Below are 144,179 nucleotides of genomic sequence, written 5' to 3'. Positions count from 1 at the left end.
AATAGTCTCTAAATAATGTCTAAGGTGGGTAACATTGTTCTTAGGACAGGTCTGAGAATTGTCTCTAAATAATGTCTAATGTGGGTAACATTGTTCTTAGGGTGGGTCTGAGAGTTGTCTCTAAATAATGTCTAATGTGGGTAACATTGTTCTTAGGACAGGTCTGAGAATTGTCTCTAAATAATGTCTAAGGTGGGTAACATTGTTCTTAGGGTGGGTCTGAGAGTTGTCTCTAAATAATGTCTAATGTGGGTAACATTGTTCTTAGGACAGGTCTGAGAAATGTCTCTAAATAATGTCTAATGTGGGTAACATTGTTCTTAGGACAGGTCTGAAAATTGTCTCTAAATAATGTCTAAGGTGGGTAACATTGTTCTTAGGACAGGTCTGAAAATTGTCTCTAAATAATGTCTAAGGTGGGTAACATTGTTCTTAGGACAGGTCTGAAAATTGTCTCTAAATAATGTCTAAGGTGGGTAACATTGTTCTTAGGACAGGTCTGAGAATTGTCTCTAAATAATGTCTAATGTGGGTAACATTGTTCTTAGGACAGGTCTGAGAATTGTCTCTAAATAATGTCTAATGTGGGTAACATTGTTCTTAGGGTGGGTCTGAGAGTTGTCTCTAAATAATGTCTAATGTGGGTAACATTGTTCTTAGGACAGGTCTGAGAATTGTCTCTAAATAATGTCTAATGTGGGTAACATTGTTCTTAGGACAGGTCTGAGAGTTGTCTCTAAATAATGTCTAATGTGGGTAACATTGTTCTTAGGACAGGTCTGAGAATTGTCTCTAAATAATGTCTAATGTGGGTAACATTGTTCTTAGGGTGGGTCTGAGAGTTGTCTCTAAATAATGTCTAATGTGGGTAACATTGTTCTTAGGACAGGTCTGAGAATTGTCTCTAAATAATGTCTAATGTGGGTAACATTGTTCTTAGGACAGGTCTGAGAGTTGTCTCTAAATAATGTCTAAGGTGGGTAACATTGTTCTTAGGAAAGGTCTGAGAATAGTCTCTAAATAATGTCTAAGGTGGGTAACATTGTTCTTAGGACAGGTCTGAGAATTGTCTCTAAATAATGTCTAATGTGGGTAACATTGTTCTTAGGGTGGGTCTGAGAGTTGTCTCTAAATAATGTCTAATGTGGGTAACATTGTTCTTAGGAAAGGTCTGAGAATAGTCTCTAAATAATGTCTAAGGTGGGTAACATTGTTCTTAGGAAAGGTCTGAGAATAGTCTCTAAATAATGTCTAAGGTGGGTAACATTGTTCTTAGGGTGGGTCTGAGAGTTGTCTCTAAATAATGTCTAAGGTGGGTAACATTGTTCTTAGGACAGGTCTGAGAATTGTCTCTAAATAATGTCTAATGTGGGTAACATTGTTCTTAGGAAAGGTCTGAGAATAGTCTCTAAATAATGTCTAAGGTGGGTAACATTGTTCTTAGGAAAGGTCTGAGAATAGTCTCTAAATAATGTCTAAGGTGGGTAACATTGTTCTTAGGAAAGGTCTGAGAATAGTCTCTAAATAATGTCTAAGGTGGGTAACATTGTTCTTAGGACAGGTCTGAGAATTGTCTCTAAATAATGTCTAAGGTGGGTAACATTGTTCTTAGGACAGGTCTGAGAATAGTCTCTAAATAATGTCTAATGTGGGTAACATTGTTCTTAGGACAGGTCTGAGAATTGTCTCTAAATAATGTCTAATGTGGGTAACATTGTTCTTAGGAAAGGTCTGAGAATAGTCTCTAAATAATGTCTAAGGTGGGTAACATTGTTCTTAGGACAGGTCTGAGAATTGTCTCTAAATAATGTCTAATGTGGGTAACATTGTTCTTAGGACAGGTCTGAGAATAGTCTCTAAATAATGTCTAAGGTGGGTAACATTGTTCTTAGGACAGGTCTGAGAGTTGTCTCTAAATAATGTCTAAGGTGGGTAACATTGTTCTTAGGACAGGTCTGAGAATTGTCTCTAAATAATGTCTAAGGTGGGTAACATTGTTCTTAGGGTGGGTCTGAGAGTTGTCTCTAAATAATATCTAAGGTGGGTAACATTGTCCTTAGGGCAGGCCTGAGAATTTTCTCCAAGTGACTTTATGGGAAAACTGGGGGATAACATATTGTTCTTTCGATCAGGTTAAGAGGTGTCTCAGAGTAATGGAAAGACAGATTTTTCTTTAGGCTGAGAATTACTTCCAGGAATGTTGATGGGAAAACTGGAGAATAAAATCGTGGTTTCTAGACATGTTTATTAATTGTCTTCAAGTAACGTCTCTGGAAAAACTAGTCAGTAAGACATTGTTCAATGTCTCAAAGTTATGGGAAAACTGATTGTTCCCAACTCAAGTCTTAGAATTGCCTCCCAGTAAAGTATTTTAGAAAATTGAAGGTGAGGCAGATTGTTCTTTACCAAGTTCTGGAATTCTCTTCAAGCAACGTCTAGGGGAAAACTGATTGGTAAGACAAGTCTGAGAGTTGTCTCCAAGTATTGCCCATGAGAAAGCCAGAGGGGGGGGCATCCTTTAGTCAAGTCCAAGAGTTGTCCAACATTAATGTCTATGGGAAAACAAGTTGGTAAGACATTGTTCTTTAGACAAGTCTGAGAGTTGTCTCCAAGTATTGCCTACGAGAAAGCCAAGAGTTGTCCAACATTAACGTCTATGGGAAAACTAGTTGGTAAGACATTGTTCTTTAGACAAGTCTGAGAGTTGTCTCCAAGTATTGCCTACGAGAAAGCCAAGAGTTGTCCAACATTAACGTCAATGGGAAAACTAGTTGGTAAGACATTGTTCTTTGGACAAGTCATAGAGTTGTCTCCAAGTATTGCCTACGAGAAAGCCAAGAGTTGTCCAACATTAACGTCTATGGGAAAACAAGTTGGTAAGACATTGTTCTTTAGACAAGTCTGAGAGTTGTCTCCAAGTATTGCCTACGAGAAAGCCAAGAGTTGTCCAACATTAACGTCAATGGGAAAACTAGTTGGTAAGACATTGTTCTTTAGACAAGTCTGAGAGTTGTCTCCAAGTATTGCCTATGAGAAAGCCATTCTTTATTCAAGTCCAAGAGTTGTCCAACATTAATGTCTATGGGAAAACTGGTGAGAAAGACAGACTGTTCTTTATAGAAGTCTGAGAACTGTCTCACTGCCCCAGTGAATGCTAGGGAAGAGCAGTCATGGTACATGCAGCCCTGTCTCAGGAATAATCTCATGTAGATATGCCTTATCTGTTTCAGCCCATATCACTATGTCTGCCGTGGATTGGATCGGATTGGATTGGAATGGACATTTCCACTTCGACTAAAGGGAACCTGAGCACAAACCGTAGAATAGAAAAGATCTGATGCCAATGACTTACCAGGGAGATGATCCGCTCTGCCAAAGAGCATTCTCAGGCACGTCCCCCAGTTTTATACCGCCATCACCCTGCGAACAGACAGGATTTACGAGGAATATCACCGAAGTCAAGGGCGTCCGAGGAGTAAATGTGTCAGTCAGTGGAGCGGCAGCCCGAGGTGTTCAAAGGCTCGTGTGAGTGGGAATGGCTCTCTGATTGTAAATTGGGATTGTTCATTAACAAAAGAAACATAAAAAAGGCAGAATTTCCACAGCCTTCTAAATCGGTGGAATTCTTCCCCCCCCCCCCAATTTAAAGGGGATGTAAACCAAAAATGCAATTTGTCAGGTCTCATTTTATTATACAAAAACCGGCACGTTCTGCATGGAGGTAATTACAGCTTTATATTTAGCTTTTATTTCCCTTTATGTTTCAGTCTGTAGCTAATGGGCCAGGCTGCCCAGCGCAAGGGCCCCCTCATTGTACCAAAGCGCCTACATCCCCAATATTCACCCATATTCACCCCCTGTCACCCCCTGTCACCCCCACCCATGCACATCTGCGGAAAGGCTGGGGAACACGGATTTTAAACACTGCTCTCCATGCAAACATTACAATGGTATGTGTATTATGAATTAGAAACTTTTGTATTCCAAGCACAAGTCTAAGGCAAGGGTTGGGTCTTTTCTTTTATACTGAGGCTGCAGATAGACCTGTTGCCACTGTGGGTACTAACTTACCCTACTATGCCTAGAGGCTATTTTCCCCCCACTGCTACTATAGGCACCATCTCTCCCTACTATACCTGCTATCCCACAGCCCCAGTCCCTTCCCAGAGGCTATTATCCCCCCACTGCTACTATAGGCACCATCTCTCCCTACTATACCTGCTATCCCACAGCCCCAATCCCTTCCCAGAGGCTATTATCCCCCCATTGCTACTATAGGCACCATCTCTCCCTACTATACCTGCTATCCCACAGCCCCAGTCCCTTCCCAGAGGCTATTATCCCCCCACTGCTACTATAGGCACCATCTCTCCCTACTATACCTGCTATCCCACAGCCCCAGTCCCTTTCCAGAGGCTATTATCCCCCCCCCACTGCTACTATAGGCACCATCTCTCCCTACTATACCTGCTATCCCACAGCCCCAGTCCCTTCCCAGAGGCTATTATCCCCCCACTGCTACTATAGGCACCATCTCTCCCTACTATACCTGCTATCCCACAGCCCCAGTCCCTTCCCAGAGGCTATTATCCCCCCCCACTGCTACTATAGGCACCATCTCTCCCTACTATACCTGCTATCCCACAGCCCCAGTCCCTTCCCAGAGGCTATTATCCCCCCACTGCTACTATAGGCACCATCTCTCCCTACTATACCTGCTATCCCACAGCCCCAGTCCCTTCCCAGAGGCTATTATCCCCCCACTGCTACTATAGGCACCATCTCTCCCTACTATACCTGCTATCCCACAGCCCCAGTCCCTTCCCAGAGGCTATTACCCCCCCACTGCTACTATAGGCACCATCTCTCCCTACTATACCTGCTATCCCACAGCCCCAGTCCCTTCCCAGAGGCTATTATCCCCCCACTGCTACTATAGGCACCATCTCTCCCTACTATACCTGCTATCCCACAGCCCCAGTCCCTTCCCAGAGGCTATTATCCCCCCACTGCTACTATAGGCACCATCTCTCCCTACTATACCTGCTATCCCACAGCCCCAGTCCCTTCCCAGAGGCTATTATCCCCCCCACTGCTACTATAGGCACCATCTCTCCCTACTATACCTGCTATCCCACAGCCCCAGTCCCTTCCCAGAGGCTATTATCCCCCCACTGCTACTATAGGCACCATCTCTCCCTACTATACCTGCTATCCCACAGCCCCAGTCCCTTCCCAGAGGCTATTATCCCCCACTGCTACTATAGGCACCATCTCTCCCTACTATACCTGCTATCCCACAGCCCCAGTCCCTTCCCAGAGGCTATTATCCCCCCACTGCTACTATAGGCACCATCTCTCCCTACTATACCTGCTATCCCACAGCCCCAGTCCCTTCCCAGAGGCTATTATCCCACTGCTACTATAGGCACCATCTCTCCCTACTATACCTGCTATCCCACAGCCCCAGTCCCTTCCCAGAGGCTATTATCCCCCCACTGCTACTATAGGCACCATCTCTCCCTACTATACCTGCTATCCCACAGCCCCAGTCCCTTCCCAGAGGCTATTATCCCCCCACTGCTACTATAGGCACCATCTCTCCCTACTATACCTGCTATCCCACAGCCTCAGTCCCTTCCCAGAGGCTATTATCCCCCCCACTGCTACTATAGGCACCATCTCTCCCTACTATACCTGCTATCCCACAGCCCCAGTCCCTTCCCAGAGGCTATTATCCCCCCACTGCTACTATAGGCACCATCTCTCCCTACTATACCTGCTATCCCACAGCCCCAGTCCCTTCCCAGAGGCTATTATCCCCCCCACTGCTACTATAGGCACCATCTCTCCCTACTATACCTGCTATCCCACAGCCCCAGTCCCTTCCCAGAGGCTATTATCCCCCCACTGCTACTATAGGCACCATCTCTCCCTACTATACCTGCTATCCCACAGCCTCAGTCCCTTCCCAGAGGCTATTATCCCCCCCACTGCTACTATAGGCACCATCTCTCCCTACTATACCTGCTATCCCACAGCCCCAGTCCCTTCCCAGAGGCTATTATCCCCCACTGCTACTATAGGCACCATCTCTCCCTACTATACCTGCTATCCCACAGCCCCAGTCCCTTCCCAGAGGCTATTATCCCCCCCACTGCTACTATAGGCACCATCTCTCCCTACTATACCTGCTATCCCACAGCCCCAGTCCCTTCCCAGAGGCTATTATCCCCCCACTGCTACCATAGGCACCATCTCTCCCTACTATACCTGCTATCCCACAGCCCCAGTCCCTTCCCAGAGGCTATTATCCCCCCACTGCTACTATAGGCACCATCTCTCCCTACTATACCTGCTATCCCACAGCCCCAGTCCCTTCCCAGAGGCTATTATCCCACTGCTACTATAGGCACCATCTCTCCCTACTATACCTTCTATCCCACAGCCCCAGTCCCTTCCCAGAGGCTATTATCCCCCCACTGCTACTATAGGCACCATCTCTCCCTACTATACCTGCTATCCCACAGCCCCAGTCCCTTCCCAGAGGCTATTATCCCCCCACTGCTACTATAGGCACCATCTCTCCCTACTATACCTGCTATCCCACAGCCCCAGTCCCTTCCCAGAGGCTATTATCCCCCCACTGCTACTATAGGCACCATCTCTCCCTACTATACCTGCTATCCCACAGCCCCAGTCCCTTCCCAGAGGCTATTATCCCACTGCTACTATAGGCACCATCTCTCCCTACTATACCTTCTATCCCACAGCCCCAGTCCCTTCCCAGAGGCTATTATCCCCCCACTGCTACTATAGGCACCATCTCTCCCTACTATACCTGCTATCCCACAGCCCCAGTCCCTTCCCAGAGGCTATTATCCCCCCACTGCTACTATAGGCACCATCTCTCCCTACTATACCTGCTGCTATCCCACAGCCCCAGTCCCTTCCCAGAGGCTATTATCCCCCCACTGCTACTATAGGCACCATCTCTCCCTACTATACCTGCTATCCCACAGCCCCAGTCCCTTCCCAGAGGCTATTATCCCACTGCTACTATAGGCACCATCTCTCCCTACTATACCTTCTATCCCACAGCCCCAGTCCCTTCCCAGAGGCTATTATCCCCCCCACTGCTACTATAGGCACCATCTCTCCCTACTATACCTGCTATCCCACAGCCCCAGTCCCTTCCCAGAGGCTATTATCCCCCCACTGCTACTATAGGCACCATCTCTCCCTACTATACCTGCTATCCCACAGCCCCAGTCCCTTCCCAGAGGCTATTATCCCCCCACTGCTACTATAGGCACCATCTCTCCCTACTATACCTTCTATCCCACAGCCCCAGTCCCTTCCCAGAGGCTATTATCCCCCCACTGCTACTATAGGCACCATCTCTCCCTACTATACCTGCTATCCCACAGCCCCAGTCCCTTCCCAGAGGCTATTATCCCCCCACTGCTACTATAGGCACCATCTCTCCCTACTATACCTGCTATCCCACAGCCCCAGTCCCTTCCCAGAGGCTATTATCCCACTGCTACTATAGGCACCATCTCTCCCTACTATACCTGCTATCCCACAGCCCCAGTCCCTTCCCAGAGGCTATTATCCCCCCACTGCTACTATAGGCACCATCTCTCCCTACTATACCTGCTATCCCACAGCCCCAGTCCCTTTCCAGAGGCTATTATCCCCCCACTGCTACTATAGGCACCATCTCTCCCTACTATACCTGCTATCCCACAGCCCCAGTCCCTTCCCAGAGGCTATTATCCCCCCCACTGCTACTATAGGCACCATCTCTCCCTACTATACCTTCTATCCCACAGCCCCAGTCCCTTCCCAGAGGCTATTATCCCCCCACTGCTACTATAGGCACCATCTCTCCCTACTATACCTGCTATCCCACAGCCCCAGTCCCTTCCCAGAGGCTATTATCCCCCCACTGCTACTATAGGCACCATCTCTCCCTACTATACCTGCTATCCCACAGCCCCAGTCCCTTCCCAGAGGCTATTATCCCACTGCTACTATAGGCACCATCTCTCCCTACTATACCTTCTATCCCACAGCCCCAGTCCCTTCCCAGAGGCTATTATCCCCCCACTGCTACTATAGGCACCATCTCTCCCTACTATACCTGCTATCCCACAGCCCCAGTCCCTTCCCAGAGGCTATTATCCCACTGCTACTATAGGCACCATCTCTCCCTACTATACCTGCTATCCCACAGCCCCAGTCCCTTCCCAGAGGCTATTATCCCCCCACTGCTACTATAGGCACCATCTCTCCCTACTATACCTGCTATCCCACAGCCCCAGTCCCTTCCCAGAGGCTATTATCCCCCCACTGCTACTATAGGCACCATCTCTCCCTACTATACCTGCTATCCCACAGCCCCAGTCCCTTCCCAGAGGCTATTATCCCACTGCTACTATAGGCACCATCTCTCCCTACTATACCTTCTATCCCACAGCCCCAGTCCCTTCCCAGAGGCTATTATCCCCCCACTGCTACTATAGGCACCATCTCTCCCTACTATACCTGCTATCCCACAGCCCCAGTCCCTTCCCAGAGGCTATTATCCCCCCACTGCTACTATAGGCACCATCTCTCCCTACTATACCTGCTATCCCACAGCCCCAGTCCCTTCCCAGAGGCTATTATCCCCCCACTGCTACTATAGGCACCATCTCTCCCTACTATACCTGCTATCCCACAGCCCCAGTCCCTTCCCAGAGGCTATTATCCCACTGCTACTATAGGCACCATCTCTCCCTACTATACCTTCTATCCCACAGCCCCAGTCCCTTCCCAGAGGCTATTATCCCCCCCACTGCTACTATAGGCACCATCTCTCCCTACTATACCTGCTATCCCACAGCCCCAGTCCCTTCCCAGAGGCTATTATCCCACTGCTACTATAGGCACCATCTCTCCCTACTATACCTTCTATCCCACAGCCCCAGTCCCTTCCCAGAGGCTATTATCCCCCCACTGCTACTATAGGCACCATCTCTCCCTACTATACCTGCTATCCCACAGCCCCAGTCCCTTCCCAGAGGCTATTATCCCCCCACTGCTACTATAGGCACCATCTCTCCCTACTATACCTTCTATCCCACAGCCCCAGTCCCTTCCCAGAGGCTATTATCCCCCCACTGCTACTATAGGCACCATCTCTCCCTACTATACCTGCTATCCCACAGCCCCAGTCCCTTCCCAGAGGCTATTATCCCCCCACTGCTACTATAGGCACCATCTCTCCCTACTATACCTGCTATCCCACAGCCCCAGTCCCTTCCCAGAGGCTATTATCCCCCACTGCTACTATAGGCACCATCTCTCCCTACTATACCTGCTATCCCACAGCCCCAGTCCCTTCCTAGAGGCTATTATCCCCCCACTGCTACTATAGGCACCATCTCTCCCTACTATACCTGCTATCCCACAGCCCCAGTCCCTTCCCAGAGGCTATTATCCCCCCACTGCTACTATAGGCACCATCTCTCCCTACTATACCTGCTATCCCACAGCCCCAGTCCCTTCCCAGAGGCTATTATCCCACTGCTACTATAGGCACCATCTCTCCCTACTATACCTGCTATCCCACAGCCCCAGTCCCTTCCCAGAGGCTATTATCCCCCCACTGCTACTATAGGCACCATCTCTCCCTACTATACCTGCTATCCCACAGCCCCAGTCCCTTTCCAGAGGCTATTATCCCCCCACTGCTACTATAGGCACCATCTCTCCCTACTATACCTGCTATCCCACAGCCCCAGTCCCTTCCCAGAGGCTATTATCCCCCCCACTGCTACTATAGGCACCATCTCTCCCTACTATACCTTCTATCCCACAGCCCCAGTCCCTTCCCAGAGGCTATTATCCCCCCACTGCTACTATAGGCACCATCTCTCCCTACTATACCTGCTATCCCACAGCCCCAGTCCCTTCCCAGAGGCTATTATCCCCCCACTGCTACTATAGGCACCATCTCTCCCTACTATACCTGCTATCCCACAGCCCCAGTCCCTTCCCAGAGGCTATTATCCCACTGCTACTATAGGCACCATCTCTCCCTACTATACCTTCTATCCCACAGCCCCAGTCCCTTCCCAGAGGCTATTATCCCCCCACTGCTACTATAGGCACCATCTCTCCCTACTATACCTGCTATCCCACAGCCCCAGTCCCTTCCCAGAGGCTATTATCCCACTGCTACTATAGGCACCATCTCTCCCTACTATACCTGCTATCCCACAGCCCCAGTCCCTTCCCAGAGGCTATTATCCCCCACTGCTACTATAGGCACCATCTCTCCCTACTATACCTGCTATCCCACAGCCCCAGTCCCTTCCCAGAGGCTATTATCCCCCACTGCTACTATAGGCACCATCTCTCCCTACTATACCTGCTATCCCACAGCCCCAGTCCCTTCCCAGAGGCTATTATCCCCCCACTGCTACTATAGGTACCATCTCTCCCTACTATACCTGCTATCCCACAGCCCCAGTCCCTTCCCAGAGGCTATTATCCCCCACTGCTACTATAGGCACCATCTCTCCCTACTATACCTGCTATCCCACAGCCCCAGTCCCTTCCCAGAGGCTATTATCCCCCCCACTGCTACTATAGGCACCATCTCTCCCTACTATACCTGCTATCCCACAGCCCCAGTCCCTTCCCAGAGGCTATTATCCCCCCACTGCTACTATAGGCACCATCTCTCCCTACTATACCTGCTATCCCACAGCCCCAGTCCCTTCCCACAGACAGTCTGGCAGAGCGGAGGCCACAGGTGCAGACAAAGCACAATTACTGGTAAATAGACAGATGAGTAACACTGTAACTGCTCGTTAGCTCCTAATTATAATTATGATATGTAACATTCCCCTCGGATTGTTTGCACCTAAGTCATTTGGTCAAATGCCCACACCCTACTCTGTGCTGAGATGGGTTCTGGCTGTAGCAATTAGATGCACTCTGTGTAAGTGATTCCTTATGGCAGCCCTGAGTGCCAGCTCACGTGCCCACAAACACAATGCTGTGTGTCTTCTTTGGCCATTTCAAGGCATTTCCTTACACAGTGTCCATTACAGGTATTTACTGCCCCAGTACCAGTGTTTGTCCCCATGGAATTCATTCTTCATTTTAAAATACCGATCCCTCCCCTCACATAATACCTGGATAAACTGAAAGAAAAACAATATACATATTATTTCATATTTTAAAATTCCATTTATTTTCCACATTATTATGATTGTTTTGCAATTACATATTTTTTTCATTACACGGTCCAATGCTACCCTCTAGTGGTCACACAACAGCCTCTTCCCACTCTCTCTACCGCCCTCCCTGCCACTCTCCCTGCAACTCTCCCTGCCACCCTCCCTCCTGCCCACTTCTCCCTGCCGCCCTCCCTGCCACCCCCCCTGCCGCCCTCCCTGCCACTCTCCCTGCCGCCCTCCCTGCCACTCTCCCTGCCACTCTCCCTGCCGCCCTCCCTGCCACCCCCCTGCCGCCCTCCCTGCCACTCTCCCTGCCGCCCTCCCTGCCACTCTCCCTGCCACCCCCCCTGCCACCCTCCCTGCCGCTCTCCCTGCCACTCTCCCTGCTACCCTCCCTGCTACCCTCCCTGCCGCTCTCCCTGCCACTCTCCTTGCTACCCTCCCTGCCGCTCTCCCTGCCACTCTCCTTGCTACCCTCCCTGCGACTCTCCCTGCCGCCCTCCCTGCCACTCTCCCTGCCACTCCCCCTGCCACCCTCCCTGCCACCCCCCCTGCCGCCCTCCCTGCCGCCCTCCCTGCCGCCCTTCCTGCCGCTCTCCCTGCCGCCCTCCCTGCCACTCTCCCTGCCGCCCTCCCTGCCACTCACCCGTGCCACCCTCCCTGCCACTCCCCCTGCCACCCTCCCTGCCGCTCTCCCTGCCGCTCTCCCTGCCACCCTCCCTGCCACTCTCCCTGCTACCCTCCCTGCCACTCTCCCTGCCGCCCTCCCTGCCACTTTCCCTGCCGCCCTCCCTGCCACTTTCCCTGCCACCCTCCCTGCCACTTTCCCTGCCACCCTCCCTGCCACTTTCCCTGCCGCCCTCCCTGCCACTTTCCCTGCCACCCTCCCTGCCGCCCTCCCTGCCACCCCTCCTGCCGCCCTCCCTGCCACCCCCCCTGCCACTCTCCATGCCGCCCTCCCTGCTGCTCTCCCTGCAACCACATTTACATCAGTCTTACAGACTGTTGGTCCCCCTAACCCAGTGTCCCCCAACCCCTTGGATGTTGCTCCCAGGGGCCTCAAAGCAGGTGCTTATTTTTGAATTCTTGGCTTGGCGGCACATTTTGGTTGCATAAACCCCAACTGTACTGACAAACAGAGCCCCCTGTAGGCTGCCAGTCCACATAGGGGCTACCAAACAGCCAATCATAACTTTTGTGGCACCCCAGGTACATATTTTTTTCACTTGTGTTGCTCCCCAACTCTTTTTACATTTGAATGTGGCTCTTGGGTAAAAAAAGGTTGAGGAACCCCTGCCCTAACACCTCTATAGACACATGGTGAGGGCAATGGTTAGAGAGCTGGCCAAGCTTCCCAGTACCATGATACCCGAGCACACATTAGCCGCCCTTATTCTGCCTGCTGTTGCCTGGCACGCCGGTTATTTGTGGTCTCAGTCGGGATCCCCAACATGGCGCCGTTACTCAGGTTACATTGTGTTCCATCTGGGATTTCTAGGAGCTTTAACTTTGTTATTAGACTTGGTGTTTACATGGGACTTGAAGCTTTCTGGACCTGCCAAGCTCAGTACTTTTGCTCCTTCAGACCTCTGGGAGCGACAATTCTTCTGGTTCTTCTGGATCTATATAGTTCTCCATCGTCCCCTTCAGCAAAATCCACAACAAAGGTGCAGACTCGTCATAGGGCTCAGACTGTTATTGTACAATTGTCACGTTCTTCAGCAGGACATGTGGCCAGTGGATTGAGGAGGAATTTTGGTTGTATGGTGTAAGTTGGAATTATTGTCCGGCATGTCATAATCTTTTCTTATTTATCTATAGAGATCCAGCCCTAAACTGGCAAACGTGCCCAGACTGCCAGGTAGTATGGAGGCAATCAGCCAAACTGCCAGAACACATCTTAGTTCTAGATCAACCCCCTAGTGGGGGACAAGAACAGCAGCTGCTAAAGGCTAAGGATCATATTTCTGGATATATCTATTTTATATTGGTCTCCAAGATATTTCTGAAAGGTTTCTGAATTGTGGGAAACTCCTGGGGCTATGAGGCCACAGTCTAAAGGGTGACTGTTACCCCAATGTTATATATATCTATAACCTTGTTATGGGCTAAGGGGGCCCAGCCTGAAGGCCAGTTAGGGGGGGATTTGGGGTGAGTGCTTATTTGTGCCCTGGGTACCCCTGGAACTATAGCGGGGTGACTGTTACCCCAATGTTTCTATATATATCTGTAACCCAGTTATGGGCTAAGGGGGCCCAGCCTGAAGGCCAGTTAGGGGGGGATTTGGGGTGAGTGCTTATTTGTGCCCTGGGTACCCCTGGAACTATAGCGGGGTGACTGTTACCCCAATGTTTCTATATATATCTGTAACCCAGTTATGGGCTAAGGGGGCCCAGCCTGAAGGCCAGTTTGGGGGGGATTTGGGGTGAGTGCTTATTTGTGCCCTGGGTACCCCTGGAACTATAGCGGGGTGACTGTTACCCCAATGTTTCTATATATCTGTAACCTTATTATGGGCTAAGGGGGCCCAGCCTGAAGGCCAGTTAGGGGGGGATTTGGGGTGAGTGCTTATTTGTGCCCTGGGTACCCCTGGAACTATAGCAGGGTGACTGTTACCCCAATGTTTCTATATATCTGTAACCTTGTTATGGGCTAAGGGGGCCCAGCCTGAAGGCCAGTTAGGGGGGGATTTGGGGTGAGTGCTTATTTGTGCCCTGGGTACCCCTGGAACTATAGCGGGGTGACTGTTACCCCAATGTTTCTATATATCTGTAACCTTATTATGGGCTAAGGGGGCCCAGCCTGAAGGCCAGTTAGGGGGGGATTTGGGGTGAGTGCTTATTTGTGCCCTGGGTACCCCTGGAACTATAGCAGGGTGACTGTTACCCCAATGTTTCTATATATCTGTAACCCAGTTATGGGCTAAGGGGGCCCAGCCTGAAGGCCAGTTAGGGGGGGATTTGGGGTGAGTGCTTATTTGTGCCCTGGGTACCCCTGGAACTATAGCGGGGTGACTGTTACCCCAATGTTTCTATATATATCTGTAACCCAGTTATGGGCTAAGGGGGCCCAGCCTGAAGGCCAGTTAGGGGGGATTTGGGGTGAGTGCTTATTTGTGCCCTGGGTACCCCTGGAACTATAGCAGGGTGACTGTTACCCCAATGTTTCTATATATATCTGTAACCCAGTTATGGGCTAAGGGGGCCCAGCCTGAAGGCCAGTTAGGGGGGGATTTGGGGTGAGTGCTTATTTGTGCCCTGGGTACCCCTGGAACTATAGCGGGGTGACTGTTACCCCCAATGTTTCTATATATATCTGTAACCCAGTTATGGGCTAAGGGGGCCCAGCCTGAAGGCCAGTTTGGGGGGGATTTGGGGTGAGTGCTTATTTGTGCCCTGGGTACCCCTGGAACTATAGCAGGGTGACTGTTACCCCAATGTTTCTATATATCTGTAACCTTGTTATGGGCTAAGGGGGCCCAGCCTGAAGGCCAGTTAGGGGGGGGATTTGTGGTGAGTGCTTATTTGTGCCCCTGGTACCCCTGGAACTATAGCGGGGTGACTGTTACCCCAATGTTTCTATATATCTGTAACCTTGTTATGGGCTAAGGGGGCCCAGCCTGAAGGACAGTTAGGGGGGGATTTGGGGTGAGTGCTTATTTGTGCCCTGGGTACCCCTGGAACTATAGCGGGGTGACTGTTACCCCAATGTTTCTATATATCTGTAACCTTGTTATGGGCTAAGGGGGCCCAGCCTGAAGGCCAGTTAGGGGGGGATTTGGGGTGAGTGCTTATTTGTGCCCTGGGTACCCCTGGAACTATAGCGGGGTGACTGTTACCCCAATGTTTCTATATATCTGTAACCTTGTTATGGGCTAAGGGGGCCCAGCCTGAAGGCCAGTTAGGGGGGGATTTGGGGTGAGTGCTTATTTGTGCCCTGGGTACCCCTGGAACTATAGCGGGGTGACTGTTACCCCAATGTTTCTATATATATCTGTAACCCAGTTATGGGCTAAGGGGGCCCAGCCTGAAGGCCAGTTAGGGGGGGATTTGGGGTGAGTGCTTATTTGTGCCCTGGGTACCCCTGGAACTATAGCGGGGTGACTGTTACCCCAATGTTTCTATATATCTGTAACCTTGTTATGGGCTAAGGGGGCCCAGCCTGAAGGCCATTTAGGGGGGGATTTGGGGTGAGTATTTGTGCCCTGGGTACCCCTGGAACTATAGCGGGGTGACTGTTACCCCAATGTTTCTATATATCTGTAACCTTGTTATGGGCTAAGGGGGCCCAGCCTGAAGGCCAGTTAGGGGGGGATTTGGGGTGAGTGCTTATTTGTGCCCTGGGTACCCCTGGAACTATAGCGGGGTGACTGTTACCCCAATGTTTCTATATATCTGTAACCTTGTTATGGGCTAAGGGGGCCCAGCCTGAAGGCCAGTTAGGGGGGGATTTGGGGTGAGTGCTTATTTGTGCCCTGGGTACCCCTGGAACTATAGCGGGGTGACTGTTACCCCAATGTTTCTATATATCTGTAACCTTGTTATGGGCTAAGGGGGCCCAGCCTGAAGGCCAGTTAGGGGGGGATTTGGGGTGAGTGCTTATTTGTGCCCTGGGTACCCCTGGAACTATAGCGGGGTGACTGTTACCCCAATGTTTCTATATATCTGTAACCTTGTTACGGGCTAAGGGGGCCCAGCCTGAAGGCCAGTTAGGGGGGGATTTGGGGTGAGTGCTTATTTGTGCCCTGGGTACCCCTGGAACTATAGCAGGGTGACTGTTACCCCAATGTTTCTATATATCTGTAACCTTGTTATGGGCTAAGGGGGCCCAGCCTGAAGGCCAGTTAGGGGGGGATTTGGGGTGAGTGCTTATTTGTGCCCTGGGTACCCCTGGAACTATAGCGGGGTGACTGTTACCCCAATGTTTCTATATATCTGTAACCTTGTTATGAGATAAGGGGGTTCTGACCAGATGTAAGTAGTTCAAATTCCATGTTCATCATATGTTGGTGAGCTTTGCTTTTACTGGTTTACTTATGTCATGTGACAAAGTATTGGTAAGTGGGTTTAACACAACACAATTATTCTATACCAAGTGTTCCTTATATGGTCGATTTTGCCTTTATTGATTAAGTTACACCATGTGACGGTTCAAATGGAATGGGATGGGTGAGCCTGTAAAAAGCTGTTTATATGTGGGGTTCCTTCTCTTTGCTTTAACTGATTAAGTTGGACCATGTGATGCATTCAGAAGGGATGATGGGTACATGGGTAGATCCTGTAACAAATCACTTGTAGGAGATGTTCCTCATACATAGACGTGAGCAACACCTCATATGAACTACTTACAAATTGCAAGAGCTGTAGTTCATATGAGGTGCTCCTCTCATCTAATCCATATACCCAAAACCTACTTATAGACATCCATAGGGGGCACTTGTTCGCCCCTTAAGTAAGGGCCACAACATGGTTCCCATGATGGTTTTTGACCCTTCTCTTTGTGCAAATACAAAGTCCCACCCACAGCGATAGACCCAGTGAAGACCTAGTGAAGGAACTAAACTCACACCGACGGTACAAGCCCAGTTCAATGAGCATCTGGGAAGGCAATGGGACAGCAAGGAGGTTGAAGGTCTTCCAACCTGAGATCCATCAGTCTGTTCATGTGTTGCTCTCCTGACATTATCTCCATAGACCCCAATATAATCTGCTGATTGGTCCAGAGACCAAACTATTTGATCAGCCTGATTTAGCCCTGCCGACATATGACCAAATCAGATCTGAGAAGGGAAACGTGTTTGAGATATCCATCTTATCTTTGTTCAAACACACATGGAAATGTAGACAACTGCAGAAGAAGACATCAGAATGTCCTTTTGTTGGCCAAGGTGACATTTTGTTGCATGGAGTCATTGATTTATACGGAGGGTTTCGCTGACAAATTTTTTAATTCTGATTTTTGAGATTTTTTTTGATGGATAAATCGTTCTGAAAACTCCCAGCACCCTCACCCAAGGCAGGTTCAAACATCTCATCTCTACACAATGATGTGAATCAATTTGGTTTGGACTGTTTGGTTCTGGTCAGTAGCCAAATGCTCTGATATGTTTGGCACAGACAACTTTTTTACATCAAGGGCCAAATTAAGAAAACCATCAAAATAGAAATTCATTTTGCCCCATTTTAAATTAATTAAATAAAAAAAAATTAAAATTAAGGGGTTTGTTTTAGTATAATATAATGTGGAGTGATATTCTGAGACAATTTGCAATTGGTCTTCATTTTTTATTATTTGTAGCTTCTTAATTATTTCAATAATCGTTCAGCCGCTTTGAAGTTATAACAGTTGAATGGTTGCTAGGGTCCAAGTTACCTTAGTAACCAGGGAGTGGCTCAGATGAGAGACTGGAATATGAATAGTGGGGGGGGGGGGGGGGGGCTGGATAGAAAAATAAGGAATAAAAAGTAACAATAACAATAAAACTGGAGCCTCACAGAGCAATAGGGTTTGGCTGCCGGGGTCAGTTATCCTGTTGCTAGGGCTAAAACTAGCTTAGCAACCAGGGAGGGGTTTGAATGAGAGACCGGAATATGAATAGGGGAGGGGCTGAATAGAAAGATAAGTAATAAAAAGTAACAATAACAATAAAACTGGAGCCTCACAGAGCAATAGGGTTTGGCTGCCGGGGTCAGTGACCCCCATTTGAAAGCTGCAGAGAGGCAGAAGGCAAATAATTCAAAAACTATTTAAAATAAATAATGAAGACCAATTGAAAAGTTGTTTAGAATTGGTTATTCTGTAACATGCTAAAAGCTATATTAAAGGTGAACCCACCCCCCCCTTAAACCAAAAAAGTATGAGAACTTCTGCCATAAAGAAAGGTTACAGTTACGGGAGGAGTTATATTCCCCCATGAAAAAATCATTATTATAATAAATGTTCTTAGATACAAAATATCTAAGAAAAAAATATTTTGTAAAGGGTGAATTCTGCCTTTTTTGTCTTAAAGGGGATACAAACCCTGCTGCCCAGCGCGGCTCAACCCAACGTTACTCAGTTGTTACTGGGCTACAAATCCCACAATAATGTAACATATAATGAAGCTTGGGGCATGCTGGGAGCTGTAGTCCAGCAACATCAGGGCTGTATTCTTAAAGCAATATTGCCCAATAAAACTTTCCCCCAAATCCCCACAGCCAGCGACTGCTTTAACATGCGAAAAATCCTCCAATGAGAATCCCAGCTGATGTGAGTAAATCCGGCTCCCTGTTCTCTGTTCCTGCAATTGGAGTTGGGAGCAATAAGCACAGTTTCCCAGCACTGAACAAGTCTGTCCCTTTATCCCCATGTCTGATTCCTGTGCCATATAATGAGGGGAGAAAATGCCATCATTATCTCTATATGTAAGGTACCAGCAAGGGGCCTGACACAGTGCTGGGAATCAGCATTCTCACTGGGCAGTTCTTTTGCATTTATAATCAACTTATTTATCAGTACAATTCTCATTGGGGAATTTCCTTGCATCTATAATGATGTATTTTGGCAGCTTCTATAGCAACACTAGGGGGCGCCGTGGGGCAGCATCATGGCTGGGTTTGTATCCCCTTTAAAATAACTAATAAAATGGCCCATAACGCAGAGAGTCTGTATCAGCTCAGGGAAAGACGTCGGCGAATGAAAGAGACACATTGGCGTTAAGTTGAGAAATAGAGTGTATTCTCTCAGTAGAAACAGTGAGACTGCGCCGAGTCGGAACACAAACACACGGACACATCGAGGAAGGAAATTAAAATGATTCGCACGATGATTAAAACACTAAATATACAACTTACGCCTCTGCGGGGAAACCCAAAGGAACGCGGTACTAAAATGCTCGTTATACAAAGGTAAATATTTACATCATAATCGTCGCCGTGACATTTCAAAGCAGCTAATGGCGCGCGGCATGGCAACCGCTTCAAAAAATACTCGTCGGGGTAAATAATACGGTGAGAAGTGTTAGTTCCATCGGGGCGTTAAAGAGCCGGAACGTGTTCCGTTATTTTCCTCTGATAGATTCCTTGTGCTCAATGGGGCGGCGTCCCTCCCATCGATAGCCAGGGAATTGGGTTACGTTCCAGATCTACAGTCGCTCTAGAACCCTTTCAAATGTTCTAGGTTTCTATATGAATGTGACCCAAAACATCATGTGATTTTCAAACAAGTCTTAATTGGGAAGGAATCCCAGGTAAAGAAACCAAACAAAAATGATTATAGTTGGGCACATAGTTATTAGGGGTGCACCCAACGCACAATGACGGCTTCTGCCGAATCCCCAAAGCCACAATGACGGCTTCTGCCGAATCCCCAAACCCACAATGACGGGTTCTGCCGAATCCCCAAACCCACAATGACGGCTTCTGCCGAATCCCCAAACCCACAATGACGGGTTCTGCCGAATCCCCAAACCCACAATGACGGGTTCTGCCGAATCCCCAAACCCACAATGACGGGTTCTGCCGAATCCCCAAACCCACAATGACGGGTTCTGCCGAATCCCCAAACCCACAATGACGGCTTCTGCCGAATCCCCAAACCCACAATGACGGGTTCTGCCGAATCCCCAAACCCACAATGGCGGCTTCTGCCGAATCCCCAAACCCACAATGACGGCTTCTGCCGAATCCCCAAAGCCACAATGACGGCTTCTGCCGAATCCCCAAACCCACAATGACGGGTTCTGCCGAATCCCCAAACCCACAATGACGGCTTCTGCCGAATCCCCAAACCCACAATGACGGGTTCTGCCGAATCCCCAAACCCACAATGACGGCTTCTGCCGAATCCCCAAAGCCACAATGACGGCTTCTGCCGAATCCCCAAACCCACAATGACGGGTTCTGCCGAATCCCCAAAGCCACAATGACGGGTTCTGCCGAATCCCCAAACCCACAATGACGGCTTCTGCCGAATCCCCAAAGCCACAATGACGGCTTCTGCCGAATCCCCAAAGCCACAATGACGGGTTCTGCCGAATCCCCAAAGCCACAATGACGGCTTCTGCCGAATCCCCAAACCCACAATGACGGGTTCTGCCGAATCCCCAAACCCACAATGACGGCTTCTGCCGAATCCCGAATCGGAAGGGGCGGCAACATTTTTCCCCCCTGACCATTTAACCCTTTCCAAATGCTTTAGCATACGCTAATTGGGATTCAGTCGAAACCGAATCCGTCAAAAAAAGCCTGGGATCGGCCCGAATCCCGAACCAAATAGAGGATTCGCTGCATCCCTAATATTTATTGAAAAAAAAGACAAAGAGTCTGGTGTTTTCAGCCAATAGGATGACAGTCAGGTGTGAGTGAGACCGTTTTATTTAAAGAATAAGTAAACCGTTTTGTTTCTATCAGTAAAATGACACTAAACAGCCCCCAGAATTACCTGCCTTTGTCCCAATGGCCAAGTCAAAGTCCCAATGGCCAAGTCAAAGTCCCAATGGCCAAGTCAAAGTCCCAATGGCCAAGTCAAAGTCCCAGTGATCAAGTCAAAGTCCCAATGGCCAAGTCAAAGTCCCAATGGCCAAGTCAAAGTCCCAATGGCCAAGTCAAAGTCCCAATGGCCAAGTCAAAGTCCCATTGACCAAGTCAAAGTCCCAATGGCCAAGTCAAAGTCCCAATGACCAAGTCAAAGTCCCAGTGATCAAGTCAAAGTCCCAATGCCCAAGTCAAAGTCCCAATGGCCAAGTCAAAGTCCCAATGGCCAAGTCAAAGTCCCAATGGCCAAGTCAAAGTCCCAATGACCAAGTCAAAGTCCCACCCTTAATCCAATTGAAATGTGGTGGAAAGACCTAAAGCGAGAGGTTCATCTGATGAAACCCACCAACGTCCAATCACTGAAGCTGTTCTGTATGGAGGAACAAATTCAACTTCCACCGGGGGGGGGGGTCACGCCAGATACTGACAGCCCCATTCACTTAATTTTGCCCCACGGAGATATATTATTGGATCTTTGTTTTTCAATAAATACATGACCAGATATAATCATTTTTGTTTCATTCGTTTACCAGGGTTTTCTTTATCTACTTTTTAGATGATGTTTTTAGGTCACATTCATATAGAAATATGGACAATTTCTCACAGACTTTCAAGCACCGCTGTATCTCGACTTTAACAAAATGGCTGACTTTATAACCGTTAAGGAATATACAGAGTTTCTTGTTACGGTTTGTGAGGTGCCTATGTTCAAACTCCACCGGACAAATACCGTTCTAAACAGCTCTACAAACTAGGGATGCATTGAACCCACTTTTTTGGCTGAACCCCCAAACCCACCCTGAAGGATTTGGCCGAATCCCGGACCAAATCCCAATTAACATACGCTAATTAGGATCGGAAGGGGTTGCACGCGCAGCATATTAACACAGGTATGATGTAAATCATTAAAGACTGTTTCTGATTGGTTGTACAATACATTTACAGTTAATTTACTAACAAAAGAGATTCCGACTCATTAACCTGGGTAGATATCTATGTGCACATTTCCAGCCAATGGACTTCCTTTATATTACATCCAAAAACAGAAATAGGAATTTAAGCTCCAGTTTAAATGTTATAATCAAATAACAATTCTTCATTAAAGGGGACCTGTCACCCTAACAAATCATTCTAAAACCAAATTCTGCCATGTTAGTTGAGCAAAATAAACTTTATTTACACTGTATAAATTGCTTATTTTTTTTTCCCTTCATTCTTGGAATTTACAGTCACAGCCGGCAGGCCGGCGCCATTTTGTTTGCACTGTTATTAAGGCAAAGCTTTGTATCACCCCAAAATCTTATGCATTTACCATCTAGGTGATGTATAGGAAGTGCTGAATGGAAAGTTTAAGTAATTGTAATAAAAAAATCTGAGCTATCAATTATATATTGCCTGCCCCGCCTCTATAGAGGCGGGGCAGGCAATATATGATTGACAGCACAGATTTTTTAATACATTTATAACAGGTTTGGATGATTTAATTAAAAAAAAATTAGGGTTTGATGTTTCATTTTGAAAGGACTTTTATTATACAGCTTTTTATTTGTGGGTAACAGTTCCCCTTTAAATAATTGAAATAGGAATTTAAACTCTAAACTTTATGATCAGATACCTTGTTAATGAATTTTACGTACAAAGCAGAAAACAAAAATAGGATTTTAATCTCCCATTTAAATGTTACGATCAGATAGAATTTCTTCAGTTATGAGTTGGCCCCCCCCCAAAAAAAAAGAAAACCAAAAATAGGAATTTTAACTCCAATTTAAGTTTCGTGATCAGTAGCGAAAATCCGCTATGAAAATATTCAAAATAAGCGCATTAAAAATAGGTGCTGGCTGCGTCAGAAATAGGTGTGGTCTTGTCAAAATGGGCGTGGCTGTGTCAAAAATAGGTGTGGTCTCGTCAAAATGGGCACAGCTGCGTCAAAAATAGGTGTGGTCTTGTCAAAATGGGCACGGCTGAGTCAAAAATAGGTGTGGTCTTGTCAAAATGGGCATGGCTGCGTCAAAAATAGGTGTGGTCTTGTCAAAATGGGCATGACTGCATTAAAAATAGGTGTGGTCTCGTCAAAATGGGCACGGCTGCGTCAAAAATAGGTGCGGTCTTGTCAAAATGGGCATGGCTGCGTCAAAAATAGGTGTGGTCTTGTCAAAATGGGCATGGCTGCGTCAAAAATAGGTGTGGTATTGTCAAAATGGGCACAGCTGTGTCAAAAATAGGTGTGGTCTTGTCAAAATGGGCATGACTGCATTAAAAATAGGTGTGGTCTCGTCAAAATGGGCACAGCTGTGTCAAAAATAGGTGTGGTATTGTCAAAATGGGCATGGCTGCGTCAAAAATAGGTGTGGTCTTGTCAAAATGGGCATGGCTGCGTCAAAAATAGGTGTGGTCTTGTCAAAATGGGCATGGCTGCGTCAAAAATAGGTGTGGTCTCGTCAAAATGGGCATGGCTGCCTCAAAAATAGGTGCGGTCTCGTCAAAATGGGCATGGCTGTGTCAAAAATAGGTGCGGTCTCGTCAAAATGGGCGCGGTCGCATAAAAATATAGGTGCGGTCTCGTCAAAATAGGCATGGCTGCGTCAAAGATAGGTGTGGACTTGTCAAAATGGGCATGGCTGCGTCAAAAATAGGTGTGGTCTCGTCAAAATGGGCATGGCTGCCTCAAAAATAGGTGCGGTCTCGTCAAAATGGGCGCGGTCGCATAAAAATATAGGTGCGGTCTCGTCAAAATAGGCATGGCTGCGTCAAAGATAGGTGTGGACTTGTCAAAATGGGCGCGGTCGTATAAAAAATAGACACAGTCTCGTCAAAATGGGCGCAGCTGCGTCAAAAAAAAAGACGTGTGCGTTTCCTGAATTTCACTAATTTTTCTGTTGTTTCACAAATATTTAACTAATGATCAGATCTAATTCCTTCATTAGAAAAGAAAAAAGAAAGAGAAAAAAAGAAAAAAAACCAGAAACTGAAATTTATAGAAATGGAAGTTTAAACTCCAGTTTATATGTTACGGTCAGGAGTTTCCCCGGTAATGAATTGGCCAATGAAACAGGAGAGAGAAATAGGAATTCCCACTCCAGTTTCAATTTTACCAGGAGAAATCATTTCTCCAGTTGCACAAATAAAAAAAACAAAAACAAAAAAGAGAATTTCAACAATTGAATTTTTCTGATGAAGTTTCTTCTGCTCTGAAAGTAACAACAGAAATATCAATGGAAACCGAACGGATTTGTTTGGATCAAAATTTCTTTAATAATGGAATAAAATGAATTCTTTTTGACCTGCAGAGCCAAATATAGACGGACATTGTTTTTGCCTAAAGATCTTTTTATTGGTTTGTGTTTCCCTATAAAAGTATCTGAGGGGCACATTTACTAAAACTCGTTTTTTTCTGGCCTTGGAAGTCGTATAAACTCGACATCGTATAAATTCGAATTAAACTCGATCGTTGCTGTATTTATAAAATGTCACGATTATGCGTGAATCTGTCGAGTTTACAAATTTTTTGAGTTAAAAGGCATTGTTAAAACTCAAAAAAAAATTTCCATGAATCCTCTTTATTTTTAGGAAGTGCTGCAGCAGCCATTTTAGGAGCACTGGCGCTCATTTTTGGAAAACAATAATGTGTTTAAGTTTCACTTGAAACTGGGTGAAATAGAAAACAGTGATGGGATTAACTTCCCCTTGAAACTGGGTGAAACTGAAAACAAATGGGATTAACTTCCCCTTGAAACTGGGTGAAACTGAAAACAAAGGGGATTAACTTCCCCTTGAAACTGGGTGAAACTGGAAACAAAGAGGGGATTAACTTCCCCTTGAAACTGGGTGAAACTGGAAACAAAGAGGGGATTAACTTTCCCTTGAAACTGGGTGAAACTGAAAACAAAGGGGATTAACTTCCCCTTGAAACTGGGTGAAACTGGAAACAAAGAGGGGATTAACTTTCCCTTGAAACTGGGTGAAACTGAAAACAAAGGGGATTAACTTCCCCTTGAAACTGGGTGAAACTGGAAACAAAGAGGGGATTAACTTCCCCTTGGAACTGGGTGAAACTGAAAGCAAAGAGGATTAACTTCCCCTTGAAACTGGGTGAAACTGAAAACAAAGGGGATTAACTTCCCCTTGAAACTGGGTGAAACTGAAAACAAAGAGGGGATTAACTTCCCCTTGAAACTGGGTGAAACTGAAAACAAAGGGGATTAACTTCCCCTTGAAACTGGGTGAAACTGAAAGCAAAGGGGATTAACTTCCTCTTGAAACTGGGTGAAACTGAAAACAAAGGGGATTAACTTCCCCTTGAAACTGGGTGAAACTGGAAACAAAGAGGGGATTAACTTCCCCTTGAAACTGGGTGAAACTGGAAACAAAGAGAGGATTAACTTCCCCTTGGAACTGGGTGAAAGTGGAAACAAAGAGGGGATTAACTTCCCCTTGAAACTGGGTGAAACTGAAAACAAAGGGGATTAACTTCCCCTTGAAACTGGGTGAAACTGGAAACAAAGAGGTGATTAACTTCCCCTTGAAAGGCTGTCACTGATTCTATTCCTCTACTATTCAAGTCTCCATAGGACTCAATGGTGCTCGACAGATCAAACCTGGTGACTTTTCTTTTTGACAAAAACTAAACATTAATAAATCAGGAATTATGGGAGTTGTTTTCAAAAAACATTTTTCGGGGAACAATAACGAAAAAATTCACCCATTCACAAATCTCGAAATTATCTAGAAGTAAGAAAAAAATCCGACTTTATCTCAAAATTGCTTAGTAAATGTGCCCCTAAGTGTCTAAGGCAACTGCACTTCTAATTTGGGGGAATTTAAAATATTTGAATTCGTTTTATCACCCTGACAGCAGTTTAATTTCCTACCTGGAGATATACACAAAAAAATTATATATATATATACTCAAAACATACGTAAAAACGGTCATTGCCTTGAGAAGCTTCTGGCAAAAACTAGTGGTTTGAAGAAAAAATGGATTGGATTTGAACCCGAGATTGGATCAGAGAGTCTGGAGAAGAGGCCAGTGAGCCCCTCCTTCTCTATTAGGAGTTTTTACATGCAGTGTTCTATATAAGCACTGTCAGCCTGGAGGACTGAAGAGTGTGTTCAGTCCTCCAAAGGTTCCTATCCCCCCCAGTGTGTCTCTATGCTCCAGTGACTTCACCAAGTTCTTATAATCTTGCCCCTAATGTGGGGGAAATGAAAGAGAACTTCACTCTATAGTATTCATAGTTTGCCTCTGGCAAAAACTAGTGGTTTGAAGAAAAAATTGATTTGATTGATTTGAACCCAAGATTGGATCAGAGAGTCTGGAGAAGAGGCCAGTGAGCCCCTCAGAGAGTCTGGAGAAGAGGCCAGTGAGCCCCTCAGAGAGTCTGGAGAAGAGGCCAGTGAGCCCCTCAGAGAGTCTGGAGAAGAGGCCAGTGAGCCCCTCAGAGAGTCTGGAGAAGAGGCCAGTGAACCCCTCAGAGAGTCTGGAGAAGAGGCCAGTGAGCCCCTCAAAGAGTCTGGAGAAGAGGCCAGTGAACCCCTCAGAGAGTCTGGAGAAGAGGCCAGTGAGCCCCTCAGAGAGTCTGGAGAAGAGGCCAGTGAGCCCCTCCTTCTCTATTAGGAGTTTTTATATGCAGTGTTCTATATAGGCACTGTCAGCCTGGAGGACTGAAGGGTGTGTTCAGTCCTCCAAGGGTTCCTATCCCCCCCAGTGTGTCTCTATGCTCCAGTGACTTCACCAAGTTATATTATAATGAAAGAGAACTTCATTCTATAGTATTCATAGCATCAAACTAGTATTTCTTTTCCAAGCTGATAACCCCCTGAATTTCATTAAGACCAGAGGGGGGCTAACAAGTATTACAGAAAAACACAAACTATTCCAGTGATGCAACATTCTAAAAACGTATAATCCGGGCTCGTTTACACCGACAAAGAGGAGGGACCGCAGCGATACAATCACTTTGTATAAATATATATGAGAGGTCCAATACTATCGCTTCCCCTTCCAAGGGAAACAAGGGGCGTCCGTTGAGATCAGAAGGTGCAAAAAGATTTAGTAAAGTAATAGAATTCGGTTCCTGAAGGGGTCGGACTGGAAGGTACAAGGTTCGAGACAGGGTTGGATGTCTCTTTAGTAAGAGAGTAAATAAAAGGCTACCAATAGGATTACTCTTCTCACAATGGTGATCCAGGGACTGATCTGATTGGGAGGAGACCTGGAGGCTGCTTCTGATGAGTAGGATTTCTACAAGTCCTGAACTTGATGGACACATTCTTTTTCAGTTGGATGATTTGCTCATTGACCTCCCTACAGAGGTCTCCTACTTTGAGATATTAGCATGAGGTTTTACCATAATTGCCCTAAATCTACCTAAAATTTGCACCATTGGATGAAACAATACATGTGCTACGAGATGAGAAACTAAGAACAAAAGCCATTTCATGACAAATGGTATCCATATTTGCTTCTCTCGGGGGACGTTATTGTCCAGTAAGTCAACAAATCAATACAATTTCTTCTAATCATTAATACAATACTTTGAAACTAAATGTGACTTTTGGTTGTTTAAGAGAAGAACCATTGGGTGGCACCATATTGAAGATGGTTTAGAAGTTACAATAACAACCAGGGAGATGAGATTAATACCGAGGCTACTACCAAACTTCATATAGAGACATAACCACCCAACAGGCACAATAGAATGTATTAATCTCCCCAACGGGCACATTACAGAGGGATGGATACCACACAATAGAGTGTATTCATCTCTAGTGCTCTAGATAGACATCTTCCCTCCAGTCTATGAGACTATTATCATGGCCAATGTGAAGAGCCTCCAACCCGAGCCTCCAACCCTTGTACCAAAGGTCTGTCAAGAAATATTTTTGTTTAGAAAATGCAACTTTTTTTTGAAATTCAGAAACCATTGAAGCTACAGAATAGACCCTGACCGCTAGTCGTTCCGTTACAAATACTGGCGCGTGATACTGACCGGAGTTATACAAAATGCGTAAAAGACTCGATTAATACAAAAGTGCTACGAGGGCTCCTTTACGGAACTTGATGCACGGACCATGATTGCACTCTTCCATTCTCACGTTTCGTTTTGGGACGGTGGAGCCGGAACTCAAGACAAGGTAGCAAGATGCAGAGTGACAATTATGGAACAGCACAAAGATAATAATGGCTGCCAGAATCGGGATTATCGGTAGGCTCGGAACGGAGGCGCCTAATCCACGAGTTTAAACACAGTGAAAGGTAGAAATGGAGCCCAGTTTATCTGTCGTTCATCAGAGGGGAATTCGTCCCTTCCTCCTCTTCCTCTTTGTCTTCTTTCATTCCCTTCAGTCTCTGCCGGGCAAAGTCTTCAAAGACAATGTCGTCATCGCTGGGTGAGGGGGAAAGGATCAAATAGAAACAGTTTTAGGTCATAAAACATCTACTTGTTGTTGCTTCTACTCTAGTTTCATTGTGGTGTAGGTGAGGTCTACACTGATGTGGCTTTCTTTGAATTCATTTATTGTTATATTTATTGTACAGGTATGGGATCCCTTATCCGGAAACCCGTTATCCAGAAAGTTCTGGATAATAAAACAGTACCTGTACTTGATCCCAACTAAGATATAATTACCCCTTATTGGGGGCAGAACAGCCCTATTGGGTTTATTTTATGGTTAAATGATTCCCTTTTCTCTGTAATAATAAAACAGTACCTGTACTTGATCCCAACTAAGATATAATTACCCCTTATTGGGGCAGAACAGCCCTATTGGGTTTATTTCATGGTTAAATGATTCCCTTTTCTCTGTAATAATAAAACAGTACCTGTACTTGATCCCAACTAAGATATAATTACCCCTTATTGGGGCAGAACAGCCCTATTGGGTTTATTTCATGGTTAAATGATTCCCTTTTCTCTGTAATAATAAAACAGTACCTGTACTTGATCCCAACTAAGATATAATTACCCCTTATTGGGGGCAGAACAGCCCTATTGGGTTTATTTAATGGTTAAATGATTCCCTTTTCTCTGTAATAATAAAACAGTACCTGTACTTGATCCCAACTAAGATATAATTACCCCTTATTGGGGCAGAACAGCCCTATTGGGTTTATTTCATGGTTAAATGATTCCCTTTTCTCTGTAATAATAAAACAGTACCTGTACTTGATCCCAACTAAGATATAATTACCCCTTATTGGGGGCAGAACAGCCCTATTGGGTTTATTTCATGGTTAAATGATTCCCTTTTCTCTGTAATAATAAAACAGTACCTGTACTTGATCCCAACTAAGATATAATTACCCCTTATTGGGGCAGAACAGCCCTATTGGGTTTATTTAATGGTTAAATGATTCCCTTTTCTCTGTAATAATAAAACAGTACCTGTACTTGATCCCAACTAAGATATAATTCTGGATAACAGGTCCCATACCTGGGGGGTGATTAATCAATGGTCGAGTTCATTTTTTTTCTTAATTCGAGTTTTTTGAGCATAAAAAATCTCGAATTTGAGTTATGGTTCAAAAACTCGAATGTCTGGTATTTATTAAGTGCAAAAAACCCCTAAATCAGTCGGTAGAACTCGATGGAACTAATGTTGTTTATATACAAATTGCATTTAGCCTTATGAACACAGTCTTAATCTCTCTGCCAATTAAGGGGTTGTTCACCTTATAACATTTTTATTACATTTTAGTACTTTGTGCTATTTCGAAACAATTTGCAATTGGTCTTCATTTTTTATTATTTGTGGTTTTTGAATTATTTTGCTTTTTATTCAGCAGTTTGGAATTTTAGCAGCTATCTGGTTGCTAGGGACTTGCTTACCTTAGCAACCAGGCTGAGAGACTGGTATATGAATAGGAGAGGGGCTTGAATAGAAAGATAAGGAATAAAAAGTAACAATAACAATAAAACTGGAGCCTCACAGAGCAATAGGTTTTGGCTGCAGGGGTCAGTAGTCAGAAGTCAGAAGAGGGAGGCAAATAATTAAAAAAAATACAAAATGAAGACCAACTGAAAAGTAGCTTAAAACTGGCCATTCTATAACATATTAAACATTAACTCAAAGGTGACCCCCCCCCCCCCATTTAAAGAATCAAACTCTAAATTCTGAAGGCAATTATGGCATTCATATTCAATTACAAATGGATGCACACAATCCCCCCACTTTTTGTGAACAATTGGGTTTACTGTATATACTCGAGTATAAGCCTAGTTTTTCAGCACCCAATTCCGGTTTAAATCATTTTTTTTTAGCAGACTTAAGGTAGGAGATCCAAATTACAGAATGAACCCTTCTGGATTCTGGATAATGGGTCCTATAGCTGTATAGATGAGAACAACAGGGGGTGAATGCCACAATTGCCCCCTTACATACCCAGCGTAGGTGGCAGTTACGCACGAGACTCTTACTTTGCTTTCCCTTTATAAGACAGAGTGGAAGCCATGCAGAGAAGACAGAGAGGTTAGTGCATGCATTACAGGTACCCATGCGGGGAAGCATTAGTGCATGCGTTACAGGTACCCCTGCTGGGGAAGCATTAGTGCGACGCACAGGGGGCAAATGACAGACACAGCTTACTTTGTATCAAACTCTATGAGATTGGTATCTATGGGGGCTTCATTCTCTGGAACTGAAAGAAAAGTCAAGAACGTTTAGGAGCCGATATGTAATGTCCCTGATAAACATCCCAGAATCCTTGGCATCTGTTTGGCCACCAACTGTGACAGCACTACAACTCCCAGCAGCCCCTCCACTCACCGTACTTCATCCAAGATGGTTGTTTTGGCTCAAAACTGGAGCCACCTTTAACTTATGCTAATGGGATATCTATCAGCTATCTATCTATCTATCTGTCTGTCTGTCTGATATCTATCTATCTATCTATCTATCTATCTATCTATCTATCTATCTGTCTGTCTGTCTGATATCTATCTATCTATCTATCTATCTATCTATCTGTCTGTCTGTCTGATATCTATCTATCTATCTATCTATCTGTCTGTCTGTCTGTCTGTCTGATATCTATCTATCTATCTATCTATCTATCTGTCTGTCTGATATCTATCTATCTATCTATCTGTCTGTCTGTCTGTCTGATATCTATCTATCTATCTATCTGTCTGTCTGATATCTATCTATCTATCTATCTATCTGTCTATCTGTCTGTCTGTCTGTCTGATATCTATCTATCTATCTGTCTGTCTGTCTGTCTGTCTGTCTATCTGTCTGTCTGATATCTATCTATCTATCTGTCTATCTGTCTATCTATCTATCTATCTATCTATCTATCTATCTATCTATCATCATCTATCTATTTATCTCTCTATTATCTATCTATCTATCTATCTATCTATCTCTCTATTATCTATCTATCTATCTATCTATCTATCTATCTATCTATCTATCTATCTATCATCATCTATCTATCTATCTATCTATCTATCTCTCTATTATCTATCTATCTATCTCTCTATTATCTATCTATCTATCTATCTCTCTATTATCTATCTATCTATCTATCTATCTCTCTATTATCTATCTATCTATCATCTAGAGCAGCAGTTCTCAACCTGTGGGTCGGGGCCCCTTTGGAGGGGGGAACTGTATTAGGAAGGTTGAGAACCACTGATCTAGAGCGTCGGTCTTGGGCTGCTACCCCAGGGTCTCCCACACCCCCTCAGGGGTCCCCCCCCACCTGCCCACCCACCTGGAGCAACAGTAACAGATCAGCGACTATACTTGCAGGTGGGGATTGGGTCTGGGTCAGTGGGGCCCTGACCAGCCTTGCTCATCTATCTATCTATTTTTTTATCTATCATTCACCTCTGGGCCACCCCCCCCCCCCCCATGAATGCAGGGCTGTCTGTGTTGGGTATCATTGTATACAAAAGGGGTGAGCTTTGGCTTGGGGTCTTAGTAAATGGACCCCTAAAGCAGTGATCCCCAACCAGTGGCTCAGGGTAACATGTTGCTCCCCAACCCCTTGGGTGTTGCTCTCAGTGCCCCCAAACCAGGGAGTTATTTTTGAATTCCTGACTTGGGGGCAAGTTTTGGTTGAATAAAAACAAGATTTCCTACCAAATAAAGCCCCTGTAAGCTGATAGGGTGCATAGAGGCCCCTAATAGCCAATCACAGCCCTTATTTGGCTCCTCCATCAACTTTTATGGTGCTTGTGTTGCTCCCCAAGTCTTTTTCCATTTGACTGTGGCTCCCGAGTAAGAAAGGTTGGGGGGCCCTGCTCTAAACAGTACAGACATGTGGGGGTTCATTTCTCTTTATACAGATGTTTGATGCTTTTTGGATAGAGCAAGTGGAGTCAAACTTGGACCCAGTCAGACACATGGGAGATTTCCCTTGGATAAAACATGGAATCTTCACTATATATGTTACTATAATAATAGGGTAACATATCTGTCATGGCTGAGAGTGCAGGCAGCACAGAAGAGATTTGGGGGGGTGGGGTCAAAAAGGACAAAGTTTAAAAGACCAGTCCTTGGTGTCCAACCTTTCTTCATGGACCATGTGGCTCACTGGGGAAAGGATACGTCCCAGTCTCCATGATGGAGAATGTGGAGACTATGGAGGATTATGGAAAATAAAGAAGGGTGTCCGACTTGTATGTGGCCCCTGGAAGGTCTGAGTGGGCTTGTTGGTGCCTTCAGGCTACTGGGGTTCCTATGGGGCTATTTCCCTTACCTTCTCGGTGCAGAGGTTCCTCCGTGGGCTTTGGGTGCATCAGAGTAAAGGGCAGCTCGACGGCCACATCACTGAAATATACCATAGAAACCTGGGTTAGATACGGCCACCGAGGTGGTAAGAGCCACGCAGGCCCCCAACTGAGAGAAGGTGCAGTTATGGCCCCATAGCCCCACATGCTCTGGTGTCACCCTCAATAGTGCAGGACCCCCAACCTTTACTCTATAGGGGGGTGCAACATGCCTTAGCCTCTCTACACATTCAATATAAACAGCGAGAACCTCATACAAAATGGCGCAAGTACCCTGGGGGGGGATACCTTATCTGAAGTGAACCCCAAGGGGCAGATTTATGCAAATTCAAACTTAATGATTTCTAAATCTACCCCTAGGGGTAATGTGTTGACGAGGTCAATGAAATGCAACCAATCACATGTAAATAGATATGAAAGGGAGGGGTGAAAGGCGAAGTAAAGAGTTCCCACACAGTTTGGTGATTTTGTCTTAGATAAAAGTCTGTAATAGAGATGTTTATATTTGTTCTACTGTTGCTTAGAAAAAATCTCAGCCACCCATGGACAAGTATAAGCCACCCGTGACTGCGATGCAGCCGAGACTGATGAAGATACATGGTACCTACTGGTGATGTCCTTCTTAAGAACCATGAGTACCCCCTTCTAATTGACCCCTGCTGCAGAGAAAAGACCCCCCCTTCCAACTGACCCTTACTGCAGAGAGAAGACCCCCCCTTCCAACTGACCCCTGCTGCAGAGAGAAGACCCCCCCTTTCAACTGACCCCTGCTGCAGAGAGAAGACCACCCTTCCAACTGACCCCTGCTGCAGAGAGAAGACCTCCCTTCCAACTGACCCCTACTGCAGAGAGAAGACCTCCCTTCCAACTGACCCCTGCTGCAGAGAGAAGACCTCCCTTCCAACTGACCCCTGCTGCAGAGAGAAGACCACCCTTCCAACTGACCTCTGCTGCAGATAGAAGACCCCCCCTTTCAACTGACCCCTGCTGCAGAGAGAAGACCTCCCTTCCAACTGACCCCTACTGCAGAGAGAAGACAACCCTTCCAACTGACCCCTGCTGCAGAGAGAAGACCCCCCCTTTCAACTGACCCCTGCTGCAGAGAGAAGACCTCCCTTCCAACTGACCCCTACTGCAGAGAGAAGACAACCCTTCCAACTGACCCCTACTGCAGAGAGAAGACAACCCTTCCAACTGACCCCTACTGCAGAGAGAAGACCTCCCTTCCAACTGACCCCTACTGCAGAGAGAAGACAACCCTTCCAACTGACCCCTACTGCAGAGAGAAGACCTCCCTTCCAACTGACCCCTACTGCAGAGAGAAGACAACCCTTCCAACTGACCCCTACTGCAGAGAGAAGACAACCCTTCCAACTGACCCCTACTGCAGAGAGAAGACAACCCTTCCAACTGACCCCTACTGCAGAGAGAAGACCTCCCTTCCAACTGACCCCTACTGCAGAGAGAAGACAACCCTTCCAACTGGCCCCTACTGCAGAGAGAAGACAACCCTTCCAACTGACCCCTACTGCAGAGAGAAGACAACCCTTCCAACTGACCCCTACTGCAGAGAGAAGACCTCCCTTCCAACTGACCCCTACTGCAGAGAGAAGACCTCCCTTCCAACTGACCCCTACTGCAGAGAGAAGACCTCCCTTCCAACTGACCCCTACTGCAGAGAGAAGACCTCCCTTCCAACTGACCCCTACTGCAGAGAGAAGACAACCCTTCCAACTGACCCCTACTGCAGAGAGAAGACAACCCTTCCAACTGACCCCTACTGCAGAGAGAAGACAACCCTTCTAACTGACCCCTACTGCAGAGAGAAGACCTCCCTTCCAACTGACCCCTACTGCAGAGAGAAGACCTCCCTTCCAACTGACCCCTACTGCAGAGAGAAGACAACTCTTCCAACTGACCCCTACTGCAGAGAGAAGACCCCCTTCCACAAAGGTGCAATCAACTGACCAGTTTCATGATGTCTCAGATTCCTTCTGCCTACGTTGTACCCAAATGTCCATTTTATGGTGATTCTCCCTATAATTATAAAATGTATAGCCCTCGCTCTCAAGTCCCTCAAGATATCTAGTTCCTTTTTCACTGACCAATCTCTGGCAAAACCGTAACCCTTGAAGCTACTTAATCGTCTTCTACCGGCTCTTTGGCGCATCTTTCCCAGAACTTCCCATGTAAAAGGTCCTTGGAAATACTTATCCCAAACTTCCTAACTGCCAGGAAAATCTTGCCTGACAGTCAGGAAAATGAACAGTAGCACCTTGATGAAAGTTGGTCAGAATGGGTTTGAGTCAGTTGGGTGTTAGACCTCAGCAGTAGCCCTGAGCTTTAACACCCTTCTGATCTGTAAACTCATTTTGGCACTGATAAAATACCAATCAAAGAATTGCCCCCACTATCGGACTAATTACTAAACTGCCAGTTTGGGCACCAAAGCCAATTTTACTCATTATTACTTATCTTTCTATTTAGACCCTCCCCTATTCATATTCCTGTCTCTCTTTCAAACCACTCCCCCGTTGCTAGGTTAACCCAGACCCTAGCAACCAGATAGCCGCTGAACAAAAGGCTAAATCATTAACGTGGATTTGATCCCCATACAAACCTGGAACACAGTAATATATCCACAGTATAATAATTACAAGCAGAGAGAGGATGCAGAGCATGCAGCGCAGACCCACAAGATGCAGGAAAATAATCAATATGGCGGCACCACCGCATGGACTGGAATTGCAGAATATTTTCACTTGGAAATGAATTGTTGTTGTGAGACCCCAAAAACAAACCCCTGCCCCAGGACCCGGAACCAGAATCATTCTTTCTATGACTGATGTTGTGTAAAGGCCAAGTAAATGTAGTAAATAGTTTTGTTGCTGACTCGGGGGGGCAGCCGTTATCATGGGGGACATTAACTAACCTGCAACTTTTTCGGGGTCAGGGTTTTTGACCCCCCCCCCCGAAAAGTTGCACTTTTCGCGGCTGGAGATTGGGGGTGGAGTTTCAGATGGGGCGGAGCCTGATGGGAACAATGAGAATTCTCTGTAAAGCCCTGTGTCAATGTGTTGGCTCTTCATGGGGCTCATTTATAAACACTGGGCAGTTTTGTACCTGGGCAGTAACCCCTAGCAACCAATGAGTAATAAGCTTTTTTCAGCCAGCTGAAGCTCGAGCAATGACCCCCAAATTGTGTTAAACTGAATTTGTCCTGTTGAGACGAGTAATGTTATGGGGCGAGGTACAAAGTGCCCCCCGTATCTTGCCCCCTGAGGTCAGTTATTTAGATAGGGGAGCACTAGGGGATTTGGGGGAAAGTTTTATTGTGCAATATTGCTTTAAGAATACAGCCCTGATGTTGCTGGACTACAGCTCCCAGCATGCCCCAAGCTTCATTATATGTTACATTATTGTGGGATTTGTAGCCCAGTAACAACTGAGTAACGTTGGGGTGAGGCCGCCCAGCAGCTGAAGGTAGAGGGACCCTATTGAGAAATGTTAAACCGTTTGGGTTGGCAATGAAAGGCAATGTGGGGCGAATGTTCATGATGGTCTGTGAAGAAAGACTCGGAGTTACAAGACGAATGCAGAGGGATGTAATGTAATGCATGAGCATGGCTAGCAAAGAGTTAAGCGTTACCTTGATGCAAGGTCTCCCAAAAGGCTGGCATTGGTCAAAGTAGATGAGAGAATTAGTCAAACTGCCCGTGCACTGATCACCCTGCCGATTGGCTAGCATGCTTCAAGATTCAGTTCCTTACGGTGTGGCCCTTATACCCTGCAGGGGCCCCAGGCAGTATCAGGAGCCCACAAACACAGAAATGGGACATTTGTACCGAAACCCAAAATTGTCCTTCACTCCCCCTTCCATCAGGCTTTTCCCTTACTGCAAATCATTCATTTCCTCCTCTGAGCCCCTCTCTCCCATGGGGGCCCCCGAGAACTATTCCAGAATGCGAATTTTAGAATACAGTACAGGTATGGGACCCCTTATCCATAAACCTCCGAATTACAGAAAGCCCGTCTCCATTTTAATCAAATAATTCAGAATTTTAAAACTGATTTCCCTTTTCTCTGTAATAATAAAACAGTACCTGTACTTGATCCCAACTAAGATATAATTACCCCTTATTGGGGGCAGAACAGCCCTATTGGGTTTATTTAATGGTTAAATGATTCCCTTTTCTCTGTAATAATAAAACAGTACCTGTACTTGATCCCAACTAAGATATAATTACCCCTTATTGGGGCAGAACAGCCCTATTGGGTTTATTTCATGGTTAAATGATTCCCTTTTCTCTGTAATAATAAAACAGTACCTGTACTTGATCCCAACTAAGATATAATTACCCCTATTGGGGGCAGAACAGCCCTGTTGGGTTTAATTAATGTTTTGATTAATTAATACTGTACTGTCTAAGGGAAACACTATGGCACCCCCTACCCATATGTATAAATACAAATATACAGAGAAGGAATGTTCTGGGCACACAATAAGCTGTACCCCCATACTGTACTGTCTAAGGGAAACACTATGGCACCCCCTACCCATATGTATAAATACAAATATACAGAGAAGGAATGTTCTGGGCACACAATAAGCTGTACCCCCATACTGTACTGTCTAAGGGAAACACTATGGCACCCCCTACCCATATGTATAAATACAAATATACAGAGAAGGAATGTTCTGGGTACACAATAAGCTGTACCCCCATACTGTACTGTCTAAGGGAAACACTATGGCACCCCCTACCCATATGTATAAATACAAATATACAGAGAAGGAATGTTCTGGGCACACAATAAGCTGTACCCCCATACTGTACTGTCTAAGGGAAACACTATGGCACCCCCTACCCATATGTATAAATACAAATATACAGAGAAGGAATGTTCTGGGCACACAATAAGCTGTACCCCCATACTGTACTGTCTAAGGGAAACACTATGGCACCCCCTACCCATATGTATAAATACAAATATACAGAGAAGGAATGTTCTGGGCACACAATGTTTCATGCTATATTTCCTTTCAACTAAAACACAATCACAGAGAGTACACATTAGTCTGGGTGGTTTGCGACATTTCGAGCTCAGCAAACACAAAGAACCAGCCATGAATAGGGAGTTCACTTCCCTTGACCTTCAGCAAAGCTTGGACCACTCATGGAAAGGACAATGACTAAGTACCATCAGCCCCTGACTATTAGCCGCCTCTCCAGCTCCCCGGGCTCTTTGTATCATAAGGAAAGTGGATTTCATGGAAACATTCCATTCGCTGTCTGATCGGAAAACAACATAAAAGGAGCTTTTACTTTACTGGAAAACAGGACTTGTCGGTTCCCAAGCCCCTCCTCTCCATCTCTAGATCCAATTAATCCTCATTATCAGCAAATATCTTCCTGTCCCATCAGGAGGCAATTAAATCATTTACTTCTCTACGTGGAAAACGGGTTCCTGAAACATGTACAGGATTTGGGAATGAGAGACCCACCCCAGGGGCAATTAGACTGCCGCTTTTTATTGGGGTTTTAAACCAATTTTTATTGTTTTTTCTACGATGACGATCTATTGACTGATATTAATGTACTGAAATTCTAGTGCCACGTTGCACACTGGAAGAAGGATACAAGAGATGAGAAGGAAAGACCGCCCTACCATGGACAATGTTAATTACACTGACAGCGCTGCATTTAATTAAACAACACCCATCCTTTTATATCAAATCTAATCAATAGGTGTAGGTAAAAGCGATTAAACTTCTTGTGACAATCCTGTGCTGCTGGGATGTACTCACCGGCTCAGGATCTACTGCTAGATCCCGATATGCGTTTTTGTTCAATAATTCCATAACAAGAAATATACAGGCACGTTTTTTTTCATTAATGGTGATTTACTAACCAAAAAGAGAACTAGCCTTCATCGCCCTACGCCTAAACTAGATTGGGGTGTATGTTTCCTTAGGAGAATAAAAATAAGACCTCGAAAGAATTGCTTTCCAGTTAATCAGTATCGAAACTACACCAAAGCTGGTGTAACTCCAGGGGGGTAGAACAATCTTATTACTAATAGTCACCTGGGAATATCTGGGACACACCTGCCCTGGACAGGTTTAAATACCCCCAGAAAGTCTTATGTCGATACTCTCTATTGTCAATATAGCACACTACTTGTCATTGGGGTATTTTCATGACATCACTGGTGACATCATAAAGGCCTTCCAGTTGACAATTTCTCTTCCCACCCCAAACCAGTAAATGCCATGTAGTCCTGACTAGAGAACCTAGATTCATCCTCACTGAGCTAGTTACATTGAATTGGCCCAAACTGGGAGAATCCAACATGTCTGTGGCCCCGGCATTATGATTAAGTAGAACAATATGACAATTTTTGATGTATTTAATCCCACAATGAGCTCAGACATTGTAACTGGAATCTATTATATATATATATTACATTGTAAGCTCCCCGGGAAAGGCAATAATTCTGCCCAGAAAGATATTAATATTGTAGAGAACTCACCCTCCCCGAGACACGACCAGCTTGACTTTGACTTTATATGAGACAATGATGCCCAGGATTTCCTTGTTGGCTCCGTCTCTTAACCTTGGGGAGACAAGACGTTGCTTTTAGATGTTTTCAGGACCAACTGAATTATATTCTGAGAAGTTTATTCTATAGAGTAATGATAAAATGCTACATATATTTCTCCGCAACTTTATAATTGTATCATTATTTTCATGCATTATCATTTTGCCCCTTTATAGGTCCCTGATAAGGCCTCACACTGAGTATGGGGGCAGTTACAGTGAGTATGGGGGGCAGTAACAGTGAGTATGGGGGCAGTTACAGTGAGTATGGGGGGCAGTAACAGTGAGTATGGGGGGCAGTAACAGTGAGTATGGGGGGCAGTTTTGGGCTCCAGTCCTTAAGAAGGATATTAATGAGCTGGAGAGAGTGCAGAGACTGCAACTAAACTGGTTAAGGGGATGGAAGGGTTAAACTATGAGGTGAGACTGTCAGGGTTGGGGTTGTTTTCTCTGGAAAAGAGGCGCTTGCGAGGGGACATGATTACTCTGTACAAGTACATTAGAGGGGATTATAGGCAGATAGGGTGTTGGGGAATGCCCTGCCGGGGGATGTTGGGTAGGGGGTTCCTCACAGTGAGGGCAGAGAGGAGGTTGGGGAATGCCCTGCCGGGGGATGTTGGGTAGGGGGTTCCTCACGGTGAGGGCAGTGAGGGGGTTGGGGAATGCCCTGCCGGGGGATGTTGGGTAGGGGGTTCCTCACCGTGAGGGCAGTGAGGGGGTTGGGGAATGCCCTGCCGGGGGATGTTGGGTAGGGGGTTCCTCACGGTGAGGGCAGTGAGGTTGGGGAATGCCCTGCCGGGGGATGTTGGGTAGGGGGTTCCTCACGGTGAGGGCAGTGAGGGGGTTGGGGAATGCCCTGCCGGGGGATGTTGGGTAGGGGGTTCCTCACCGTGAGGGCAGTGAGGGGGTTGGGGAATGCCCTGCCGGGGGATGTTGGGTAGGGGGTTCCTCACGGTGAGGGCAGTGAGGGGGTTGGGGAATGCCCTGCCGGGGGATGTTGGGTAGGGGGTTCCTCACGGTGAGGGCAGTGAGGGGGTTGGGGAATGCCCTGCCGGGGGATGTTGGGTAGGGGGTTCCTCACGGTGAGGGCAGTGAGGGGGTTGGGGAATGCCCTGCCGGGGGATGTTGGGTAGGGGGTTCCTCACGGTGAGGGCAGTGAGAGGGTTGGGGAATGCCCTGCCGGGGGATGTTGGGTAAGGGGTTCCTCACGGTGAGGGCAGTGAGGGGGTTGGGGAATGCCCTGCCGGGGGATGTTGGGTAGGGGGTTCCTCACGGTGAGGGGGTTGGGGAATGCCCTGCCGGGGGATGTTGGGTAGGGGGTTCCTCACGGTGAGGGCAGTGAGGGGGTTGGGGAATGCCCTGCCGGGGGATGTTGGGTAGGGGGTTCCTCACGGTGAGGGCAGTGAGGGGGTTGGGGAATGCCCTGCCGGGGGATGTTGGGTAGGGGGTTCCTCACGGTGAGGGGGTTGGGGAATGCCCTGCCGGGGGATGTTGGGTAGGGGGTTCCTCACGGTGAGGGCAGTGAGGGGGTTGGGGAATGCCCTGCCGGGGGATGTTGGGTAGGGGGTTCCTCACGGTGAGGGCAGTGAGGGGGTTGGGGAATGCCCTGCCGGGGGATGTTGGGTAGGGGGTTCCTCACGGTGAGGGCAGTGAGGTTGGGGAATGCCCTGCCGGGGGGTGTTGGGTAGGGGGTTTCTCACGTTGAGGGCAGTGAGGAGTTTGGGGAATGCCCTGCCGGGGGATGTTGGGTAGGGGGTTCCTCACGGTGAGGGTAGTGAGGGGGTTGGGGAATGCCCTGCCGGGGGATGTTGGGTAGGGGGTTCCTCACGGTGAGGGGGTTGGGGAATGCCCTGCCGGGGGATGTTGGGTAGGGGGTTCCTCACGGTGAGGGCAGTGAGGGGGTTGGGGAATGCCCTGCCGGGGGATGTTGGGTAGGGGGTTCCTCACGGTGAGGTCAGTGAGGGGGTTGGGGAATGCCCTGCCGGGGGATGTTTGGGTAGGGGGTTTCTCACGTTGAGGGCAGTGAGGAGTTTGGGGAATGCCCTGCCGGGGATGTTGGGTAGGGGGTTCCTCACGGTGAGGGTAGTGAGGGGGTTGGGGAATGCCCTGCCGGGGGATGTTGGGTAGGGGGTTCCTCACGGTGAGGGGGTTGGGGAATGCCCTGCCGGGGGAATGTTGGGTAGGGGGTTCCTCACGGTGAGGGCAGTGAGGGGGTTGGGGAATGCCCTACCGGGGGATGATGGGTAGGGGGTTCCTCACGGTGAGGGGGTTGGGGAATGCCCTGCCGGGGGATGTTGGGTAGGGGGTTCCTCACGGTGAGGGCAGTGAGGGGGTTGGGGAATGCCCTGCCGGGGGATGTTGGGTAGGGGGTTCCTCACGGTGAGGGCAGTGAGGGGGTTGGGGAATGCCCTGCCGGGGGATGTTGGGTAGGGGGTTCCTCACGGTGAGGGCAGTGAGGGGGTTGGGGAATGCCCTGCCGGGGGATGTTGGGTAGGGGGTTCCTCACGGTGAGGGCAGTGAGGGGGTTGGGGAATGCCCTGCCGGGGGATGTTGGGTAGGGGGTTCCTCACGGTGAGGGCAGTGAGGGGGTTGGGGAATGCCCTGCCGGGGGATGTTGGGTAGGGGGTTCCTCACGGTGAGGGCAGTGAGGGGGTTGGGGAATGCCCTGCCGGGGGATGTTGGGTAGGGGGTTTCTCACGTTGAGGGCAGTGAGGAGTTTGGGGAATGCCCTGCCGGGGGATGTTGGGTAGGGGGTTCCTCACGGTGAGGGTAGTGAGGGGGTTGGGGAATGCCCTGCCGGGGGATGTTGGGTAGGGGGTTCCTCACGGTGAGGGGGTTGGGGAATGCCCTGCCGGGGGATGTTGGGTAGGGGGTTCCTCACGGTGAGGGCAGTGAGGGGGTTGGGGAATGCCCTACCGGGGGATGTTAGGTAGGGGGTTCCTCACGGTGAGGGGGTTGGGGAATGCCCTGCCGGGGGATGTTGGGTAGGGGGTTCCTCACGGTGAGGGCAGTGAGGGGGTTGGGGAATGCCCTGCCGGGGGATGTTGGGTAGGGGGTTCCTCACGGTGAGGGCAGTGAGGGGGTTGGGGAATGCCCTGCCGGGGGATGTTGGGTAGGGGGTTCCTCACGGTGAGGGCAGTGAGGGGGTTGGGGAATGCCCTGCCGGGGGATGTTGGGTAGGGGGTTCCTCACGGTGAGGGCAGTGAGGGGGTTGGGGAATGCCCTGCCGGGGGATGTTGGGTAGGGGGTTCCTCACGGTGAGGGCAGTGAGGTTGGGGAATGCCCTGCCGGGGGGTGTTGGGTAGGGGGTTTCTCACGTTGAGGGCAGTGAGGAGTTTGGGGAATGCCCTGCCGGGGGATGTTGGGTAGGGGGTTCCTCACGGTGAGGGTAGTGAGGGGGTTGGGGAATGCCCTGCCGGGGGATGTTGGGTAGGGGGTTCCTCACGGTGAGGGGGTTGGGGAATGCCCTGCCGGGGGATGTTGGGTAGGGGTTCCTCACGGTGAGGGCAGTGAGGGGGTTGGGGAATGCCCTGCCGGGGGATGTTGGGTAGGGGGTTCCTCACGGTGAGGGGGTTGGGGAATGCCCTGCCGGGGGATGTTGGGTAGGGGGTTCCTCACGGTGAGGGCAGTGAGGGGGTTGGGGAATGCCCTGCCGGGGGATGTTGGGTAGGGGGTTCCTCACGGTGAGGGGGTTGGGGAATGCCCTGCCAGGGGATGTTGGGTAGGGGGTTCCTCACGGTGAGGGCAGTGAGGGGTTGGGGAATGCCCTGCCGGGGGATGTTGGGTAGGGGGTTCCTCACGGTGAGGGCAGAGAGGAGGTTGGGGAATGCCCTGCCGGGGGATGTTGGGTAGGGGGTTCCTCACGGTGAGGGGGTTGGGGAATGCCCTGCCGGGGGATGTTGGGTAGGGGGTTCCTCACGGTGAGGGCAGTGAGGAGGTTGGGGAATGCCCTGCCGGGGGATGTTGGGTAGGGGGTTCCTCACGGTGAAGGCAGAGAGGAGGTTGGGGAATGCCCTGCCGGGGGATGTTGGGTAGGGGGTTCCTCACGGTGAGGGCAGTGAGGAGGTTGGGGAATGCCCTGCCGGGGGATGTTGGGTAGGGGGTTCCTCACGGTGAGGGCAGAGAGGAGGTTGGGGAATGCCCTGCCGGGGGATGTTGGGTAGGGGGTTCCTCACGGTGAGGGCAGTGAGGGGGTTGGGGAATGCCCTGCCGGGGGATGTTGGGTAGGGGGTTCCTCACGGTGAGGGCAGAGAGGAGGTTGGGGAATGCCCTGCCGGGGGATGTTGGGTAGGGGGTTCCTCACGGTGAGGGCAGTTTGTGCATACGACTCTATCTACAGGTAAATACCCGGCTCTAATAAACACATTTGTGGCACAGAGGGAGAGGGGTCTCACAGAGTGCTGGAGGCCAGGTTGGTATCTTCATGCTTCAGTTTCCCATCCAAGGCAAGGCCGCGCTTCTCTCGGTTATTGGCCAGGAATGGCGTCAGTGTGTAGACTTTGCAGAACGTGGAACTTGGAGCAACAACATCATTGCTGGGATAAGAGAAAATGAAACCCGTACTGAATGTTATAAAGATACATAACGATTCGTTAGCTAATTAATACATAAATATTAAAGCCACAGTGTAGCCCTGGGATCCAGGGTCCAAGTTCCATTCCAGTGAAGAGTTTTAGCTGTTTGTAACCACTTAACAAATGTCTCCTACAAATTCCATCAACATGTCCCCTTCACCCCTTCCATAACATGTCTCATCTTCACATCTCTAAATGTCCCCTCTGCACTTCTGCTCTATAAGTATCTCTACAAATGTCTCCTCTACATGTCCCCTCTACAAATGTCTCCTCTACATGTCCCCTCTACAAATGTCTCCTCTACATGTTCCCTCTACAAATGTCTCCTCTACATGTCCCCTCTACAAATGTCTCCTCTACATGTCCCCCTAACAAATGTCTCCTCTACATGTTCCCCTACAAATGTCTCCTCTACATGTTCCTCTACAAAAGTCTCCTCTACATGTCCCTCTACAAATGTCTCCTCTACATGTTCCCTCTACAAATGTCTCCTCTACATGTTCCCTCTACAAATGTCTCCTCTACATGTTCCCTCTACAAATGTCTCCTCTACATGTCCCCTCTACAAATGTCTCCTCTACATGTTCCCTCTACAAATGTCTCCTCTACATGTCCCCTCTACAAATGTCTCCTCTACATGTTCCCTCTACAAATGTCTCCTCTACATGTTCCCTCTACAAATGTCTCCTCTACATGTCCCCTCTACAAATGTCTCCTCTACATGTCCCCTCTACAAATGTCTCCTCTACATGTTCCCTCTACAAATGTCTCCTCTACATGTTCCCTCTACAAATGTCTCCTCTACATGTTCCCTCTACAAATGTCTCCTCTACAAATGTCTCCTCTGTCCATTTCCTCTATAAATGTCCCCTCTACAAAAGTCTCCTGTACAAATGTCCCCTCTACAAACGTCTCCTCTACAAATGTCTCCTCTGTCCATTTCCTCTATAAATGTCCCCTCTACAAAAGTCTCCTGTACAAATGTCCCCTCTACAAACGTCTCCTCTACAAATGTCTCCTCTGTCCATTTCCTCTATAAATGTCTCCTCTACAAACGTCTCCTCTACGCACCGTTTCTACCCTGTCCCAGTTGGTAACACTATTAAGACCTAAGGAACGTTCGGCTCAGGAAGCAGTGAGCGCAGCAGATCCGATACAGTAAGTGCAGCCATGTCCTTCGCTGCTTTCCTTTATGTAGAAAGCTGTTCCCTTGGAGTTGTGTCTGGTTGGGGAAACGTTGGCCGTATCGACATGACTCAGATCTAAACCCCTGTAGCTCGTACCGAGCCATTTACCGGCGCTCTCTCTCTGTCACAGAATGAACTTGTGTCTCAATGTGGTTTCAGTTAAAAAACCTTCCTCTGTGGGCGGCTCGGGCTACTTACTCAGACCTTCTTAGAACTGTACATACATATGTTAACCCTTCACGGGCTACTTACTCAGCTTCTTCCACGGCAACAGGGCACTTGTACTGGGCAGTGTTGAAAAGGCAAATGTCAGCGTACTGGCGCACTGCGGGGAAACCCAACATGTCAGTCTGCAGGTTATATAGTTCCACTGAAGTCACTGAGCTTCTGGGTATTAATCATAAATCCTGGCTACTATACTTGGCTACTAATCCTGGCTACTATACATGGCTACTAATCATAAATCCTGGCTACTATACATGACTACTAATCATAAATCCTGGCTACTAATCATAAATCCTGGCTACTATACATGGCTACTAATCCTGGCTACTATACATGGCTACTAATCATAAATCCTGGCTACTATACATGGCTACTAATCCTGGCTACTATACATGGCTACTAATCATAAATCCTGGCTACTATACATGGCTACTAATTCTGGCTACTATACATGGCTACTAATCCTGGCTACTATACATGGCTACTAATCCTGGCTACTATAAATGGCTACTATACAGGGCTACTAATCCTGGCTACTATACATGGCTACTATACATGGCTACTAATCTTGGCTACTAAAGTATTGGCAGGAAAATCATACAACCCATTATGGATATTATGGTACAATGAAGAAGCCACCAAAGGTGCCTTTGTGTAAGATTTCTAACAAGAAACTTACCTGAAATTTTTATTTTTTTCACAGTCTTGTTTGTGTTGTTTGTAACATGAACGTTGACATTAATTGGCTCCCCGTGATAATAAATCTGGGAAAGAGTCGGAGTTGATATTAATGATTGGGGCTTCGCTAGGACTTGATCCTAAGATTTAATTACCCCATATTGGGGCAGAACAGCCCTATTGGGTTTATTTAATGGTTAAATGATTCCCTTTTCTCTGTAATAATAAAACAGTACCTGTACTTGATCCCAACTAAGATATAATTACCCCTTATTGGGGGCAGAACAGCCCTATTGGGTTTATTTAATGGTTAAATGATTCCCTTCTCTCTGTAATAATAAAACAGTACCTGTACTTGATCCCAACTAAGATATAATTACCCCTTATTGGGGCAGAACAGTCCTATTGGGTTTATTTCATGGTTAAATGATTCCCTTTTCTCTGTAATAATAAAACAGTACCTGTACTTGATCCCAACTAAGATATAATTACCCCTTATTGGGGCAGAACAGCCCTATTGGGTTTATTTAATGGTTAAATGATTCCCTTTTCTCTGTAATAATAAAACAGTACCTGTACTTGATCCCAACTAAGATATAATTACCCCTTATTGGGGGCAGAACAGCCCTATTGGGTTTATTTAATGGTTAAATGATTCCCTTCTCTCTGTAATAATAAAACAGTACCTGTACTTGATCCCAACTAAGATATAATTACCCCTTATTGGGGCAGAACAGTCCTATTGGGTTTATTTCATGGTTAAATGATTCCCTTTCTCTGTAATAATAAACAGTACCTGTACTTGATCCCAACTAAGATATAATTACCCCTTATTGGGGGCAGAACAGCCCTATTGGGTTTATTTAATGGTTAAATGATTCCCTTTTCTCTGTAATAATAAAACAGTACCTGTACTTGATCCCAACTAAGATATAATTACCCCTTATTGGGGCAGAACAGCCCTATTGGGTTTATTTAATGGTTAAATGATTCCCTTTTCTCTGTAATAATAAAACAGTACCTGTACTTGATCCCAACTAAGATATAATTACCCCTTATTGGGGGCAGAACAGTGGAGGGGGAGTGAATGTACCTCTTTATCGAGCGATGCCTCCAGGTGTAACGGTTTGTCGGACATAAGGAACTGTCTGGTGGTCTCTGCCATTGGCTGGGGCCCAGGTCTCTCCGGCGCATACTGAACTTTCCTGATTACCAAACGCACTGAATTTCTGAAAGGAAATGTAACACTGCCGTAAAGACCCAGTAGAACAGGTTAGCGCTCTGGTACAGCCCTGGCAATGTCATTGCACTTCCCCAGATGGCCAGGAGATGGCGACCAAACCCCACACTGGCCGCATTGGTTAAACTGCCTTATAAATAATTTGCTGTGTGAATCTTGGCAGCTCGGCAAATGATTTTCCTGAAAGCAGAGAACTCTGTCAGCAAACTCTCGAAGACAACACGGAAGGTTCCGATGTGCAGAACGGAGCAGATTTGTACAGAAAGGCCAGTACAGTGGCCCCGGCACTATATGTCCCAGTGGCCCCGGAGCTATATGTCCCAGTGGCCCCGGCGCTATATGTCCCAGTGGCCCCGGAGCTATATGTCCCAGTGGCCCCGGCGCTATATGTCACAGCGGCCCCGGCACTATATGTCACAGCGGCCCCGGCAGTATATGTCACAGCGGCCCCGGCAGTATATGTCACAGTGGCCCCGGCAGTATATGTCACAGTGGCCCCGGCAGTATATGTCACAGCGGCCCCGGCACTATATGTCACAGTGGCCCCAGCAGTATATGTCACAGTGGCCCCGGCAGTATATGTCACAGTGGCCCCGGCAGTATATGTCACAGTGGCCCCGGCAGTATATGTCACAGCGGCCCCGGCGCTATATGTCCACAGTGGCCCCGGCAGTATATGTCACAGTGGCCCCGGCGCTATATGTCACAGTGGCTCCAGCAGTATATGTCACCGTGGCCCCGGCGCTATATGTCACAGTGGCCCCCGGCAGTATATGTCACAGTGGCCCCAGCACTATATGTCACAGCGGCCCCGGCGCTATATGTCACAGTGGCCCCGCCGCTATATGTCACAGTGGCCCCGGCAGTATATGTCACCGTGGCCCCGGCAGTATATGTCACAGTGGCCCCGGCAGTATATGTCACAGTGGCCCCGGCAGTATATGTCACAGTGGCCCCAGCACTATATGTCACAGCGGCCCCGGCGCTATATGTCACAGTGGCCCCGGCGCTATATGTCACAGTGGCCCCGGCAGTATATGTCACAGTGCCCCAGCAGTATATGTCACAGTGGCCCCGGCGCTATATGTCACAGTGGCCCCCGGCGCTATATGTCACAGTGGCCCCGGCAGTATATGTCACAGTGGCCCCAGCACTATATGTCACAGCGGCCCCAGCAGTATATGTCACAGTGGCCCCAGCAGTATATGTCACAGTGGCCCCAGCAGTATATGTCACAGTGGCCCCGGCGCTATATGTCACAGTGGCCCCGGCAGTATATGTCACCGTGGCCCCGGCGCTATATGTCACAGTGGCCCCGGCGCTATATGTCACAGTGGCCCCGCCGCTATATGTCACAGTGGCCCCAGCGCTATATGTCACAGTGGCCCCAGCGCTATATGTCACAGTGGCCCCGGCGCTATATGTCACAGTGGCCCCGGCGCTATATGTCACAGTGGCCCCAGCAGTATATGTCACAGCGGCCCCTGCAGTATATGTCACAGTGGCCCCGGCGCTATATGTCACAGCGGCCCCGGCACTATATGTCACAGCGGCCCCTGCAGTATATGTCACAGTGGCCCCAGCAGTATATGTCACAGTGGCCCCGGCGCTATTTGTCACAGTGGCCCCAGCAGTATATGTCACAGTGGCCCCAGCAGTATATGTCCCAGTGGCCCCAGCAGTATATGTCACAGTGGCCCCAGCACTATATGTCACAGCGGCCCCGGCGCTATATGTCACAGTGGCCCCGCCGCTATATGTCACAGTGGCCCCGGCAGTATATGTCACCGTGGCCCCGGCAGTATATGTCACAGTGGCCCCGGCAGTATATGTCACAGTGGCCCCGGCAGTATATGTCACAGCGGCCCCGGCAGTATATGTCACAGTGGCCCCGGCAGTATATGTCACAGTGGCCCCGGCGCTATATGTCACAGTGGCCCCGGCAGTATATGTCACAGTGGCCCCGGCAGTATATGTCACAGTGGCCCCGGCGCTATATGTCACAGTGGCCCCGGCAGTATATGTCACAGTGGCCCCGGCAGTATATGTCACAGTGGCCCCGGCAGTATATGTCACAGCGGCCCCGGCAGTATATGTCACAGTGGCCCCAGCAGTATATGTCACAGTGGCCCCAGCAGTATATGTCACAGTGGCCCCGGCGCTATATGTCACAGTGGCCCCGGCAGTATATGTCACCGTGGCCCCGGCGCTATATGTCACAGTGGCCCCGGCGCTATATGTCACAGTGGCCCCGCCGCTATATGTCACAGTGGCCCCAGCGCTATATGTCACAGTGGCCCAGCGCTATATGTCACAGTGGCCCCGGCGCTATATGTCACAGTGGCCCCGGCGCTATATGTCACAGTGGCCCCAGCACTATATGTCACAGCGGCCCCTGCAGTATATGTCACAGTGGCCCCGGCAGTATATGTCACAGCGGCCCCGGCACTATATGTCACAGCGGCCCCTGCAGTATATGTCACAGTGGCCCCAGCAGTATATGTCACAGTGGCCCCGGCGCTATTTGTCACAGTGGCCCCAGCAGTATATGTCACAGTGGCCCCAGCAGTATATGTCCCAGTGGCCCCAGCAGTATATGTCACAGTGGCCCCAGCACTATATGTCACAGCGGCCCCGGCGCTATATGTCACAGTGGCCCCGCCGCTATATGTCACAGTGGCCCCGGCAGTATATGTCACAGTGGCCCCGGCAGTATATGTCACAGTGGCCCCGGCAGTATATGTCACAGTGGCCCCGGCAGTATATGTCACAGTGGCCCCGGCAGTATATGTCACAGCGGCCCCGGCAGTATATGTCACAGCGGCCCCGGCAGTATATGTCACAGTGGCCCCGGCGCTATATGTCACAGTGGCCCCGGCAGTATATGTCACAGTTGCCCCGGCAGTATATGTCACAGTGGCCCCGGCAGTATATGTCACAGCGGCCCCGGCAGTATATGTCACAGCGGCCCCGGCAGTATATGTCACAGCGGCCCCGGCGCTATATGTCACAGTGGCCCCGGCAGTATATGTCACAGTGGCCCCGGCGCTATATGTCACAGTGGCCCCAGCAGTATATGTCACCGTGGCCCCGGCGCTATATGTCACAGTGGCCCCGGCAGTATATGTCACAGCGGCCCCAGCACTATATGTCACAGCGGCCCCGGCGCTATATGTCACAGTGGCCCCGCCGCTATATGTCACAGTGGCCCCGGCAGTATATGTCACCGTGGCCCCGGCAGTATATGTCACAGTGGCCCCGGCAGTATATGTCACAGTGGCCCCGGCAGTATATGTCACAGTGGCCCCGGCGCTATATGTCACAGTGGCCCCAGCAGTATATGTCACCGTGGCCCCGGCGCTATATGTCACAGTGGCCCCGGCAGTATATGTCACAGCGGCCCCAGCAGTATATGTCACAGTGGCCCCAGCACTATATGTCACAGCGGCCCCGGCGCTATATGTCACAGTGGCCCCGGCGCTATATGTCACAGTGGCCCCGGCAGTATATGTCACAGTGGCCCCAGCAGTATATGTCACAGTGGCCCCGGCGCTATATGTCACAGTGGCCCCGGCGCTATATGTCACAGTGGCCCCGGCAGTATATGTCACAGTGGCCCCAGCACTATATGTCACAGCGGCCCCAGCAGTATATGTCACAGTGGCCCCAGCAGTATATGTCACAGTGGCCCCAGCAGTATATGTCACAGTGGCCCCGGCAGTATATGTCACCGTGGCCCCGGCGCTATATGTCACAGTGGCCCCGGCGCTATATGTCACAGTGGCCCCGCCGCTATATGTCACAGTGGCCCCAGCGCTATATGTCACAGTGGCCCCAGCGCTATATGTCACAGTGGCCCCGGCGCTATATGTCACAGTGGCCCCGGCGCTATATGTCACAGTGGCCCCAGCAGTATATGTCACAGCGGCCCCTGCAGTATATGTCACAGTGGCCCCGGCGCTATATGTCACAGCGGCCCCGGCACTATATGTCACAGCGGCCCCTGCAGTATATGTCACAGTGGCCCCAGCAGTATATGTCACAGTGGCCCCGGCGCTATTTGTCACAGTGGCCCCAGCAGTATATGTCACAGTGGCCCCAGCAGTATATGTCCCAGTGGCCCCAGCAGTATATGTCACAGTGGCCCCGGCACTATATGTCACAGTGGCCCCGGCAGTATATGTCACAGTGGCCCCAGCAGTATATGTCCCAGTGGCCCCAGCAGTATATGTCACAGTGGCCCCAGCACTGTACAACAGTATCACTCGGGGGCAGTGCTGCGCAGCATGTTAATTAGCCCAGGATAATTAGCACAAGCCATTAGACTCAGTGCTGCCCCCAGTGTTCGTTAGCTGAGTGCGCCCACTGCCTGATGCCCCTACGGTCGCCTGGATGCCCCAAGGGGGGGGGGGGGTTGCACCCCAGACATTGGGAAGCCCCTAATTGGCCGGTGTGGGCTACTACAAGTTTCCAGGAGCCCATAGGGCCACTCTGCCCGTGTTACCGAGGCCGGATATTGCTCATTACTTCTTGGAATCCGGCAATGGCCGCTAATGACTGGCAGTTACATTACAGGGGCAAACGCGGGTTTCAGTCGATGGAGTGGAAACAATTAGACAATAAGCCGCTCAGCAGATATTTCTGTTTGTCTCCATTATTAACCCTTTCGCTTCCATTCCACTCTACTCTACATGGGAGGCCGTACAGGGGGTAAGCGCTCAGCCCTTGCCCCATAGACATCTATTTGGGCATCTGAAACCTTCCCCCCGGGGGGCCCCTCCCATTATTCCTGCCGCCATAAAGATCTGGTTTCATCCCCCTGTTCCTGCCAGTGAGTGAGGCTTCCGGTACCCGTATTATTCCCTTACGGTTTTACCATTGATCGGCGCATTATGTAGGGGCTGATGGGAAAGGGACCTCCAAGGCTCCTACACTATGGCCGGCAGTACGGGGGCAGCTGCCTGAGCTTTTATCTATCTATCTAATTGCCTTTCCATTCCAGCTTTCTTCAAAAAATGATGTGGGTAGAGATGATAGGCTGAAATGGTTGGGATGGGTGTGTCTGCAGAGAGGCGGGGCTTCCCAGGGCTCCAGCCCTGCTGTTATGAGTTATAGCGGGCATTCTGTATACACATAGGGCAGGTTTACCAAAACTCTTAACATTTCTTTTATAATTATTTTTAAAAAATTTTACTAAACTCATTTCCGCAATTGTCTGGCATTTACTACAAAATCTAAACGGGAAAAAGTGCAACCATTTCGTATTGTTTTCCCGAAAACCGACGCACAAAAACCAGCGTCAAAAATCCGAAACCTCGAGGCAAAAGAAGGAAAGGGGAGGGGCATCGGCCATTGGCGCCTACGTGATCTTGGCAAGTTTTAGCCGGTGAATTGTAGGATTCGGATTTTTAGCCGTTTGGATTTATAGTAAATATTGAAAAAAGTCGCAATTGTGACTTTTAGTGCTAAAAATCTGAATGGGGGGGAAAAAAACCTCTATTGGCCCCATTGGAGTTGCCTCCATTACTGGGTGTTGAGGCAGAAGGTGCCGGGCAGATTGGGGCAAAGCCAAGTGGATGAGCCGGAGGTGGTACTGGGCCTGGTTGGGGGTTTATGGGTTCAACTGGGCATAACAACCAGGACACGTAAAGTTACCAGTAGTGATGAGCGAATTTTTTTACCAAGCATGGATTTGCAGCGAATTTCCACATTTCGACATTGGCAAATTGTTTTGCAAAACTTCCGTGAAAATTCGCCGCGGGAAAATTTGTCACGCGTCAAAAAAGGCGCGTCCGTGTCAAGAAATTTGCGAAACAACAAGAAAATGCGCCCCTACGCGTCTATTTTTTGTTGCCCGCGGCTTTTTTTGGATGCAGCCACGCCCAATTTTGATGTGACAGTATCCAAAAAAACCCTCGGGCAACAAAAATTCGAATTTTGTGAATATTCTTGTCGTTTTGTTAACCGAACCCACAAACCCACCCTGATGGATTCTGCCAGATTCGGTGCATCCCTAGTTACCAGCAGATACATTGTTGGTATTTATTTGTAACCGGCTGGGGTTCTACCAGTGCTCCATCATGGAACCGGTGCCTCCCACTCCCAGTTCCTACACGTTCCCCGGCCGACTGGGTTCCATTGGACAATGCCACTGACCAAACCAAAGAAACACTCTGCTGACCTTTTATGGATTTTCTCCTCCAAATTCTCCGCGCAGAAAGCCTTCACCTCGTAGTCCACTCCGCAGGCCTGGAAAATGGCAGCAAAATCAACTCTCACACGAGATTAAGGTAACGGGGTAACAGGTAAGTGACTAGATTAACTAGTCTGAATGGGGGCTAACAACTTGCATCCTTTACTTGTATTGTATCAGTAACCTTATTATGAGCTGAGGGAACCAAGCCTAACCTTGAGCTGAGGGAACCCTACCTAAACTTGAGCTGAGGGAACCCTACCTAACCTTGAGCTGAGGGAACCCAACCTAAACTTGAGCTGAGGGAACCCTACCTAACCTTGAGCTGAGGGAACCCAACCTAAACTTGAGCTGAGGGAACCCAACCTAACCTTGAGCTGAGGGAACCCTACCTAAACTTGAGCTGAGGGAACCCAACCTAAACTTGAGCTGAGGGAACCCTACCTAAACTTGAGCTGAGGGAACCCAACCTAACCTTGAGCTGAGGGAACCCAACCTAAACTTGAGCTGAGGGAACCCAACCTAAACTTGAGCTGAGGGAACCCAACCTAAACTTGAGCTGAGGGAACCCAACTTAAACTTGAGCTGAGGGAACCGTACCTAAACTTGAGCTGAGAGAACCCAACCTAAACTTGAGCTGAGGGAACCCTACCTAAACTTGAGCTGAGGCAATCCTACCTAAACTTGAGCTGAGGGAACCCTACCTAAACTTGAGCTGAGGGAACCCAACCTAAACTTGAGCTGAGGGAACCCTACCTAAACTTGAGCTGAGGGAACCCAACCTAACCTTGAGCTGAGGGAACCCAACCTAAACTTGAGCTGAGGGAACCCAACCTAAACTTGAGCTGAGGGACCCACCTAACTTGAGCTGAGGGAACCCAACTTAAACTTGAGCTGAGGGAACCGTACTAAACTTGAGCTGAGAGAACCCAACCTTAAACTTGAGCTGAGGGAACCCTACCTAAACTTGAGCGGAACCCTACCTAAACTTGAGCTGAGGAACCTACCTAAACTTGAGCTGAGGGAACCCTACCTAAACTTGAGCTGAGGAACCCTACCTAAACTGAGCTGAGGGAACCCAACCTAAACTTGAGCTGAGGGGAACCCAACCTATACTTGAGCTGAGGGAACCCTACCTAAACTTGAGCTGAGGGAACCCTACCTAAACTTGAGCTGAGGGAACCCAACCTAAACTTGAGCTGAGGGAACCCTACCTAAACTTGAGCTGAGGGAACCCTACCTAAACTTGAGCTGAGGGAACCCAACCTAACCTTGAGCTGAGGGAACCCAACCTAAACTTGAGCTGAGGGAACCCAACCTAAACTTGAGCTGAGGGAACCCAACCTAAACTTGAGCTGAGGGAACCCAACTTAAACTTGAGCTGAGGGAACCCTACCTAAACTTGAGCTGAGAGAACCCAACCTAAACTTGAGCTGAGGGAACCCTACCTAAACTTGAGCTGAGGCAATCCTACCTAAACTTGAGCTGAGGGAACCCTACCTAAACTTGAGCTGAGGGAACCCTACCTAAACTTGAGCTGAGGGAACCCTACCTAAACTTGAGCTGAGGGAACCCTACCTAAACTTGAGCTGAGGGAACCCTACCTAAACTGAGCTGAGGGAACCCTACCTAAACTTGAGCTGAGGCAATCCTACCTAAACTTGAGCTGAGGCAATCCTACCTAAACTTGAGCTGAGGCAATCCTACCTAAACTTGAGCTGAGGGAACCCTACCTAAACTTGAGCTGAGGCAATCCTACCTAAACTTGAGCTGAGGGAACCCTACCTAAACTTGAGCTGAGGGAACCCAACCTAAACTTGAGCTGAGGGAACCCAACCTAAACTTGAGCTGAGGGAACCCAACCTAAACTTGAGCTGAGGGAACCCAACCTAAACTTGAGCTGAGGGAACCCTACCTAAACTTGAGCTGAGGGAACCCTACCTAAACTTGAGCTGAGGGAACCCTACCTAAACTTGAGCTGAGGGAACCCTACCTAAACTTGAGCTGAGGGAACCCTACCTAAACTTGAGCTGAGGGAACTCAACCTAAACTTGATCTGAGGGAACCCAACCTAAACTTGATCTGAGGGAACCCAACCTAAACTTGAGCTGAGGGAACCCAACCTAAACTTGAGCTGAGGGAACCCAACCTAAACTTGAGCTGAGGGAACCCAACCTAAACTTGAGCTGAGGGAACCCAACCTAAACTTGAACTAAGTGAAGTCAACTAAAGCCCCAACACAGCGTTGCCTTTATTTCTCCCATATCCCGGCACCTACAGCGCCTACAGTAGCTTCCGGATTATTTTTTTTCTCCTTATTAACTATTAGCGATGTTTGGGCTGAACATTCAGAGCCACCTACCTTGCCGGTATCTTCTGGACCGGGCTGAAGTGTGACAGAGCAGGGCAGGTTTGGGGGTATCTGTTGGAAACAAAGGAATCATCTCCTCTTAGATGGTGCACCTAGAGGCCAACGTGTCAATGTGTTAACCTCTAACACACGCCTACCCACCCCTACCCACCTCTAAGTGATATCTAGGAAGTGCTGAATGGAAAGTAAAAGTTATAAAAAATCTGAGCTGTCAATCATATATTGCCTGCCCCGCCTCTATACCGCAGGCATAGAGGTGGGGCAGGCAATATATGATTGACAGCTCAGATTTTTAAATACATTTATAACAGGAATTAGGTTGGTACGTTAAACAGCAACAGAAAAAGGGAAGAGCATAAATGGCTCGTCGGGTACCTCAAAGGTGAAGGGGTAGGCGTGCTCGCCGAGCTTCTTAATCAGTCGTTCCTGCAGCCTCGTTAGGGGTTTCTTCTCTTCAGGGACGGGCGGGAAGGCTTGGATGTTGGCTACAAAAAGGTCCTTACGGAAGGTCAAGCCCAGCACATCGAGATCCTCGCGGCCGTAGCGAAACGCACAGGTCAGCGTCACAAATACTGCGGGGAAGGGACAGAAATGGCGGCAAATGAGTCAAGTGACCAACTGAATGTGCGCTTGAGCATCTTGTGGGGTCCCTTCTATGGAGGCTTTGTCCAGCCAAACAAGGGGCCTGTGTAACGGGATATTTGGGTCCACTTAATATTAATGACCTTCCTTGGAACTGCAGTACACGAGGCTGAATGCTAATTGGCTATTGTTGCACACAGGCAGCCATCTTGGCGCTTACGAGGCAACAACCAAATGTAGGACTTTGTCCTTGGCGCCAAAGGGCTGATGGGATTCAATGAGAAAAACTTTTCTCATTAAATTAAATTCCGCCCATTTATGTGATAAACCCTGGAACGGAATCTGGAACAAACAGAACTGCGTCGGGTTCTATGGGAAAATCTGGAACCGAATCAGGAGATACGTTTTCCGATGCAAATTGGATCTGGTCCTTTATCTTCACCTTTCTAGGAGGGCGAGGCAGGTTGGGCCACAGGGGTTAAGGGTAGGGCCACCTTTCCATGGGCAGGGGGTGGGGATGTGATGTCATGGGGGGCAGGGACATGATGTCACAGGGGCGGGGCTATGGCGTGGAGATTGGACAGTTTTGACCCAGCTAATAAATTGCAGATTAACGTTCCATAATTATTAGGGGTTTCAGGAAAAGTCGTGGGTGGGGGCAGGGAATTGGTTGCCCCGGAAGAGATCTTGTTACCCCCCCAGTTATAATATTCCAGTAACTCCCTGCTACATACAGAGCATTAATCTCCAAATCAATGTTTATGATTCAGCGGCGCAAAGCAAATATTTTCCCAGTGTTCTGTGCCAACAACTGTCAGTTCTAAACCTCCAGCTGTCATTGGCTGGTTCATTAGGAGTCAATCAAAATGGAGGAGAATCTCAAAGTACCGTAGTACTTTGTCCCCCTACGTTACCTTTCCGTTCTTTCAGATACTCAGGGTCCACCAACACCACCCCATCTGGAAGAGAAGAAGAACAGAGGGAAATGTCAGCTTCGTTGGCAACCCTTACTGAACCCAGTTGGCCGTACTGCGCTGTAAAGTGAGTCTGTCCAGCTGCAAAGCCAGAACCGTGCAACAGTGACTGGTGGCTCAAACATGGCAGCCAAGACCCCACTCGGAAGCTCTGTGTCACTCAGGTACAGGGAAAGGTGCCTTATGGTTTAAATAAAATGACTTTACTTCCCCTTTAGATTGTAAGCTCCTGTGATCAAGGCCCTATGATCCTATTTTTATGTAGTAAACCTTGATTAGTAAATGAACCTTGTTTGCTAAATAGAATCACACAATAATAATGACTAGCGGCGAGCGAATTTTTTCGCCAGGCGTGAATTTTGTTCACGAAACTGCCGCAAAAAATTCCCTGCAACAAAAATTTACAGAGTGAGACAAAAAGTTGCAGTCGCATCAAAAAAGTCACAGTGGCATAAAAAAAAAATTTGCAAATCTTTCAAAAGATTCGCGAAACGGCGGAAAATTCGCGAAACGGCAAAAATTGTCGCCCGCAACTATTATTTTGTTGCCTGCGGCTATTATTTTGTTGCCCGCGGCTATTCTTTCGTCGCCCACGGCTATTATTTTGTTGCCCGCGGCTATTATTTTGTTGCCCACGGCTATTATTTTGTTGCCCACGGCTATTCTTTCGTTGCCCGCGGCTATCATTTTGTTGCCCACGGCTATTATTTCGTCGCGCGGCTATTCCATCGTCGCCCGCGGCTATTATTTTGTTGCCCACGGCTATTATTTTGTTGCGTGGCTATTCTTTCGTCGCCCGCGGCTATTATTTTGTTGCCCACGGCTTTTATTTTGTCGCACGGCTATTCTTTTGTTGCCCGCGGCTATTCTTTCGTCGCCCGCAGCTATTATTTTGTCGCCCGCGGCTATTATTTTGTCGCCCGCGGCTATTATTTTGTTGCCCGCAGCTATTATTTTGTTGCCCACAGCTATTATTTTGTTGCCCACAGCTATTATTTTGTCACCCGCGGCTATTCTTTCGTTGCCCACGGCTATTATTTTGTTGCCCGCGGCTATTATTTTGTCGCGCGGCTATTCTTTCGTCGCCCGCGGCTATTATTTTGTTGCCCGCGGCTATTATTTTGTTGTCCACGGCTATTCTTTTGTTGCGTGGCTATTCTTTCGTCGCCCGTGGCTATTATTTTGTTGCCCACGGCTTTTATTTTGTCGCACGGCTATTCTTTTGTCGCCCGCAGCTATTCTTTCGTCGCCCGCGGCTATTATTTTGTTGCCCGCAGCTATTATTTTGTCGCCCGCGGCTATTATTTTGGACGCGCTGCAAATTTTTTCATCTGTTTCGCGAAACAATCTGCCAATGGCGAAATGCGTAAATTCGCCGCAAATCCATGCCTGGCGAAACATTTCGTCCATCACTACTAATAATGACAAAGGTCCAGTAACTGTTGGCCAAACACTGGGCCCGGGAACCCTGTAAAGGGTAACTAAACCCATATAAATAGGCAATATTTGGAGCCAGACCCAGTGATTTTACGACAGTAAAGAACAATCTCTTTGGGTCTGGTGTCCCCCTTGGTGCCCGGGGGTAGTGGGGACATGATCTTGGCAGGTTTATTGGGGGCCATCAAGAGGGGGTGAACTGAACTGCGGGGACTGTAAGGTTTCGCCTGTTTGTTCTGTTGTGGGGTTCAGAAGCTGATTCCCTTAGGCAGGAATCCATACTCAATACAGCACAAAACTACCCCTAAAATCTTCATACCGAAGGGCTGATTTTTGCTCTGTACGTGCACTGCTTGGCTGTAGGGAAACAAGTACAAAATGTAGGTTTCTGAATAGCGCAGGGTGGGGGGGGGGGGTACCATAACTACAGGCAGAGGTTTGTCCTGTTTGATGTAACGTTAGTAAAGGATCAGGCACTAAACCACAATTTTTCAATTATTTGTTTGTAAAATGACAGGTCTGGCTTCTGCTACATTGTTTCACGAGTCAGAGCCCGCAGTGCAGAGAATATAAACAGCCAGACGGGTAGCGGCAGCCTCCAATCCCGTCTATCAGCTAATTGCGGCTCAGTTTACTGTTTAACCCGCAGGAATAATGAGCCGTGTCATTGCTCCCCTTTGCGCTGACACCGTCGCAGCAGTAAATGGAGCCGCCATTGATTTCTGGCTAAAGGTCAGGACTGAGATGACAGTTGGGCGCGCGGCTCCCTCGTTAGCGGCTGATTAATGAATACGGGACGAGTTTTTCTGTAAAAGAGCGGAAAATGAAGACGTCACGGCTGTCAATGTGATTAAAGGGGAAGTTAACCCTAAAATGAATTGTTGAAAGGAAATAGTATTCCCCAGCCTTTCTATTCTCTGCACTGTTGGTTCTGACTATTGATACAGTGTAGCAGAAGCAGCAGCTTTACAGACCTGTGCGGCAGATGTAGGCCTGGTTGGAGGAGAAGTGGCTTCTACTGTATTGTTTCCACAGTCATCTGTACATTGCACCATTATTAAAATGCTCCATCTGTACAATGTACCATTCACACCTGCTCCATCTGTACAATGTACCATTAACACCTGCTCCATCTGTACAATGTACCATTCCCACCTGCTCCATCTGTACAATGTACCATTCCCACCTGCTCCATCTGTACAATGTACCATTCCCACCTGCTCCATCTGTACAATGTACCATTCCCACCTGCTCCATCTGTACAATGTACCATTCCCACCTGCTCCATCTGTACAATGTACCATTCACACCTGCTCCATCTGTACAATGTACCATTAACACCTGCTCCATCTGTACAATGTACCATTCACACCTGCTCCATCTGTAATATCCAGCATTAACGCCTGCTCCATCTGTACAATGTACCACTAATACCTGCTCCATCTGTACAATGTACCATTAACACCTGCTCCATCTGTACAATGTACCATTAACACCTGCTCCATCTGTACAATGTACCATTAACACCTGCTCCATCTGTACAATGTACCATTCACACCTGCTCCATCTGTACAATGTACCATTAACACCTGCTCCATCTGTACAATGTACCACTAATACCTGCTCCATCTGTACAATGTACCATTAACACCTGCTCCATCTGTACAATGTACCATTCACACCTGCTCCATCTGTACAATGTACCATTCACACCTGCTCCATCTGTACAATGTACCATTCACACCTGCTCCATCTGTACAATGTACCATTCACACCTGCTCCATCTGTACAATGTACCATTCACACCTGCTCCATCTGTACAATGTACCATTCACACCTGCTCCATCTGTACAATGTACCATTCCCACCTGCTCCATCTGTACAATGTACCATTAACACCTTCTTCCCCACAGTCGGGCGCACCATGTGACCACCCCCCTGACAGTTAGTGCATCTCAGTTATTTCATTACATTTATGGAAATACAAGAAGTGGAAGAAAAAGCTTCTTTGGCCTCATTGGTGCCTTCTGCTCCTGCTGCTGTTTCCATGGTTACTGTGTTATTATGACAATGGGGATCTGCTGCGGAACATGGAGATAAACGACTCACCCACGGGATCCACCACGTCTATGTGATCCACAAAGTCCCTCTTGCCCAGGTACACGGTCAGCTGCAACAGAACACAGGGAGTCAGAACCTGGATCATTAACCCATAAGCTGCTGTGCCCAGTCCTACCTCTGTACCAGCTGCCAATGCCCCTCCCATGCTGTGTGATAGCCACGCCCACCCCAAGCCTACACCCCACCCACTCTCAGATAAACTCCGTCCCCCGGGGACTCAATATGGTACGTCCCTGAGTAAATCAGAACCACAGGGAGCAGCACAAACCACTTGATCCAATGGGGGTCATTTATAAAGTTTGCACATTGCGTCTTTTATAAATGAGACCCAATTAATCTGCTTGCGAGTTTTGCACCCAGGGAAGGGTTAGATTGAGAGCTCACTGGCCAAACACTGGGGATCTCCAGCCAATCACATACAGGGGCTCATTTATAGCTGTTTGTTCCTCGGTGTTACAGGGATTTTATGTATCTGCCCCATTCTGTGCAGCGTTATTATTATTAATATCAGAATCAGGGAAGCAATAAAGGGGGGGCGGCTGTACTGCTATTAAATATTATTGGTCCTCGGTGTCCCCCTCAGCAGCAATTGGCTGTAATTGCACCCATAAACCTTACAGCAACGGGGGGGCAGGAACGGCCCGAGACTCCCATTCAGGGAATATTAAGGTCATATTTTACTTTCCTGCAGCAGCGACTGCCTGTCCTACTGTATCCGCAGCGCGGGGGGGCCGGCACCCCAATATATATCCGTAACCTTGTTATGGGCTAAGGGGGCCCAGCCTGAAGGCCAGTTAGGGGGGGATTTGGGGTGAGTGCTTATTTGTGCCCTGGGTACCCCTGGAACTATAGCGGGGTGACTGTTACCCCAATGTTTCTATATATCTGTAACCTTGTTATGGGCTAAGGGGGCCCAGCCTGAAGGCCAGTTAGGGGGGGATTTGGGGTGAGTGCTTATTTGTGCCTGGGTACCCCTGGAACTATAGCGGGGTGACTGTTACCCCAATGTTTCTATATATCTTTGTAATCCTTGTTATGGCTAAGGGGGCCAGCTCTGAAGGCCAGTTAGGGGGGGATTTGGGGTGAGTGCTTATTTGTGGCCTGGGTACCCCTGGAACTATAGCGGGGTGACTGTTACCCCTCCCATGTTTCTATATATCTGTAACCTTGTTATGGCTAAGGGGGCCCAGCCTGAAGGCCAGTTAGGGGGGGATTTGGGGTGAGTGCTTTATTTGTGCCTGGGTACCCCTGGAACTATACAGCGGTGACTGTTACCCCATGTTCTATATATCTGTAACCTTGTTATGGTAAGGGGGCCCAGCCTGGCAGGCCACGTTAGGCGCGGGACCTTTCGGGGTGAGTGCTTATCTTGTGCCTGGGTAACCCCCTGGACACTATAGCCGCGGTGACTGTTACCTCCAATGTTTCTATATCATCTGTAACCCTTCGTTATGGGCTAAGGGGGCTCCGCCTGAAGGCCAGTTTAAGGGGGGATTTGGGTGAGTGCTTTTTTGTGCCCTGGGTACCCCTGGAACTATAGCAGGGTGACTGTTACCCCAATGTTTCTATATATCTGTAACCTTGTTATGGCTAAGGGGGCCCAGCCTGAAGGCCAGTTAGGGGGGGATTTGGGGTGAGTGCTTATTTGTGCCCTGGGTACCCCCAATGGCCTAACACTATATATTTATTGGGCCGTTCCAGGACAATATGTGGCGCCGGCGACACAGTGACTCGGGGGGGCACTCACACACTTTAATGACTTTGTTTACTGGATATTCCTTCCCAGGCACAAAAGGTTAACACTGCCGGCCCCATTCCTCACATATAATAATAATAATAATGAGTTCTCACTCCCTGGTGAGAGTCTTGGGGGAACGGCCTGTGAAAGGGTGGTCTGCCAAGTGGGGGGGTTGGGAGTGCGGATATGGGGTCGCACTGTGGCCGGCGGCGGACTCGCGCGGAGCGCTGGTTGTCTCCTCTAACACGGGAGGAGATGGAGCGAGCGCTGTTGTGTGCTCGTGTTGGGTGGCGCCAGCGGGAGGACATGAACCAAGCAATTCAAACCAATAAAAACAGCAAGGGAATGCGGACCTCCCCATCTTGCTTTGTTGGCTGTCCCATGCACATACTATTGTAGCAGTAAGGAAAAACCCTTCCCTATGCTGATAAGGTGAGATCCCCTTTCCTCCCCACCCCCAAATGAAATACCACTACATATCCCCCCATCTCTTGGTAGGGAATTCCATAACCTTGAACTAGCCCCCTTAACACGTAAGGGCCCCCTTCCTTCCCCCATCGGCTCCGATCCGGTGCACGCATGGCCTTTCCTCCGCCCGGTAAACCCCATGTATCACTACATTCGCCCTCTCCATTGGTAGGGAATCCTAACCTGACTGCCCTTACAGTAAGGAACCCCTTCCTATGCTGATGGTGAGATCCCCTTTCCCCCCCACCCCCAATGAATCACTCATTCCCCCTCTTCTTGGTAGGGAATCCCATAACCTGACTGCCCTTACAGTAAGGAACCCCTTCTATGCTGATGTGAGATCCCCTTTCCTCCCCACCCCAATGTATCACTCCATTCCCCCCTCTCTGGTAGGGAATTCCATAACCTGACTGCCCTTACAGTAAGGAACCCCTTCCTATGCTGATGGTGAGATCCCTTTCCTCCCCACCCCAATGTATCACTCATTCCCCCTCTCTTGGTAGGGAATCCATAACCTGACTGCCCTTACAGTAAGGAACCCCTTCCTATGCTGATGGTGAGATCCCCTTTCCCCTCCCCACCCGCCCAATGTATCACTCATCCCCCCTCTCTTGTGGAGGGGATTCCCGATAACGGCGATAACTGAAGCTGGCCTTACAAGTAAGGAGCTCCTCCTTTCTTCTATGCTGATGGGTGAGAGTCTCCTTTCCTCGCCCACCCCGAGGGGCCCTGGCCCCGAATGTATCACTCATGTCCCCCGTTCTCTGGGTAGGGGAATCCGCGATAAGAGCCCTGACTGGCGCCTTACAGTGAAGGAACCTTCCTATGCTGGATGGTTGAGGATCCCCTTTCCTCCCCACCCCCCAATTGTAGTCACTCGTCTCCCTCTCTGGTACGGAACCCACGCCCCATACCCCTGCCCTCCGTCGCCCTTCACCACCGCCTAAGGCACCCCCACCACCCTCTCCTATGCTGATGGTCTGAGCATCCCCTTTTCTCCCGGCACCCCCCCCGCCCCCAACTGGTATCACTCATTCCCCCCTCTCATGTCGCGGAATCCCCATCAACCCCTGACTGCCCTTACAGTAAGGAACCCCCCACCCCCCTCACCCCCCACAAAGTAAACTCTGGGAGCACATAGCCGCCCCAGTGACTGACCCCCAGCGCTCACTCGTCCCCCTCATACAAAGTGACAGTAATTACCCCGCACACAGCAGGGTCAGTGCCTGGATCAATGGCTCATTGGGGGCCACAGACGTTCCAGCAGGAGCGGTGTCAGTCAATATCTCAATATCCTTTGTTTGCTGATTGTACCATTCGGGTTATTCCACCATCATTTTCTGTTACCGACTATAATAACAATCTCAGCCTCATCGACTGTGCTATGTATTGTGTATCCCTGTAGCAGGGATTAAACTACAACTCCCAGCATCCTCAGCTGCTTGTGTACTCAGCGAATGATTAACTGCCTTTGTATTAGACTAAGTGCAATGGCTGCATTGATCATTTATTCATATAGGGATTCATTGTTCTTTTGGGTTATTTGCCCTTTATCAGCTGTGATCAAAATTATTTTCTTGTGAACATACAAAATGTAGAGGGACCATTGGCCGAAGGGACCCTAAATTCTTATGTTTTGGGCCAAAAAACATTATAAGTCCCAGTAATTTGCATTTGTTATATATATGTTATAGAATGGTCAGTTGTAAACAACTTTTCAATTGGTCTTCATTATTTATTTGTTATAGTGTTTGAGTTATTTACCTTCATCTTCAGACTCTTTGCAGCTTTCAACTGGGGGTCACTGACCCCGGCAGCCAAACCCTATTGCTCTGTGAGGCTCCAGTTTTATTGTTATTGTTACTTTTTATTCCTTCTCTTTCTATTCAGCCCCTCCCCTATTCATATTCCTATTTCTCATTCAAACCACTCCCTGGTTGCTAAGGTAACTTGGACCCTAGCAACCAAATAGCTGCTGAAACTCCAGACTGGAGAGCTGCTGAACTGAAAATGAAATAACTTGAAGACCAATTGCAAACTGCCTCAGAATATCACTCCCTACATCATACTAACAATTAACTCCCCTATCTATTTACCCAAATGTCTAAAGGGGAACTAACCCAACTCAATAAACAGTTAAAGAATATGTATTGGTTCTGCTTACCTTTCCATTTGGACTCGCCTTCTTAAATACTCTGAAAAGGAAAAAAAAAAAGAGACAGTCAGACTTGGGCCGTGATTTCTAAAGAGACAGAGTTCCATAATAAGGTAAAAACTTACAAATTTGTATTTTTTTCCTAAATTCTGCAGGTTTAGCCGTATGTGAATACCCCGTTTCTCAGTGGCCAATGCAAATTACGTTTGAACACCCCAAAGAACCCCACTGCCCTCTCTGTAAAGTAACCCATGCTCTGCTGATGGTGAAATCCTCCTATGTATGTGGGGGGGGGGCTCAGCTTGGGGGTCACATGAGTGAGCCACTGATATTTCCCCCTATCTCAGGTCTGACAGGACCCAAAACACCACGATACACTGGTACTGATGGGGGGAGATGCACAGAACCGATAAAGGATAATCTATTCAACTGCAATAATAAGCGAAAGAAACCTGATTCACAGACAGAGGAACCCCCCCGCGTGCGCGTCGGCACAAACTGCGCCGCTCCCCGACCTGCTCGGCGGGTTATGTAATTGCATCGCAGCTCTGCAGCCTCCGCTCTGAGATTGAGTTGAGAAGGTTCCGTCCCCAAAGAGCAAAATGATGGATGAGGCTGAACTGAGAGCTGTGACTCCCCCTCCTCTCCCCTCCATCAGCAGGAACAGCCCCCTAAGTTTGCTCATAGCCTGTACAGAGAGATACCATAAAACTATGGCACATAGGGATTCCCCTGTACTAAGCACAATTCAGCAGGAACAGCCCCCTAAGTTTGCCCATAGCCTGTACAGAGAGATACCATAAAACTATGGCACATAGGGATTCCCCTGTACTAAGCACAATTCAGGCAGGAACAGCCCCCTAAGTTTGCCCATAGCCTGTACAGAGAGATACCATAAAACTATGGCACATAGGGATTCCCCTGTACTAAGCACAATTCAGCAGGAACAGCCCCCTAAGTTTGCTCATAGCTGTACAGAGAGATACCATAAAACTATGGCACATAGGGATTCCCCTGTACTAAGCACAATTCAGCAGGAACAGCCCCCTAAGTTTGCCCATAGCCTGTACAGAGGAGATACCATAAAACTATGGCACATTAGGGATTCCCCTGTACTAAGCACAATTCAGCAGGAACAGCCCCCTAAGTTTGCTCATAGCCTGTACAGAGAGATACCATAAAAACTATGGCACATAGGGATTCCCCTGTACTAAGCACAATTCCAGCAGGAACAGCCCCTATAGTTTGCTCCATAGCCTGTACAGAGAGATACCATAAAACTATGGCACATAGGGATTCCCCTGTACTAGCACAATTCAGCAGGAACAGCCCCTAAGTTTGCCCATAGCCCTTACAGAGAGATACCATAAAACAACTATGGCAAACCATAGGGATTCCCCCCTGTACTAAGCACAATTCAGCAGGAACCCCCTAAGTTTGCCCATAGCCTGTACAGAGAGATACCATAAAACTATGGCACATAGGGATTCCCCTGTACTAAGCACAAATTCAGCAGGAACAGCCCCTAAGTTTGCTTCATAGCCTGTACAGAGAGATACCATAAAACTATGGCACATAGGGATTCCCTCTGTACTAAGCACAATTCAGCAGGAACAGCCCCCTAAGTTTGCCCATAGCCTGTACAGAGAGATACCATAAAACTATGGCACATAGGGATTCCCCTGTACTAAGCACAATTCAGCAGGAACAGCCCCTAAGTTTGCCATAGCCTGTACAGAGAGATACCATAAAACTATGGCACATAGGGATTCCCCTGTACTAAGCACAATTCAGCAGGAACAGCCCCCTAAGTTTGCTCATAGCCTGTACAGAGAGATACCATAAAACTATGGCACATAGGGATTCCCTGTACTAAGCACAATTCAGCAGGAACAGCCCCCTAAGTTTGCCCATAGCCTGTACAGAGAGATACCATAAAACTATGGCACATAGGGATTCCCCTGTACTAAGCACAATTCAGCAGGAACAGCCCCCTAAGTTTGCCCATAGCCTGTACAGAGAGATACCATAAAACTATGGCACATAGGGATTCCCCTGTACTAAGCACAATTCAGCAGGAACAGCCCCCTAAGTTTGCCCATAGCCTGTACAGAGAGATACCATAAAACTATGGCACATAGGGATTCCCCTGTACTAAGCACAATTCAGCAGGAACAGCCCCCTAAGTTTGCCCATAGCCTGTACAGAGAGATACCATAAAACTATGGCACATAGGGATTCCCCTGTACTAAGCACAATTCAGCAGGAACAGCCCCCTAAGTTTGCCCATAGCCTGTACAGAGAGATACCATAAAACTATGGCACATAGGGATTCCCCTGTACTAAGCACAATTCAGCAGGAACAGCCCCCTAAGTTTGCCCATAGCCTGTACAGAGAGATACCATAAAACCTATGGCACATAGGGATTCCCCTGTACTAAGCACAATTCAGCAGGAACAGCCCCCTAAGTTTGCCCATAGCCTGTACAGAGAGATACCATAAAACTATGGCACATAGGGATTCCCCTGTACTAAGCACAATTCAGCAGGAACAGCCCCCTAAGTTTGCCCATAGCCTGTACAGAGAGATACCATAAAACTATGGCACATAGGGATTCCCCTGTACTAAGCACAATTCAGCAGGAACAGCCCCTAAGTTTGCCCATAGCCTGTACAGAGAGATACCATAAAACTATGGCACATAGGGATTCCCCTGTACTAAGCACAATTCAGCAGGAACAGCCCCCTAAGTTTGCCCATAGCCTGTACAGAGAGATACCATAAAACTATGGCACATAGGGATTCCCCTGTACTAAGCACAATTCAGCAGGAACAGCCCCCTAAGTTTGCCCATAGCCTGTACAGAGAGATACCATAAAACTATGGCACATAGGGATTCCCCTGTACTAAGCACAATTCAGCAGGAACAGCCCCCTAAGTTTGCCCATAGCCTGTACAGAGAGATACCATAAACTATGGCACATAGGGATTCCCCTGTACTAAGCACAATTCAGCAGGAACAGCCCCCTAAGTTTGCCCCATAGCCTGTACAGAGAGATACCATAAAACTATGGCACATAGGGATTCCCCTGTACTAAGCACAATTCAGCAGGAACAGCCCCCTAAGTTTGCCCATAGCCTGTACAGAGAGATACCATAAACCTATGGCACATAGGGATTCCCCTGTACTAAGCACAATTCAGCAGGAACAGCCCCCTAAGTTTGCCCATAGCCTGTACAGAGAGATACCATAAAACTATGGCACATAGGGATTCCCCTGTACTAAGCACACATTGTCAGCGAGGGACAGGCCCCCTAAGTTTGCCCTAGCCTGTACAGAGAGATACCATAAAACCTATGGGCACATAGGGATTCCCCTGTACTAAGGCACAATTTCAGCAGGAACAGCCCCCTAAGTTGGCCCATAGCCTGTACAGAGAGATACCATAAAACTATGGCACATAGGGATTCCCCTGTACTAAGCACAATTCAGCAGGGAACAGCCCCCTAAGTTTGCCCATAGCCTGTACAGAGAGATACCATAAAACTATGGCACATAGGGATTCCCCTGTACTAAGCACAATTCAGCAGGAACAGCCCCCTAAGTTTGCCCATAGCCTGTACAGAGAGATACCATAAAACTATGGCACATAGGGATTCCCCTGTACTAAGCACAATTCAGTGAGTGAGTTACACGCCGTTAGTAAATGCTACATTACCGTATGACAGCACTCACTGCCCACACACACGTTAATGAGGGAATATCACCCACTAATAATCCAACAATAGATATCAGTAGGCCTCACTGTATGATTTACTTCTTTCCAACATTTGCAATTAGCTACTCGCTATTTATCCCCCCCCCCCCCCAGCCCTGCAGTTATTATACAGACTATAGGGGAATCACTGGCGCTTCTGCGCATTACTGGGTATGTACTGTCTGTATAAAGCTCACACATAGGGGGTTAGAACTGTCAGGTTAATCGGGTTATAACGAGGGTTAATAATATAATATCATCAATGTTAGAATATAAATTATATATAAAATAAAATGAAACTATGTTAAAATGTTAATGCCTTTATTTAGGTTTCAGGATTGGCCCAGATAACGCACATCTCTGTGTTTATGTTAGATTTATAGCCCTTCTGTTCTCAGTATTCCAGGTCTGGAGTTCTGATTGGTTGGTAGCTGCTCAGTTTTACGGGTCTGGACTTCTGATTGGTTAATAGCTGCTTAGTATTCCAGGTCTGGAGTTCTGATTGGTTGGTAGCTGCTCAGTTTTACGGGTCTGGAGTTCTAATTGGTTGGTAGCTACTCAGTATTCCAGGTCTGGAGTTCTGATTGGTTGGTAGCTGCTCAGTATTCCAGGTCTGGAGTTCTAATTGGTTGGTAGCTACTCAGTATTCCAGGTCTGGAGTTCTGATTGGTTGGTAGCTACTCAGTATTCCAGGTCTGGACTTCTGATTGGTTGATAGCTGCTTAGTATTCCAGGTCTGGAGTTCTAATTGGTTGGTAGCTACTCAGTATTCCAGGTCTGGAGTTCTGATTGGTTGGTAGCTACTCAGTATTCCAGGTCTGGAGTTCTGATTGGTTGGTAGTAGAGCTGGGCGGTATGACCAAAAATTTATATCACGGTATTTTTCACGGTGTCACGGTATTTGACGGTATTTTTTTTCCATGCATGATTAGGTGTCAACCCCATTTCCTAATAAATTAGAGAATAATTACTGCAGTATTGAAATCAGAGTCAGGCAAGCGAAGGATCGGCAACAGAAAGTCGTAAGGTAAATCAGGCAGGCTTAGTTTCCCAGGCAAGGCCGCAGACAACATAGCACAGGAGGAGGCGTTTGATAGCTTTAAATACCCCCCACGCATGCGCAGAACCGGCGCCGTCAGCGCGTCACGGACGTGCACGCTTTGACATGTACGTGCGCTTTGACGCACGCGCACCTGGATGCGCGTGCGCAACGTCCCGCGGACAATGGCACGCGCGCTCGCACGCAAGGAGGCGCACAAGACCGGGCCGCACGGGTGAGTACCCTGACACCCCGGTATTGCGGTATCTGAAAAATGAATATAGTTTTAAAAAAAAAAAACAGCGGTATTCGGAATTAAACGGTATATCGCCCAGCCCTAGTTGGTAGCTGCTCAGTATTCCAGGTCTGGAGTTCTGATTGGTTGGTAGCTGCTCAGTATTCCAGCTCTGGAGTTCTGATTGGTTGGTAGCTGCTCAGTATTCCAGGTCTGGAGTTCTGATTGGTTGATAGCTGCTCAGTATTCCAGGTCTGGAGTTCTGATTGGTTGGTAGCTGCTCAGTATTCCAGGTCTGGAGTTCTGATTGGTTGGTAGCTGCTCAGTATTCCAGGTCTGGAGTTCTGATTGGTTGGTAGCTGCTCAGTATTCCAGGTCTGGAGTTCTGATTGGTTGGTAGCTGCTCAGTATTCCAGGTCTGGAGTTCTGATTGGTTGGTAGCTGCTCAGTATTCCAGGTCTGGAGTTCTGATTGGTTGGTAGCTGCTCAGTATTCCAGGTCTGGAGTTCTGATTGGTTGGTAGCTGCTCAGTATTCCAGGTCTGGAGTTCTGATTGGTTGGTAGCTGCTCAGTATTCCAGGTCTGGAGTTCTGATTGGTTGGTAGCTGCTCAGTATTCCAGGTCTGGAGTTCTGATTGGTTGATAGCTGCTTAGTATTCCAGGTCTGGAGTTCTGATTGGTTGGTAGCTGCTTAGTATTCCAGGTCTGGAGTTCTGATTGGTTGGTAGCTGCTTAGTATTCCAGGTCTGGAGTTCTGATTGGTTGGTAGCTGCTTAGTATTCCAGGTCTGGAGTTCTGATTGGCTGGTAGCTGCTTAGTATTCCAGGTCTGGAGTTCTGATTGGTTGGTAGCTGCTCAGTATTCCAGGTCTGGAGTTCTGATTGGTTGGTAGCTGCTTAGAACAATCTGTAGCCAATCAGTGCATTATACTCTTTCCAGGGTTAGAACAAGCCAATCAAACATCAGAATATATCCAGGGTTAGAACGTTTAGCCAATCAGAGTATTTGGCTATTTTCAGGGCTAGAACAACCTGAAGCCAATCAGGGCCTTAAAATATTCCCAGGGTTAGAACAACTTGTAGCCAATCAGAAAATCAGGATATTCCCAGGGCTAAAACAACCTATAGCCAATCAGAGTATTTGGCTTTTCTCGGGGCTAGAATAATCTGTAGCCAATCAGAGCATTATACTATTCCTAGGGCTAGAACAACTTGTAGCCAATCACATCATAAATCCTGATAGCACCACACCAAGCTGCAGCCAATCAGAGCGCCGGAGCTGCAGTGCCGCCAGAGAGCCAGGCCATGTGACTGCGCAGTTGGTGGAACAATGGAGTTTCGAGCTCTTTGTGACTCTGAATGCTGATTGGCTGCGCTCGCTGTATATTCTGTATGTTCGTGGCCAAGGTCACGATTCCTTTCTCCCTCGCAGCGATAATAATACTAATAATAATGGCGCATTTTATTTCTCTTTATATAATCACAGCTATTTATACTGCGCAGCGGCTGCACGGGGAGGGGCGTTAGAGAGCCGTGCGTTCAAGCTGGGAAAAAACAGCGTCCCTGACTCTTTAACCCCCGATGGGAAGAGCGGCTTTGTGCTGTGCAGGGAAAAGGGCTAATGGGGGGGGGGGTGTCTGTCAGGAAATACAGTAAAAGCCTTGAAGTCGTTACTGACAGTGCAGCTATTTGTCCCACAGAGAGAAGCTGCGCCGACAACAAAATGGCTGCATGGCTGCACGGAGACCGGCCTAGTCTGCACAATGAAGCCTAAAGAGCAATATATACACCCAGATCTGGTTGGGCAAGATTATAGCACTACGAGTACAGCCAAATGGAACAAGATCCGATTGCCCAGATTGGTCAGATAACGGACAAATCAGCTTGTGTTGGGGCATCAGATTCACATTACATGGCAAGATAGAGACCAGTGCAGTCTGCATCAGAATCCATTCATAACCAGCCCTGCAGCATCAGCATCTAATGGCAAATGTGAGCTCACTTCCTGCTTGATGATTTCCCACACCCCCTAAGCTTCTCCTCGGCAGCCCAGGACCCACTGAGCACGTGCAGTGCCACTGACACACCAAAGATGGCCTAACAAGATCCAAGATGGGGCAACATGGGGCATTACTGTTATAGGGCTGCTGAACCTCTGGGCTGGTACAGTAAGTTCAGTAGATACAGTGTTTCTAGCAATTTTAATTTTTAGGCTTTAGTTTGCCTTTAAAGCAGTAAAGCAATCACTGTATCCCTTTAATGGTGGAACCCCAGTAAGGGCTCAAATGAATCAGCTCCATCTGCAGGGGATCAACTTGCACAAGCGCTTTCGTTTGCCAACTTGCTGGTCCTTCAGAGCAATTGAGGAAGAGGGAGGAGGTGGTTCAGTAATTTACCAGTACACAGACAAACCCCCCAAGTATGAGAAACTCCTCCTTATCTGTAAGCCTAGTATAGACAGAACACAAGGGGCAGAGGAAGGGGCTTGTTCACAGCTCATTGTATCTACTGATCCCTGTTTATGGTTGGTAAATGGAGATGCCAGAGAGAAGAAGTCATGTTCCCCGGGGTTATTTGGCTTGACTCCATGTTTGAACCATAGAAGTTCTCCATCATGCTAGCTTACCATAGTCCCTTCACTGAGAGCCAAACCTTGTTCCTGTTCAAATAGAATTTCAGTTGTGACCCCACTTATTCCTTGACCTTCTTGTTTTCTGCTGCCTGCCTTGACCCTTTGCTTCCCCTTGTGCCTCTTGCTGCCTGCCTTGACCCTTTGGTTCCCCTTGTGCCTCTTGCTGATTGCCTTGACCCTTTGCTTCCCCTTGTGCCTCTTGCTGCCTGCCTTGACCCGTTGGTTCCCCTTGTGCCTCTTGCTACCTGCCTTGACCCTTTGGTTCCCCTTGTGCCTCTTGCTGCCTGCCTTGACCATTTGGTTCCCTTGTGCCTCTTGCTACCTGCCTTGACCCTTTGGTTCCCGTTGTGCCTCTTGCTACCTGCCTTGACCCTTTCGTTCCCCTTGTGCCTCTTGCTGCCTGCCTTGACCCTTTGGTTCCCCTTGTGCCTCTTGCTACCTGCCTTGACCCTTTGGTTCCCCTTGTGCCTCTTGCTGCCTGCCTTGACCCTTTGGTTCCCCTTGTGCCTCTTGCTGCCTGCCTTGATCCTTTGGTTCCCTTGTGCCTCTAGCTACCTGCCTTGACCCATTGGTTCCCTTGTGCCTCTTGCTGCCTGCCTTGACCCTTTGGTTCCCCTTGTGCCTCTTGCTGCCTGCCTTGACCCTTTGGTTCCCCTTGTGCCTCTTGCTACCTGCCTTGACCCTTTGGTTCCCCTTGTGCCTCTTGCTGCCTGCCTTGACCATTTGGTTCCCCTTGTGCCACTTGCTGCCTGCCTTGACCCTTTGGTTCCCCTTGTGCCTCTTGCTGCCTGCCTTAACCCTTTGGTTCCCTTGTGCCTCTTGCTACCTGCCTTAACCCTTTGGTTCCCCTTGTGCCTCTTGCTGCCTGCCTTGACTCTTTGGTTCCCCTTGTGCCTCTTGCTGCCTGCCTGACCCTTTGGTTCCCCTTGTGCCTCTTGCTGCCTGCCTTGACCCTTTGGTTCTCCTTGTGCCTCTTGCTGCCTGCCTTGACCCTTTGGTTCCCCTTGTGCCTCTTGCTGCCTGCCTTGACCCTTTGGTTCCCCTTGTGCCTCTTGCTGCCTGCCTTGACCCTTTGGTTCCCTTGTGCCTCTTGCTGCCTGCCTTGACCCTTTGGTTTCCATTGTGCCTCTTGTTGCCTGCCTTGACCCTTTGGTTCCCCTTGTGCCTCTTGCTACCTGCCTTGACCCTTTGGTTCCCCTTGTGCCTCTTGCTGCCTGCCTTGACCCTTTGGTTCCCCTTGAGCCTCTTGCTGCCTGCCTTGACCCTTTGGTTCCCCTTGAGCCTCTTGCTGCCTGCCTTGACCCTTTGGTTCCCCTTGTGCCTCTTGCTGCCTGCCTTGACCCTTTGGTTCCCCTTGAGCCTCTTGCTGCCTGCCTTAGTTTCGCTCACTCTGCCAGATTATTTTGCTGGTTCGGCCCTGACCCGACTTCTCTAGACAAGTGAGCAGTACCGCCCCCTGGAGTGGGACTAAACTGGACTCTAATCACAGCGCCCGTGGAAGCCAATTGGATCTCAGGGCAATGGGCCTGTCACTGTCTCCGTCAGTCTCTGTTCCGCCTGTCAGAACCCACAAGGCTTGTGACCAATGAACAGTCAGAACCCACATTGTCACTGGTTCAACTGGTCAAAATGTTTTGAATATTTACAAAGAACCAAGGCAGGAAGGTTTCCCCTCTCATTAACCCATTCCTCCTTAGTTCTGTCACTTCAGAACCCGCCCCCATGGGCAAATTTCCCATGGGGCAACATGTTCCAGAGACAGAGTGGAACGTTATATAAACAATCTGTTGGTTAGAAAACGGTCACTGAGCAGTAACCCATAGCAACCAATCAATGATTAGATGTATTCAGCCAGCTGCAGGCAGAACAATAAAAGCGAAGATCTGATTGGTCACCATGGGTTACTTGGTTATGGTTTATAAATGATCTTCAATAGTTAAAAGAAACAGTCAAATTAATGAGAATATTGTGGGGGGAATAAACTGACCCCACAGTTCTGCTGAATAACAGAGGGGGGGTCTGTGCTCAGTAACAAAACTGATCCTGTTACCCCATTGGCTCCTCGTACAACAAGCACCGACACTGAGACGTTAAATAACTGTCAGTTTGTCTGTATCACAGCAGCCTCTGTATCTCCCTGTACTGCCTGGTACTGCCCGACCCACTGGCGCTGGTACCATCTGGCCCATCACTATTGGGCCCTTGTTATGGAACTATAGCGGGGTGACCCCAATGTTTCTATATATCTGTAACCTTGTTATGGGCTAAGGGGGCCCAGCCTGAAGGCCAGTTAGGGGGGGATTTGGGGTGAGTGCTTGTGCCCTGGGTACCCCTGGAACTATAGCGGGGTGACTGTTACCCCAATGTTTCTATATATCTGTAACCTTGTTATGGGCTAAGGGGGCCCAGCCTGAAGGCCAGTTAGGGGGGGATTTGGGGTGAGTGCTTATTTGTGCCCTGGGTACCCCTGGAACTATAGTGGGGTGACTGTTACCCCAATGTTTCTATATATCTGTAACCTTGTTATGGGCTAAGGGGGCCCAGCCTGAAGGCCAGTTAGGGGGGGATTTGGGGTGAGTGCTTATTTGTGCCCTGGGTACCCCTGGAACTATAGCAGGGTGACTGTTACCCCAATGTTTCTATATATCTGTAACCTTGTTATGGGCTAAGGGGGCCCAGCCTGAAGGCCAGTTAGGGGGGGATTTGGGGTGAGTGCTTATTTGTGCCCTGGGTACCCCTGGAACTATAGTGGGGTGACTGTTACCCCAATGTTTCTATATATCTGTAACCTTGTTATGGGCTAAGGGGGCCCAGCCTGAAGGCCAGTTAGGGGGGGATTTGGGGTGAGTGCTTATTTGTGCCCTGGGTACCCCTGGAACTATAGCAGGGTGACTGTTACCCCAATGTTTCTATATATCTGTAACCTTGTTATGGGCTAAGGGGGCCCAGCCTGAAGGCCAGTTAGGGGGGGATTTGGGGTGAGTGCTTATTTGTGCCCTGGGTACCCCTGGAACTATAGCGGGGTGACTGTTACCCCAATGTTTCTATATATCTGTAACCTTGTTATGGGCTAAGGGGGCCCAGCCTGAAGGCCAGTTAGGGGGGGATTTGGGGTGAGTGCTTATTTGTGCCCTGGGTACCCCTGGAACTATAGCGGGGTGACTGTTACCCCAATGTTTCTATATATCTGTAACCTTGTTATGGGCTAAGGGGGCCCAGCCTGAAGGCCAGTTAGGGGGAGATTTGGGGTGAGTGCTTATTTGTGCCCTGGGTACCCCTGGAACTATAGCGGGGTGACTGTTACCCCGCCCCCAGCACATATTTAGCACGCGGTTTCCAAGAGGAGAGAAGAGCCAAACTGACAGATCCCATCTGCTTTCGCTCCTCTAAGTGCCAGCGCTCCTCTCTCTGCCAATGATTATTTCAGCCTCTGGCTGTTCCCTACTGAAAGGCAAATTGCATTTAGCGCCCAAATATCACACAACAGAATAAGTCCCTACCGTGTTGCTGAAGTGCAACCAACACCCCTATAGGCGCCAAGTGATACAGGAGGTGGGAACTTCTTGTATTGGCACCTACTGTCTCACCCCCAGAGCTGTTGGGTTTCATAACACTGAGAGCGATTAAAGGATACATTAAATGTTGATATTCAACTGATAGAACAGATGTCTCAATAGGTATCCCCTGTACTAAGCACAATTCAGCAGGAACAGCCCCCTAAGTTTGCTCATAGCCTGTACAGAGAGATACCATAAAACTATGGCACATAGGGATTCCCCTGTACTAAGCACAATTCAGCAGGAACAGCCCCCTAAGTTTGCTCATAGCCTGTACAGAGAGATACCATAAAACTATGGCACATAGGGATTCCCCTGTACTAAGCACAATTTAGCAGGAACAGCCCCCTAAGTTTGCTCATAGCCTGTACAGAGAGATACCATAAAACTATGGCACATAGGGATTCCCCTGTACTAAGCACAATTCAGCAGGAACAGCCCCCTAAGTTTGCTCATAGCCTGTACAGAGAGATACCATAAAACTATGGCACATAGGGATTCCCCTGTACTAAGCACAATTCAGCAGGAACAGCCCCCTAAGTTTGCCCATAGCCTGTACAGAGAGATACCATAAAACTATGGCACATAGGGATTCCCCTGTACTAAGCACAATTCAGCAGGAACAGCCCCCTAAGTTTGCTCATAGCCTGTACAGAGAGATACCATAAAACTATGGCACATAGGGATTCCCCTGTACTAAGCACAATTCAGCAGGAACAGCCCCCTAAGTTTGCTCATAGCCTGTACAGAGAGATACCATAAAACTATGGCACATAGGGATTCCCCTGTACTAAGCACAATTCAGCAGGAACAGCCCCCTAAGTTTGCTCATAGCCTGTACGGAGAGATACCATAAAACTATGGCACATAGGGATTCCCCTGTACTAAGCACAATTCAGCAGGAACAGCCCCCTAAGTTTGCTCATAGCCTGTACAGAGAGATATAAGACTATGGCAGCCAGGCAGGGTACGGGGCCGCCGATGCCCGGCACAGACACATATCACAGGTCTCTGCACTAAGAGCTTTAACAGATAAAGGTTCTTGGCAAGTTAAGTTGCTAAAACCACAGAGCAAACATTGGTGCAGATGTTGCTGTTTGCCTGGAGCAGTAAAAAGCCGTAAGAGTAAAAAGCCATAAGAGTCAGTAATGCATCATTAATGGGCTGAATTGCAGCCGTGCAGCGGCCTCTGATGCGCACGTGAGAGGGAAACATAAAGATCTCATTTAGCAGGAAGGATCCAGTGAGGCTGCAGTAAAGGGAAAGCAAAGAGAGTGTTTTACCCCCATTTACTGACCCCCTGAGAGCTACGGAGGCAAACGGACGAGAGTCAGAGGGAGGCACTTTCTCTAATGTAATATAAATAATGCAGTTCTGCTGCGGAGCTGATCCGGGCAGGTCCAGTGTAACCGCTGCTGAGTGGAGCCTGGGCCAGTATTAGCCACTGGTGCCTTGGCAGGCCGGGCCGACGGCTCATAAACCCCCCCCCCCCCCGGCAATTCATTCTGCCATAATGAAATAAAAAGGGGCTTGTGTGAGTAAGGGCATAACCTTAGGGAGAACAGACCCCCCCCCCCCCCGGGGAATAGGGGGGCCCAGTAAGGTCCCAACACTTCTTCTTTGGGGGTCACTTTAGCTTGAATTTGATAGATTTGTCTTTTGTCAACCACATCTGCTATGTAGGTACTGGGAGGGGGGGCAATAAATACCCAACCACCCACTGAACCCCAGTGACTATGGCAGCAATACTGCTGAGTCCTATAAGGATGGCTGCCAGTCAGCAGTATGTGTTGCCTAGCTGGCAGTCAGCAACCCACCAACACCCAAGGGAACCTTTAATAGAACCAGCTGCCCCCCCCCCCCCCCATGCAGTCTCTATGCCCTTAATGACATTTCTATATTCCAAGCTGACTGCCCCATAGACACTGATAAACCAATCCCACGCCGGCTGTATCAGCGCCAGAATGAGGCCCAACGCCTCCCCAATCACCAGATTCTACCAAAAATTTCAATTCATCCCTCACTCAAATCCAGATTTTTTGCAATTATAGGGGCCCATCCCCTTCCCCCCATCCTACATCTGTGTGTCACATGGTATAACGGGATCAGCGAGGGTGCAGCCTACCCACCTACCTATGGGGGGCGCTACTCTCCATACCGTTGCATCATTGACTTTATCTACTATCCCTTTCCATCTGGCTCTGAAATGAAGACCAATTGAAACAATGCTTAGATTTGGCCCCACACCCTGACTCTCTACTCCCCAGTGTCCCACATTCTCAGGGGATCTCTTTCCATACTGTCTGTCTCTCTATACACTCTCGCTCTCACTTACACACAGACATTTCCCCCGTACGACTCTACTAAACATGTTATTCTCAGGCACAAATACCATTTTTTTCTAACCTGTCACTTCTAATTGTGCCAAAAAGCGGTTTTTCCACGCCGGGCACATCAGGGATTGGCAGGCCATCCCGGGGCTCAGTGCGGCCCATTAGCCACTATTCCAGCCCAGTTATTTTGTGACTTATATCATTATATCCGCCACTTTGTGCGAGTTGTTTCCGGCACTTACCTACCCCACTGGAGTGACAGCAGCCATTGAGAGTGTCACGGGGCTCCGCCCTCGCACAGCAGAGCGCCAATTTGCTGTCACTTTCTTTTTATGACGCTCTTTGTGCTCGTTATTGGCGAATAATGGAAACCCCACAACAGTTCCGATAAAGGAATGGACTTGCTAAATGGCAATCTGGGCCACAAGTGAGAGATTTCTCTGGCCCCCAGACCCCTTTGTAGGGTAACTGGCCCACAGCATGGCCCACAGCATGGAAACTCTTGGGCAGAACTGGCCCAAATGATTGGTTAATCTGACCCTCCAGCAACTGGAATTGCTAAATGGCAATGTGGGCCACAAGTGAGAGATGTTTATGGCCCCCAGATCCCTTTGTAGGGTAACAGGCCCACAGCATGGCCCACAGCATGGAAACTCTTGGGCACAACTGGCCCAAATGATTGGTTAGTCTGACCCTCCAGCAACTGGAATTGCTAAATGGCAATGCGGGCCACAAGTGAGAGATTTCTCTGGCCCCCAGACCCCTTTGTAGGGTAACTGGCCCACAGCATGGCCCACAGCATGGAAACTCTTGGGCAGAACTGGCCCAAATGATTGGTTAATCTGACCCTCTAGCAACTGGATCTGATCACCTGACTGATACATACATTGAGATACAATTAAAAAAAAAAGAATAAAACTGGCACTTACAGTCCTGGATCTCTGGCCTTGAAAGGGGTGGGGCAAAACAGAGTGGGCATGGTCCATGGTCATGAAAGGGAGTGGTCTGGTCATGCCTGGGGAGTGGCCAAAAGATATAAGTAGCAGAATTTCATAGTGGTTCGGTTTTTGAGGGGAGTTCCCACAATAGCAGTCGCCAATAGGGAACGGGGGATTCCTGTAATTCGGGGCAAACTCGATCATGTGACTTGGGCAGACCAGGGGAATGGTCAGAATGGTGATGGGAGGGGTGTTTTATCACATACAGTGTTTTTGGCTTTACAAGCTGTATCTCTTTAAAAGTTATATACAAACAAACTAAAGAAAAAAACTATATTTCTAAATGCAATTATTCAATTTGAAGTAAATTGTTTGTTTCCGGGCCCCTCCCTGCCGCGGGTTTGTCAGACCCTGTGTATCCGAGAGGCAAATCAATAATAAACTTTAATTATTGAAACCACTACATAAAGGTCATGGAAACGGGACGGCAGCTCTTGAATGCCAAGGCTACGGGCAAGAGAAACGAGCGGGGAATGTGCAATTTCGCAAGAATCTCTCGCCCAATGCGACCGGATGGTTGGCGGAGACGGAACAGCTGGGGTCATGTTTTTAAATTAACTTTCAATTTATACTTTTGGGCAAAGACACATGAGCAAAGGCATTCGGTTGGCTGAGAAGCACCAAAATCTGCCCAAGCAAAAACACTGATAAATACAGTGCCAATTCCATGTATAATACCCCAGAACCCACAGCAGGATAAATACAGTGCCAATTCCATGTATAATACCCCAGAACCCACAGCGGGATAAATACAGTGCCAATTCCATGTATAATACCCCAGAACCCACAGCAGGATAAATACAGTGCCAATTCCATGTATAATACCCCAGAACCCACAGCAGGATAAATACAGTGCCAATTCCATGTATAATACCCCAGAACCCACAGCAGGATAAATACAGTGCCAATTCCATGTATAATACCCCAGAACCCACAGCAGGATAAATACAGTGCCAATTCCATGTATAATACCCCAGAACCCACAGCAGGATAAATACAGTGCCAATTCCATGTATAATACCCCAGAACCCACAGCGGGATAAATACAGTGCCAATTCCATGTATAATACCCCAGAACCCACAGCAGGATAAATACAGCGCCAATTCCATGTATAATACCCCAGAACCCACAGCGGGATAAATACAGTGCCAATTCCATGTATAATACCCCAGAACCCACAGCGGGATAAATACAGTGCCAATTCCACGTATAATACCCCAGAACCCACAGCGGGATAAATACAGTGCCAATTCCATGTATAATACCCCAGAACCCACAGCAGGATAAATACAGTGCCAATTCCATGTATAATACCCCAGAACCCACAGCAGATAAATACAGTGCCAATTCCATGTATAATACCCCAGAACACACAGCGGGATAAATACAGTGCCAATTCCATGTATAATACCCCAGAACCCACAGCAGGATAAATACAGTGCCAATTCCATGTATAATACCCCAGAACCCACAGCAGGATAAATACAGTGCCAATTCCATGTATAATACCCCAGAACCCACAGCAGATAAATACAGTGCCAATTCCATGTATAATACCCCAGAACCCACAGCAGATAAATACAGTGCCAATTCCATGTATAATACCCCAGAACCCACAGCGGGATAAATACAGTGCCAATTCCATGTATAATACCCCAGAACCCACAGCAGATAAATACAGCGCCAATTCCATGTATAATACCCCAGAACCCACAGCAGGATAAATACAGCGCCAATTCCATGTATAATACCCCAGAACCCACAGCGGGATAAATACAGTGCCAATTCCATGTGTAATACCCCAGAACCCACAGTGGGATAAATACAGTGCCAATTCCATGTATAATACCCAGAACCCACAGCAGGATAAATACAGTGCAAATTCCATGTATAATACCCCAGAACCCACAGCAGGATAAATACAGTGCCAATTCCATGTATAATACCCCAGAACCCACAGTGGGATAAATACAGTGCCAATTCCATGTATAATACCCCAGAACCCACAGTGGGATAAATACAGTGCCAATTCCATGTATAATACCCCAGAACCCACAGCAGATAAATACAGTGCCAATTCCATGTATAATACCCCAGAACCCACAGCGGGATAAATACAGTGCCAATTCCATGTATAATACCCCAGAACCCACAGCAGATAAATACAGTGCCAATTCCATGTATAATACCCCAGAACCCCACAGCAGATAAATACAGTGCCAATTCCATGTATAATACCCCAGAACCCACAGCAGATAAATACAGTGCCAATTCCATGTATAATACCCCAGAACCCACAGCAGGATAAATACAGTGCCAATTCCATGTATAATACCCCAGAACCCACAGCAGGATAAATACAGTGCCAATTCCATGTATAATACCCCAGAACCCACAGCAGATAAATACAGTGCCAATTCCATGTATAATACCCCAGAACCCACAGCAGATAAATACAGTGCCAATTCCATGTATAATACCCCAGAACCCACAGCAGGATAAATACAGTGCCAATTCCATGTATAATACCCCAGAACCCACAGCAGATAAATACAGTGCCAATTCCATGTATAATACCCCAGAACACACAGCAGGAAGTAGGAGGAGGAGCTTGAACACTGTGTGCTGCTGCTGAGTGTTTGGGCCTGCTTTACCCTACTGAACCACCAGATGTCCTCCCGCAGCCCAGGCCTGATGCTTCGGTCTGGGCTTGCTCTGTCAGGCCAGCCCCAGGCTTCATCAAGATCTAGGCCTGGTGGTTTGGCTGCTAAGAGCCAGAGTGAGTATGAAGCAGAGGGCCAGGAAAAACAACTTTATGGCCCAGCAGATGATGTTGCTGCGGATTTACCTGCACTGAAGCCAGGAGATCAGGGCTTCCAGATTAACATGGCTGCCTGTATCAGGGCTTACAAGAAGAAAAAGGCTGAGAGTGAGTCCCTTAAAGCCCAAATAAAGAAAAAGAAGGGGGAGTGCAGCAAGTTGACCAGCAGTGCCAGACCCAGAAAGAAGCAGGAGATTGCTGCCCTGCAGGAGAAGCTGGAGGAGCTGGAGGCAGAAGTATCTCTCCTGGGGCAGAGGATTGGGCCTGTGAGGGAGGCCTTTGACAACCAGGACAAGTTTAAGGAGAGGGAGGAGAGGAGGCAGAGGGACAAGGACCTGCTGAAAATGAAACACCGCTCCATATCTGTATCATCCGGTGATGAGAGTGCAGCCCCCTCCTCCAGGTACAGTGTCTCCCTGGGCCCCAATCCCTCTCCTTCCCAGAGTCCTGTGGCCCCCTCTGGCTCCCCTGGGCTACTCACTGAAATAAAGGCCCTGGAGTCTCCCACCCTGAGGCCACAGAAGTTGGTTTTCTCAGCGGATGAGATTGAGGACATTGATCCTAAAGAGAAAGTTAAAGCAAGAAAAAGTGTAAAAGCCAAAGAAACCTCATTGTTTGTATTTGCAGAGGAGGATTTCCCTGTATTACCGGCTCCTGCAGGCCCGGCTCCTGCTACTCAGGGGGCCCCCCCAGGTAAGCCTGTTACCTCTGTTACTGTGGGTGCCCTGTCTGCCTCTGCCCCCCGGGCACCTTGTTCCCTGGCCTCTGGCAGCCCCCCCTGTGTGTCTGGGATGGAAACTGGGAAATGTGTCTCTAAACCATCTTACCTTGCTGAGAGCTCTGGGAAAGGCATCACTGCATGTACTGTTATTCCTTCTGTGCTGTCACATCCAGCCCTGTATACACAGGTGCCTACAACTCCCAGCATCCCCTCTAGTCCCACTGACACTGGGAAAAGCAAGACTCTTGGTTTTTGCGGGAAAATTAAGCCAGGTAAATCTTTGCCTACATCTCCCATGATCCCTCTGGTTCCTTTGAGGCTACCGAGAACTCTGCCATATGCCCCCAGGCATCATTGCATGTACTGTTATTCCTTCTGTGCTGTCACATCCAGCCATGTATACAGAGGTGCCTACAACTCCCAGCATCCCCTCTAGTCCTACTGACACTGGGAAAAGCAAGACTGTTAGTTTTGGCGGGAAAATTAAGCCAGGTGAATTTTTGCCTACATCTCCCATGATCCCCTCTGATTCCTTTGAGGCTACTGAGAACTCTGCCATTTGCACCCATAACAACATTCCACGTACTGTTGTTCCTTCTGTGCTGTCACATCAGGATGCAGCCCAGTATACAAAGGTGCCTACAACTCCCATCATCCCCTCTGAGGCGGTTAACCCAGCAGGGACTGTATTTGACCAGTTTGAGGATGCAGTTGACATCTGGGAGGTTTCTGGTAGAAAGGAAGCTTGTTTTTCATCAGTGCCTACAACTCCCATCATCCTCTCCTGTTCTGTTATAAAGACAGTGGAAGGTCAGTTTGAGGATGCCGCTGACATCAGGGGAGAAGAGGTCTCTGACAGGAAAGTGTCTTCATCTCCCATCATCATCTCCAGTCCAGCTGCAGGGACAGTGAGCCGTCGGTCTGAGGGTGTCATTGGCACTGTGGAAGGAGAACTCTGTGACAGGCAGCTCCGGAATATACTGACTACAACTCCCATGATTCCCTGTGGTGTATCGGATTTGGTTGCAATTCAGAAAGACACTGAAACCAGGGGTAGAGGGACTGTTAAAAATACTTTTACAAAAAAATCTGTTACCTTGGTGGGTTCTGGGGAGGTTGTGGGTAAAGCACCTCCTAATGTCAATCCTACTGCTTTGTCTCTTTCCCCTGAGCAGGGCCACAGGTCTGTCCTTTACCCCCAGGTTATAATCATCAAAGCCAAGCAACCTCCAGCCAATGAGGGGGCTCCAAAGGCTCCTGTTAATGTTGTATCTGTGGCTGATGGCAGTGCTGTAAGATCTGTGGGGGGTATGGCAGTGCCTGTACCCGAGGTGCCCGGTATATCTGTGCCCAACACTGTGCCTGTAAGATCTGTGGGGCTGAATCCTGTGGGAGGTATGGCTGCTGGTGTGGGTGAGCCTGTGCCCGAGGTGCCTGCTGAGCCTGGTGTATCTGTGCCCAACACTGTGCCTGTAAGATCTGTGGGGCTGAATCCTGTGGGAGGTATGGCTGCTGGTGTGGGTGAGCCTGTGCCCGAGGTGCCTGCTGAGCCTGGTGTATCTGTGCCCAACACTGTGCCTGTAAGATCTGTGGGGCTGAATCCTGTGGGGGGTATGGCTGTGCCTGTATCAGAGGTGCCCGGTATATCTGTGCCCAACACTGTGCCTGTAAGATCTGTGGGGGGTATGGCAGTAACTGTACCCGAGGTGCCCGGTATATCTGTGCCCAACACTGTGCCTGTAAGATCTGTGGGGCTGAATCCTGTGGGGGGAATGGCTGCTGGTGTGGGTGAGCCTGTGCCCGAGGTGCCTGCTGAGCCTGGTATAACTGTGCCCAACACTGTGCCCGTGAATGCTGTGAGTGGGAGTGTGGGGGATTCTATGGTGAGAGAAAGACTGACTCCTGGCACTAGTCAGAGATCCTTTGCCAATGTAACATCTACTGGTAGTTTTTCATCAAGGGGTCCTGTAAATTCCTCTGTAAGAACAGCTGCAGGGGGTCCCCCAGCACTTCCTGGTCCACTTGCTGGCCCGGGTCCATCCTCTAGTGGTGGGGGTATGGGGGGTTACTCATCGGATGCCGCCAGGCGCAAAAACGCAGTAAAGCTGCAATGGATAAGTGAGGGCCCCCGCCTGGGAGGGACACTGTTATAGATAGGGTGTTGGAACTGGGGTTTGTGGCAGAGGATTTTCATATGTTTGTTCACAACACTGTTTTCAGAGATTATACCATCAGCTTTGTGAGGCTACAGGACCTTGACACCTTCTGGGCCAATTACAGGAAGGCTGAGGCGGAGGGTAAATGGGTCGGCTTTAAAACCATTGTGGTCTCCAGACCGGGCATTGTGAAGGTCACCATACTTGTGGACAATGAGTCCATTCCCCCTGCAGACCTGAGGGTTTGGCTTAAGAGGTACGGGGAGGTGTTAGGAGGAGTACAGAAAGACCTGGATGGAAGGGGTATTTGGTCAGGGGGTTGGCACGTCCGGTTTCGCCTACGTACCGTAGGGAATGTCACACAACACATCCCCAGCTCTGCTTACATTGGTAAAGACAGAGTTTACTGTTTCTACCCAGGCCAGCCCAGGCAGTGCTGGAAATGTGGCTCATCCAGGCACTTCAGTATGGACTGTGACAAGCTGAAGTGTGCCTTGTGCCTTGGCTTTGGGCATATGGCTAAAGGATGCCCCAAAAGTATCAGGTGCAATCTTTGCGGAGAACTTGGCCACGCATACAGTAAGTGCCCTATGTCGTGGCAAAGTATTGAGGATGAGTTTCTTGAAGAGATGGGTCATCCTGATTATGCCACCCCCCCAGCTCAGCAGGCTCCTGTCAGAACTATAACTACCACTCCATCTGTACCCCAGGGTACTACAGGGCCTCCCATGTGTAGGTCAACTCAGTCAGCCAATGTTGTAAGTCTTTTGGCTGCTTCCTCTACCCCTTGCCCATCCCCTCCCTCATCCTCTCTCCATCACCAATCATCTTCTTCCCACCCATCCCCTCCCCCTCGCCAGTCTTCTTCCCACACATCCCTTCCCCCTCGCCAGTCTTCTTCCCACCCATCCCTTCTTCCTCGCCAGTCTTCTTCCCACCCATCCCTTCTTCCTCGCCAGTCTTCTTCCCACCCATCCCTTCCTCCTCGCCAGTCTTCTTCCCACCCATCCCTTCCCCCTCGCCAGTCTTCTTCCCACCTATCCCTTCCTCCTCGCCAGTCTTCTTCCCACCCATCCCTTCCCCCTCGCCAGTCTTCTTCCCACCCATCCCTTCCTCCTCGCCAGTCTTCTTCCCACCCATCCCTTCCTCCTCGCCAGTCTTCTTCCCTTCGCCCATCTTCCCCCCCTCGTCCTTCCTCTCCTCTTCACCCATCTTCCCCCCCTTGTCCTTCCTCTCCTCTTCCCCCATCTTCCCCCCCTCGTCCTTCCTCTCCTCTTCACCCATCTTCCCCCCCTCGTCCTTCCTCTCCTCTTCACCCATCTTCCCCCCCTCGTCCTTCCTCTCCTCTTTACCCATCCTCACCCTCTCGCTCTACTCGAAGTGTTCAGAGGAAGAGGGCTGGTCTAAGGTGGGTAAGTCTAAGAAGGATAAGAAAAGGAGGGGTAAAATGAAGCTTGGCATGACCGAGGGGAAGAGTAATGCTGTGCCCCTTGCGGAGAACAGGTTTGGGCCTTTATGTTGGGCTGACCAAGTGGAGTTAGAGGAGGAGGAGGAGCGGTTGGCTAATGAGCTTGGGGAGGATTCCCATGATGACAATAGTTCTTCTTCCTCTGACCTCGAGGACATTCCTGTTGAGGAAGCAGAAAGGTTTCCCTTTGGGCTCTCAGCTAAGCGGGAGGGTTCTGATGATGACAGAAGGACAAAGAGGCAGGCGAAAGCCTCCAGAATTTAATCACTCTGTAATGGCTGTCCCCCCTCCAATTCGCTTTGCGACCATTAATGTCGCGAGTGTGAGGTCTGTAAGTGCAAGAGAATCGGCCTATTTTTTGTTCTCCCGAATTGAGGCAGAAGTTTTATTTTTGCAGGAGACCAGGCTATGTCATCTGGCCGATATACATAAAGCTAAAAAAGAATGGAGTCACGGTCCCTCCTATTGGTCTCTTGCGGCCGAGCCTTACAGTGGAGTGGCGGTCCTTTTTAAGACCGATAGGGTAACAATCAAACGGGTGATTGAAGTAGAGATGGGTCGTTGCATGGTCCTTGACGTCCTGCTGAACGGGCAAGATCTTCGCCTGATTAATATTTATGGTCCTCAGTCAAACGGGGCGAGGAAGGACCTGTTTAGCAGGATTAAGCCCTTTCTTTTTACAGCCCAGTTGGTAGTTTTTGGCGGTGATTTTAACACCGTGACTAGGCGTATGGACAGGGGAAGTGCCGCAGGCCGACTGGGCTCTGATACTCCTTTCCTAAATAGCATAGTCAGAGAGGCCGGTCTTGTGGATGTGCACATTCGCCACTACCCAGACCGCACGGGGTTCACCTTCTATAGAGGTATATGTAGGAGTAGGATAGACAGGTTTTTGTTAAAGAAGACTCTGTAACATCGCCCCCCGAGGTGATGGCTGTGGAGTTTTCTGATCACTGTATGTTGTTGGTTTCCCTGAATGTCTCTCAGACCCCTCAGAGGGGTAAGGGTTTATGGCGCTTAAATTCGGCCCTCCTGGGGGAGGAGTGGGTAAAACAGTCTTTCAGGGACTTTTTTCAAGACCAGGAATCTTTAATAGATGTCTGCAGCAGTAAGGTTGAGTGGTGGGAGATGGTCAAAAGAAGGATCGCAGGACTCTTTCGAGGCCTAGCAAACAAAATACAAATTGATAAATATCGTGCCTATCTTGCCCTCAGGAGGAAGCTTGACAGACTGGTGTCTGATGGCGGTGATCGTGGGGAGATCACCAGAGTTAAGGCTCTGATGAAGGAGTATCAGTATGACAGGTACTCTTCCCTGGTTCTGGAAAGGGATTACGGGCCTTACCACTCACCTGACCCTTACCAGAACTGTAGGGAAGCAGCTTCCCGCAAGTTTGTACATGGCTTGCGAAATGAGGCCGGGGTGCTTGAGACTTCGGTTCCAGGCATCCTAGGCGTTGTTGAAAACTATTATACTGGACTCTTGAAGGAACAAGAACTCAGCCCGGCTAGAATGTCTTCCTTCCTGGACGAGACTCCTATTCAGAAAGATAATGACATTCCTTTTGATGATTTGGTGGGTGAGATTGAGGTTGATGAAGTCATGACGGCCATTGATAGCCTAAACCTTAAAAAGTCACCAGGGCCTGACGGTCTTACGGCCGAGTTTTATAAAGAGTTTCGCGACGTCTTGGCACCTTGTCTCACGGAGATTTTTAATAGCTCCCTGGCCGAGGGTTTACTCCCTCCCTCCATGAGACACTCAGCCTTAATCTTGCTCTCCAAGGGTTTGGATCAGTCCAGAATTGAGAACTGGCGCCCCATAGCCCTTCTCAATGTGGACAGGAAAATTCTGGCAAAAGTGTTGTTTAATCGTCTCTTTCCTCTAGCGGAAAGATTACTTTCCCCTCACAGCACTGCTCCGTGAAAGGCCGGAGCACCTTTTCTGCCGTCCTTGGCATCCGGGAGGCTTTGGAGCGGTGCAGGGCCTGTGAATGGGGGAAATACCTGCTGGCGTTGGACCAGTCTAAGGCCTTTGATAGAATCAACCACAAATATCTCTGGTTGCTCCTTCGCAGATACGGTCTCCCGGGGAGGTTTATTAATTGGCTTAAAGTTTTATATCGAAGGGCCGAAAGCTTCCCTCTTGTGAATGGCTGGTCTGGCGCGTCCTTTTGGGTCTCTTCTGGGGTCAGGCAAGGGTGCCCCTTGAGCTCTCTGCTGTATGTCTTCGCCATAGATCCGTTTATTAGGCGGCTTGATGGTGATGCTTTGGCAGGAGTTCCCCTGGCACCCGGGAAGGCCTTGAGGGTCGCTGCCTATGCCGACGATGTCACGGTCGTTGTGTCCAGTGGGGAGGAGGCAGATGCTGTGGCATTGATTGTGCAGGACTATTCAGAAGCTTCGGGTTCATTGATTAACAGGAACAAGTGTGAAGCTTTCTGGATGGGGAAGGGAGATCCTGCCTTTGATCTTCCGGATGTCTTCCCTGTGGCCCAATCCAGAATTAAAATCCTTGGAATTGAATTTGGCCAGGGCGATTATGCCATCCCAAATTGGGAGCAAAGGTTGGAAACGGCATCTGCGTTGGTCAACCGATGGAAAGGGTTAAAGTATACCTTAAGGCAGAGGGTTGATTTGATCAAGACTTATCTGGTCCCAATTTTTCTTTACGTCAGCTATGTGTGCCTTTTGCCTCAGTCTTTCTATGGCAGGATTTGTTGTCTGTTTTTCCTACTTTTGTGGGGAAACAAAATGAACCTCATCAAGAGGAATGTCACCTACCTGCAAAGGAAGGAAGGGGGCCTTAACATGCTAAACCCCATTGTGTTCTTTGTGAACAACTTTATTAAGTACAACTTCAGCAACCTCCTTCTGGAGAAGCCTCCTTTGTGGGCAGATATCTTCAGGATTTGGGTCTCTCCTTTTCTTGGGGAATGGATGAATGGCGGCTTGGTAAAGAGTATGCGAATCCGGCACGGCCCTGTCCCGCCTTATGTTGCAGGGGTTCTGAAAGCTATGCGGCGATGGTGCATTACTGTGGGTGAAGTCAAGTCCTCTACTAGGAAGGAGATCGATAGGAGGGTCTTGAGATCCTACTTTTATGCACCATTGGCCCTGAAAGATTGCCCAGACGAAGTAATGAGAGTAGGGCTCTCCTTAGTGAATTCTCCCAGGATTCCATCCAAGTTCAGGGATATCGCCTGGCGCTCCTTCCATGGGAAACTTTATGTTAGTGGGAACGTGAAGCACAAGTGCACCGATGACCGTGACTGTCCACGGGAGGAATGCTCTGGGAAGGTGGAGACCATGGACCACTTCCTGCTTCATTGTCCCTTTAACATTGAAGTATACAAAGAAGTGTCTAATGCCTTGGGCATTCCCTGCCTCTCTGGTTTAGATTACCAGGAGTGGGCCTACGGGGCATTCAGGTGTCACCAGGGTTTTGATTTGAGCACACTTTTTCTAGTTAGTTCTGTCGTCCGCTTTTACACTTGGAATGCACGGTGTCAGGTTCCCATTAGGCACAAAGTTCTCCCCTGTTCAGAGGTGGTGGGTTCCATACTGGGTGAGCTTTGGAAGATTCGCTCTTTTGAGAGGCAGAGGATGGATGCGGCACGGTGGGCGTCTTTATGGCGCGGGTTTTGTTTTCGGCCTCCTTGAAACCCTTTATCCACTTGGCCCTTTCTGATTGGCCTCTCTGGTGTGGGGCTGGTCTCTCCCACTCCCTTTAGATTTTTTTAATTCCTGAGAGATTTTTTTATGATTGGGCTCGTGCTGTTTTAGGTGAGTAACCTGCGTCTTTGTCTTTCTGTCCTTAGGGTTGGGGTAGGTTTTTGTTTTGAGAGGAAATACTGCGGAATTGTATACATGTAAATATATGCTAAGTTTTAACTTCTGTTTATATTTATGGAATTTGTTTTATTTTAAACAGAATATTTGTTTTGTGTTTGTAATTATTTTGTTTGTTATTAAGTTGCTTGTTTTCAATAAAAAATTAGCAGGATAAATACAGTGCCAATTCCATGTATAATACCCCAGAACCCACAGCGGGATAAATACAGTGCCAATTCCATGTATAATACCCCAGAACCCACAGCAGGATAAATACAGTGCCAATTCCATGTATAATACCCCAGAACCCACAGCAGGATAAATACAGTGCCAATTCCATGTATAATACCCAGAACCCACAGCGGGATAAATTACAGTGCCATTCCATGTATAATACCCCAGAACCCACAGTAGGATAAATACAGTGCCAATTCCATGTATAATACCCCAGAACCCAAAGCAGGATAAATACAGTGCCAATTCCATGTATAATACCCCAGAACCCACAGCAGGATAAATACAGTGCCAATTCCATGTATAATACCCCAGAACCCACAGCGGGATAAATACAGTGCCAATTCCATGTATAATACCCCAGAACCCACAGCAGGATAAATACAGTGCCAATTCCATGTATAATACCCCAGAACCCACAGCGGGATAAATACAGTGCCAATTCCATGTATAATACCCCAGAACCCACAGCAGGATAAATACAGTGCCAATTCCATGTATAATACCCCAGAACACACAGCAGATAAATACAGTGCCAATTCCATGTATAATACCCCAGAACCCACAGCAGGATAAATACAGTGCAGACTTCATACCTCTACCCAGTTTGCTGTAGGAAATTTATTGATTTTGGGGGAGGGATTAGCCTCACAAAACCTACATTATACTCCGTCCACATCAGTGGCCCGGTAATCAGATGCATTTGCCGATATTATAACCTAAGCCCAAACCCTACAGGAACAAATTCACTCGTTTATCAGAACCTTTAGCAGTTCTAGCACGGTTCTAACCTTGGGTGACAAGCACGGAATCGAAAACATCAAGGATAAAGGATTTATTTCTGTTAATAAGGGAGCTAAACGAGTATCTCGTTGCTAAAGAGAACTAATTGATTTCATGCTCAATATGGAATTGGTCTCAGCGATAGGTGGGGGGAACGTCATCTACTCCCTAGTGTAAATATACAATATATATATAGCTTAGGCATCCTGCTTGTCTAATATACAGTTCTGCCTACATCTGGGCTAAATGGTAGGCCCTGCCAGTGATTAAACTGTGGCCCTGTTATACTGGGAGAGATACCATAAAACTATGGCACATAGGGATTCCCCTGTACTAAGCACAATTCAGCAGGAACAGCCCCATAAGTTTGCTCATAGCCTGTACAGAGAGATACCATAAAACTATGGCACATAGGGATTCCCCTGTACTAAGCACAATTCAGCAGGAACAGCCCCCTAAGTTTGCTCATAGCCTGTACAGAGAGATACCATAAAACTATGGCACATAGGGATTCCCCTGTACTAAGCACAATTCAGCAGGAACAGCCCCCTAAGTTTGCTCATAGCCTGTACAGAGAGATACCATAAAACTATGGCACATAGGGATTCCCCTGTACTAAGCACAATTCAGCAGGAACAGCCCCCTAAGTTTGCTCATAGCCTGTACAGAGAGATACCATAAATCTATGGCACATCGGGATTCCCCTGTACTAAGCACAATTCAGCAGGAACAGCCCCCTAAGTTTGCCCATAGCCTGTACAGAGAGATACCATAAAACTATGGCACATAGGGATTCCCCTGTACTAAGCACAATTCAGCAGGAACAGCCCCCTAAGTTTGCTCATAGCCTGTACAGAGAGATACCATAAAACTATGGCACATAGGGATTCCCCTGTACTAAGCACAATTCAGCAGGAACAGCCCCCTAAGTTTGCTCATAGCCTGTACAGAGATGTAAGTCACTCTTTAGTTGATCTTCCCCTTTAATAGCACTATATGACTATATAATTAAAGGGAAGGGTGCGGCGACACTAAGATGGATCAGACAGGGCCACAGACAGGGTCACTCCGCATGATCGCAGGCAGATGCAATCAGGCAGCACAATGACTCTGTTACTAATATAATATTCTATTTCTAATCCCTCGGCTCCAAAGTAAACTGCCCGCTCCCCTCTGGCAGCGCCCGGGCGTGACATTGCTAAGCCTGGCACACAGGCTGGCACCCAGCCGCTCATCTTTCCGTCGCTGGATAAGGGCCCGACAGGGGACCCTTTGATGTGAATAACAGAGAGAAGGATTAAGTCACACGTGATTGGTCGAAAGATCTCGCACTTGCCCCCCATAGTGTGAGTTACAGAGCACTTGTGCCCGACAGGCACTGTATTTAATGCCTGCCATAGCCAAGCGGTAATTATAGGTTCCCGTTGCTTCTTTTGCCCATGTTTATTGCAGTTTGCACCCTGCCCCACATCCTTGTGTCTGACCTGCACCTATGGGTGCTAAGTGCCCACAACATGGAGCTGTGCCCTTTGCACCCTGGTTGGCACTTTTGGCAGCAACTGTCACAGTTACAACTACAGTCGCTCATTTCTTTGTGGCCCTTAACAATTACATAGGCGATTCCATGAAACTGGGTCAGTTTATTGCCCCCCCCCCCGGTGCTGTAATTGTGCCCCCCCCCCCCCCGGCAATAGGAATCCTCTCCCTAATCCGCTTTGCCTTGTGGGTATTTTGCACTCTCATTAATGAGCCGCCCTTTCACACTCTCATTTACTTTCCTCTTTGATTATCTTTATCCCAGCGGATCATTAGCCGACGGAACGGATAGTTCTAATTGGATCGCATTAGCAAGTGAGGAAGGTGTCCGGCAGCTCATCCGACTTGAGCAGTCGTTATGGCAACAGCGGGAGGACACCCAACTAATTCCCATGCCCTGGAGTAGGACTGGGCATTATACTTGGCATCTATCAGTGTGTGCCACGGGGAATCCCTGGGCCCCATACTACAGGTATAGGACCTATTATCCAGAATGGGGTTTTCCGGATAAGGGATCTTTCCGTAATTTGGATCTTCATAACTTGAAGTCTGCTAAAAATCCTGTAATTATATCTTAGTTGGGATCAAGTACAGGTACTGTTTTATTATTACAGAGAAAAGGGAATCATTTAACCATTAAATAAACCCAATAGGGCTGTTCTGCCCCAATAAGGGGTAATTATATCTTAGTTGGGATCAAGTACAGATACTGTTTTATTATTACAGAGAAAAGGGAATCATTTAACCATTAAATAAACCCAATAGGGCTGTTCTGCCCCCAATAAGGGGTAATTATATCTTAGTTGGGATCAAGTACAGGTACTGTTTTATTATTACAGAGAAAAGGGAATCATTTAACCATTAAATAAACCCAATAGGGCTGTTCTGCCCCAATAAGGGGTAATTATATCTTAGTTGGGATCAAGTACAGATACTGTTTTATTATTACAGAGTAAAAGGGAATCATTTAACCATTAAATAAACCCAATAGGGCTGTTCTGCCCCAATAAGGGGTAATTATATCTTAGTTGGGATCAAGTACAGGTACTGTTTTATTATTACAGAGAAAAGGGAATCATTTAACCATTAAATAAACCCAATAGGGCTGTTCTGCCCCAATAAGGGGTAATTATATCTTAGTTGGGATCAAGTACAGGTACTGTTTTATTATTACAGAGAAAAGGGAATCATTTAACCATTAAATAAACCCAATAGGGCTGTTCTGCCCCAATAAGGGGTAATTATATCTTAGTTGGGATCAAGTACAGGTACTGTTTTATTATTACAGAGAAAAAGGAAATAATTTTTAAAAATTAGAATGATTTGCTTATAATGGAGTCTATGGGAGATGGCTTTTCCGTAATTCAGAACTTTCTGGATAAGGGGTTTCCGGATAAGGGATCCCATACCTGTACTAAGTTAGCAGGGCCCTCCACCCTAGGGAGCCCCAATTATTTACCCACTGGGTAGAAGCATATCTACCCGGGGGGGGGCAGAACCCCTAGGCTCAGCCCCCCATGGTATGTGCATGGTAAGTTTCAGTGTGGAAATCTTGCCCACTATAGTTACCCCACTACCATTGGTCACCTAGACCCCCAGGGGGAGGATCCTGCCAACATGCGAAATGGGACCCCAATGAGAACACACACAGACACACCCCATATCCCAGTCCCGACCCATAAAGCTAAAACTGTGCCAACATTGCACCCAAATTTCACCCACTCCAAATAACCAATAACAATTTTATTTCTCTTGGGCCCCCCTGTGCCTCTTGATGGTACAAATATTGGGGGGCCCGGGGATTATGCCCTCACTTCCCTATGATGAAACCCTATGTGTCATGTTTAGCGCTGGGGGGTTTGGGCTTCAGGGACTGAGCCCCACACTGGGATAAAGGGAACACACCCGGGGCCCCTCCGGTATAACGAGGGTTAATGCGCCACGCCTACCGCCGTGAATTTGCTTCCAAACGCTAACAATGAGCAATTAAACTCCTCTTAATCCTCAAATATTTTGCCAGGGTGATAAGGAATCCTGCCAGCAATCCAACACCCGATGCCAGCTCTGTGCCCACATACAGTGCCAAGGTGCCGCCATGGTAACCTAATAAATGCACTCATATGACTGGCGGGGGGGCAAAGGCTCACCTGGGGGGGCAGTTATATAACAACTGGTTGGACTCCCCCTGTGCCCCCCTAATGGCCATGTCCCAGCCACTCCTGATTATTCCCTGACCATGTACTCTCATTGGCTCACCCAAGGTTAAAGGGGATACAAACCCTGCTGCCCAGCGCGGCTCAACCCAACGTTACTCAGTTGTTACTGGGCTACAAATCCCACAATAATGTAACATATAATGAAGCTTGGGGCATGCTGGGAGCTGTAGTCCAGCAACATCAGGGCTGTATTCTTAAAGCAATATTGCACAATAAAACTTTCCCCCAAATCCCCACAGCCAGCGACTGCTTTAACATGCGAAAAATCCTCCAATGAGAATCCCAGCTGATGTGAGTAAATCCGGCTCCCTGTTCTCTGTTCCTGCAATTGGAGTTGGGAGCAATAAGCACAGTTTCCCAGCACTGAACAAGTCTGTCCCTTTATCCCCATGTCTGATTCCTGTGCCATATAATGAGGGGAGAAAATGCCATCATTATCTCTATATGTAAGGTACCAGCAAGGGGCCTGACACAGTGCTGGGAATCAGCATTCTCACTGGGCAGTTCTTTTGCATTTATAATCAACTTATTTATCAGTACAATTCTCATTGGGGAATTTCCTTGCATCTGTAATGATGGTTTTTGGCAGCTTCTATAGCAAAACTAGGGGGCGCCGTGGGGCAGCATCATGGCTGGGTTTATATCACCATTAAATATACGGGGGGCAAAAATGCAGGATATTTGGCAGGTCCGACAGATGACTGGGCCACATGCTATCAGCAGGGCTTTCCCCACAATGGAGCCTGGGTTATTAGCCCCCCCGCCCACACACAGGCCCTGAGCCCTAGAATCCATGTAACCAAGGCTAGGTACATACATAGCAAAACCCCCAGTCTGCCCTGTTACCCTCTTACCTGCCCAGACCCCTGCCCATCTCACCAGCAAACCCTGTACCTTTTGCAGTCCTATGACAATGGCTATGGCCCCGTCCCTGCACTGTGATTGGGCCCCAGACCAGTCACCCCCCTCCCCTGCTGCTGAGTCCTTAATTGCACCCAGAAAGATACAAGTCACAGGGCCAATGGGCTCCCAGACTTCGAATAGAGGTTTTGGGAGCCCAATTATAGCACCCATGGGTGCCTGGTTATACAACTACAGCCTTGGATGGTATTAGAGCACCTAAATATCCAGGTCACTTCCAGTTGCCCCGGATTGGGCCAGCGGATAAGGAAGGTAATTACCCCAAAGGCTTCATTGCTCAGCCAAAGCGCCTTATATATTTATCCCACTCTCCCTAACGCTAATCCTCTTATCAGCCCTAATCTAATTATATGACCCCCACCCCCCCCCCGCCAGATTGCACATCCCACTGTCACTCAGCCAATGAATTGCCTCCATTGTGCTCTTGGGAACCAATGACCCATTGCTCTGTGCGGCCACAGTTTTATTGTTACAGCTCTGTAACTTTTCTTTCTATTCAGTCCCACTTCTATTCGTATCCCAGTCTCTCATTCCAACCACTGCCTGGTTGCTAAGATAATTTGGACCCTATCGACCATATAGCTGCTAAAATGCCAAGAGCCCCATTAAATGACATTATTGGCCGCACTATTGTGACGTCATTTCTGTATTCCAAGAGCTTCCCAGTGACACAAGTCCTTTAGGGGTTACGTGCCCAATGGGTTCCACTGGGAATGAGGTGCCAGTGCACAAAGGGTGCAAACTCTATACCAGAACAGGGCAGGGTTGTGCCAAGTTACGGGGCCCCCCTGCAGCCTATTACATATTTCTACATTTCATAGCATCCCCCCCCAGTTACAGCCTGTACACCTACCATCATCTTGCCTTACTATACACATTATGCCATAGTTAGAGCCCCTTCTCCTGGCACTGTAGCCCCTATGCCGAGTGCCATCTTGCCTACTATACACATTATGCCATAGTTAGAGCCCCTTCTCCTGGCACTGTAGCCCCTATGCCGAGTGCCATCTTGCCTTACTATACACATTATGCCATAGTTAGAGCCCCTTCTCCTGGCACTGTAGCCCCTATGCCGAGTGCCATCTTGCCTACTATACACATTATGCCATAGTTAGAGCCCCTTCTCCTGGCACTGTAGCCCCTATGCCGAGTGCCATCTTGCCTTACTATACACATTATGCCATAGTTAGAGCCCCTTCTCCTGGCACCACCTTACCTTATTCTGCACACTGTCCAGCACTGTAGCCCCTATGCCGAGCCCCATCTTGCCTTACTATACACACTATACTACAGTTACAGCCAATCCCTGAGGGTCCCTTTGCATACAGCTTGGGGGCCACACAAACTGCAGGGCACTAAAGGCAGCCCGGCCACAGAAAGAGGGGGCACTGCAAGCACCGGGCATTAAGGGGAATAACAGTGGGATTTGCTCATTAGAGGTAACACCCCGGGGGTCATGTTGGCACGAGGGGGCATCGCTGTGGGTGATTCCTTGTGCCCAGTCCGACACACATTGTGCCACAGACCTGTCCTTACTCACAGAAATACGTTCTCCATTGGCGCGGCCTTGTGGGCTTCCAGCTCCCCACAGCGGATTCCCAGCGGTGCCACCACGCAAGCAGGAACCGACTCCTCCAATACGGTTCTGATCCTTAGGTACGGGCTGTCAATCCACATGTAATCCATCTAGGCACCGGCATCACTGCAGCCCTGCCAGCCAGCGAGGTGTGCGACGGTCCCTTCCCTCTCAGCTCTCTCCCCCCCACTGATTCCTTTATTCTCTCCAATGGCAGCGACTACCCACGGGCTGGAATCTCAGCCGCTCTCTCGCTCTCTCGCTCTCTCTCAATCCAAGCAGCTGCATCAAAATTCTCCCATTTACTGTGTTATGCCCTGCGTGCAAGTCTGATTGGCTCGTGTCGTCATCGGCAGTACAGCGTGCCGCGGGCACAACACCAGCATATCAAATCTCTGCAGCCTCCCGCGGGTATGGGTGAGACCCTCCCCAGCCAGCGGGAATGCAGAGACAGAGATAGGGGGCCCAAATATTCCCCCCAGCAAAATGGCAACAGCAAGATACAATGGGGATTGTAAGATATGATGGAGACAGTGGGATAGGAAGAATGGTAAGATAGGGCAATGGTCAATAGGGCAAGAGGGCGACAGTAGGTCATGATGGAGACAGTAGGGCAAGATGGGGACAGTAGGACAAGATGGAGGCAGTAGGGCAAGATGGAGACAGTAGGGCAAGATGGAGACAGTAGGGCAAGATGGAGACAGTAGGGCAAGATGGAGACAGTAGGGCAAAATGAAGACAGTAGGGCAAGATGGGAGACAGTAGGGCAAGATGGAGACAGTAGGGCAAGATGGAGACAGTAGGGCAAGATGGAGACAGTAGGTCAGGATAGAAGCAGTGGGAAATGATGGAAACAGGACCAAAATAAAGAAAGTATGGCAAGATGCTTTAAAGGTGAATTAGCTTTGCTTGTACAACATATTTCCCAGGGCAGCCCAGTAAGCAGGGTTCCTATCTCTGCTGTTGGAATTAGAGTGTAGGCCTGGGGGAGAGGTGCATGTAGTCAGGACCAGAAACAGGCAAAATAAACAAAACAAAACACAATTCAAATAATAGAATACTTTGCCTTTAAATCATACAAATACAAAAACACATACAAGAGTATTATAAAAACAAAACCCCAAGTCTGGATGTGGGCCAAAAGCATCAATCTCTGGAGAAAATAGAGAAATAAATTCCGTTGAGGGGTTTGGGAATAGTCAGGGCGAGTGAACGTAAGGTCACAATCCATGGAGATGAATGTCTGGTTTATATTTTGGGAATAAAATCAAAGCCGCTAAATGTCATCCAAACGGGGAAACTATGGAGAGATATGCTGAAGTAAATTCAGCAAAAGAGCTCAGTGCCAGGCAGTGACTGCAAAAGCCAACAACAACTTCTGTTCCACATGCCATGGAGTTTTGCCCATAAATGCCATGTTGTGAGGCCTGGTCTAGTACACGGAAGGTATAAGCACCTTTGGGTGTCACCCCAGAAGGACCACCCAAAGGGAAACTATGGAGAGATATGAAAATAACACAGAAAAATACTCAGCAGAAGAGCTCAGTGCCAGGCAGTGGCTGCAAAAGCCAACAACAACTTCCGTTCCATATGCCATGGAGTTGTGCCCATAAATGCCATGTTGTGAGGCCTGGTCTAGTACGTGGTATAAACACCTTTGGGTGTCACCCCGCAAGGACCACCCAAAGGGAAACTATGGGGAGATATGAAAATAACTCAGAAGTAAACTAAGCAGAGGAGCTCAGTGCCAGGCAGTGGCTGCAAAAGCCAACAACAACTTCCGTTCCATATGCCATGGAGTTGTGCCCATAAATGCCATGTTGTGAGGCCTGGTCTAGTACGAGGAATAAACACCTTTGGGTGTCACCCCGGAAGGACCACCCAAAGGGAAACTATGGAGAGATATGAAAATAACTCAGAAGTAAACTCAGGAGAGGAGCTCAGTGCCAGGCAGTGGCTGCAAAAGCCAACAACAACTTCCGTTCCATATGCCATGGAGTTGTGCCCATAAATGCCATGTTGTGAGGCCTGGTCTAGTACGAGGTATAAACACCTTTGGGTGTCACCCCGCAAGGACCACCCAAAGGGAAACTATGGAAGGACCAACAGAAGTGGGTGTATTAATGCCCCTACCATATCAGAGAGTTCATTGGGTGCCAGCCTAGTGCATTGACCCAACCTGATGCGGGAACCCAAGGTCCAGGGTGGCAGTAGCTCCAGGGTTCCCCAGTGTGAATGGGCGCAATGGGGGCAAGAGGGATGTCTCGGAAAGCATGGGCAAGTGCAGGAACATGTTCATGCCTCCATGTATTGTCTCATTTCCCCTCTCCTGCCAACAAACACCAGTGGGGTTTAAAAACTGGGGGATAAATATTTGAGTGTTTCCATCGGCCTTACAATGACAAACATGTCTGAGGTCACAAAACAAATGCGGAAAGATTAACACCGCCGTCCAAAAAGGAATAGACTTGACTAAAGGCCACTGCGGAAGAACAACATGCAGGTTCTACAGGCTACTGCCTAGAGATCTATTGCCCCCAGTCGGGGCTGTTGGTTGCTAGGAACAAGTTTAGGGGTCCAGGGACTTGTCTTGTTGCTGAACAAACACCAAGCGGCGAGAGGGGGGCGCCGACGCTCAGCAGAGCCCGGATCGTTCTGATGTATGAGGCTCATTTCTCGTTGGTTTGAATTTCTAATTAAAAGTAAATCAAATCAGTGGGAACAAACAGGCAGCGAGGTCAGGCCAAGATTGGAGTAAGACTCGTCATAAATAGGATTGGGTGGGACACTCTATTGATTCATACAAAAACAGCATAGTAATACATTAAGCTGTGCAGAAGTAGGGAGTAATTAGCGAGTGTGCAGTAGGAGTAGGTACAAACAGCAGGACCAGCATGGAGTAGGGCAATAGCGTATGGGTTGAGGAGAGCACAGAGAATTCTGCATGAGTGTGGATTATAAGTAGTCATGCATAGGATGGGGTAATTAGTATGGAGTTAGAGTAATAATGCACTGCATGGGGTTGGATAGAGTTAGTAGTATGCATACTCCTGTGTAGGGAAGAGTAGAGGGTATCCCGCATAAGATGGGGTTTGATAAGAGTATTAGTGACTCTGCATATGATGGAGTTACACAGAGCTGGGGAAAGAGTAATCCTTATAGGACAGGGTGGAGTAGGGAATGGAGCATGCATGGAGTTGCACAGAATATGGAGTAGGAGTAATTGCACATAGGATGGGGTTGGATAAGACTATGGGGCTGAGTAGAGAATAGAGTAAGAGTAGTTATACACAAGGTGGGGTTGTGCAGACTATGAAGTAAGAGTAATCCTAATGAGTATGGGGCTGAGGAGAGAATGGAGTAAGAGTTATAGTTATGCATTTGATGGGATTGTATAGAATACGGAGTAGGAGTAATTGCACATAGGATGGGGTTGGACAGACTTTGGAGTAGGAATAATGGTACTTTTGCTCGTACCCCAGTGCCTTACTACAAGCCAATAGGCCGTACTCCTATGTTTATTTGCTACTCAAACGCTACTCGAGTCAGTTTGTGCCACACGTTAAAGGACTCACTTCCCAAACAGCTCACAAAGTCCTTCCTCCATGGAGTCCCGGCACCCCGGCCAAGAAACGTAGCCTGTACCTACTGACAGTAAGCCCCGCCCCCCAAGGGACATTTCCATAATACACCAAGATGGCTGCCCTACACCCAGCCCATCATAAACCTTTATTCCATCCCAAAAGTGCTTTGTGTTTGAGCCGAGAGTGCAGCCGAGAGTGCAGCCGAGAGTGCAGCCGAGAGTGCTGAGAGCCGTTGCCCCTTTCTTGCAGCTTCGAAACCTAAATGGATTTGTGATGATGAAAATCAATATTTTCACTTTCAGATTTTCCATCTAATCCCTCCATATTGGACAGTTTGTAGCCCATGTGGATCTAGTGAAGGGCAGAAATGGATGGGGCTCTAAGCAGCGGATAAGACAAAAGCTTCTGTTTGTTGAGTGAGTGTGAAGCTTCGCTATTCAGCATGGACATCTCCGGCCGGAACCTTCATGGTGCCCTACCAGCCCTCTCATACGGGGATCTGAGCACATAGTCCCATTAACCCCCGGCACATAGTCCTACTGAGCCCCTGCCCATAGTCCTACTGAGCCCCGGCCCATAGCCCTACTGAGCCCCTGCCCATAGCCCTACTGAGCCCCTGCCCATAGTCCTACTGAGCCCCGGCCCATAGCCCTACTGAGCCCCTGCCCATAGCCCTACTGAGCCCCTGCCCATAGTCCTACTGAGCCCCGGCCCATAGCCCTACTGAGCCCCTGCCCATAGTCCTACTGAGCCCCGGCCCATAGCCCTACTGAGCCCCTGCCCATAGCCCTACTGAGCCCCTGCCCATAGTCCTACTGAGCCCCGGCCCATAGTCCTACTGAGCCCCGGCCCATAGTCCGACTGAGCCCCGGCCCATAGTCCGACTGAGCCCCGGCCCATAGTCCGACTGAGCCCCGGCCCATAGTCCGACTGAGCCCCGGCCCATAGTCCGACTGAGCCCCGGCCCATAGTCCTACTGAGCCCCGGCACATAGTCCTACTGAGCCCCGGCCCATAGTCCTACTGAGCCCCGGCCCATAGTCCTACTGAGCCCCGGCACATAGTCCTACTGAGCCCCGGCCCATAGTCCTACTGAGCCCCGGCCCATAGTCCTACTGAGCCCCGGCCCATAGTCCTACTGAGCCCCGGCCCATAGTCCTACTGAGCCCCGGCCCATAGTCCTACTGAGCCCCGGCCCATAGTCCTACTGAGCCCCGGCCCATAGTCCTACTGAGCCCCGGCCCATAGTCCTACTGAGCCCCGGCCCATAGTCCTACTGAGCCCCGGCCCATAGTCCTACTGAGCCCCGGCACATAGTCCTACTGAGCCCCGGCCCATAGTCCGACTGAGCCCCGGCCCATAGTCCGACTGAGCCCCGGCCCATAGTCCGACTGAGCCCCGGCCCATAGTCCTACTGAGCCCCGGCCCATAGTCCTACTGAGCCCTGGCCCATAGTCCGACTGAGCCCCGGCCCATACCGGGGGCCTATTCAGCTATTTATAGAAGCTAATCACCTCTTTGCATATGCAAATGGAATCAGGAGAAGAGGGACTTGAGGAGTATGAAGTACTGCGAGGAGGAGTATTTTTCTGTTGATTCAGGGGACAGAGTTGTTCTCGATGGCTGCCAATCAACAGCAAAACCCAAGAGACTTTCTTATTAATTGAAGAACCTCATTAGTTAAACAAGGTTGCTGTTCTGCAAATGGCGCCACGATGTGAGCTGAGCCTCAGTGTGTTGGTTCCCAGTGTTCCCCCCATTCACCCTCAGTTTAGCTGAGCTTTAAATATTACACATTTATGCCTTGGGCTGGTGTTGAGCAGTAGGTGAGGCAGATCTAAGTCTTCGGATCAAAGTCTGAGGCTTTAGCCTAGTATTGTGTACTGTTCTGTAGGGTTTTGTTGCACACAATCTAATCTTTGGGTTATGGGCTGTTCCACTTGGTCTTCTCACTGTCTTGTATATTGATCCATATGGACTAGTCTCTAGTATTATAGGCTGTTCCACTTGGTCTTCTCACTGTCTCCTATATTGGTCCATATGGACTAGTCTTTAGTATAATGGGCTGTCCCACTTGGTCTTCCCACTGTCTTCTATATTGATCCATATGGACTAGTCTGTGGTATTATGGGCTGTTCCACTTGGTCTTCTCCCTGTCTTGTATATTGGTCCATATGGACTAGTCTTTAGTATTATGGGCTGTTCCACTTGGTTGACTACTCTTTGGTGTACAAGCCTACAGTGATGATATCGGGAAAGCATGAACTTGCTTGGGGACCTCACTACATGACTGATGTGTATGGCTTCAGACATCAGGAGGAGAAACCATGCAAAATCAGTCCAATATTATGTTCCTCTACTTAAATATGAGCTACAGTCTTCAACTGAGGTCCATGGCTTTGACCCCTGGCTAGGAACTAGAGACCTGAAGGTCTGATATCTATCTAGAAGTGATTAGTAGGGTGAGCAGCCATTTAGAATCTGCAATGAATTGGAAGAAGAAGGCAAATGATTCAAAAACTATACCAAATAAATAATGAAGACCAATTGAAAAGTTGCTTAGAACAAGCCATTCTATAACATAATAAGGGTTAACTAAAAGGTGAACTTTAAAGTCTAAACCGACAGGTGTAAAGAAACGAGAGCGTTGGGACTGGTGGAACGTTTCCCACTCAAGGTTTGTGCTCCATCCAATTCCTTATAATGTATTCATTAGTGACCTTTACTTTGGCACCGGGATCTGGGGGTGGCACTGAATATTGTGCCGTAATGTTTGCTGGCGACACAGTGATATTATGCAATGTTATAAGTGCAGAGAGTAATGAAATATCAGCCAGGAAAAATACAGAGGCTGGCAACTAAATTCATTATGTAACCTGATGTATTTATGAAGGTGGAATCCCACGGAGGAAGGGGGTTGTTTGATGCACAGAGGCAGAAATATATAGAGATAGGGGCAGAGATATATAGAGATAGGGGCAGAAATATATAGAGATAGGGGCAGAGATATATAGAGATAGGGGCAGAGATATATAGAGGTAGGGGCAGAGATATATAGAGATAGGGGCAGAGATATATAGAGATAGGGCAGAGATATATAGAGATAGGGGCAGAGATATATAGAGATAGGGGCAGAAATATATAGAGATAGGGGCAGAGATATATAGAGATAGGGGCAGAGATATATAGAGATAGGGGCAGAAATATATAGAGATAGGGGCAGAGATATATAGAGATAGGGGCAGAAATATATAGAGATAGGGGCAGAGATATATAGAGATAGGGGCAGAGATATATAGAGATAGGGGCAGAGATATATAGAGATAGGGGCAGAGAGATATAGAGGTAGGGGCAGAGATATATAGAGATAGGGGCAGAGATATATAGAGATCAGGCAGAGATATATAGAGATTAGGCAGAGATATATAGAGATAGGGGCAGATATAGAGATAGGCAGAGAGATATAGAGATGGGCAGAGATATATAGAGATGGGGCAGAGATATATAGAGATGGCAGAGCGAGATATAGAGATGATAGAGAATATAGAGATAGGGGCAGAGATATATAGAGATGCCGGCAGAGATATATAGAGAAGGTGGCGCGGAGGGCAGAGATATATAGAGATAGGGCAGAGATATATGAGATAGGGGGCAGAGATATATAGATATAGGGGCAGAATATAGAGATAGGGGCAGAGATATATAGAGATAGGGGCAGAGATATATAGAGATAGGGGCAGAGATATATAGAGATAGGGGCAGAGATATATAGAGATAGGGGCAGAGATATATAGAGATAGGGGCAGAGATATATAGAGATAGGGGCAGAGATATATAGAGATAGAGCGTTAAGAGAGAGATATAGCGTCACAGTATATATAGGAGATGGGGGCAGAGATATATAGAGATGGGGGAGGAGATATATAGAGATAGGGGCAGAGATATATAGAGATGGGCAGAGATATATAGAGATAGGGCAGAGATATAGAGATAGGGGCAGAGATATATAGAGATAGGGCAAGTATAGAGATAGGGGAGAGATATATAGATATAAGGGGCAGAGATATATAGAGATAGGGCAGAAATAATACTAAGAGATAGGGGCAGAGATATATAGAGATAGGGGCAGAGATATATAGAGATAGGGGCAGAGATATATAGAGATAGGGGCAGAGATATATAGAGATAGGGAACTAAGGAGCCGCCTGTGGGGGTGCATTATGGGGTGGGGGGCAGGAGAGAGCGATGCCCTTTGGGCTCGGCAGACAATGGATAATAAACAGGGGACATGTTGTTCCTTGTTGCTCAGTAAAACAAAGGACTATAATAAAGCCAATAAAATCCTTTATAATAGCCTTATTAAAGGCAAAGCTAACCCCTTGGCTAGCAGAGGCTGCTGGGAGTTTTCTCACCCTACCCCAGCAAGGGAAGCAGTAGGGCAGATCCCAAGCCCCCGGTGCAAGGAAGCGGCCGTAGGAATCCGGGCAGCGGCGGCGGAATTCTGTCTTCTTCTTCCAAATAAACAGGAGTTATTTTTGGTTAATAGATTCCATTCTCCTCTGTTTAACTTCACTAATTAGATTTATTATCTCTCTCCGGCCGACAGGCAGCTGCAGGGATGAAGTGGGGCAGGGAAGGATCCTGAACAGAACCAGTCCCCTCCCAAATACAATTAATTCAATGTATCCTGGGGGGGGGGAATCACTATTTGTCTCAGTGGGGGCCACATATGGGATCCCAAAATCTTGGCTATGACCAATAGTGGTGTAACTATATATATATACAGCAGGGGGGCCGCCACAGGGTCTGCTGTACCTTAGTCCCCCCTCCCCGGCCCCTCTCCTACCGGCGCGGTCGGGACCAGGAGGAGCAACACGGTCGGGACCAGGAGGAGCAACATGGTCGGGACCAGGATAAGCAACGCGGTCGGGATCAGGAGGAGCAACACGGTCGGGACCAGGAGGAGCAACGCGGTCGGGATCAGGAGGAGCAACACGGTCGGGACCAAGGGGTCGCATGCATTGCTCTACCTGCAGCTGTCTAAAAAAAGCTGATTACTGGTTGCTATGCGTTACTGCCCACAGGCAAACCTGCCCAGTGTTGATGAATGAGCCCCAACTGTGTTTCCCCTACCCCTCTTGCCCTCCGAAGGCGGGCACTAAACACACTAACTGCCCCTATAGCCCTGGGTGCATCACTCCTTGCTCTGCCTCCTGGAGGTGCTGTTGTACATTCAGCAAACATTGTGGGGTAGTGGGAGTTACAGTCAACTACATCTGTAGGGCCACAAAGCCGTTCCCTCCATGGGATTCTCTTATCAGCCGCTTTGTGTGAAAACTTCCCCTGCGCCCCGTTCCCACACAAGCAGAACCACAGGACTCGAGTCCACCAATCAGAGGGGCTCGTTGCTCACAATATAAACACAGTGAAGGGTCTGGGGAAGGAACCACTCGAGCGTCACAATGGGCTCCATAACGGGAATTTAGGCTACAGGTCCCCATAGAGTTGTAGAAATATAATACTGAATTCTCTAAATAAATAGGATTATATTTTCTTTCTTTATGCAGTGTTTTTGGGTGGATTTCCCCTTTAAAACAGAAATGACAGTCTCCCAGCCCATTCCCAGCAGTTCCCCAGCAGGGCTGTTCCTACAGAAACCCAAGGACTTCCCATGACACCCACAGCTCCAGCTCATTCATTACTTCCCCTTGTCCCTTATCTCTTTCCTGCCCGTTACTGTTCCATTTCCCCACATCCATCAGGGCTTCAACTGCAGAACCCGCCCTGCAGGGAGCCGGAACCTTCTTACTGCAGAGTTTCAGGCTATGAGCTATGAACGTAAGGGGCTGTTCCTGCTGAATTGTGCTTAGTACAGGGGAATCCCTATGTGCCATAGTTTTATGGTATCTCTCTGTACAGGCTATGAGCAAACTTAGGGGGCTGTTCCTGCTGAATTGTGCTTAGTACAGGGGAATCCCTATGTGCCATAGTTTTATGGTATCTCTCTGTACAGGCTATGGGCAAACTTAGGGGGCTGTTCCTGCTGAATTGTGCTTAGTACAGGGGAATCCCTATGTGCCATAGTTTTATGGTATCTCTCTGTACAGGCTATGAGCAAACTTAGGGGGCTGTTCCTGCTGAATTGTGCTTAGTACAGGGGAATCCCTATGTGCCATAGTTTTATGGTATCTCTCTGTACAGGCTATGAGCAAACTTAGGGGGCTGTTCCTGCTGAATTGTGCTTAGTACAGGGGAATCCCTATGTGCCATAGTTTTATGGTATCTCTCTGTACAGGCTATGGGCAAACTTAGGGGGCTGTTCCTGCTGAATTGTGCTTAGTACAGGGGAATCCCTATGTGCCATAGTTTTATGGTATCTCTCTGTACAGACTTGTGCCTTTATATGGGCACAGAACCCCTCAGTGACTGCTAATATCCTTATCATTTACAGTAGGGGGTACATTATCCCTTATAATACATGAGTGATACTCAGAGTTCCCTGTATAACTCAGCCTGCAGCCTTGTGCCTTTATATGGGGGGCACAGAACCCCTCAGTGACTGCTAATATCCTTATCATTTACAGTAGGGGGTACAGTATCCCTTATAATACATGAGTGATACTCAGAGTTCCCTGTATAACTCAGCCTGCAGCCTTGTGCCTTTATATGGGGGGCACAGAACCCCTCAGTGACTGCTAATATCCTTATCATTTACAGTAGGGGGTACATTATCCCTTATAATACATGAGTGATACTCAGAGTTCCCTGTATAACTCAGCCTGCAGCCTTGTGCCTTTATATGGGCACAGAACCCCTCAGTGACTGCTAATATCCTTATCATTTACAGTAGGGGGTACATTATCCCTTATAATACATGAGTGATACTCAGAGTTCCCTGTATAACTCATACTGCAGAGGTTGGGGGTTCGTGCAGATATAAGGAGTCCCCCCGGGGTAGGAATGTGCCTGTAGATAATGGATGGAATTCTCTGCACATGTCGGGGCCCATATAGTAGAGGAATGGGCTGGCCCATATGGGGTGAGTAGTGGTGTAACTGCAGGGTGTCGGGGGGGCCGTATCCAGGCGGTTGCAGCTGTTAATCTCTCACGTACCCCCCCCCCCCCCCGGGGCAGTTACACAGAATTCCTCTCTTTCAGGGAAACAAACTGATTCTATTGTATAAATTGGCTTTTTTCCACCTTAGGGAACGTGCCTTACGGCGGCTCGGAGCCTTTGTTAAATCTTTAAAGCCCCGAGGTCCAATTAAGGTCAGTGCTGACGTCAGAACCCAATCAGCCCCAGTATGGGCCGCGCCGCTGCTTCATTTCAGAACTGGATACAGAGAAACTCCTATTTATTGCTCTGAGTCTGTATATTGCGCCCCCGCGTCACTGCAGTATGAATTATTTCCCCATCTCTACCTGTCAGAACTGAACACAAACCAGAACCCCGACCCACAGGGAATGTTCTGCTTATCTCTATAACACTGAATAACAACACAGCGTTGGGTTCAATTACACTTTACTCCCAGCAATTCTGTGTGTTTATAAACATCTGCCCCTCCGGGAACAGAACTGAGGCCCATAAGGGACACCAATAATACTCATAAATACTCCTCCAGGAGGTCACAGAACCCCTCAGTGACTGCTAATATCCTTATCATTTACAGTAGGGGGTACATTATCCCTTATAATACATGAGTGATACTCAAGTTCCTGATAACTCAGCTGCAGCTTGTGCTTATGGGGGCACAGACCCCAGTGACTTAATCCTATTTACAGTAGGGGGTACATTATCCCTTATAATACATGAGTGATACTCAGAGTTCCCTGTATAACTCAGCCTGCAGCCTTGTGCCTTTATATGGGGGCACAGGAACCCCTCAGTGACTGCTAATATCCTTATCATTTACAGTAGGGGGTACATTATCCCTTATAATACATGAGTGATACTCAGAGTTCCCTGTATAACTCAGCCTGCAGCCTTGTGCCTTTAATGGGGGGCACAGAACCCCTCAGTGACTGCTAATATCCTTATCATTTACAGTAGGGGGTACATTATCCCTTATAATACATGAGTGATACTCAGAGATCCCTGTATAACTCAGCCTGCAGCCTGTGCCTTTATATGGGGGCACAGAACCCCTCAGTGACTGCTAATATCCTTATCATTTACAGTAGGGGGTACATTATCCCTTATAATACATGAGTGATACTCAGAGTCCCTGTATAACTCAGCCTGCAGCCTTGTGCCTTTATATGGGGGGCACAGAACCCCTCAGTGACTGCTAATATCCTTATCATTTACAGTAGGGGGTACATTATCCCTTATAATACATGAGTGATACTCAGAGTTCCCTGTATAACTCAGCCTGCAGCCTTGTGCCTTTATATGGGGGCACAGAACCCCTCAGTGACTGCTAATATCCTTATCATTTACAGTAGGGGGTACATTATCCCTTATAATACATGAGTGATACTCAGAGTTCCCTGTATAAACTCAGCCTGCAGCCTTGTGCCTTTATATGGGGGGCACAGAACCCCTCAGTGACTGCTAATATCCTTATCATTTACAGTAGGGGGTACATTATCCCTTATAATACATGAGTGATACTCAGAGTTCCCTGTATAACTCAGCCTGCAGCCTTGTGCCTTTATATGGGGGGCACAGAACCCCTCAGTGACTGCTAATATCCTTATCATTTACAGTAGGGGGTACATATCCCTTATAATACATGAGTGATACTCAGAGTTCCCTGTATAACTCAGCCTGCAGCCTTGTGCCTTTATATGGGGCACAGAACCCCTCAGTGACTGCTAATATCCTTATCATTTACAGTAGGGGGTACATTATCCCTTATAATACATGAGTGATACTCAGAGTTCCCTGTATAACTCAGCCTGCAGCCTTGTGCCTTTATATGGGCACAGAACCCCTCAGTGACTGCTAATATCCTTATCATTTACAGTAGGGGGTACATTATCCCTTATAATACAGGAGTGATACTCAGAGTTCCCTGTATAACTCAGCCTGCAGCCTTGTGCCTTTATATGGGGCACAGAACCCCTCAGTGACTGCTAATATCCTTATCATTTACAGTAGGGGGTACATTATCCCTTATAATACAGGAGTGATACTCAGAGTTCCCTGTATAACTCAGCCTGCAGCCTTGTGCCTTTATATGGGGGGCACAGAACCCCTCAGTGACTGCTAATATCCTTATCATTTACAGTAGGGGGTACATTATCCCTTATAATACAGGAGTGATACTCAGAGTTCCCTGTATAACTCAGCCTGCAGCCTTGTGCCTTTATATGGGGGGCACAGAACCCCCCCTGCAGGGGGTTAAACTGGATTCCAGTCTGTGGGATCACAAAGTCCCTTTAGATGCTGTTTAGTTACAGGGGGGCACCGGGAGGGACGGCTGCAGCCCAAATACACCGGAACCTCAGACGACCCAGTGAAAGCAAATGGATCCCTTAAAGTCACAGAGAATTTATTCCAAACATGCGACTCTCACTAATGCTGGAAGTTGTAGTTCAGCAACGCTGTAAGGGCCACAAAATGCCTGTGCCGCCATTAATGTCCCCGAAACCACAAATACTCATGTTCTGTACCTCAGACAGCGATGTGGCCCCTCAGAGCTAGAGCCATCAGCCCCCACAGGGATGCTGGGAGTCTTGGGGTGGGGCCACTATAATCCTGGAGTCATGGGGTGGGGCCCCATTATTAAATAAGGCATACCAAACTGGTAGCTGATGTTGATGAACTACAAATCGCAGACAGCTGCCCCTTTTAAACCACCCCCGGCTTCCTTTAAAGGGGAAGTACCCCCTTTTTTTAATAGAAATAGATATGGATCCCCCTCTTTCTGATTCAGATCAGCAGCACATATTATCCATTGATCCATTGGGCCGCAGATTGTCCAACTCCCGTGCTCCCCCCCCCTCGCCCGCCCAGCAGCTTCCAGTGAAATGGCCAAGCTGTGCATCGTGTTTATTAAAGAGGAGCGCTTCCCCTTTAAGGGTCAGAGATTCCACGAATTCGCCGAGCGAGAGAGCCCATTTGTGAGGTTTCCGGCAGAACATCAATATTCTATGTCCGAGGGCTCCCAGTGTGGGGAATTAGCATCCAGCAACCGGCCAAGCAGACGAGTCCCAGGGGGGCACCTCCAGCCTCCTTTCCTCCAAGAACAAATAACCCTGTCACTCTGTGGGATCAATACCCCCCCGGCAGCCTGCCCGCTACCCCCCTGGGGTATAAATATTCCGCCTAACTCTATGGCTAAAAGCCCCACGGGCCACACACCCCCAGATCATATCATGGGCTTAAAGGGTTAAATCCCCTTATTTGATGCCAATTTATAAACAGCTTTTGGGTGGAAATCCCCCCGTGGAGGCAAACTTGCCCTTTAAACTTCCTGGCACTGAAACGGTTGCACCAGTTCTCACTCGTGGCAGCGCCAACCTTGCAGCCAATGAGAGGGAGGAGAGAAGGTGGGAGAAACTGATAGATTGGCGCACACGTCCCAGGCACACAGGATACAGGGAGGGGGTATATAGGGTGGCACGGGGGATAAATATATATGGGGGGGCACAGGCCGCTTGCCAGAGGATCAGTGTGTGTGCAGCAGGAGAGAGGGGCTTCCCCAATAGCCTGGCACTGTGCCAGGGGGCAGCACGCTGGAACCACTTGTACATCTTCTGCTGGCACTTTATATTCAGCAGGCAGTGACTGTAACTGGCACTTAGTGATCTCCAGGGGCTCTGCAGCTGTTACCCACTTGTAGCAAATGCCCCACAGCTTTCTATTATCAGCCTGGCAGAAATACCCCACAGCTTTCTATTATCAGCCTGGCAGAAATACCCCACAGCTTTCTATTATCAGCCTGGCATAAATGCCCCACAGCTTTCTATTATCAGCCTGGCAGAAATGCCCCACAGCTTTCTATTATCAGCCTGGCAGAAATGCCCCACAGTTTTCTATTATCAGCCTGGCAGAAATGCCCCACAGCTTTATGTTATCAGCCTGGCAGAAATGCCCCACAGCTTTCTATTATCAGCCTGGCAGAAATGCCCCACAGTTTTCTATTATCAGCCTGGCAGAAATGCCCCACAGCTTTATGTTATCAGCCTGGCAGAAATGCCCCACAGCTTTCTATTATCAGCCTGGCAGAAATGCCCCACAGCTTTCTATTATCAGCCTGGCAGAAATGCCCCACAGCTTTATGTTATCAGCCTGGCACAAATGCCCCACAGCTTTATGTTATCAGCCTGGCACAAATGCCCCACAGCTTTATGTTATCAGCCTGGCACAAATGCCCCACAGCTTTCTATTATCAGCCTGACAGAAATGCCCCACAGCTTTATGTTATCAGCCTGGCACAAATGCCCCACAGCTTTCTATTATCAGCCTGGCAGAAATGCCCCACAGCTTTCTATTATCAGCCTGGCACAAATGCCCCACAGCTTTCTATTATCAGCCTGGCAGAAATGCCCCACAGCTTTCTATTATCAGCCTGGCAGAAATGCCCCACAGCTTGGGCAATGCCACACTGACCCAGAGCTTTCTGTTTTAGCCTCTTGGCAATGCCCGGCTGTCTAACAGTTTTACAGTACCAGCGGGTAGGAATGCCACCCTGATTCCCACCTTTAGCAGTAGCCAATCAACATGCAGAGAAAGGCTCCTCCCATGAGTTGTGCCCATATCTCGCCAATCCCTGACCTTTTATCATTATATGATGATTATTATGCGGTGCCCGGGCAGCACCGACCTCCCCTATAATATTTATATTTGCCCCCGGGTTAATGATTTCCTACACTCCTGAGTGTTAGTGCCTGTTCCATGCGTTCCATGTCTCCGCTGCCAGCCAATCAGCTCGCCCCTTTGTGCCCAGCATGTTTGATCCTGCAAAGACGGTTCTGGCTCAATAAAGCACAACTGTCTGGCTGTTTTTCATTCACTGTACTGCTGGTTCTGACTCCTGAAACAATGTAGGGGATGCCATATTGATTTACCAGACTAAAGCCTAAAATTGCTTTGTAATGATGACTGAATCCCTATAGAGGTTCTGCTGCTGCCGCCGTGGCATGAACTATAGAGAGAATGAGCCCATCGGGGTATCAGCGACTCTGCCCCAAATCCACCCCCAAAGCTGTTGCCTCACAGGAAGGAAAAAATACAGTCATGTGACTAAAGGGGAACTGAGCTCTTGGTGCCGACAGAAAACAAAATTAGAGAAGTAAATCCTCTCTCCCCAGTGCCGGCCCTTCATTCTGTTGCCCTTTAGATTCTGTCACATTATAAACACAAATCAGCTATTACTAGACTACAACTCCCAGCATCCTTCAGCAAACAGTGAGCTGTGATTTACAGTAGGTTCAGCAATGGATTTTTTCAATGGTCCTAAAATTAAAGGGTAAGTAACTGTGACTCCTGAACCCAGCGGTACCGGACAGAACCATTGGATCCACTGGACTCAGCCTGCCAATGAAATGTGCCGTAAGGATTAAAACTAGGGCCACCATCAGAAATCACAGGGCCCCATACTGCTAATTTAGCCGGGTCTTCCCCAGGGGCGTAACTTGGTCGCGTCGGGGCCCCCCTGCAGAAAAATCTTTTGAGAGGGCCCGGTGCAACCAGTCCCTCCTCCTCTGCCCCAGGAGGTAGGAGAGGGGGGGACTAAGGTACAGCAGACCCAGCACTCCGAGCCCCCCTGCATCCCAGGACCCCCTGCCTGGGCCTGGACCACTGGGTATGAGAATTCACCCAAACCCTCCTACAAGGATCTCTTGGGGCCCCTCTGCAATGGGACCCCCGGCAGTAATACCCCATGTCCCCCCCAATGGCGACACCTATATAATATAGATATGGCAGCAATACCCCTTGTACCCCCCCGATGGCAACACCTATATAATATAGATATGGCAGCAATACCCCTTGTACCCCCCCGATGGCGACACCTATATAATATAGATATGGCAGCAATACCCCATGTACCCCCCCGATGGCGACACCTATATAATATAGATATGGCAGCAATACCCCATGTACCCCCCCGATGGCGACACCTATATAATATAGATATGGCAGCAATACCCTCATGTACCCCCCCCGGATGGCGACACCTATATAATATAGATATGGCAGCCAATACCCCTTGTACCCCCCGATGCGCGACCACCTATATAATATAGATATGGCAGCAATACCCCATGTACCCCCCCCGATGGCGACACCTATTATAATATAGATATGGCCAGCAATACCCCATGTACCCCCCGATGGCGACACCTATATAATATAGATATGGCAGCAATACCCCTTGTATCCCCCCCGATGGCGACACCTATATAATATAGATATGGCAGCAATACCCCATGTACCCCCCCGATGGCGACCACCTATATAATATAGATATGGGCAGCAATACCCCATGTACCCCCCCGATGGCGACACCTATATAATATAGATATGGCAGCAATACCCCATGTACCCCCCCGATGGCGACACCTATATAATATAGATATGGCAGCAATACCCCATGTACCCCCCCGATGGCGACACCTATATAATATAGATATAATATAGATATGGCAGTAAATTAAACACCGGCCCTATGTACTCGTCCGGCAGGTAACGCTGCTGCCTACAGTGGATTTCAGAGAGCCCCATACTGTACTGGGTAAGGGCGACTCCAATTGGATCCTCTAGTCTAACAACTGCCCCATAACAAGGCGACGGGGCAATAATCTGTGTTATTATTGTTTCCCCCCTTTTTTAATGAACATTCCAGGCCCATAGTTTGGATTCCTCGCAGGCGTGGGGGGGGGGGGATACGTGAAACTGCGCTACAGGCGAGTGTTATATATATATATGTACTAAATAACCCACTCTGAAAGGTCACGGGACTCTAAATATTTGCAGAGCCATTAACTCCTCCTCTTCTGCAGCGCTGACGCACTTAGCGGAGCAGCAATTCAGTCACTTAAGGCTTTTAAGTGCTCCTTGTGCGGCACCAACAGTGTGTGGGGGGGGTACCGGCAGCCATGGAATGTCACTCATATTGCTATAAATAAGCTGCACAAAGGGCTTGTACAACTGCAACTCTCAGCAGCTTCCAGGGAGCAGCCAAGCTACTGCCCTGCTATTGGCCGGATATTGGGAAGTTGTATCAGGAGTCAGAACCAGCAGTGCAGGGAAGGGAAAGGGACAGACACAGTGACAGTTACACATAACTATAAACCCAGTGAGAATGAGGGATGAATGGGTATTGGGGAGTTATATCAGGAGTCAGAACCAGCAGTGCAGGGAAGGGAAAGGGACAGACACAGTGACAGTTACACATAACTATAAACCCAGTGAGAATGAGGAATGAATGGATATTGGGGAGTTGTATCAGGAGTCAGAACCAGCAGTGCAGGGAAGGGAAAGGGACAGACAACAGTGACAGTTACACATAACTATAAACCCAGTGAGAATGAGGAATGAATGGGTATTGGGGAGTTGTATCAGGAGTCAGAACCAGCAGTGCAGGGAAGGGAAAGGGACAGACACAGTGACAGTTACACATAACTATAAACCCAGTGAGAATGAGGGATGAATGGGTATTGGGGAGTTGTATCAGGAGTCAGAACCAGCAGTGCAGGGAAGGGAAAGGGACAGACACAGTGACAGTTACACATAACTATAAACCCAGTGAGAATGAGGAATGAATGGATATTGGGGAGTTGTATCAGGAGTCAGAACCAGCAGTGCAGGGAAGGGAAAGGGACAGACACAGTGACAGTTACACATAACTATAAACCCAGTGAGAATGAGGAATGAATGGGTATTGGGGAGTTGTATCAGGAGTCAGAACCAGCAGTGCAGGGAAGGGAAAGGGGACAGACACAGTGACAGTTACACATAACTATAAACCCAGTGAGAATGAGGGATGAATGGATATTGGGGAGTTGTATCAGGAGTCAGAACCAGCAGTGCAGGGAAGGGAAAGGGACAGACACAGTGACAGTTACACATAACTATAAACCCAGTGAGAATGAGGAATGAATGGGTATTGGGGAGTTGTATCAGGAGTCAGAACCAGCAGTGCAGGGAAGGGAAAGGGACAGACACAGTGACAGTTACACATAACTATAAACCCAGTGAGAATGAGGGATGAATGGATATTGGGGAGTTGTATCAGGAGTCAGAACCAGCAGTGCAGGGAAGGGAGAGGTGTATCAGGCAGCACTGTCCCTACCTGCCCATACAGACTGCTCCCTGTAAATGGCCCCTGGGACCCCTCACACATATTCCCTACCCCCCCACACCCCCCTACACACAATGCATTAGAAACAGATGTAAGGAGCAGGATTGTTGTTGCTATGAGCCGGCGCTTGGGTGTTCCTGTTCCCTAGTACAGAGCCGGGTTCTGCTCGCTTAATGAACAGTATGAGCCCCCCTCCCCCAAATCCAAATGTGATTCTGTGTTTCATTATCAGAACCACGGGAGGTTCCTCACAGCAAACCCAAATCCAAATAGCAAGGAAGATTCTCTTAAAGGGCCAGGCACCCAATGTGTTTATACAAGTAGTAATTACATGGGAAAATAACCCAATTATTGATTGAGCCCCATTAAGGGTTTAGATACGGGTCTGTACTATTCCTGTATTATTATTCTCCCAGCGCCAAAACATTCCGCTACGTTGTACAATTCTCTTCTGCTTCTCACCAATCAAGAAGCATCATGAAGCCCCGCCCCTTCTGCTTTCTGAGCCCTCCTTCTCTCTCCAACAATGGAGACCTACTGGGCATGCTCACTGCCTCTGCTCCAGCTATCCCCTATAGATGGATCCCAGTTACCCCCTATAGATGGATCCCAGTTACCCCCTACAGATGGATCCCAGTTACCCCCTATAGATGGATCCCAGTTACCCCCTATAGATGGATCCCAGTTACCCCCTACAGGTGGATCCCAGTTACCCCCTACAGGTGGATCCCAGTTACCCCCTACAGGTGGATCCCAGTTACCCCCTACAGATGGATCCCAGTTACCCCCTATAGATGGATCCCAGTTACCCCCTATAGATGGATCCCAGTTACCCCCTACAGGTGGATCCCAGTTACCCCCTACAGGTGGATCCCAGTTACCCCCTACAGGTGGATCCCAGTTACCCCCTACAGATGGATCCCAGTTACCCCCTAAAGATGGATCCCAGTTACTCCCCTACAGATGGATCCCAGTTACCCCTACAGATGGATCCCAGTTACCCCTACAGATGGATCCAGTTACCCCTAACAGATGGATCCCAGTTACCCCCTACAGATGGATCCCAGTTACCCCCTACAGATGGATTCCCAGTTACCCCCTAAGATGGATCCCAGTTACCCCCTACAGTAGGATCCAGTTACCCCACAGGATGGATCCCAGTTACCCTACAGATGGATCCCAGTTACCCCCTACAGATAGATCCCAGTTTACCCCTACAGATGGATCCCAGTTACCCCCTACAGATGGATCCCAGTTACCCCCTACAGATGGATCCCAGTTACCCCTACAGATGGATCCCAGTTACCCTTACAGGTGGATCCCAGTTACCCCCTACAGGTGGATCCCAGTTACCCCCTACAGGTGGATCCCAGTTACCCCCTACAGGTGGATCCCAGTTACCCCCTACAGATGGATCCCAGTTACAGATGGATCCCAGTTACCCCCTACAGATGGATCCCAGTTACCCCCACCCAGTTACAGATGGATCCCAGTTACCCCCTACAGATGGATCCCAGTTACCCCCCTACAGATGGATCCCAGTTACCCCCTTACAGATGGAATCCCAGTTACCCCCTACAGATGGATCCCCAGTTACCCCCTACAGGTGGATCCCAGTTACCCCCTACAGGTGGATCCCAGTTACCCCCTACAGGTGGATCCAGTTACCCCCTACAGGTGGATCCCAGTTACCCCCTACAGGTGGATCCCAGTTACCCCCTACAGGTGGATCCCAGTTACCCCCTACAGGTGGATCCCAGTTACCCCCTACAGGTGGATCCCAGTTACCCCCTACAGATGGATCCCAGTTACCCCTACAGATGTATCCAGTTACCCCCTACAGATGGATCCCAGTTACCCCTACAGATGGATCCCAGTTACCCCCTACAGATGGATCCCAGTTACCCCCTACAGATGGATGCCCAGTTACCCCCTACAGGATGATCCCAGTTTACCCCCTACAGATGGATCCCAGTTACCCCCTACAGATGGGATCCCAGTTACCCCCACAGTATGGATCCCAGTTACCCCCTACAGATGGATCCCAGTTACCCCCTACAGATGGATCCCAGTTACCCCCTACAGTGGATCCCAGTTACCCCCTACAGATGGATCCCAGTTACCCCCTACAGATGGATCCCAGTTACCCCCTACAGATGGATCCCAGTTACCCCCTACAGTGGGATATTATTGGATGCTGCATTGCAAGCCCCGCCCACACCAGCACAGAAACACAGTATAATCCCATTGGGGCTCAGACAGAATCCTACTGTGTGTGGGAGGAGAATATTAAAAAGGCAACAGGCTGAGTGTAGGAGGGGCAGGGGGGGCAGGGAGGGGCCTATTTAATCATTTATTTAATTGAATTAATGTCATGCTGGCACCCAATCCTGAATGGCAACGGGACGCTCGTTTAGTTGCCAATGATAATTACAATGACTCCACTATATGACAGTTATCACAGTTAATCTGCGAAACAAACCAGAGTCCAGAATGACTGACACTAAACCCAAAGGTGCCATATCTCAACCCTATTGGTTTCTGCTGTGGGGAATAACACAAAAGGAGGCCTATGGGAGTCTGTGCTGCTCTAAAGCAACAATGGCAGCTGCAGGCAAAACTGAAACTGAAGACTTTTGAAAGAAACACTTAATACTGCGCAACTTTAAAGGCAAAGTAAAAGGAGAAGGAATTGTGGAGAAAATACGGACGAGCAAGACATCACATACTACCGGCTCCAAGGGAGGCTACTCTACTCTTTATCCTCAGTACCTACACACTATAGCAGGGGAAGGCTACTCTACTCTTTATCCTCAGTACCTACACACTATAGCAGGGGAAGGCTACTCTACTCTTTATCCTCAGAACCTACACACTATAGCAGGGGGAGGCTACTCTACTCTTTATCCTCAGTACCTACACACTATAGCAGGGGAGGCTACTCTACTCTTTATCCTCAGTACCTACACACTATAGCAGGGGAAGGCTACTCTACTCTTTATCCTCAGTACCTACACACTATAGCAGGGGAAGGCTACTCTACTCTTTATCCTCAGTACCTACACACTATAGCAGGGGAAGGCTACTCTACTCTTTATCCCCAGTACCTACACACTATAGCAGGGGAAGGTTACTCTACTCTTTATCCTCAGTACCTACACACTATAGCAGGGGAAGGCTACTCTACTCTTTATCCTCAGTACCTACACACTATAGCAGGGGAAGGTTACTCTACTCTTTATCCTCAGTACCTACACACTATAGCAGGGGAAGGCTACTCTACTCTTTATCCCCAGTACCTACACACTATAGCAGGGAAGGTTACTCTACTCCTTTATCCTCAGTACCTACACACTATAGCAGGGGAAGGCTACTCTACTCTTTATCCCAGTACCTACACACTATAGCAGGGGAAGGTTACTCTACTCTTTATCCCCAGTACCTACACACTATAGCAGGGGAAGGCTACTCTACTCTTTATCCTCAGTACCTACACACTATAGCAGGGGAAGGCTACTCTACTCTTTATCCCCAGTATCTACACACTATAGCAGGGAAGGCTACTCTACCTTTATCCCCAGTACCTACACACTATAGCAGGGGAAGGCTACTCTACTCTTTATCCCCTAGTACCTACACACTATAGCAGGGAGGCTACTCTACTCTTTATCCTCAGTACCTACACACTATAGCAGGGGAAGGCTACTCTACTCTTTATCCCCAGTACCTACACACTATAGCAGGAAGCTACTCTACTCTTTATCCTCAGTACCTACACACTATAGCAGGGGACAGGGCTACTCTACTCTTTATCCTCAGTACCTACACACTATAGCAGGGGAAGGCTACTCTACGTCTTATCCCCTAGTACCTACACACTATAGCAGGGGGAGGTTACTCTACTCTTTATCCTCTCAGTACCTACACACTATAGCAGGGGAAGGCTACTCTACTCTGTTATCCTCAGTACCTACACACTATAGCAGGGGAAGGCTACTCTACTCTTTATCCTCAGTTACCTACACATATAGCAGGGGAAGCTACTCTACTCTTTATCCCCAGTACCTACACACTATAGCAGGGGAAGGCTACTCTACTCTTTATCCTCAGTACCTACACACTATAGCAGGGGAAGGCTACTCTACTCTTTATCCCCAGTACCTACACACTATAGCAGGGGAAGGCTACTCTACTCTTTATCCCCAGTACCTACACACTATAGCAGGGGAAGGCTACTCTACTCTTTATCCTCAGTACCTACACACTATAGCAGGGGAAGGCTACTCTACTCTTTATCCTCAGTACCTACACACTATAGCAGGGGAAGGCTACTCTACTCTTTATCCTCAGTATCTACACACTATAGCAGGGGAGGCTACTCTACTCTTTATCCCCAGTACCTACACACTATAGCAGGGGAAGGCTACTCTACTCTTTATCCCCAGTACCTACACACTATAGCAGGGGAAGGCTACTCTACTCTTTATCCCCAGTACCTACACACTATAGCAGGGGAAGGCTACTCTACTCTTTATCCTCAGTATCTACACACTATAGCAGGGGAAGGCTACTCTACTCTTTATCCTCAGTACCTACACACTATAGCAGGGGAAGGCTACTCTACTCTTTATCCCCAGTACCTACACACTATAGCAGGGGAAGGCTACTCTACTCTTTATCCCCAGAACCTACACACTATAGCAGGGGAAGGCTACTCTACTCTTTATCCCCAGTACCTACACACTATAGCAGGGGAGGCTACTCTACTCTTTATCCCCAGTATCTACACACTATAGCAGGGGAAGGCTACTCTACTCTTTATCCTCAGTATCTACACACTATAGCAGGGGAAGGCTACTCTACTCTTTATCCTCAGTACCTACACACTATAGCAGGGAAGGCTACTCTACTCTTTTCCCCAGAACCTACACACTATAGCAGGGGAAGGCTACTCTACTCTTTATCCTCAGTACCTACACACTATAGCAGGGGAGGCTACTCTACTCTTTATCCCCAGTACCTACACACTATAGCAGGGGAAGGCTACTCTACTCTTTCCAGAACCTACACACTATGCAGGGGAGGCTACTCTACTCTTATCCCAGTACCTACACACTATAGCAGGGAAGGCTACTCTACTCTTTATCCTCAGTACCTACACACTATAGCAGGGAAGGCTACTCTACTCTTTATCCCCAGTACCTACACAACTATAGCAGGGGAAGGCTACTCTACTCTTTATCCTCAGTACCTACACACTATAGCAGGGGAAGGCTACTTCTACTCTTATCCTCAGTACTTACACACTATAGCAGGGGAAGGCTACTCTACTCTTTATCCTCAGTATCTACACACTATAGCAGGGGAAGGCTACTCTACTTCTTTATCCTCAGTACCTACACACTATAGCAGGGGGAAGGCTACTCTACTCTTTTATCCTCAGAACCTACACACTATAGCAGGGGAGGCTACTCTACTCTTTATCCCCAGTATCTACACACTATAGCAGGGGAAGGCTACTCTACTCTTTATCCTCAGTATCTACATACTATAGCAGGGAAAGGCTACTCTACTCTTTATCCTCAGTACCTACACACTATAGCAGGGGAGGCTACTCTACTCTTTATCCCCAGTACCTACACACTATAGCAGGGGAAGGCTACTCTACTCTTTATCCTCAGTACCTACACACTATAGCAGGGGAAGGCTACTCTACTCTTTATCCTCAGTATCTACACACTATAGCAGGGGAAGGCTACTCTACTCTTTATCCTCAGTATCTACACACTATAGCAGGGGAAGGCTACTCTACTCTTTATCCTCAGTACCTACACACTATAGCAGGGGAAGGCTACTCTACTCTTTATCCTCAGAACCTACACACTATAGCAGGGGAAGGCTACTCTACTCTTTATCCTCAGAACCTACACACTATAGCAGGGAAGGCTACTCTACTCTTTATCCTCAGTACCTACACACTATAGCAGGGGAAGGCTACTCTACTCTTTATCCTCAGTACCTACACACTATAGCAGGGGAAGGCTACTCTACTCTTTATCCTCAGAACCTACACACTACAGCAGGGAAGGCTACTCTACTCTTTATCCTCAGTACCTACACACTATAGCAGGGGAAGGCTACTTTACTCTTTATCCCCAGTACCTACACACTATAGCAGGGGAAGGCTACTCTTTATCCCCAGAACCTACACACTATAGCAGGGGAAGGCTACTCTACTCTTTATCCTCAGAACCTACACACTATAGCAGGGAAGGCTACTCTACTCTTTATCCTCAGTACCTACACACTATAGCAGGGGAAGGCTATACTCTACTCTTTATCCTCAGTATCTAAACACTATAGCAGGGGAAGGCTACTCTACTCTTTATCCTCAGTACCTACACACTATAGCAGGGGAAGGTTACTCTACTCTTTATCCCCAGTACCTACACACTATAGCAGGGGAAGGCTACTCTACTCTTTATCCTCAGTATCTACACACTATAGCAGGGGAAGGCTACTCTACTCTTTATCCCCAGTACCTACACACTATAGCAGGGGAAGGTTACTCTACTCTTTATCCCCAGTACCTACACACTATAGCAGGGGAAGGTTACTCTACTCTTTATCCCCAGAACCTACACACTATAGCAGGGAGGCTACTCTACTCTTTATCCCCAGTACCTACACACTATAGCAGGGGAAGACTACTCTACTCTTTATCCCCAGAACCTACACACTATAGCAGGGGAGGCTACTCTACTCTTTATCCTCAGAACCTACACACTATAGCAGGGGAAGGTTACTCTACTCTTTATCCCCAGAACCTACACACTATAGCAGGGGAAGGCTACTCTACTCTTTATCCCCAGTACCTACACACTATAGCAGGGGAAGACTACTCTACTCTTTATCCCCAGAACCTACACACTATAGCAGGGGAGGCTACTCTACTCTTTATCCTCAGGAACCTACACACTATAGCAGGGGAAGGCTACTCTACTCTTTATCCTCAGAACCTACACACTATAGCAGGGGAAGGCTACTCTACTCTTTATCCACAGAACCTACACACTATAGCAGGGGAAGGCTACTCTACTCTTTATCCCCAGTACCTACACACTATAGCAGGGGAAGGCTACTCTACTCTTTATCCCCAGAACCTACACACTATAGCAGGGGAAGGCTACTCTACTCTTTATCCCCATACCTACACACTATAGCAGGGGAAGGCTACTCTACTCTTTATCCCCAGAACCTACACACTATAGCAGGGGAAGGCTACTCTACTCTTTATCCCCAGAACCTACACACTATAGCAGGGGAAGACTACTCTACTCTTTATCCCCAGAACCTACACACTATAGCAGGGGAAGGCTACTCTACTCTTTATCCCCTGAACCTACACACTATAGCAGGGGAAGGCTACTCTACTCTTTATCCCCAGTACCTACACACTATAGCAGGGGAAGGCTACTCTACTCTTTATCCTCAGAACCTACACACTATAGCAGGGGAAGGCTACTCTACTCTTTATCCCCAGAACCTACACACTATAGCAGGGGAAGGCTACTCTACTCTTTATCCCCAGTACCTACACACTATAGCAGGGGAAGGCTACTCTACTCTTTATCCCCAGAACCTACACACTATAGCAGGGGAAGGCTACTCTACTCTTTATCCCCAGTACCTACACACTATAGCAGGGGAAGGCAAACCTTGGTTTATGAAAAGACATCCTCTTTATACCACCTTGCTTTTAAAAGACCACCTGGTTGCTATGGTCCACTGAATTATCTTTCTCTTCCCCTATTAATCTTTTAGCCTGTCATTCCGACCCTTGCCTGTTTCCCCAGATTAATCACCATAGAAACCAAATAACAGTTTACATTCCAAAATGAATAGCCACAGAACAAAACAACATAAACGCCACTTGCAGTTGTAGTTGCACAACATCTAGAGGTATCCCATGTATACCAACCCCCCCCATTCTATAGACTGGAGATGATGGTTGCTGAGAGTCAGTAATGAGGTGCTTTCTAGAATCCCCCCCCCCCTCAGAAAAAGAATGACCAATTGAATGGAAGGAGAAGGTTCTAACTGTCAGCCAGCAATCAGTTGGCAATTAGTAACCATGACACAGTGTTGGGGGGGGGGGTGATCAGAATTAGGGGCTGAATTTTTCAAGTAGAGAGAGATCCATAAAGCAGGAATGTCTCTGGGAAGGACAGATCTGAGACAGGCGGAGGGGGGGGGCTGTGTTTGTTTGGCTTCTTCCATTGGTCGCATTTAACCCCTGCTGCGGAGCTTACGGCACAGTAGCAATGGGTCACGAGCAGTAAATAATACCCTATACACTCACATAGGGGGAAATCCTTGCACCTTATTGGACAAAGCAAAGTGAGAAATGTAGTTCTGCAACACCTTGACTCCCCTATGATTACAGTGAATGTATCTGGGTAACTCAGGGCCCCTCAATACACCTGCACTGAGCACAAGTCAGGCCAATTTAACCCCCGCCCTGCTGCCCATCTCTAATTAATATCCAATATCATTTCTTTAACTCTACGTTGCCCTAGTTTCCACTTTGTGTTCTGAAGAGCAAAATCATTTGTACCAATAAGCTCCCTCGTTGCTGGAAGGTCGCCGCGCTGGGTGAAAGAGCAGCCAACCAGTAATAAAGGTAGAAAGGCAATGGTTATTGGGCTTAGGGTTAGGGTCACATGGTACTGGCAGCCGCCCTATCAGATGGGAGGACTAGGAGAACCAAAATGCCTTCTGCTGGGGGTTTCAGTCATGGATATTGGCAGCCGCTGTCGCTTTCAGACATCTCTTAAAGGCACAGACCCCCCCCAAAGCCATAACAGTGAATTTACTGATCTGTAGTGAGAACTGATAGTGCAGGTAACTGGCTGGAAATGACCAATAAGAACAATATTATCTGTAGTTTTTCCCCCCAAAATCATCCCTATCCATTAAGGACAAGGAATATCCCCACAATATTCACTGTGCCCCCCACCCAAAGGCACAACTGGGGGTCAACAGATTCTACCCAATAGGGAACAAGGTAAACAAAAGTGCAGTTTCTTGCCCAAATCATGAGTTAACCCCTGCCTTGCACTTTGTATGGGGCCCATAGGAATAAATGGGAAGCTCTTGGGATCGGCGGGGAGTCCCAGGGAATGATGGGACACGATCCTGGGCTGTTCCATTGAGCCCCGGGGCAGGGGGAAGTGTGAGAACAAGTCCGACTTCCTCAAATTCTCTAATGTCAACAACCCACCCAATAGCACCCACCCTGCACCCACAACCTGTGGGGAGCCCAGAGCCGGGCGATATAGAGGGGCAGGGGGTAGTTGTGCAACTACAAGTCCCAGGCACTAGGGCAGTGGGGTGAAATTGTAGTTTCACAACACCCTGAATTCCAAAGCATTTTGCCTGTAGCATCGTAATGTCCCAGCCGCTGCCAACTGTCACCTCTGTACCAGGGACAAGTGCCAGCGGCACGGTGCAGTTAACCCCTAAGAGGGGGAAACCCCAAAGGGCACAATAAGGATTTATACCTACCCCCAATAGTGCCAAGAGGGGAGGAATTCAGCAGCCCCAGGGAAGGCAATAAGGATTTCTAGGCACCCCCAGTGATGGCAAGAAAGGAGCTGGGGTACAGAATGCAGTTAACCCCAGCAGTGCCAGGGGCAATAGGGAAATACAAGGGGAGCAGCTACTGACCTGGTTCCTTTGTCCCCCATGGTGCAGGCGGCTGGCAGTGCCCGGGCAGGAGTGCAGGCAGGCGGGCAGGCTGGCAGTGCCAGGGGAGGGCAGAGACAGGCGAGGGCTTTTGTTGAGATCCCGGGGAGATTAGGGGAGAGGAGGGGATGGGATTACTGGGCTGCTGCTGCTGCTGCTGCTTCTCCTGTAGGAGGGATGGTTGGGGGCTGTACCGGCTGCAGATCCTCCCTCACCCCCTCTCACTGCTTCCTGCTCCGTCCGGGGCTGCGCTCTGCTCCCAGCGCCCTCTCTCTCCTTATCTCTCCCTCTCTCCGACTGTCTCTCTCTCTCCGACTGTCTCTCTCTGTCTGTCTGTCTGTCTCTCTCTCACTCTCTCTCCGACTGTCTCTCTCTCTCTCCGACTGTCTCTCTCTCACTCTCTCTCTGTCTGTCTCTCTCTCACTCTCCCTGTCTGTCTGTCTGTCTCTCTCTCCCTGTCTGTCAGGTTGTGTGTCTGTATGTTTATGTGGGTAACGGTACCTACAGGGGTGGGAATATTGTGCCCCTTACTAGTGCTGCCATTGTGTGGGCATATATACCCAACTGGCCAATCCCCGCCCCTCTTATTACAATGCCCTGTCAGTTTCATTATCCAATCCCAGTTCAGCTGGGCCCCCTTATATCTGCACTGGCATTGTAACTACCCCAAGGCCCAAACAGCCCCCCCATAAATAGTGACTGTCTGTGGCACCTTACAGCCCCCCCGGCATTCCCAGTACCCAGAGGCACAAACAGCCCCCCCAGCCCATAAATTAGTGACTGTCTGTTTCACCTTAGCAGCCCCCCCTGGCATTCCCAGTACCCAGAGGCACAAACAGCCCCTCCAGCCCAGTGATGTCTGAGACACCTTACAGCCCCATGCGCATTACCCAGTACACAAGAGCGCCACACCGCCAGCCAAATAATAGTGACTGTCTGTGGCACTTACAGCCGACTGGCATTCCCAGTACACAAGGCACATTAAATAGTGACTGCGTGGCACCTTACAGCCCCACTGGCATCCCCAGTACCCCAGAAGACAAACAGCCCCCCCAGCCCATAAATAATGACTGTCTTGTGGCACCCTTAACAGCCCCCTGGCATTCCAGTACCCAGAGGACAATCAGCCCCCCAGCACGCAATAAATACGTAGACTGTCTGTGGCACTTACAGCCCCTGGCATTCCCCAAGTACAGAAGGCCAAAAACAGCCCCCCCAGCCCAATCAATAGTGACTGTCTGTGCAGCCATTAAAGCTGGCACCCAGTACCCCAGCAAGGAACAAACAGCCCCCCGCAGCCCCATAAATAGTGACTGTCTGAGTGGCACCTTACAGCCCCCCTGGCATTCCCAGTACCCCCCAAGGCCAACAGCCCCCCCCCAGCCCAATAAATAGTGCTGTGCTGTGGCACCTTACACGCCCCCTGGCAGTACCAGAGGACAACAAACAGCCCCCCCAGCCCAATAAATAGTGGAAAGTGTTCTGTGGGCACTACAGCCCGCCCTGGCATTCCCAGTACCCCAGAGGCACAAACAGCCCCCCAGCCCAATAAATAGTGACTGTCTGTGGCAGCTTACAGCCCTGGCAATTCCCGAGTACACTTCAGAGGCAACATAACTGCCACCCAGCCGCATAAATAAGTGACTGTCTGTGGCAAGCACAGCCCCTAGCATTCCGAGTAAACCAGAGCAACAAACAGCCCCACCCAGCCCAATAAATAGTGACTGTCTCTGCCCCCTGGCATTCCCAGTCCAGAGGCACAAACAGCCGGGCCAGCCGCAATAAATACGTTGAACTGTCTGGTGGCCCTTTACAGGCCCCCCTGGCATTGCCCAGTTAAATTATGTGACTGTTGTGAAACCTTAGCCGCTGGCATTCCCAGTACTAGATGGCACAAACAGTCCCCCCCAGCCCAATAAATAGTGATCTGTCCTGTGGCATCCTAGAGCCCCAGTTACTGGCATATCTACCCAGAGGCACAAACAGCCCCCCAGCCCAAAAATAGTGACTGTCTGTTTCCACCTACAGCCCCCCTGCGCATTCCCAGTACCAAGAGGCACAAACAGCCTCCCCAGCCCAATAAATAGTGACTGTCTCGTGACACCGGATTTTTACGCCCTGGCATTCCCAGTACGGCAGAGGCACAAACAGCCCCCCAGCCCAATAAATAGACTGTCTGTGGCACCTTACAGCCCCTCCTGGCATTCCAGTACCCGCAGAGGCCAATACGCCCCCCAGCCCAATAATAGTGACTGTCTGTGGCACCTTACAGCCCCCCTGGCATCCCAGTACCCAGAGGCACAAACAGCCCCCCAGCCCAATAAATAGTGACTGTTGTGGCACTTACAGCCCCCCTGGCATTTGCCCGTACCAGCACATGAGGACAAACAGCCCCCCCAAGCCAATAAATAGTGACTGTCCCTGTGGCACCTTACAAAGCCCCCTGGCATTCCAGAGAACGCCAGAGGCACGAACAGCCACCCGCCAGCCAATACACATAGTGACTGTCTGTGCACATTACAGCCCCCCTGGATTCCCAGTACCCAGAGGCACAAACAGCCCCCCAGCCGCAATAAATAGTGATGTCTGTGGCACCTTACGCCGGCATTCACCAGTACCCAGAGGCACAAACAGCCCCCCCCCCAGCCACAATCAAATACACGTGACGTCTGTGGCACCTAATTAACAGCCCCCCTGACATTACGCGAGTCACCCGGAGCCAGAGGCACAACAGCCCCCCCAGCCCAATAAATAGTGATGTCTGTGGCACTTACAGCCCCCTGAGCATTCCCCAGTACACCAGAGGCACAAAACAGCCCCCACGCAGCCCAGATAAATCATGTGACTAGCTCTGTGGCACATTACAGCCCACCTCTGGTCAGTTCCAAGTACCACAAAGGCACAATCACGCCCCCCGCATCTGCAATAAATAGTGAACTGTCTGAGTGGCACCTTACAGAGACCCCTGGCATTTCCCAGTATCCAGCGTGCACGAAAACAGCCCCCCCAGCACCTAATAAATAGTGACTGTCTATGGCCACCGTACAGCCCCCCCTGTGCATTCCCAGTAGCTTACAGAGGTCAAACAAACGCCCCCAGCCAATAAATAGTGACTGTCGTGCACCTTACAGCCCCCTGGCATTCAGTACGCGCAAGGCACAAACAGCCGCCTCCAGCCACATAATAGTTTCGACTGTCCTGTGTATATATCCTTCACCACGGAGCCCCTGGGCATTCCCAGTACACGTTGCCTCAGGAGCACAAATACTAGTCTTTCCCAAGCCCTTTAAATAGTAGATGTCTGTGCACCTTTACAGCCCGCGCACGGCATTTTCCCAGTACCCAGAGGCACAAACAGCACCCCCAGCCGCAATAAATAGTGACTGTGTGAATACCTTAACAGCCGTTCCCCCATGGCATTCCCAAGATGACCCCAGAGGCAAGAAAACAGCCCCCCGCAGCCCAATAAATCAGTGACTGTCTGTGCACCTTAAGCCCCCTGCATTCCCAAGTACCCAGAGGCACAAACAGCCCCCCCAGCCCAATAAATAGTGGACTGGTCTGTTGATGCACCTTACAGCCCCCCTGGCATTCCCCAGCTACCCAGAGGCACAAACAGCCCCCCCAGCCCAATAAATAGTGACCTGTCTGTGGCACCTTACAAGCCCCCTGGGCATTTCAACCAGTACCCAGAGGCACAAAAAGCCCCCCAGCCCCAATAAATAGTGACATGTCTGTGGCACCTTACAGCCCCCCTGGCATTCCAGTACCCAGAGGCACAAACAGCCCCCCCAGCCCAATAAATAGTGACTGTCTGTGGCACCTTACAGCCCCCTGGCATTCCCAGTACCCAGAGGCACAAACAGCCCCCCCCCAGCCCAATAAATAGTGACTGTCTGTAGCACCTTACAGCCCCCCTGGCATTCCCAGTACCCAGAGGCAAAACAGCCCCCCCCCAGCCCAATAAATAGTGACTGTCTGTGGCACCTTACAGCCCCCCTGGCATTCACCAGTACCCAGAGGCACAAACAGCCCCCCCCACCAGCCCAATAAATAGCGACTGTCTGTGGCACCTTACAGCCCCCTGGCATTCCCAGTACCCAGAGGAACAAACAGCCCCCCCAGCCCAATAAATAGTGACTGTCTTGTGGCACCTTACAGCCCCCCCGGCATTCCCAGTACCCAGAGGCAGAAACAGCCCCCCCCAGCCCAATAAATATGACTCTCTGTGGCACCTTACAGCCCCCTGGCATTCCCAGTACCCAGAGGCACAAACAGCCCCCCCAGCCCAATAAATAGTGACTGTCTGTGGCACCTTACAGCCCCCCTGGCATTCCCAGTACCCAGAGGCACAAACAGCCCCCCCCAGCCCAATAAATAGTGACTGTCTGTGGCACCTTACAGCCCCCCTGGCATTCCAGTACCCAGAGGCACAAACAGCCCCCCAGCCCAATAAATAGTGACTGTCTGTGGCACCTTACAGCCCCCCTGGCATTCCCAGTACCCAGAGGCACAAACAGCCCCCCCCAGCCCAATAAATAGTGACTGTCTGTGGCACCTTACAGCCCCCTGGCATTCCCAGTACCCAGAGGCACAAACAGCCCCCCCCAGCAATAATAGTGACTGTCTGTGGCACCTTACAGCCCCCCTGGCATTCCAGTACCCAGAGGCACAAACAGCCCCCCAGCCCAATAAATAGTGACTGTCTGTGGCACCTTACAGCCCCCTGGCATTCCCAGTACCCAGAGGCACAAACAGCCCCCCCCAGCCCCAATAAATAGTGACTGTCTGTGGCACCTTACAGCCCCCCTGGCATTCCCAGTACCCAGAGGCACAAACAGTCCCCCCCCAGCCCAATAAATAGTGACTGTCTGTGGCACCTTACAGCCCCCCTGGCATTCCCAGTACCCAGAGGCACAAACAGCCCCCCAGCCCAATAAATAGTGACTGTCTGTGGCACCTTACAGCCCCCCTGGCATTCCCAGTACCCAGAGGCACAAACAGCCCCCCCCAGCCCAATAAATAGTGACTGGTGGCACCTTACAGCCCCCCCGGCATTCCCAGTACCCAGAGGCACAAACAGCCCCCCCAGCCCAATAAATAGTGACTGTCTGTGGCACCTTACAGCCCCCCTGGCATTCCCAGTACCCAGAGCACAAAACAGCCCCCCCACCCAATAAATAGTGACTGTCTGTGGCACCTTACAGCCCCCCTGGCATTCCAGTACCCAGAGGCACAAACAGCCCCCCCCCAGCCCAATAAATAGTGACTGTCTGCTGTGGCACCTTACAGCCCCCCTGGCATTCCCAGTACCCAGAGGCACAAACAGCCCCCCCCCAGCCCAATAAATAGCGACTGTCCTGTGGCACCTTACAGCCCCTGGCATTCCCCAGTACCCAGAGGCACAAACAGCCCCCCCCCCCCAGCCCAATAAATAGTGACTGTCTGTGGCACCTTACAGCCCCCTGGCATTCCCAGTACCCAGAGGAACAACAGCCCCCCCAGCCCAATAAATGTGACTGTCTGTGGCACCTTACAGCCCCCCTGGCATTCCCAGTACCCAGAGGCACAACAGCCCCCCCCAGCCAATAAATAGTGACTGTCTGTGGCACCTTACAGCCCCCTGGCATTCCAGTACCAGAGGCACCAAACAGCCCCCCAGCCCAATAATATGACTGTCTGTGGCACCTTACAGCCCCCTGGCATTCCAGTACCCAGAGGCACAAACAGCCCCCCCCAGCCCAATAAATAGTGACTGTCTGTGGCACCTTACAGCCCCCCTGGCATTCCCAGTACCCAGGGCACAAACAGCCCCCAGCCCAATAAATAGTGACTGTCTGTGGCACCTTACAGCCCCCCGCCCTGGCATTCCAGTACCCAGAGGCACAAAACAGCCCCCCAGCCCAATAAAGTGACGTCCTGTGGCACCTTACAGCCCCCCGGCATTCCCAGTACCCAGAGGCACAAACAGCCCCCCCAGCCCAATAAATAGTGACTGTCTGTGGCACTTTACAGCCCCCTGGCATTCCCAGTACCCAGAGGCACAAACAGCCCCCCAGCCCAATAAATAGTGACTGTCTGTGGCACCTTACAGCCCCCCTGGCATTCCCAGTACCCAGAGGCACAAACAGCCCCCCCCCCCAGCCCAATAAATATGACTGTCTGTGGGCACCTTACAGCCCCCCTGGCATTCCCAGTACCAGAGGCACAAACAGCCCCCCAGCCCAATAAATAGTGACTGTCTGTGGCACCTTACAGCCCCCTGGCATTCCAGTACCGAGGCACAAACAGCCCCCCAGCCCAATAAATAGTGACTGTCTGTGGCACCTTACAGCCCCCCTGGCATTCCCCAGTACCCAGAGGCACAAACAGCCCCCCCCAGCCCAATAAATAGTGACTGTCTGTGGCACCTTACAGCCCCCCCGGCATTCCAGTACCCAGAGGCACAAACAGCCCCCCCAGCCCAATAAATAGTGACTGTCTGTGGCACCTTACAGCCCCCCTGGCATTCCCAGTACCCAGAGGCACAAACAGCCCCCCCCAGCCCAATAAATAGTGACTGTCTGTGGCACCTTACAGCCCCCCCGGCATTCCCAGTACCCAGAGGCACAAACAGCCCCCCAGCCCAATAAATAGTGACTGTCTGTGGCACCTTACAGCCCCCCTGGCATTCCCAGTACCCAGAGGCACAAACAGCCCCCCAGCCCAATAAATAGTGACTGTCTGTGGCACCTTACAGCCCCCCCGGCATTCCCAGTACCCAGAGGCACAAACAGCCCCCCCAGCCCAATAAATAGTGACTGTCTGTGGCACCTTACAGCCCCCCTGGCATTCCCAGTACCCAGAGGCACAAACAGCCCCCCCCCCAGCCCAATAAATAGTGACTGTCTGTGGCACCTTACAGCCCCCCTGGCATTCCCAGTACCCAGAGGCACAAACAGCCCCCCCAGCCCAATAAATAGTGACTGTCTGTGGCACCTTACAGCCCCCCTGGCATTCCCAGTACCCAGAGGCACAAACAGCCCCCCAGCCCAATAAATAGTGACTGTCTGTGGCACCTTACAGCCCCCTGGCATTCCCAGTACCCAGAGGCACCAACAGCCGCCCCCCCAGCCCAATAAATAGTGACTGTCTGTGGCACCTTACAGCCCCCCTGGCATTCCCAGTACCCAGAGGCACAAACAGCCCCCCCCAGCCCAATAAATAGTGACTGTCTGTGGCACCTTACAGCCCCCCTGGCATTCCCAGTACCCAGAGGCACAAACAGCCCCCCCCAGCCCAATAAATAGTGACTGTCTGTGGCACCTTACAAGCCCCCCTGGCATTCCAGTACCCAGAGGCACAAACAGCCCCCCCAGCCCAATAAATAGTGACTGTCTGTGGCACCTTACAGCCCCCCCGGCATTCCCAGTACCCAGAGGCACAAACAGCCCCCAGCCCAATAAATAGTGACTGTCTGTGGCACCTTACAGCCCCCTGGCATTCCCAGTACCCAGAGCACAAACAGCCCCCCCCCCAGCCCAATAAATAGTGACTGTCTGTGGCACCTTACAGCCCCCCTGCATTCCCAGTACCCAGAGGCACAAACAGCCCCCCAGCCCAATAAATAGTGACTGTCTGTGGCACCTTACAGCCCCCTGGCATTCCCAGTACCCAGAGGCACAAACAGCCCCCCCAGCCCAATAAATAGTGACTGTCTGTGGCACCTTACAGCCCCCCTGGCATTCCCAGTACCCAGAGGCACCAACAGGCGCCCCCCAGCCCAATAAATAGTGACTGTCTGTGGCACCTTACAGCCCCCTGGCATTCCCAGTACCCAGAGGCACAAACAGCCCCCCCAGCCCAATAAATAGTGACTGTGTGTGGCATGGCACCTGGTCACACCCCCCTGGCATTCCAGTACCCAGAGGCACAAACAGCCCCCCAGCCCAATAAATAGTGACTGTCTGTGGCACCTTACAGCCCCCCTGGCATTCCCAGTACCCAGAGGCACAAACAGCCCCCAGCCCAAATAAATAGTGACTGTCTGTGGCACCTTACAGCCCATGGCATTCCCAGTACCCAGAGGCACAAACAGCCCCCCCCAGCCCAATAAATAGTGACTGTCTGTGGCACCTTACAGCCCCCCTGGCATTCCAGTACCCAGAGGCACAAACAGTCCCCCCAGCCCAATAAATAGTGACTGTCTGTGGCACCTTACAGCCCCCCGGCATTCCCACCTAGACAGCCAGAGTACCAGAGGCACAAACAGCCCCCAGCCAATAAATAGTGACTGTCTGTGGCACCTTACAGCCCCCTGGCATTCCCAGTACCCAGAGGCACAAACAGCCCCCCCCCAGCCCAATAAATAGTGACTGTGGCACCTTACAGCCCCCCCCGGCATTCCCAGTACCCACAGGCACAAACAGCCCCCCCCCCAGCCCAATAAATAGTGACTGTCTGTGGCACCTTACAGCCCCCCTGGCCATCCAGTACCCAGAGGCACAAACAGCCCCCCCAGCCCAATAAATAGTGACTGTCTGTGGCACCTTACAGGCCCCCTGGCATTCCCAGTACCCAGAGGCACAAACAGCCCCCCCCCCCAGCCCAATAAATAGTGACTGTCTGTGGCACCTTACAGCCCCCCTGGCATTCCCAGTACCCAGAGGCACAAACAGCCCCCCCCCCCAGCCCAATAAATTAGGTGACTGTCCTGTGGCCACCCTTACAGCCCCCCTGGGCATTCCCAGTACCCAGAGGCACAACAGCCCCCCCCCAGCCCAATAATAGTGACTGTCTGTGGCACCTTACACCCCCCTAGGCATTCCAGTACCCAGAGGCACAAACAGCCCCCCCCAGCCCAATAAATAGTGACTGTCTGTGGCACCTTACAGGCCCCCCTGGCATTCCCAGTACCCCAGAGCACAAACAGCCCCCCCCCCCAGCCCCAATAAATAGTGACTGTCTGTGGCACCTTACAGCCCCCCTGGCATTCCCAGTACCCAGAGGCACAAACAGCCCCCCCCCCAGCCCAATAAATAGTGACTGTCTGTGGCACCTTAGAACCCCCCTGGCATTCCCAGTACCCAGAGCACCAAACAGCCCCCCCAGCCCAATAAATAGTGACTGTCTGTGGCACCTTAGAGCCCCCTGGCATTCCCAGTACCCAGAGGCACAAACAGCCCCCCCCCCAGCCCAATAAATAGTGACTGTCTGTGGCACCTTACACCCCCCCTGGGCATTCCCAGTACCCAGAAGGCACAAACAGCCCCCCCCCTAGCCCAATAAATAGTGACTGTCTGTGGCACCTTACACCCCCCTGGCATTCCCAGTACCCAGAGGCACAAACAGCCCCCCCAGCCCAATAAATAGTGACTGTCTGTGGCACCTTAGAGACCCCCTGGCATTCCCAGTACCCAGAGGCACAAACAGCCCCCCCAGCCCAATAAATAGTGACTGTCTGTGGCACCTTACAGCCCCCTGGCATTCCCAGTACCCAGAGGCACAAAACAGCCCCCCCCCCCAGCCCAATAAATAGTGACTGTCTGTGGCACCTTACACCCCCCTGGCATTCCCAGTACCCAGAGGCACAAACAGCCCCCCAGCCCAATAAATAGTGACTGTCTGTGGTACCTTACAGCTCCCCTGGCATTCCACAGTACCCAGAGGCACAAACAGCCCCCCCCAGCCCAATAAATAGTGACTGTCTGTGGCACCTTACAGCCCCCCTGGCATTCCCAGTACCCAGAGGCACAAAACAGCCCCCCCAGCCCAAAAATAGTGAGTGTCTGTGGCACCTTACAGCCCCCCTGGCATTCCCAGTACCCAGAGGCACAAACAGCCCCCCCAGCCCAAAAATAGTGACTGTCTGTGGCACCTTACAGCCCCCTGGCATTCCCAGTACCCAGAGGCACAAACAGCCCCCCCCCAGCCCAATAAATAGTGACTGTCTGTGGCACCTTACAGCCCCCCCGGCATTCCCAGTACCCAGAGGCACAAACAGCCCCCCCAGCCCAATAAATAGTGACTGTCTGTGGCACCTTATGGGGGCCCCTCTGGCATTCCCAGTACCCAGAGGCACAAACAGCCCCCCCCAGCCCAATAAATAGTGACTGTCTGTGGCACCTTATGGGGGCCCCTCTGGCATTGGCCAGAACCCACAATCCAGGCCTGGGGCCCCTGCTTTGTTGCGCAGGTTTCAGTGACCTCATTAGGCGCCAGTTATAACGGATGACATCACACGGTACCAGTCAGAACTGATGACATCACTGAGGGGTTGATCACGAAAAATCCAATTTGAAATAATTTAATGGAGGGAAAGTGCAGTCTCACCCCCCCCCCCCCCAGCAGTGACTGCAGCAACTGCCCCCCTAACATCTTTTCTCTCACATTCTAATGGTGATAATAACGGGGGCTATTAGCCAATTACATGATCAATGCGCAGCAATTTGCCCAGTTATCTTCCAGCTGCGACGCTGCCTTACTGGGAACTGACACCAGCCGGACCCCGCGGGAGCTATTTCTGTGCAGGAGTCGGCGAAACGCATTGGGGGTAATGTTGCACCCTCAGTTTATCCACTACATGTTCCTGGGTGCCCCAGCACCCCATCTTACTCCAATATGGATTCCAGGGGGCCCCCAAGTATTCAAAGATGAACCCAGAGGCTAAAGTGGCTCATAAAGTAAGAACAGCCCCCCCCCCCCCCAAGTGCAGGAGGCAACTGCCTGTTTACCTGTTGCAAAACGGAGCAAATAGTTATGTGTAACTGTCACTGTGTCTGTCCCTTTCCCTTCTCTGCACTGCTGGTTCTGACTCCTGATACAACTCCCCAATACCCATTCATTCCTCATTCTCACTGGGTTTATAGTTATGTGTAACTGTCACTGTGTCTGTCCCTTTCCCTTCCCTGCACTGCTGGTTCTGACTCCTGATACAACTCCCCAATATCCATTCATTCCTCATTCTCACTGGGTTTATAGTTATGTGTAACTGTCACTGTGTCTGTCCCTTTCCCTTCTCTGCACTGCTGGTTCTGACTCCTGATACAACTCCCCAATACCCATTCATTCCTCATTCTCACTGGGTTTATAGTTATGTGTAACTGTCACTGTGTCTGTCCCTTTCCCTTCCCTGCACTGCTGGTTCTGACTCCTGATACAACTCCCCAATATCCATTCATTCCTCATTCTCACTGGGTTTATAGTTATGTGTAACTGTCACTGTGTCTGTCCCTTTCCCTTCCCTGCACTGCTGGTTCTGACTCCTGATACAACTCCCCAATACCCATTCATTCCTCATTCTCACTGGGTTTATAGTTATGTATAACTGTCACTGTGTCTGTCCCTTTCCCTTCCCTGCACTGCTGGTTCTGACTCCTGATACAACTCCCCAATACCCATTCATTCCTCATTCTCACTGGGTTTATAGTTATGTGTAACTGTCACTGTGTCTGTCCCTTTCCCTTCCCTGCACTGCTGGTTCTGACTCCTGATACAACTCCCCAATATCCATTCATCCCTCATTCTCACTGGGTTTATAGTTATGTGTAACTGTCACTGTGTCTGTCCCTTCCCTGCACTGCTGGTTCTGACTCCTGATACAACTCCCCAATATCCATTCATTCCTCATTCTCACTGGGTTTATAGTTATGTGTAACTGTCACTGTGTCTGTCCCTTTCCCTTCCCTGCACTGCTGGTTCTGACTCCTGATACAACTCCCCAATATCCATTCACCCCTCATTCTCACTGGGTTTATAGTTATGTGTAACTGTCACTGTGTCTGTCCCTTTCCCTTCCCTGCACTGCTGGTTCTGACTCCTGATACAACTCCCCAATACCCATTCATTCCTCATTCTCACTGGGTTTATAGTTATGTGTAACTGTCACTGTGTCTGTCCCTTTCCCTTCCCTGCACTGCTGGTTCTGACTCCTGATACAACTCCCCAATATCCATTCATTCCTCATTCTCACTGGGTTTATAGTTATGTGTAACTGTCACTGTGTCTGTCCCTTTCCCTTCTCTGCACTGCTGGTTCTGACTCCTGATACAACTCCCCAATATCCATTCATCCCTCATTCTCACTGGGTTTATAGTTATGTGTAACTGTCACTGTGTCTGTCCCTTCCCTGCACTGCTGGTTCTGACTCCTGATACAACTCCCCAATACCCATTCATTCCTCATTCTCACTGGGTTTATAGTTATGTGTAACTGTCACTGTGTCTGTCCCTTTCCCTTCCCTGCACTGCTGGTTCTGACTCCTGATACAACTCCCCAATATCCATTCACCCCTCATTCTCACTGGGTTTATAGTTATGTGTAACTGTCACTGTGTCTGTCCCTTTTCCTTCCCTGCACTGCTGGTTCTGACTCCTGATACAACTCCCCAATATCCATTCACCCCTCATTCTCACTGGGTTTATAGTTATGTGTAACTGTCACTGTGTCTGTCCCTTTCCCTTCCCTGCACTGCTGGTTCTGACTCCTGATACAACTCCCCAATATCCATTCACCCCTCATTCTCACTGGGTTTATAGTTATGTGTAACTGTCACTGTGTCTGTCCCTTTCCCTTCCCTGCACTGCTGGTTCTGACTCCTGATACAACTCCCCAATATCCATTCATTCCCCATTCTCACTGGGTTTATAGTTATGTGTAACTGTCACTGTGTCTGTCCCTTTCCCTTCCCTGCACTGCTGGTTCTGACTCCTGATACAACTCCCCAATACCCATTCATTCCTCATTCTCACTGGGTTTATAGTTATGTGTAACTGTCACTGTGTCTGTCCCTTTCCCTTCCCTGCACTGCTGGTTCTGACTCCTGATACAACTCCCCAATACCCATTCATTTCTCATTCTCACTGGGTTTATAGTTATGTGTAACTGTCACTGTGTCTGTCCCTTTCCCTTCCCTGCACTGCTGGTTCTGACTCCTGATACAACTTCCCAATATCCATTCATTCCTCATTCTCACTGGGTTTATAGTTATGTGTAACTGTCACTGTGTCTGTCCCTTTCCCTTCCCTGCACTGCTGGTTCTGACTCCTGATACAACTCCCCAATATCCATTCACCCCTCATTCTCACTGGGTTTATAGTTATGTGTAACTGTCACTGTGTCTGTCCCTTTCCCTTCCCTGCACTGCTGGTTCTGACTCCTGATACAACTCCCCAATACCCATTCATTCCTCATTCTCACTGGGTTTATAGTTATGTGTAACTGTCACTGTGTCTGTCCCTTTCCCTTCCCTGCACTGCTGGTTCTGACTCCTGATACAACTCCCCAATATCCATTCATTCCTCATTCTCACTGGGTTTATAGTTATGTGTAACTGTCACTGTGTCTGTCCCTTTCCCTTCTCTGCACTGCTGGTTCTGACTCCTGATACAACTCCCCAATATCCATTCATCCCTCATTCTCACTGGGTTTATAGTTATGTGTAACTGTCACTGTGTCTGTCCCTTCCCTGCACTGCTGGTTCTGACTCCTGATACAACTCCCCAATACCCATTCATTCCTCATTCTCACTGGGTTTATAGTTATGTGTAACTGTCACTGTGTCTGTCCCTTTCCCTTCCCTGCACTGCTGGTTCTGACTCCTGATACAACTCCCCAATATCCATTCACCCCTCATTCTCACTGGGTTTATAGTTATGTGTAACTGTCACTGTGTCTGTCCCTTTCCCTTCCCTGCACTGCTGGTTCTGACTCCTGATACAACTCCCCAATATCCATTCACCCCTCATTCTCACTGGGTTTATAGTTATGTGTAACTGTCACTGTGTCTGTCCCTTTCCCTTCCCTGCACTGCTGGTTCTGACTCCTGATACAACTCCCCAATATCCATTCATTCCCCATTCTCACTGGGTTTATAGTTATGTGTAACTGTCACTGTGTCTGTCCCTTTCCCTTCCCTGCACTGCTGGTTCTGACTCCTGATACAACTCCCCAATACCCATTCATTCCTCATTCTCACTGGGTTTATAGTTATGTGTAACTGTCACTGTGTCTGTCCCTTTCCCTTCCCTGCACTGCTGGTTCTGACTCCTGATACAACTCCCCAATACCCATTCATTTCTCATTCTCACTGGGTTTTATAGTTATGTGTAACTATCACTGTGTCTGTCCCTTTCCCTTCCCTGCACTGCTGGTTCTGACTCCTGATACAACTCCCCAATACCCATTCATTCCTCATTCTCACTGGGTTTATAGTTATGTGTAACTATCACTGTGTCTGTCCCTTTCCCTTCTCTGCACTGCTGGTTCTGACTCCTGATACAACTCCCCAATACCCATTCATTCCTCATTCTCACTGGGTTTATAGTTATGTGTAACTGTCACTGTGTCTGTTCCTTTCCCTTCCCTGCACTGCTGGTTCTGACTCCTGATACAACTCCCCAATACCCATTCATTCCTCATTCTCACTGGGTTTATAGTTATGTGTAACTGTCACTGTGTCTGTTCCTTTCCCTTCCCTGCACTGCTGGTTCTGACTCCTGATACAACTCCCCAATACCCATTCATTCCTCATTCTCACTGGGTTTATAGTTATGTGTAACTGTCACTGTGTCTGTCCCTTTCCCTTCCCTGCACTGCTGGTTCTGACTCCTGATACAACTCCCCAATATTCATTCATTCCTCATTCTCACTGGGTTTATAGTTATGTGTAACTGTCACTGTGTCTGTCCCTTTCCCTTCCCTTCCCTGCTGGTTCTGACTCCTGATACAACTCCCCAATATCCATTCATCCCTCATTCTCACTGGGTTTATAGTTATGTGTAACTGTCACTGTGTCTGTCCCTTTCCCTTCCCTGCACTGTTGGTTCTGACTCCTGATACAACTCCCCAATATCCATTCACCCCTCATTCTCACTGGGTTTATAGTTATGTGTAACTGTCACTGTGTCTGTCCCTTTCCCTTCCCTGCACTGCTGGTTCTGACTCCTGATACAACTCCCCAATACCCATTCATTCCTCATTCTCACTGGGTTTATAGTTATGTGTTACTGTCACTGTGTCTGTCCCTTTCCCTTCCCTGCACTGCTGGTTCTGACTCCTGATACAACTCCCCAATACCCATTCATCCCTCATTCTCACTGGGTTTATAGTTATGTGTTACTGTCACTGTGTCTGTCCCTTTCCCTTCCCTGCACTGCTGGTTCTGACTCCTGATACAACTCCCCAATACCCATTCATTCCTCATTCTCACTGGGTTTATAGTTATGTGTTACTGTCACTGTGTCTGTCCCTTTCCCTTCCCTGCACTGCTGGTTCTGACTCCTGATACAACTCCCCAATACCCATTCATTCCTCATTCTCACTGGGTTTATAGTTATGTGTAACTGTCACTGTGTCTGTTCCTTTCCCTTCCCTGCACTGCTGGTTCTGACTCCTGATACAACTCCCCAATACCCATTCATTCCTCATTCTCACTGGGTTTATAGTTATGTGTAACTGTCACTGTGTCTGTCCCTTTCCCTTCCCTGCACTGCTGGTTCTGACTCCTGATACAACTCCCCAATATCCATTCATTCCTCATTCTCACTGGGTTTATAGTTATGTGTAACTGTCACTGTGTCTGTCCCTTTCCCTTCCCTGCACTGCTGGTTCTGACTCCTGATACAACTCCCCAATACCCATTCATTCCTCATTCTCACTGGGTTTATAGTTATGTGTAACTGTCACTGTGTCTGTCCCTTTCCCTTCCCTGCTGGTTCTGACTCCTGATACAACTCCCCAATACCCATTCACCCCTCATTCTCACTGGGTTTATAGTTATGTGTAACTGTCACTGTGTCTGTCCCTTTCCCTTCCCTGCACTGCTGGTTCTGACTCCTGATACAACTCCCCAATATCCATTCATCCCTCATTCTCACTGGGTTTATAGTTATGTGTAACTGTCACTGTGTCTGTCCCTTTCCCTTCCCTGCACTGCTGGTTCTGACTCCTGATACAACTCCCCAATATCCATTCACCCCTCATTCTCACTGGGTTTATAGTTATGTGTAACTGTCACTGTGTCTGTCCCTTTCCCTTCCCTGCACTGCTGGTTCTGACTCCTGATACAACTCCCCAATATCCATTCACCCCTCATTCTCACTGGGTTTATAGTTATGTGTAACTATCACTGTGTCTGTCCCTTTCCCTTCTCTGCACTGCTGGTTCTGACTCCTGATACAACTCCCCAATACCCATTCATTCCTCATTCTCACTGGGTTTATAGTTATGTGTAACTGTCACTGTGTCTGTTCCTTTCCCTTCCCTGCACTGCTGGTTCTGACTCCTGATACAACTCCCCAATACCCATTCATTCCTCATTCTCACTGGGTTTATAGTTATGTGTAACTGTCACTGTGTCTGTCCCTTTCCCTTCTCTGCACTGCTGGTTCTGACTCCTGATACAACTCCCCAATATCCATTCATTCCTCATTCTCACTGGGTTTATAGTTATGTGTAACTGTCACTGTGTCTGTCCCTTTCCCTTCCCTGCACTGCTGGTTCTGACTCCTGATACAACTCCCCAATACCCATTCATTCCTCATTCTCACTGGGTTTATAGTTATGTGTAACTGTCACTGTGTCTGTCCCTTTCCCTTCCCTGCACTGCTGGTTCTGACTCCTGATACAACTCCCCAATATCCATTCATTCCTCATTCTCACTGGGTTTATAGTTATGTGTAACTGTCACTGTGTCTGTCCCTTTCCCTTCCCTTCCCTGCTGGTTCTGACTCCTGATACAACTCCCCAATATCTATTCATCCCTCATTCTCACTGGGTTTATAGTTATGTGTAACTGTCACTGTGTCTGTCCCTTTCCCTTCCCTGCACTGCTGGTTCTGACTCCTGATACAACTCCCCAATACCCATTCATTCCTCATTCTCACTGGGTTTATAGTTATGTGTAACTGTCACTGTGTCTGTTCCTTTCCCTTCCCTGCACTGCTGGTTCTGACTCCTGATACAACTCCCCAATATCCATTCATTCCTCATTCTCACTGGGTTTATAGTTATGTGTAACTGTCACTGTGTCTGTCCCTTTCCCTTCCCTTCCCTGCTGGTTCTGACTCCTGATACAACTCCCCAATATCTATTCATCCCTCATTCTCACTGGGTTTATAGTTATGTGTAACTGTCACTGTGTCTGTCCCTTTCCCTTCCCTGCACTGCTGGTTCTGACTCCTGATACAACTCCCCAATACCCATTCATCCCTCATTCTCACTGGGTTTATAGTTATGTGTAACTGTCACTGTGTCTGTCCCTTTCCCTTCCCTGCACTGCTGGTTCTGACTCCTGATACAACTCCCCAATATCCATTCATTCCTCATTCTCACTGGGTTTATAGTTATGTGTAACTGTCACTGTGTCTGTCCCTTTCCCTTCCCTGCACTGCTGGTTCTGACTCCTGATACAACTCCCCAATACCCATTCATTCCTCATTCTCACTGGGTTTATAGTTATGTGTAACTGTCACTGTGTCTGTCCCTTTCCCTTCCCTGCACTGCTGGTTCTGACTCCTGATACAACTCCCCAATACCCATTCATTCCTCATTCTCACTGGGTTTATAGTTATGTGTAACTGTCACTGTGTCTGTCCCTTCCCTGAACTGCTGGTTCTGACTCCTGATACATCTCCCCAATATCCATTCATTCCTCATTCTCACTGGGTTTATAGTTATGTGTAACTGTCACTGTTTATCACTAATAAATAAAGAGGTTCTGGTTCAGGGTTTGTTGCTTGCTCCCCCCTGAGGCTGGTTGCTGTAAGTA

At 48.9% G+C, this 144,179-nt stretch overlaps 1 protein-coding gene across 3 annotated transcripts; it reads right to left on the bottom strand.

Moving 5' to 3' along the window:
• Positions 1-26,553: 26,553 nt before the first annotated feature.
• Positions 26,554-126,691, bottom strand: arrb1 (arrestin beta 1). Of its 3 annotated transcripts, none has more exons than XM_031897390.1 (16): positions 126,416-126,691; positions 65,042-65,072; positions 60,660-60,720; positions 57,054-57,098; positions 55,933-56,129; positions 55,549-55,608; positions 53,175-53,242; positions 46,847-46,982; positions 45,755-45,839; positions 45,103-45,175; positions 43,484-43,624; positions 39,022-39,105; positions 36,137-36,160; positions 32,457-32,527; positions 30,338-30,389; positions 26,554-28,137 (listed from the first exon to the last, which is right to left on the bottom strand). In XM_031897390.1, exons 1-16 carry the CDS (start codon positions 126,433-126,435, stop codon positions 28,026-28,028), a joined length of 1,260 nt encoding a protein of 419 aa, XP_031753250.1. In that variant the 5' UTR covers positions 126,436-126,691; the 3' UTR covers positions 26,554-28,025. The 3 variants fall into 3 exon arrangements, with proteins under 3 accessions (XP_031753250.1, XP_004912283.1, XP_002940793.2); XM_004912226.4 differs by lacking the exon at positions 126,416-126,691 and adding an exon at positions 97,814-98,303; XM_002940747.5 differs by lacking the exons at positions 36,137-36,160; positions 126,416-126,691 and adding an exon at positions 97,814-98,301.
• Between the last annotated feature and the right edge of the window lie 17,488 nt (positions 126,692-144,179).

The sequence above is a fragment of the Xenopus tropicalis genome, chromosome 2 (genome assembly GCF_000004195.4).
Source record: "Xenopus tropicalis strain Nigerian chromosome 2, UCB_Xtro_10.0, whole genome shotgun sequence".
In the NCBI taxonomy this organism is placed as follows: Eukaryota; Metazoa; Chordata; class Amphibia; order Anura; family Pipidae; genus Xenopus; species Xenopus tropicalis.
Note: the sequence above shows the minus strand (reverse complement) of the source record. Positions and strands in the feature narration are given on the sequence as shown.

Excerpts from the sequence above, each read along its gene's own strand:
- arrb1 (XM_004912226.4), bottom strand. The coding sequence starts at position 97,959 with ATGGATTACATGTGGATTGACAGCCCGTACCTAAGGATCAGAACCGTA. Across the intron at positions 57,099-60,659 it reads AGACGTGGTGGATCCCGTGG|ATGGGGTGGTGTTGGTGGAC; the intron begins GTGAGTCGTTTA and ends CTTCTCTTCCAG. Across the intron at positions 36,161-39,021 it reads CTGGTCGTGTCTCGGGGAGG|CCTTTTGGGAGACCTTGCAT; the intron begins GTGAGTTCTCTA and ends GACCAATGCCAG.